Source organism: Podarcis erhardii (assembly GCF_964252035.2).
Source record: "Podarcis erhardii genome assembly, chromosome: 15".
NCBI lineage: Eukaryota > Metazoa > Chordata > Lepidosauria > Squamata > Lacertidae > Podarcis > Podarcis erhardii.
This window is the reverse complement of record NC_138505.1, coordinates 13,427,260-13,552,879: the sequence shown is the minus strand read 5'-3', so window position 1 is coordinate 13,552,879 and position 125,620 is coordinate 13,427,260. Positions and strand designations below refer to the sequence as shown.

Genomic DNA, 125,620 nt, shown 5'->3' with positions numbered 1-125,620 from the left:
TACCCGGAGGTCTCAGGACGGTTCACAGTTATTTTTGTATCTCAAAATAACTCACTGTTACCAGTACTAGCAGACCAGACATTTATTCAGCAAATGCACATGTGGCTTTGGCTGCATATATAGAGCTCCACCCACCCATCATGACCTCTTCAGTGTTGCTGGTGATGTTGCCACCACTGCAAGTCTAGGCCAGAGGGAAGGGAGCAGCAGAAGAGGAACATGGTCTCACCAGTGTGTGTGTGTGTGTGTGTGTGTGTGTGTGTGTGTGTGTGTAAGCAGAAGCATTCTGATCCCATCAGGCTCTTGACAATGTTGTTGCGAGCACAGCAGAATCCAAATATTTGGAACGGGGCTTGCGAGAGGAAGGGGGTGAAATGAGCTGTTGTCTCATTTTGTTTTCAAAACAGGCTCAAATTTGCCAAGTCCAATTCGAAAGTGAGCCAAAGAGAGCTCACACAAGCCTAATCTTTGTTTTAAAAAGCTGTGTCTCTGTACTAGGATTAGTCATTCTAGCCAATAAGGGAGCTTGTTGTGAAGAGGATAGCATCACACTGCCATGTAACCAATCAAATTTGGCTATGTGATGACATCGCAGAAGGCATTCAATTGAGACTGAGGGTAATGATTCGTAGATCAGGAGCCAAACACTTTTGACTGAGGTGTGGGGCACTGCAGAAAACGCACATGCATACATACCAGTCTTGGTTCAACTTCATTTTTGACATGTTACGGCTCTGTTTTGAGTCATGGTGGGGCAGGGGTTTCAGGTTTGGGCAAGCAGGGCAAGAGGCAAGGCTTTGCATGCACCTTGGCTAGCTCCATGCAGGGCTCCAGCTTGAGACTCCATGAGAGCTGAGCTAAAATGTTGTATCAGCGCTGGCAATCCCCAGGCTGAACCTTAAAACAGGAGATGAGGTTCTACTGAGCAGCTAATGCTGTTTTCCACGATCAAAGCCTCTTCATTTAAAAGGGGCTCAGCCTGCTTTAGCAGTCAGTCTCTGATGCAGCAGAGGAAATCTCAGTTCCACTAGGGCTTCTGAGCTGGGAGTGAGACATGACCTCCCTGGACCAGTAAGAGCTGTTCGACAGTGGAATTTGCTGCCACGGAGTGTGGTGGAGTCTCCTTCTTTGGAGGTCTTTAAGCAGAGGCTTGACAACCATATGTCAGGAGTGCTCTGATGGTGTTTCCTGCTTGGCAGGGGGTTGGACTCGATGGCCCTTGTGGTCTCTTCCAACTCTATGATTCTATGATTCTAGGTACTGGCACAATGGGCTACTCTGCTGCAAGTGCTTCTGTCTTAGAATGGACACCCGGCACTGGACCCAAGGGCAGTTCTATAGATTCACAGAACTGGAAGGAACCCAAAGGGCTATCTAGTCCAACCCCCTCCAATGCATCTCCCACTCCAAATCCACAGCTCATTCCCCAAAGAGGGGAGTTCAGTGACAGGATCATGACAGTTACAACAGACTTCTTCCCCTTCTCAACATTAACTTGGAAGTCAGTCCATAGGCACCATACTAGTAAGAGCTACAGAACCCGCACGACAGGTTATTCCATATCATTAAATTTCATGTAAGTATTGTTTGGGAATTTGAGAAATAAGGTTCAAAACTTCTGCTGGAATCTTAGGGTGATATTCAACTTAGTTTTACCCCAGAGCACACCCACTGATAATGAATGGACACGACTAAGTTAGGTTTGTTAACTTCAGTAGGAATTGTCTACTGCTGCTGGCAACAACACGGTGATCTGCCCAATTTCCCACCAAAAGAGGACAGTTGAACAAGGCATGGAATGCCGCAAAGATGGAGAAATTTCTGCAGTTAGTGGAATTAAGAGATGCAAGACAGAAATAAAAAAGCAATTTGAAGATACACGGTTCCCCTTTGTCAGTTACTGGAAGCAAATGTTTAAACTGGAATTATTTGACACCGAGATAATATAATTTTACGTCAATAATTTGTTATTTGATATAGATCTTATCAAAGGCTTTAACAATTTATTCATCCATTTAAAGTCACTTTTTTACAGATTTAATAGAAATGTATATAGATGGGACAAAAGGAACATAATTGTATAGATAAAAATAAAGTATAAATAAAAATTACATTATTTTAATGGAGATTTTATCAAAGGCTTTATCCATTTAAAATGATTTATTACAGATTTAATATCAATTTATGTGCTTACAACTGAAAGAACATTTTCTTTCTCTGTATGTGGTTGTTCCAATTAATAACTACCCAAAGCAGACCCATTGAAATGAACAATTCTGGGGTCTTTTGGGCTGGTTTTTAATTGAAATATGGCAACCCTATCCCAGAGAGCTGTGTAGACTGTCCTCAAATAGATGGAGCCCAATTATTTGACCCTGTATAAGGCAGCTTCCTATGTTCCAGTGACCACCAGAGCTGGCATCATTCCAGAGCATCGTGATGGTGGTTGTCGTGGAGGAAATGGTGGCCACGACGAGGGGGAATGGTGGGAATATCTGGAGAAAATTCTGCAAAGTGATCTTCTGCTACTCTGTATGTGTGTGAAAGAAAATGATACACCTGGAAGGATTTCTCAGAAAAATGCCCCCGAGAAAATTCAGCTGTGCTGTGGAAAATACCCGGAGGGAAGTGTGTGAGAGAAGGCAGGCGGAGATAAGGAAGTTCAAAACAAATCTCTTTATGGTTGCCCCATTCTGGAAGGTTTCATCTTGTCACCAATGCTCCTGCCCCAATGCTCCTGGTCTCCGCAGTCATGCTCAAGAGACAATGCATCAGTGTCTCAGTCTGAAGCGAGGTGAGCATCACCACACTGCCTGCTTCCCTCATGAATATTCAGAGGGTGGGCGAATGCTGCAAAGGAGCGCCAGGGGTTTAATTAAGAAAACATTGATCCTTTTTTCTGCTTTTAATTTTTGCAAAGCACAAAGGAGGGTGGGGGAGAGGCTGCTTTAATTGGACTGTGCTGGGTGACCTCTGAAACGGACACACTGCTTCCCTGTAGTGTGAGGCCCAGAAAACTGATGTAGGAAGAAGGCTGGATAGATACTCAGGCTAGAAGCAAGGCCTTGGGCAGGCAGTGAGAGGACTCTGTCTTGCTACCCAGCGGTGGGGGAAACCGCTTGGGCACCTGTGGCAGGGTGCCCAGGGGCAGAGCGAGCTGCCCATAGGGGCAGGGCGCACCGCGGGCCTCTTTCTCTGCTTCTGACACATCCTGTGCCTCTTCCCCTCTCTCTGACTGCTTGGGCTCCTCCCCTTCCTCCTGCCTTGCGGGTGGCACAAAACGCCATAAATCGCTGGCCCCCTCACCTCTTCCACACACTCGCCAGAGGCCTGACAGAGCTATATGCTCAAACTGCCTTGCCCTAGTGATGGGACAGCCTCCTATGCCCCAACATTATCAGCCAACAACATCCCATCCTATTCCAGAGTCCTTCAACCTTGCACTCCCAGATGACTACTGGACTCCAACTCCCATCATCTCCAGCCAGCCTAGTCCAATGGTCAGGGGTGATGGGAACCATCAATCCATCAACGTCTGGAAACCAAGGTTGGAAGAGACACTGTTACACCCCTTTATTTTGGCCCAGCCAAGTCTACAAGCAACTTCCAGGCTCTCGGAACGCTCTAAAGCACTGTGGCATCTCTGTCTCATTTTTACAAAGTGCAATCCCCTCTGGGGATGATGCCAACGGCGATGTGGAAAAGAAACATGTATCACCTTCTGAAAAACACACACACACACATTGTCCAGTGGGAGAAACCTTCCCCTGTAACATCAGCGAGCCCTTGCTTGGAGCCACTTTGGCATGACACAACAGCTCAGCAGGCTCACGGCGCCAGGACAGAAGCGGGCTACGTAATGCCAGGGAGCTGGGGGAGTTGAAAAGCACGGTCACGTGTGCGTATTTCACCACAGGATTAGTCTTTGGCCTTCCCCTTCCTCCCGGATCCTCCAGCGTGACTCACCAGCTGCTTCTCCAGCAAGAGCTGACAGGGTGTCTGTCCTTCCAGCCACATCAGTGCCTGATGATTCAAAGTGGCTTGGCAGCAGCAGCACTGGGCAGGGGCCCATGTGGCAGCTGGAGCAGAGCATCGCCCAAATGAAACAGATCTTCAGGCACCTTCATGCCCAAACTGCCCCAGATGTTGATATTTGGTCATTTTCAGTGCTAAAGAAGCTTTATGTATGTTAGGCGTGGTGACACTTGCTTTTTTTCTGCTCTAGGGCCACTTTTCCTCAGGGTGTGATCTGCCTGGGGCCGTACAACTCCACTGCCAGAGGCAGTCTTCTGAGTACCAGCTGCTAGAAACCACAGGAGGGGAGACCTGCTGTTGTGCACAGGCCCTGCTTACAGGTTGCCCATTAGGGATGCTGAACTAGATGGGCTACTGGCCTGGTCCAGCAGGCTGTTTAAATTCTTAACAGTGGTGGGTCAAGTTAGAGCCCAAGGGAGGCAGTGCTACCCCTTTCTGTCTCTTTTGGACACCCCCCCCAAATTATTTATTTGTGGGATTTCTAAACCTTGCCTTTATATCCTGCCTTCCCCCCGAGGAGCTCAAGACAGCATACATGGTTCACATCTCTCCATTTTAACCTCACAACAACCTCATGACGTAGGTTAGGCTGAGAGACAGAGACTGGTTTAAGGTCACTTAGTGATCTTCATGGCTGAGGGGGGATTTGAACCCATTTCCTACAGTGACACCGCCAGATGCATCTGGAAAACCCACAGAGCTTGAAAGGTCCTACATTGACACCGCCAGATGCATCTGGAAAACCCACAGAGCTTGAAAGGTGGGGAGGGAAATCTGTGACCCTTAGTGGCCAGAATTCCCTTAGTGGGCCAGACCCTTAGTGGCCAGACTGCCCCTGAAAACCTAGAACTTCTATAAAGGCATTGAGGCTAGAGCCTGATAGACCTCTCCTCCTCCATCAATTTATCTAAAGCCCTGCTTAAAATATTCTAAAGTAGGAGCCACTTCACCCCTTGAGTCCCAAGCATTGGAGTTCTATAGACCTAGCAAGCCTACAGAAGTGGAGGTAGAGAGAGATGGAGCAGGACTACAGGAGATTACCTAAGTAACAGGTGGAAAACTTCATGTCCTACAGGCCCTTGGGACTATGCACAGACCACACCCTCTTGTTGGACCTGCCTCACACCCTCCTTTCACCTGGTTGGAACATGAATTCTGAGAATGGCTCTTGCTTGGCTGGACGGGGAACAGAAAGGAGTGCAGTGTCTGTAGAACCTATAATACTGTACAAAGGTCCAATCCACATTAATCACTCCATCCACTTGTGCCTCTGGCTCTGCCCACTATGGGCAGGTGGCCCTCGGAAGCCTGTCCAGAAGGGAACTTGGCCCTTGGGCTGGAAAAGCTATGATCAAAGCTCTTTCGCCCAAGAGAAAGCCCAGCAGCTATGGCTATGGTGAAGAGGCAGAGTGCATCATGCCGGTGTCCCTGGCTTGGCATGCATTAGTGGAAACAACATGCCAAAGTCTGTGCACTGGGAAAAATTGCATACAATAATACATACATTAGGGAAAATGGGCATGCAATTGCATACAAAATTTCATGTGGGTTTAAAAATGAATAAATCACAAACTGATGCAAAAATGAGAAACGGAAAGAAATCAAAATTGAAAGGTTTGCCCACATGTACTCCAGAAAGGAGAGCTTTCACCTTCCAAATTAGCCTGTATCTGTTTTCTAAGACAAGGGGTAAGGAACCACAGGCCTGTGGGCCACATGTGGCCCCTCTAGGCCTCTCAGAACTCTCTCCAAGCCACATCCCTCAAAAGAAGAGAGCATGGGCCTTGGGGTAAAAAAATGTTCCCTTACCGCTGGTCAAACATCTTGCCACAGCTTCCTGTCCCTTCCCCAAAAATGCCACCTGAGGCAGCTGCCTCACTCCACCCAATGACCAACCCGGCACCGAGTCTCAATGTTGTAGGCCTCACCTCTACCCTCCACACATCTCTTGACATTTCAGTTTCTCCGTAAATGTTACTCCAATTTTAAATGATTTTTTTAAAAGAGCCTTTTGTATGCCCACCCCCTATTTGTAGCTCTGTATGCACAGCAAAGAGATGAACAAATTACTGGGGAAGCCTGGCATGAGGCCCTCAAAAAACTTGCCTGGAAGGAAATGTAGCCTTCGAGCTCAAAATGGTTCTTGTAAGCTGCCCCTCCTGGTTCAGTTTCATTTGCAGATTTGAGGCGCATCGCCTCTACTCCACCATCCAGGTCGTTAATAGAGAGCTCCTAATTGCAGCGCCTTAAAATTACAGCTTTGGCCACCTCCTGCAAGTTCGTGAAAAGGTTCACTGCCAAGGCTTGTGCGTGATGACCAAGGCAGAGGAGAGGAGCCAAGCTGCTCTCTCCGGAACACTGCAGTATCAGCTGATTTTGTGGTTCAGCGATATTCAAATTGCTCGCTGCCATCCGCTCTCTGGTTTTTTTGCTAGCGGGCCCTTCATCAGGTGATCTCCAGAGACAGCATCAGATGCTGCGGGGAGAGGAGAGCAACTGGGAGCTTGTGCGAGGGGAGAGCTGGAGGATTTGTAAGGTTTACTGCAAAAAAGGGGGGCAAGTCTCCTCCAGACCTAATTGAATGGGTTCCAATTATGAGACAGGTGGATTTCTTGACTGCACATACTAAAGAACTTATTGACACAACAAGCTAGGGCTATTCAAGCCCTCTTCCCTCCAATACATTTTGGGGGCTAATTGGGCACCTCAGATGGGGAGCATCAGTTCTTTGAAAAGAGCAAAGCTTATCTCCTTTACATCTACAGAATGTTGTCTTCTCAAACTCCAGTTAAACATGCAGTCAGCATTTTGCCCTCCTCCTGAATGAATAGAATCACAAAATTGTACTGGAAGTGACCATGAGGCTCATCTAGTCCAGTGACGGCCAAACTTGGCCCTCCAGCTGTTTTGGGACTACAACTCCCATCATCCCTAGCTAACAGGACCAGTGGTCAGGGATGATGGGAATTGTAGTCCCAAAACAGCTGGAGGGCCAAGTTTGGACATCACTGATCTAGTCCAACCACCCTGCAGTGCAGGAATATTTCACCCAACATGGGACTCGAACCCACAACCCGGAGATTAAGAGTTTCATGATCCGCCAAATAAGATATACCTGAACTCTTTCAAACAGGGTTTAAAACCTTGATTCAACCTGTGGTTGATGGCTGGGATGGGTGGGCAGAGGATTGGCGAGTCTCTTCCTCGTCTCTCCCCTTCCTCACCATGGACCACACGTTTAATTTCAGCTGCTCTCTCTTCCAAGTGTGCACTTTAAATAAAAAAACAAAACCATCTGTAGTCATAAGGACTAGAAACATTACTCTTTTCAAAGAACTGAAATTGGGTGAGCCTTTTTTGTGGGGGCATGTTTAAATATAAAGCACTGAGCCAATTCATGGATGAATCACTTCAGCCAAGGATCACCTGCTGTGACTTCAGAATGAAAGACTGGAGTAAGTGGGGCCTTTAAATTTTATTTTTTTTTAGAAAGCACAGCAAGGGGGGTGTTCAAAGGCAGTCTTTCCCAAAAAAATAAAAAGCAGTTTCCCTCAGAGACAAGCTTATTTGATTGTCCCTGCACATAAAGAAAGAAAACGTGCCCCCCCCCCATCCACAATATACCGGAAAAAGACAGGCAAGAGCTGTAAGATCCAAGATGGGGGGCTAAATCTTTGCACATCCCGCGAGTTAAGAGCAGAGAGCCCAGGCATTCTGGACCGCCATGCGGGAGGGGACATGTTCCAGGAGAGCAGTCAAGCTGGCAGATCCGTGCCACGCCTAACAAGAACTAAACGATTGGAAAATGGCTAGTAATTAGCAATCGATAGGCAATTAACAGGAGCGGAGAGATAGCAGGTGTTGGAAGGAGAAAGCGGAGGGGAGTGGGAAGAGGCCCCAGCTCCACTCCGCAGTCCTTCCCCTGTTGATTCAGCCCCAAAGCTCTGCTTCGTTCAGGAAACGGGAAAGAGAAAAACCCTCCTCGTGCAACTTGGCTGTTAATTCATGGAATTGACTGCAGCAGTACAAGGGAATTGACGGCCACCGGCTTACAAGGCTATTAAAGAGGATTTGGCAAATACGCAACTACGCTACCAGCAGCCGGGCTTGTTTTTAGTATTTAGAGCAACTTGGGACTAGTCTATCTAGAGCAGGCACGTCCAACAGGTAGATTGTGATCGACCGGTAGATCACTGAACGTCTGTGGTAGATCACTGGTAGATCACTGGCTCCCCCCAAAGAAGCCCTGCACCCCCAAAACGGGGCTTTCTTCATCCCTAAAAAAGCTCCAAAACTCTGACCTGAACCCCCAAAACAGGGTTTATTTTCTGAAAAAAGCTCAACAACTTTGATCTGAACCCAAAAAAGGGGTAGATCACTGCCAGTTTTCAACTGAGTAGATCGCAGTCTCCTGGGAACTGGCCACCCCTGATCAAAGGACCACCTCATCCCATATACCCCTGCCCACCAACTGCGCTCCTGAGATGGGTCATGGCTGAGAGCACCACATGATCCCGAGGTGTACTTCAGTTTTTACTAAAAAGAGGGCTTTTAGTGTTACAGCTCCAGCCCTCTGGAATAGTTGAAATTAAACAGGTGCCCAGGACCTTGATGTTTAAGCAACTACTGAAGTGTGTGTGTGTTTAAGGCTTCCCCTGAAGTGTGACCCAGTCATTTTCGGAAATAAAGAACTTCCCAGTTGTAGAAATTGGTTTTAAAAAGATCCTGTCTCTTAGGTATTTTACCACATTTTATTTTCTTGCAACCCCCCCTTTGATAGCTACTGGCTCTGAAGTGGTTTCTAAATCTATAAAATAAATAGATGCTTAGAGGTGGTGAGGTCCATTGATGGGTATTAACTATAACAGCTACAAGAAATCTTTAGTTTTATAGGTGGTCTACCACTGAATATCACTTGAGGGTGGGGGCATTAAAAAGTGAGAGAGATGTTCCCTTTGCACAACACTTATGGGTTTTGAAGGAACAGGGGCTGGCCACTGTTGGAAATCAGAGGTGAGGCTATTATTTCCATTTGTTCCAGAATGGCTCTTCTTGTGTTTAATTTATTCCTTTTTAGAAGGAAGGAAGGACAGAAGGGAAAGTTATTTTTCACAAGTTACTTTCATCTTTACTCTCATCCAAAGAAGAAAGAGAGCTATCCAGGGTACTGAAGTCTCCAGTCCATCACAGGAAATGTTCTGCCACCTCTGATTTGCACAGTAATATTGTGGAGAAACTTGAGGGTCTGATATGTGAGTGTGTGTGTGGGAGAGAGAAAGACCTGTAGAGCAGGGTGGGCAATCTTTTCCATCCTGAGGGCTGCATTCCTCTTTGGGCATAACTGTAAAATTCTGTGTTGTAGCTATAAGCATTGAATGCTGATCTCTTAGAATCCAGAAAGCAAAGTCATCAGAAGCAGTTAAACAGTGTGTGTGTGTGTGTGTGTGTGTGTATCTGATATATACATATATCAGAATAAGTTAACCACACACATTGCTCGAATTGCTGAAGCATGGGTTGTTGGGGTGCCAAATTTAATTTAAAAAAACAACAACAAATTGCTACGAAGCATATTCTTAAGGATGTCATGCTAAATAGGGGAAGGGTCCAGAGCTCAGTGGGGAAAAACTGAAGTTTTTGTTTCTTTCTTAAAAAGAAAAGAATCAGATAAAACAGGGGTACCCAACACTCTCAAAGTTGTTGGGCTCCAATTCCCAACAGCCCCAACGAATGCAGCCATTGGGTAGGGATGGGAGTTGTTCTCCAGCAAATCTAGAAGGCCATGGGTGCACCACTCTTCTCGTAGATGCATGTCCCAGACAATCAGGTTTCACATATTACATGTAAAGCAGTGAAGGCAAAGCCTATGGCTGCCCTGTGTTGCTGGACTTCAACTCCCATCAGCCCTAGCAAGCATGACCAATAGACAGGGATGATGGGAGTTGTGGTCCAACATCATCTGGAGGACATTGCATGGGCTACCCCTGAGACAGGAGGTGGCAGAAAAGGCTGTTTTTTTGCCCAAGACCTTGGAGAACCACTGTAGTAACAGTGCTGGAATAGATGGGCATCTGGCCTCACTTAGTGGAAGACAAACTCCTGGGTTCCAAATGAGAGACAATAGCTCAGTGGTAGAGCATCTGCTTTGCATGCAGAAGGTCCCAGGTTCAAGCCCCACCAGTGTCTCCATTAAAAAAGGGCTCACAAGTAGCAGGTAATGCAGGGTTTCCCAAGCTGTTTTTGGACTACAGTTCCCATCATCCCCAACCACTGGTCCTGCTAGCTAGTGATAACAGGAGCTGTGGTCCAAAAACAGCTGGCATGAACAAGCTCTCTCTTCCTGAGAACACAGAGAGTTGCTGCCAGTCAGAGTAGACAATGCTGAGCTAGATGGACAAATGATCTGACTCATCTCCACAACAGCTCCCGAGAAGATCTCCAGCTTGCCTCTTTCTGGATTTTGAGAGAGCGTGTTAAAAGCAGAAGGAGAAACCTGATCTGCTTCCCTCGTCATCAACAACACTTTCCTGCCAGTGGCTTGGCAGATAGACATCCTGGCGGAGAGTCCCTATTGTGTTTACACTTCTTTTTACACCAATTAGCTGAACAAAACACAGCGGCGTTGCAAGCTGATCCAAGGGAAGGAGCCAGCCATGGCGGCGGTGGTGCTGGTGGGGGGGGGAGGAGCTGGCATGGCATCCACCTGGAAGCCAGCACCACCTGCGGCAAACGCACTCAGGCCAAGGTCAGGGCTTGGACTGGCAAGTGGGAAGCTCTGTCTGCAACTCTGCACCACCCACTTTGTCTCAGTGTTTTCCTCGTGTATCTCATTGGGGAGGTGGATGGGGACTAATGTAGCATGTGTGGTCACTGCCTGTAATTGACTCTGATTCAACTTACTGCTGGGGCTCCCAGCTTGATGCCCCACCAGTCCCAATGGGCACCAGCCACCACTGGATGATGGGAGATGGAGTCCAGAAATATCTGGAGGCCCATAAGTTCCCCATTCCCTGCTGCATTCCCTCGTTAGCTTCAGAAAGTAGCAAGCCAGTCCTCTGACCCTGCTCAGCATGGACGTGTGGCCCCCAGAAGCTTTCCCTGCATGGAATGCGGCCCTCAGGCTGAAAAAGGTTCTATACCTCTATTTTTTCCTGCCAATCTAGCAGTTCGAAAGCATGTCAAGTGCAAGTAGATAAATAGATACTGCTCTGACGGGAAGGTAAATGGCGTTTCCGTGTGCTTCTTTAGTTTCGCCAGAAGTGACTTAGTCATGCTGGCCACATGAACCGGAAGCTGTACGCCGGCTCCCTCGGCCTAGAGAGCGAGATGAGTGCCACAAACCGAGAATCGTCAGTGACTGGACCTAACGGTCAGGAGTCCCTTTACCTTTACCTCTGTTTTATTGAATTTGTAGGCAATGCCTATACTTTGGACAGCTGAATCTCTCTCTCTCTCTCTCTGTGTGTGTGTGTGTGTGTGTGTGTGTTTGCTGGTATATTTGGATAGTGATGAGGGGTACCTCCAAGCACAATTCTCAAGCAGCACTGAGGGTTAACAAAATCAGAGCGACTGTGCAGAAGAACTTCCTTCCATGCATCATTATAATCTGATTTTGCTGACACTCCCCCAGATAAGTGCTGGATTGTGAGTCTCATTACCGCAAACCAGACGCAGCACCGCCATCCATCTCGGATGGCTGAAATTGACTGGAGATTGGGAAACCTGTTTCAGCTCATGCACCTTTCTGCTGGCAAACCAAGACGAGATGGGTGCCTATCTGAATCCAATTGGAAGCATTCACTCCCTCCCCCCCCCCGAGTGAGTTAGAGAGGGTGGAGGGAGAGAAGGATAATTTCCTCTCTTTTGTTGTTTGAAAGCTTAGAGTACAAGCTTAGGAATGTCTATTCAGAAGCAAGTCCCACCGAGTTCATAGAAACACAGAAGGTTACCTAATACAGAGTCAAACCATTAGTTCATCTAAATCAGCATTGTCCACACTGAAGTGGCCTGATATTGCTTTCAGCAGCCATGGATTCCCCCAAAGAATTCTGGGAACTGTAGTTTGTTAAGAGTACTCAAGAACTGAGCACCTCAGAGGTGCTGGAGCTGAGCTCTGGTGAGCTCCGGCTGAAAAAAGAAGAAGTCCCGGTTCAAAGTGATATGATACTGGTATTGATGTACAGTGTAGACAGGGCCTGAATGGAAGTGGTTCCCTTGGGTTTCAGAAGGTGGAAGATGTTCTCAGATACCGGGGATTGAACCTAGAACCTCCTGCCTACAGAGCAGATACTCTGTCACTGAGCCACAGCCCTTAAAGGTACTTCCTACCAGATAAATCTGTATAGGAAGGGTTGGGAACCTCTGACTTGTGGGCCAAATGTGACCCTCTTAGCTGGCCTATGGGAACCCACCCCTGCCCCTAGCTCCATAGGCCAGAGATTTCCCACACATAATGTGGAGTTGCTCAACACCCAAGATTGGGATGCTGGTGAGGTCATTGTATGATATACCCCTTCACACAAAAAATGCAGGGAGGGGTTTTTGTAGTGTTATGAGAGTCATAGGGAGAGAGAAATGGGAACCATTATCTGTTAACTTATTTATTGCATTTATATCCCAACTTTTTCTTCAAGGTGGCATACATTGGTTCTCCCCCCTCCTCATTTAATCCTCACAACAAAGCTTTACATTTAGAGCACCATTTCCAACACAGCGAAATAAAAGATGGCAGCTGCAAGTTATTTCCAACACCTTATTAAGGCACAAGACTTTTTTTTTACAATACATATTTATAAGCTTAGGTAGGTCAGGCTGGCAAGGGACGTGGGTGGTGCTGTGGGTTAAACCACAGGGCCTAGGACTTGCCGATCAGAAGGTCGGCGGTTCGAATCTCTGCGACGGGGTGAGCTCCTGTTGCTTGGTCCCTGCTCCTGCCCACCTAGCAGTTCAAAAGCATGTCAAACTGCAAGTAGATAAATAAGTACCACTCTGGCAGGAAGGTAAATGGCGTTTCCATGCGCTGCTCTGGTTCGCCAGAAGCGGCTTAGTCATGCTGGCCACATGACCCGGAATCTGTACACCAGCTCCCTCGGCCAATAAAGCGAGATGAGCGCCGCAACCCCAGAGTCGGTCATGACTGCACCTAATGGTCAGGGGTCCCTTTACCTTTACCCAGGTCAGGCTGAGAGGCAGCAACTGGCCTACGGTCACCTAATGAGCTTCATGGCCAAATAGAGATTTGAACCCTAGTCTCCCAGGTCCTAGTCCAGCACTCTAACCACTACACCATACTGGCTCTTGCTATGCGGCAGCCATCATTGCCTACACCACAGTATTCAGGCTTCTTTCCCACTAAACTGCAATGCCCCACATTATTATTTTTTTATACCATGCTTGCCAACTGAACTTCTCGAGGCAGCTGGGTTGTATCCCATGCTGGTCCTACTCAGAGGAGACCCACTCCCCACCCATTGCTCCCAATGGATCGACTCAGAGCAAGCCTTGGCTGGAGTCAGCCCAACACATTTTATACACCATAAAATAGACAAGAGGGGTTAAGGCAGGGCAAAGGTACATGTTTCCTCCCCACACTTTATAATGTTGCAAAAGCTGAATCTGCAGCTGAATCTCCTGGCTTGGAACTGGCCATTGAAGTAGCTCAAATATTAGGTCCTCGGAGGTCAGAGCTTACTCACTGGTTTGCTACCACTTCTGTCTCTCACAGCTCAGAAGCTCTGGTAAGTAGCACATGCAAGAGGCACTGGAGCAGCAAATGTATTAGTCAGAAGGCCCTGCCCCACCCCGTCCTCAGATTTTACACACACACTCCGACACCATCAATTTGGGCCATAACCTCACCATACATTTAAAGCACTGTGATACCACATTTAAAGCACTATGATACCAATTTAAACAGTCATGGCTTCCCCCAAATAATTCTGGGAACTGTCATTTATTAAGGGTACTGGGAGTTATTAAGGAGACCTTTATTCACCTCACAGAGCTACAGTTCCCAGAGTTCCCTGTGAATAGGGATTCACTCTGGAAATTGTAGCTCTGGCAGAGGAACAGGGGTCTCCTCACAATGCTCAGCACCCTTAGCAGCTCCCAGGATCCTTTGGGGGGAAACCACAATTGTTTACAGTGGCACAATTGTGCTTTAAAAGTACAGTGCAAAGGCGGCTTAGTTCCCACTTTTCCTGGCTCTACAATATTCTGGAGGCAATGTCTGAGATCTTTGAGTAGAGACCAAGCGTGGTGCAATAAATCCATTGTTAGTGGCAGTCTGCGGACTCTTTGTTTTGTTTTCTCCTGCTACCCTCACTGGTCAAATAACTGTTTTTGTAAGGTTTTTTTTTTTTTTAAAGAAACCTTCACATATATATATTTTGACCACAGGCAATAAATATGTGTGTATACTCCACAGACGACAACAGCTCTGTCATAGCACCTGCCATGCCTCTGGAAAAAAGCAATCCAGCACCCAGCCTCTCTGCCTGTGGTGGCGCTTGATCCCTGAAGTTCAGGGGAGTGGACTGGAGATCAGTGGGAGAGCATTTGGTTTGCAGGCAGAAGATCCCAAGTTTAATCCCCTGCATCTCCTGGTCGGACCCCCCAACCCTGCCTCCAGGGTTGGAGAACTGCTGTCAGTCAGCATAGGCCATACTGAACCATATGGACCAATGATGTGACTCAGTAGAAGGTCTACATTCTGTTGGGCACTGGCTGGACAATGAGAATCCCCTAGGGAAGCCTCAGCAGAGGAAGGCTCTGAGCCAGGGAGAGGGTGGTGGGACATGGGAGACAGGTCAGAGAATGAAGGGGAAGCAGAATGGTTGGATGCTGATGAAGCAACCGGCTTGGGTGAGAGAGAGGAAGAAGGGGCAGAAAGCACTGCGGACACAGGACAGGCTGCTGAGGAGGAGGTGGGGACCGAGGCTGCGACAGATTCATAGGAGTCTGCTGGTCCTAAGGCATTCAGCTCCCCCCCCCCCACACCTTGTCTCCAAAGCCTCAGACTTTTGCATGTAGCAGAACAATAAGCCCAGAGGTCTCAGGGGGCCCCACCTGGTGGAGTTTACAACTACAGGGAAAACAGCTGGGTGGGGAGGAGGCTTAGAGGAAAGTGGGAGGCCTAGACCACAAGTTCTGGCAACTTCTTCATTGGGGCCAGTCTTACCTTGAGTTTCTCTGTTTGTATTCCATTTCCCTGAATAAAGAATAAACTTTGCTGCTCATTTCTGAGTCTCCGTGCTGACTTGCAACTGAACCAGCCCTGACACATTCCTATTTGATACAGTCCTTTATTCAGAACCATGAGGGCCAGAAACTTATCTGGGGAATGGTCTTAGCTGGGTGGAAGAGCCTCTGCCTTCCATGTAGAAGGTCCCAGGATCAAATTCTGTGGGATGTAAACACAGGAGCAGTCAATGACAACATTCCTAGAGTGTACATGTTAGAACATGGGGAGGGATGTCTGTCCAGCAAGCAGGTAAACTTCCTGGGGACGGACTTCCTCCGCATGTGACCAGAGGTGGGTGTGGCCTCACCTGTGCAGGTAATGATAAAAGCACAGGGCAGGCAGCCACTCTCTCTCTTGCCTCTTGCCTCTTGCCTCTCTGCCATCTTCATCTTCTGAAGGAGCAACATGCCCTCTTGGCTCCCAGCCAAGAGAGGACAGTAATATCTTGCTACAAGATAGATTCTAACTGCATGTAACCTTTTTAAGCCTGCCTACCTTCTGGGATCATATTGTGAACAGAACGTGAGTAAACTCTTTTATACTTTTATAAAGACTGTGTCGTGTCTTGTATTTTAAGAGGGAACAAAGGGGAAATTACCAGAGTAATTATTATAGAGGTTCTAGCGAACCTGTGCAAGCGTTACCGTTGCGAACTTAAAGGGGAATGTCTATAAACTCTGCTGATATTTTGGGAACTTGTTAGCACAAGTTGGATAAGGATATAATTAGTCAATATATCCTCTCCTGCACCCCAGAACATTCCCACAAAGGGTTATGGGCCCAGTATTGCATATTTCTGCGTATTTTTGAAGGATTGCATTGGATTGTGATTTTGAGTTGAGTAGTATTTTTCTGAGTTAACTTCCTGGTAAGCACATGGTCCTTTGTTCCATTGTGCAGTGGGGATTAAGCAACCCCCCCCCTTCCCTCAGAGTTCACAGTGACCCAAGGCAGTGAAGAATTGTTTTGCATTTTGAGATTTTTGAGATTTTGATTTTAAAAAATTTTTGAGAAATTTTGAAATTTTGAAGAATTTTCAAATTTTTGGATTTTAAGATGGCCAGAGCAGCTTTTGATAGTGATGCAAAGCTAGGAATGCCTGTGCTGAATGAACACAATTTCATACACTGGAAGCAGCGCTTGATAGCATGTTTAGATTATAAGCACATTTTGGAAGCTTTAAACCCTCAACCTACGGGATCGTCTGAGGAAGCTTTAGCCAAGATAAGTGCTTGGAAACGCATGAACAGCGAAGCTAGACACATAATTTTGAGTGGACTTCGCGATGAGCAGCTATCATTAATAAATACTACAGATGATGCATCTCAAATCTTAAGAGATATAGAGCGCGTGTATGGAGAATCTAGCATAAACTGCTTCAGAAACTTGGTGTGTAAATTAACCAGAGTGAGGATGAATTCAAAAGAGGAATTCACAGAGCACATCAACAAGTTTACTGAGATTATTCAAAGAATTGATCTGACTCCCAAAGCTTTTGATGAAGATACAAAGATAGCATTTTTGTTATCATCACTTGGACCACGCTTTAGCGCATTTGTAAGTTTGATGGATCATAGACAAGGTCTGGCTTTTAAAGACTTGATTGGTTATTTAAAAGAAGAATGCAGAGATAGAGCTGAATCTCCAGTGAGAAATGCTAGAAGCAAGGACAGCAGTTATGCATCTAGGCAATGTACAAAGTCCAAAGAGATGCCTAAGAAAGTGATTTGTTTCAATTGTAACAAAGAAGGACACATTGCAAAGAATTGCAAGGCTCCTAAAGCCAAGAAACCCCACCCCTTTCAGCCAAAAGGAGAAAAGAAGGGGAAATGTGAATGCACATGGCTACTGCAAGAAAGGAATTTAACTGTCCAGAATCGTGAGAATAAACGTAATAAATGGATTTTAGATTCAGGTGCCAGTTCACATTTTTCATATAAAAAGGACTATTTTAATGAGATAAATGATGAAGAAGGATCTGAAATTGAAATTGCAGATGGCAACATTGTTAAAGCAAAAGGTGCAGGTTCCATGAGTCTGAAATGCAATATAAACAATGAATGCATTGAGAACACAATCTCTAGAGTTTTGTATGTTCCAGAGCTGAGCTGCAATTTAATCAGCGTGTCCACTTTGGACAAGAAAGGTTTCCAGATCACATTTGGAAATGGAGAATGCAAGGTGACTAGAAATGGCAAAGTGTTTGCTCAAGCAGAGCTAATCAATGGTGTATATGAGCTTGATCTTTCAGAGAATCAGTCTGCAAAAGTGGCACATTCCAGCCAGAAGGATGAAGCAGATCTGGACCTATGGCACAGAAGGCTTGGACATAGAGACACCAACGTCATTCTGGATCTACAGAAAAGAGATCTTGTAAGAGGTTTGCAGGTAAAGCAGAGCAACAAAGCTCCAGCAAAGTGCATAAGCTGTATTACTGAGAAGGCTGTAAAACCTTCATTTCCACGTTGTGCAGAACAAAGAAGCAACAAAGTGCTTGACATAGTGCACACTGACATATGTGGACCCATGAGTGTTCCCTCACTGGGAAAGAATAGATACATTTTAATATTTCTGGATGACTTTTCAAGATTTTGTGTTGTATATTTCCTCAAAGAGAAGAGTGAGACAGTGGACAAGTTCCAGGAATACATTGCCATGGTCAAGAACAAATTCCAGAGAGCTCCAGCTGTGCTAATGAGCGACAATGGAGGTGAGTACTGCTCAAATGAAATGCAGGCTCTCCTGGCCAAGGAAGGAATTGCACACGTAACCACAATTCCTTACACACCACAGCAGAATGCCATAGCTGAGAGAAAGTTTAGGTCCATTATGGACATGACAAGGTGCATGCTAAAGGATGCATGTTTGCCACAGAAGCTGTGGGCCGAAGGAGTGTACACGTCGGTCTATTTGCAGAATAGACTGCCAACTAAAGGTGCAGAGCGCACACCATTTGAACTTTGGCATGGGAAAGCTCCCAATCTGTCGCACATACGTGTGTTTGGAAGTCCATGTTACTTCCACGTGCCCAAGGAACACAGACACAAGCTTGACTCCAGGGCAAAAGCAGGTATCCTTGTGGGATATGCCTCTGGAGGCAAAGGATACAGAATTATGGACTTACAAACTGGTAAGACAAATGCATACCATGCGGTTTATTTTGATGAATATGGAAAGGTAGACACTAAGAACACTGTTGTGGATTCTTCCGATGAGTCAGAAAGGACTCAAGAATTTGTATATTTCCCTTTTGAGACCCCACAAAGTAATAATCTGCCTTCAAGTGTTACAGCGCCCCCTACAGGCGACACACCAGAAGACGCAGAGGACCAGAACCCTGGCGGCACCAGAGACGAAGATGAGGACTCAGATGGGGACATGCCTGCGTTGGAGGAGGATGAGGAAGCTGATGCGGTCGCAGAACCAGAGGTCAGGCGCTCGTCCAGAACCAACAAAGGTGTCCCACCATTACGGTTGTCCTACTTTGCAGGGTCGGCGTTTCCACAAGAACCTTCCACTTGGGAAGAGATACAGGAGATGCCAGCTGCAGAAGCCAGTCTCTGGAGGAAGGCCGCGCAGGAGGAGATGGATGCACTGCATCAGAACAAGACCTGGACACTCACTGAGCTGCCTCCCGGTAAGAAGGCCATTGGCAGTAAATGGGTTTTCAAGGTTAAGAAGGGGTCAGAAGGAGAAGTGCAGCGCTACAAAGCTAGACTTGTAGCACAGGGATTTTCACAGCGTTTTGGTGAAGATTATGATGAAGTTTTTGCACCAACTGTGAGGTACAGCAGCGTAAGAATGCTTCTAAGCATTGCAGCCTCCAAGAAAATGAGAGTGAAACACATAGACATTGCTACCGCTTTTCTACATGGGCAGATTTCTGAAGAAATTTACATGAAGCAGCCTAAAGGTTTTGTGAAACCACATGAGGCACATTTAGTGTGCAAACTGCAGAAAGGACTTTATGGACTTAAACAGGCTGCTAGAGCCTGGAACCAGAAGTTGCATAAAATGCTGACGCAACTTGGGTACAAGCAAGGCGACGCTGACAAGTGCTTGTACAGTAAGTCAAATAATGGACAATTCTCATATATCTTAGCATTTGTTGATGACCTGATTATTGCCACAGCAAGTGAGAAAGACTATACACAGATAGTAAAACACCTTAGCAAAGAGGTGGAGGTCAAGGAGCTAGGAGATGTCCAGTACTACCTCGGGATCCAGGTGGAAAGAGAAGAGGACGGCTCATTTCTTCTCAGCCAAAGACAGAAGATCCACGAGCTGATTGAGCACATGCAGATGCAAGACGCACATCCAGTTGCTACACCGATGGCTACTGACTTCCTGAAGAATCAGCAGGATTCGAAGCAGTTGCCAGACAACAATGACTACAGGTCGGCGATTGGTAAACTTTTGTATTTAGTTACCACATGTAGACCTGACTTAGCAAATGCTGTGGGGATTCTTAGCAGAAAAGTGAATTCTCCCACTGAGCATGATTGGGCAGGTGTAAAGAGGGTGGTGCGATATTTGAAGGGTACCATGAATTGTAAATTAAGGTTACCAGCCGTCAGAGACCCTAAGTTGGTTGGGTATACTGATGCGGATTGGGCTGGGGATAATGCTGATTATAAATCAACAAGTGGTCATGTTTTCATGTTTGGTGATGGACCTGTTTCATGGGGCAGTTATAAACAGAGCTGTGTAGCATTATCTTCCACAGAATCAGAATACGTTGCAGCAACAGAAGCCTGCAGAGAGATCGCCTGGCTTGATCAACTCATAAAGGACTTTGGGTTGGTGAGAAAAGGGCCTGTCAGCTTGCTAGAGGACAATCAAAGTTGCCTGAAGCTGACGCAGAGTGAGAAGTTCCTGGCCAGAACAAAACACATTGGGGTTAAATACCACTACATACGCCAGATGATCCAGGATGGACTTGTGGAACTATCCTACTGCAGCACCCAAGAGATGACTGCTGACATCCTGACGAAACCCCTACCAAGAGAGAGTTTCCAGAATCTACGTGTCAAGCTGGGACTCTGGGTGGTTGAATAAAGTTGTTTATGTTTTGTGTATGTTGTATTGCCTGAGAAGGGGTATGTGGGATGTAAACACAGGAGCAGTCAATGACAACATTCCTAGAGTGTACATGTTAGAACATGGGGAGGGATGTCTGTCCAGCAAGCAGGTAAACTTCCTGGGGACGGACTTCCTCCGCATGTGACCAGAGGTGGGTGTGGCCTCACCTGTGCAGGTAATGATAAAAGCACAGGGCAGGCAGCCACTCTCTCTCTTGCCTCTTGCCTCTTGCCTCTCTGCCATCTTCATCTTCTGAAGGAGCAACATGCCCTCTTGGCTCCCAGCCAAGAGAGGACAGTAATATCTTGCTACAAGATAGATTCTAAGTGCATGTAACCTTTTTAAGCCTGCCTACCTTCTGGGATCATATTGTGAACAGAACGTGAGTAAACTCTTTTATACTTTTATAAAGACTGTGTCGTGTCTTGTATTTTAAGAGGGAACAAAGGGGAAATTACCAGAGTAATTATTATAGAGGTTCTAGCGAACCTGTGCAAGCGTTACCGTTGCGAACTTAAAGGGGAATGTCTATAAACTCTGCTGATATTTTGGGAACTTGTTAGCACAAGTTGGATAAGGATATAATTAGTCAATATATCCTCTCCTGCACCCCAGAACATTCCCACAAATTCAACCCCTGGCATCTCCAGGCAGAGCTGGGAATGGCCTCTCCCACAAACAGGGGAGAGCTGCTGCCAGTCAGTGTAGACCATACTGCGCCAAATGGACCAACGGTCCAACTCTGTATAAGGCAGCTTCCTATGTTACTACACCACCATGCATTTGCAAATGGAGTCCAAAAGTCACAACGGTTGTGTGATTTGTCTCAGAAAAAGACTGGAAAATATATTTCGGTGCAATCACTCAATCATAGAGGGATTTCAATTTTTTTGTGGGGGGAGACAGGCTGGAAATAAAAGCAGCTGCTTCATCCACCTGCCTATCCATCCAGGGAATGTGAACGTCAGCAGAGCTATGAATGGCAGAGCGTGTAGGTTCTGCCGCTACAAAACTCAATCTCTTCAGCAAACAAGTTCTGCTGGGAAACTGATGACTCCAGGGAAAGGGCGGGGGGAGATCTCAGCGGACTGTCATTACTCCAAGCTAGGATAGGGAAGCAATGCCTGGAGCTAGCAAAATTGCACTTCCACTTGGAATGAGCCATGTCTGAGCCAAGCAGGCTCTGCCCCCAGGTTTAGATCCCAGGTGTGTTTAGACACATGCCAAACATCCAAAAGCATGTATGTTTTCACTCTCTCACACAAAAAAATCCCTACAAACTTGCCTTGGATTTTGCTTTTAGCTGCGTTGGTACATCTCAGGCTGGGCTGAAGGAGAGGCTGTGAATAGCCGAAGGTCACCCAATGCGACAAATGAACAAGTGGAAAGCCTCCAAGATCCTAATCGAAGAATCCTAACCACTTTGCCACACATTGGGTCTCCCCCCCCCGCCGCCAGGTCAGTTGTTGGGTTTTTGCATAGTGGAAACAGCAACTGTGTTGGCTGAGGACGGCTGCCATTTTGCATCCCCCACAATGCTCTGGGGGGCCTAGCAGCATTCCAAGGCACTGTAGGGGATAGGGGGAACCAGTCCCCACAAAGAATGATGGAGAACATTCAGAGAAAATTTGGCAAAGAAAATTGCAGAAATTGTTTCAATGTTTTTTTGGCTCTAGTAGGAATCCTCTATTGTCTTCCATTGCCTCGTTTATTTAACTTCTGGATTTTGTGCAGAGAGTTTTCAGGTGCAGCCTGCTACAGCATTTGGTTCTGGCATGTCTTGCTGCACACACACACACACACACACACACACAAACACACATGTGCTGATTTCAAAAGAAAACCAGCCTTGGTGTGATGGTCCGCATGACTGCATCCAAATTCTTGTTGTGCGTGTGTGTGGTGTGCAGGAAGCGAATGAACTGGGAGCCAAGGCCAACTGCACATGCTCAGTTTCTGGAATTACATGGCCGAAACTCTCCTCGTTAAAATGGGCATTCCACAAAGGAGTGGCACACATGGCACAGCGTACCAGAGAAACATTAAAATAAACGGGGTGGAAGTAATCCGCTTGTCCCTAGTGCGCCATAAACCACAGGCAAAACAACCCAGTCACCTGAGACACAATGATATCAATACGCTTGTGTGCTGCTCAGCATTAAGCAAATCCACAAATGCTTGTACGCTAGCTCTCTCAACCCCACCCTGTCTGTCCTCCAGGACGCACCACACTATGAGCCGGAGAACCTTGCCTTTCATTACCACCCAAAATATCTCAGTGCTTCCCAAAGACCCCAAATCCAGAGTGATGCCTAGACTCTGGCGCAAGAAGACAGACATACCCTGTGAACATGCTTGGGGAAAGATTGTTTTCCTTTCCGGAAATTGGTGATTTCCCGTTGATGCTAATGAGACTTACCAAGATAACTGACTGGTCACTTTCAGCTAGCTTGGGCCTGGTATTTAGCAAAAAATAAATGTCGTTCTCAAGCACTGCATCTAGGAATGCCATTATAAGCTCACTGTGGAGCCCAGAGGTCCTGGGAACTGTTCTCCAAGGCCTCAGCCAGTTCTGCAGTGTTCCCACAAGGAACGAAGGACCCTTTTCCTGTGTATTTTATGCCCTACTCAACTACAGAATGTTGGACAGAGTGGTGGGCAACAAGGAAGGCAGTGTTTGCTGTGAAAACACCCCTGTCAAAGACTCTGGATGGTGACTCATAATGATGATGTCACAGGGATGGTGACAAGGCCATTGCAAGGTCTACAGACCCAACCCAGAGTTTGGATCAATTTTCTAAACAGGCAAAGGAAACTGATCCAGTTTACTTCAGCTTAAAACTTCAGTGGATTTGGATGAGTTCACCCTCCACTACAAATAAGATGATTAAGAAGAGCCTGGCTGCTGGATCAGGCCAAAGGCTCATCTAGTCCAGCATCCTGTTTTCAGAGTGGCCAAGAAGATGCCTCTTGGAAGTCCGCAATAGGAAGACCTGAGCACAGCAGAAAATCTCCCCACTTTGATTCCCAGTGACAGCTATTCGGAGGCATAACGTCTACAACAGTGGAGGTAGTACATAGGCATTGTGGCTAGTAGCCACTGATAGTCCGACCCTTCGTGGTTTTGTCTAATCCTTTTTTGAAGCCAAATAGTTTACAGCCATCTCTGCCTTTTGTGGGAGCATATTCCACCCTTTAACTCTGCCCAGGTTGAATGAGCAAAGTAACACGCTCTGCAGATTAATTGCAGCAAGAATACCAACAGCTTGTGAGTAGCTTTATACAATAATCTTTTCACTGACAGATCGACAGGTTTAGCAGGTACGGGGGAAGGCACAGAAGCCAGCCCACAGGCAGCACAAAATTCACCATCACCATTCGCCTAACCACTAAATGAGTCTACCATTTTCCTTTTTTTGAGCAAGAGAACGCAATGTATGAATTTGTGGGCTGCGGGTGTGGGAGCTTGTATCACAGCAGGCCCACCCAAGCACAAGGAGAGAGCAAAACATACACCACATAGGCCTCTCATTCCAGAAAACCATTTCTTAGAAATGTCTACAGGGATGCTCTCCATCCTTGCTCCAGAGATCTACCACGCTGCTGTGTTGTTGATGGAATAACAGCTCTTTTGCAAAAGCCTCAATATGAGCAGCTAACTGCATGTCAGGCTCCCCACAGTGGCTGCCAGCCAGCCACATAGAGATTTGCTGCTACTGAAAAAGAGGGTGGGGGGGGGAGGAGAGAATAGACAGAAGATTGGCCATAATCTGCTGAGCCAAAATTGGAGAAGCTCGGGTTTTTTGCCCCTGTGTAAAGGTGAAAAGAAAAAAGTTGATGTGCTTCCCAGAAGCCATGAAGAATATGCTGTTTGGTGCAGAATGCTTGGTGCAGAATTCTTTTCCTTAGCCTTTTTTTTTTAAGCTTCTAGATCTCATGATTCTAGGGAGGCTTGCATAGTATCAAGAACGCTGCAGGACACTTTCCTGCAAGCATCCCCCCCCCCCGCAAGCATGTCAGTGCAAATGGAGGAGGAAGTGACGCAACAGGACAGCTGGTAAGGACCTTATACAGAGTCAGAGCATTGCTCCATCTAGCTCAGTACTGTCTACACAGACTGGCAGAAGCAGCAGCTCTCCAGGCATGAGTCCTTTCCAGCTCTACCTGGAGATGGCAGGGATTGAACCCGGAACCTTCCGCATAAGCAGACACTCTGCCCCTGAGCTACAGTGCAATGCAGCGGCCAAAGCATTTAGTTTGCCTGCGAGAAACTCAAGTTTAAATGTTCCCCCTAGCCATAAAGATGATGGGAGATAGCATTAAACAGCTGCTTTGTGAGGCTTGCCGGATAACTGCTGCATAAGTACCTTAAAATAAAATAGATATATAGTATAGAATGCTGCAGCGTGATTGCTGACAGAAGGGAGACCGTGGCAGCATATTCCTCTTGCGCTCAGAGATCTGCGCTGGCTGCCAATTTGTTCCCTGGCCATATTCAAAGTGTCACTATTAAATATACAAAACCCACAACAGCTTAGGGCCAGTTTACTTGAACAATCATCTTTCCCTACGTGCACCCACTTGGACCGCTTCACTCTGTGGAACTGGCACTTTCACAAGCGCCATATAATGTTCATTTTGCATTAACAAAAAATCAATATTTTAGCATGGCAAGCAGCAGCTACGGACTCTCACTGGAACTCCTCGCCTATTGACTTAGGCAGGCGCCTTCACTTGGCTGTTTCCAAGGCCTGCTGAAAACTTCTTGTTTAGGTAAGCCTACTCAGACATGTCGCCGTGTGACATTTATCTGTTTTTAAAATCCATTGATTTTATCTACATGTTGATCATGTTAGTCTGCTCACTGCTTTTTACCAGTTTCCTTTGATTTGCTACTTCTAATGAATAACATACACCATTTTACATAAACCGTTTAGAGATTTTAGTTTTTGATTTTGCACTCTAATAATTAATCACACGCAAACAGAAGGTCTCTGAACCTGATCCAACTACATTCAGAGACACAACAAGCTGCCAGACTGAACCACTGGTCTCCATTTAACCTACCTCACAAGGTTGTTTTGAGACTTAAAACCCACTCTGTTCTTCTTAGAGGAAGGGAACATTATAAATGTAACTCATTCCATACAAAGATAAAAATCAACATTTGGGCAATGAAAATCCCATTCCCTCCAACATTTCTCCAATGAAAATAGGGACATCCTTTGCAATAATAATAATAATGTTATTATCTATACCCTGTCCATCTGACTGGGTTTCCTCAGCCAACCTAATAAAACCTTAAAAATTATGGCTTGGGGGTCGGATAACTCCACACACCTTCCAACATTTCTCCAATGAAAATAGGCATGTCCTAAGGAAAAGCGGAACATTATGGGATCAGATCAGAAACCACGACGGCTGCTGTAAATCCGGGACTGTCCCTGGAAAATAGGGGCACTTGGAGGGTCTGAAATCCTTCCCACAAAATGGAAAACCTGGAAGGTAGAAGAACCTAACAGCACTGCCAATGTCCCATCTAATCCAGCCCACTGCTCTTGCAGTAAGCCAGATGTCCATGGGAAGCCCATAAGGGTAGCCTGAGTGCAAAACCACTCTCCCCACTTAAGATTCCCAGATACTGGTGTTTATTTTTATTTTTTAAAAATATATTTTTATGAAATATTTCTTTGTTTACAAAAGCACGTACATTGTCTCCTTTTTCAAGGTGTCTTTTCTACAGATCAGTTTCATTTGTTGTGAGACAGTGTTACATACAGTGTTAGGTTAGGAAGAAAAGGGGGAGAGGGAATGGTGAGTGGGATCGGGTGGCAATGCTTCTATTCTTCTACTTAGTCTATGTGTGGGGTTTTGTGCTCAGCATCATTTGTGTGGGTTCTCTTACTATTCACTTGTTGTATTTCTTGGGTGGCGAGAGAGGCTGGAGGTAGCCTAGGGTGTGGTTGGTTGTCTTTGACTGGCTGTAGTGAAAATTGTTTTTGAGAGCTCATAACCCACCTTCTCTCAGCAGCCAGAAGCATCATAGCCAGACACTGGAGAGACCTGTCAGGAGTAAGCATGGACCAATGGTATCAAATAGTATGGGAAACAGCCTTATTAGAAAAAACTGACCAATAAACTGAAACTGACCTGGGGACAAATAGAAGAAGACGCCTTCACCCCAGTATGATTTCCCTTTATCACACACACAGCCCAACAAGACAACAACAAAAATCCGCTGACAACATACGAATCAATCTGGCTAACCAGATACTGGTACAGTGGTACCTCGGGTTACAGACGCTTCAGGTTACAGACTCCACTAACCCAGAAATAGTACCTCGGGTTAAGAACTTCGCTTCAGGATCAGAACAGAAATCGTGTGGCGGCAGTGGGAGGCCCCATTAGCTAAAGTGTTACCTCAGGTTAAGAACAGTTTCAGGTTAAGAACAGACCTCCAGAACAAATTGAGTTCTTAACCAGAGGTACCACTCTATTTAGATGCATACTTCCTCCAACAGCTCAAATAAAATGTAGCCATCCTGTGGCTAGTAGCCATTGACGGCCCAGACCTCCAGCAAATTGGCACAGCCCCCTTTTAAAGCCATCAATAACACATCGTGGGAACAAACTGTACAGTTTCCTCTTTGCAACTTGTGAAGAAAATTCTCCTCCCTCAGTCCTGAATCTTCAAACGTTCAGCTTCGTTGGGTGGCCCCGAGTTCCAGCATGACGAAAGAAAGCAGGGGAAACTCCCCCGTTTGTTTTCCTCCATTCCATTTTACACAGCTTGACCAGGTCTCCTCTGACCTGCCTTCTCTCTAAACTGAAAAACGCGCAGAGATCCAGCCATACCGCTCACAGTCCGCTCTCTCTCTCCTTCGCTTGCCTGATGCCCCTGGAGGAACGTAGGTTTAGGGGCCGGGGAGGGAGCTGCCCGCCCCCCTCACCTCATCTCCTTTGCCCATTCCAGTTTGCAAAACTGACAGCTTAAATCTCATCAAGAGCAGAAAATACATTAGCCAGCAGGGGGTCATGATGGGGAGAGGAGGGGTGTACCTGGGAATTCAAAGTCTTGATTTAATCCACTGCCCTCTCTCCGCCTTATGGTAATGAAGTCTAAGTCACAGGTCTGCATTTAAAGGGGAATTGGGCAGTGTTTTCCTCTCAGAGGACTTTGCCCCTTCACACAGCACCGCTGTTAAGAGATCGGTGTTTAGAGAGCTGCTGGGCAGTGGAACAGACTCCCTCGAAAGGCGCTGGACGCTCTTTCAATGGAGGTTTATAAGCAGAGGTTGGGTGGCCATCTATCAGGGTCTGTAAGGATGTAAGGAGGACCTGGCTGATGGATCAGTCTGAAGGCCCATCTGGTCCAGCACCCTGCTCTCGCAGTGTCCAAGTAGAGGCCCCAATGGGAAGCCAACAAGCAGGGCCAAAGCCCAACAGTAACTCTCCCCATAATGCCCAGCAAGAGATATTCAGAGCCATGCTGCCTCTGACAGTGAAGGCAGAGCCTCATAGCCTCATTCTCCATGAATTGGTCAAATCCTCCAAATTAGCAGCCATCAGCACACCTTGTGGGACCACGTTCCATAGTTCAACTGTGGGAAGAAGGACTTTCTTTTGTTTGTCCTAATGCTTCTGCACATGTCACAATGGCTATGCCCGGCCTCCGTGGTTGAAGGCAGCAGGCCTCTGAACAGATCCTCCAAGTGCCCCTGTTTTCCAGGGACAGTCTCAGATTTACAGCAGCCCTCCCAATTTGATCCTGGAATATCTGGCTTTTACTTACCACGTCCCTATTTTAATCAGAGAAATAAAAGTTGGAGAGTATGGGGTTATGCGACTCCTGAGCCAAGGAGATGAGTAACTTCTAAACAACCTTTAGAAGACATCTGAAGGCAGCCCTGTATAGGGAAGGGTTTTTTAAAAATAATAATAATAATGTTTAATTATGTTTTTATATATGTTGGAAGCCACCCAGAGTGGCTGGGGCAACCCATTCAGGTGGACGGGGCATAAATAATACAATTACTACTACTACCACCACCACTACTACTACTATTGTTATTATGGAATAGGACGTTCCTGTTTTCATTGGAGAAATGTTGGAGGGTGTGCTCTGGCATGCACTTGCTGGAAACTGCAGGAGGCGAGGGTTGCTGTTGCACCCTGGTCCCGCTTGGGGGCTTCTCAAATAGGCATCTGGTTGGCCACTGTGAGAACAGGATGCTGGACTAGATGGGCCCCTTTGGCCTGATCCAGCAGGGATTCTCTTCCTATTTTCTCATTTGGAATTTGGAGGTAATTTTTAAAAAGAGAGCAAGACTATCTGAATAATAATAATAATAATAATAATAATAATTATTATTATTTATACCCCGCCCATCTGGCTGGGCTTCCCCAACCACTCTGGGCAGCTTCCAACAAAATATTAAAATACAGTAATGCATCAAACATTAAAAGCTTCCCTAAACAGGGCTGCCTTCAGATGTCTTCTAAAAGTCTGGTAGTTGTTGTTCTCTTTGACTTCTGGTGGGAGGGCGTTCCACAGGGCAGGTGCCACTGGCGAGAAAACCTCTGCCTGGTTCCCTGTAACTTAGGTTCCCTGTAACTTAGAAGGCCCTTGGTGCTGGACCTCAGTGTCCGGGTAGACATTAAGAAACGTCACCACTCCCAGATGTTCAGAACCGGCAGGCTCCGAGCCAGACTGTCACTGCCAAACAGCAACTTTGCTCGGCAATGGTTTGTGGAAAGGCAGGGGATGAGGGGGTGGAAAGCCTGGTAGAAGAGAGGGCTGTCGTTGCAGATTCCTTGATCCCAGTGATATTTGCTCTGCATCATTTCATTAAAGGTTGGCTTGTTGTGTGGTGTGCGGCTTGACATTGTCATACAATTGCTGAAAAACACTCTTCTGTCTGGAGGGTTAAGTGGGTAACAGAGAAGCCGACCGTTCTCAGACCCACCTGCTAAACCACGCTGAATACTGAAGTACCGGAAGGGTGGAGTTCATAAGCAATTTGGCCACTGCAAGATGCACAAATCCCAGCTACATTTGCAGCAGGAAGAAAGAGGCATGTTTGCTCAGGCCCATCAGCAGGGATAGGGCATTGCAAGGAGTGGGGGATACCAATTTTTGGACAATCAAAAGAGCAAATGTATTGACTTTTGGGAGTGGGAGATTTAAAGACAGTTCTTTTTACCTGGTGGCTGATAGATATTGGCTGCAGCTCCCTTGAAATTTGGAACTGCAAGGGTATGCGATTGGTTTTACATGTTTGGGGATGTGCTGCGATTCCTGTGTTGCAGGGGGTTAGACTAGATGACTCTTGAGGTCCTCTTCCAGCTCCTATGATTCTGTGTTCTAAATCAGGTATGGGGAATCTTCAGCCTGCCAGGCATTGCTGAACTACAACTCCCAGCAAGTATGGCCGACTTCTCAAAGTTGACCCCTGAAAGGGGAAGGAGGAGGGGTCTGCTTTCTGAAGCACTTAAAGGTCTAGAAACTGGAAGGAAGGAAGCTAAATACTGGGAAGGGGCCAGGAGCAGCCCGGGATTGGAGTCCTGGCGGCACAGGCGTTGGCAAAAGGAAAACTTGGCTGCTCCTTCCTCTGGGCTCCCTTAACAGCCTTCTGCTGCTCCTCTTGCAACTTTGGTAGCTTGTCTTAATTGAGGCACTCTCTGTACTGACTTAATGGGAAAGGCAGATGGATCAAGAGAAGGAGCAAAGAGAGAGAGAGACAAATGGAGCGATATGGGTTGGGAGGCAAATAAGGAGTCATCGGAAGCCCGATAAGCAAGCCTGACAGAGAGTAAAAGAGATGTCCTGAAAACACCTCTTCACTGCTAAGTCCACAGCCTTTATCCGTACCTGACAGTGGAGATGAGACAAGAGCTTTGCTATATATGCCATGAAAAGTAACCTCCGTTCAGCAGTTTTTCAAGGGGTGCCGTGGAAAGGAGTAAGCGCTGGCCCATTCAGAGTAAGGGCAGTGTTAACCCAGGAAGAACCACTTCTCCCCCCCCCCTCTCATTCTCAACTGGCTATGTGACTTCATCACATAGCCAAAGTCAACTGGTAGTCCCGCATCATCTTATTTTATTTTGAATATTTACAAATAGCTTGATCCACTTGGTCTCTAAGCGGTGTGTGAAATATACTGAATGTTAGTCCTGCTCCAAGTGCACTCATTGTCTTTCACAAAGTTGGCCAACTTCAACCCACCATTTTCAATCAATCTACTCTGAGCTTAATTAGATACAACCTACCGTGGCTGGAAACAAACCCCCACAAACCAATTAAAAATAAATCTGCATAAAAACCACCATCATTAAGTACAGCAGCAGCATCAATAAAAACTTTGAAACAAATCAAGGCAACTAAATTGTGTGTCCTCTGGACAGGCTTGTTGAAAATGCCACCTCCTGAAAACTTTTCTAAAACAATTGGGGGGGGCTGCCTGGTGTCAGTAAGCAGGGCATTGCAGAGCGCAAGTGCTGTCCATGTGGCCCCTGATTGGCTGAGATGACACTGCGATCCTCGATTGGCTGGAATCACAAACCCTGGAAGATGCACACACCCCTCAAAATAAAATGGTGAGGAAGCAGCAGTCTGCATGGCCCCCAATTGGCTGGAATCACACTGTAATCCCTGATTGGCTGGAATCACTCTGCCTGGAAGATGACCACACCCCTCCAAATTAAAAATGGTGCAGAAGCAGCAGTCATCAACCAAACAGGAAAGGGGTTAGGACATCCCCCCCCCAATAAATTAGCATTCACTCTAGACTGATTTAGAAAGCATGGCCCCATCACATAGTTATAGAGGTGGAAGAGGCAGTCCTCTTTTGGAGGACACTGCTATCCTAGGCCTGTCTCATCCACAATTGCCCTCGACCTCAGGACCTAGCCAAGAAACAAGCCCATGTCGCCGCTATTCTCTCCCTCATTTCAGATCCTTCTCCTAGAGTCAATACAGACTGAATGTGACCTTGTTCTTTCTCCCACAGAAAGGACAAGAGCCCTTCAGAATCCCATTGGCTCCAGTGCTTTGTTTTCTGCCTCTGTGGTTTAGATGTTTTGTTCTAGGGTTTTTTGGGTTTTTTCCCCTGAAGGCTTTTGGAGACGTGCCAAGAGGAACTTGCTGGAACATTCCACAGTACAGAATGGCAACAGAGGGTGGGGAGAGACACAGCTTGACAGAAGTCTAGACCCTTCCATCTAGCCTGGAAAAGCTATGTGGAAGAGGAGAGGCAATCTGATGGCCTCAGGGTGCAGTTGGACTCCAGTTACCATGATGCCTGGCCACTCTGACCAGGGATGATGGGACTTGCAGTCCAACCACTCCTGGAGAGCACTAGGCTCTTCCACCCTAAATAGCAATGAGGGGAAATTCAATTTCATTGGCAGTTGAAATCAATCCTGCCTCATTTTTCACTTCCCAAAAGGATGAGGACCAAAACCCAGGCACCCTCTGAAATTTGTGCTTCTGCAAATATTGCAGTGTTGTTCTATGGCGAAGTGCAAAAGCAACTTGTGCATCACGGTGCATATATTAATGAAGGCAATGGCAAGGAAATGTTTTATATTAGGGGGAAACATGCTTTGCAAAAACTGTATATATTAGGGAAAATTGCATACCAATAAATAAATAAATAAGTGTGTGTCTAAGGAGAAATTCACACTAAAATGCTAAATTTTCACTACTAACTTTTTTAAAGAAAAAGGGGGGGAAATCACAACCCGATGTGGAAATGACTGAACTGCAGCAAAATGAAAAACCAAAATTGATGGATTCGCCCAGCTCTATCTGCTGTGTTACAGAAAGGGAGGCAGGTTGCTATTGTGTCTTCTCTGGGGGGTTGGCAGAGGCCACGGGGGATAAACAGGAGACTCGGCTAGAAAGATCTTTGGCCCAACCCATCAGTCTGCCTTCATCTGTGCTTAAGAACAGAGCTAAGCCCAGAGGCCTTGATGCAAGATGGATTCCAGAGCTCTAAGGCATTTAAGTTCACCTGTCCACCAAGGTGCTCAGGTTGGTTCACGTGGTCCTCCCCAACAACCCTGTGAAGTAGGTTAGACTGAAAAGGCAGAAACAACTTTCCTATGTGTAGAAATTAAACAAGTGATGTTGCCAAGTTGTCTTCCACTCTCAAGCTCCCTCAGCTTAGATGACAGGAAACAATAACAGCACAACAGGCAGAAAATCAACAGGTGACATTCTGTTACAGTCCCACACCACAGAAAGCCAGGTCTGTTTAACTTCTGCTCATTCTATGACCGCTAAGGGCAACATGCTGGGAAGGAATGACAAAGGGGGATCTGTTTTGAATAACCGGTAACATTTGTGTGGTTGAACTAGATCCCTTCCAACTCTACAGTTCTATGATTTTATATAAATGCATTTCATGCACCAGTAGCGTTTAACCAATCCGGTAAGGAGTGTCCCTGAGCCCACTTCCTAGTATTTCCACTAATGAGGAAAAAGAAACTGGGGTGATTGACATATACTTGGGCAAATATTTCATTCTCCTTTAGTCAACTGCTTTAAATACGTTAAAGCTATAAAACGATATCCACTTGGTTTAGGAGTTAAGTCCCACTGGGCCCAGCATGGCTTACCAGTACTTGTGAGTAGGCATGTATAGATCATATTGAAGGTAGTCTTAAAATTATTGGGTCAACCTACATTTTGTGCATTGCACTTTCATGCCCCTTGCCCTGCAGTGGATTAAGTGGTACTCCTACTCAGAGTAGACCTATTGAAAATAATGGAAATGATTATCGTGGCTCCACTCATTTCAGTGGGTCTACTCTGTTCAAATGCAGATACAGCCCTCAGACTTCCACATACATATGCAACACAAAATTCCCAATGGCCACGTTGTACATTCTGCATGTTCCCAAAACAGTGAGGATTAAAGGACTGATACCATCGCTGTATATTTTTGAATGTAATAACAACATGTGCCCAGATAACTACCTGTGATCATAATATTATTATTTTCTACCCATCCTTTCCTCTGTATCAGGGGCAGGGAACCTGTCGCCCTTCATGTGTGGACTCCAGCTCCCATCAGCCTCAGCCAGTATGGATGATGGGAGTTGGAGTCTAACCACATTGGGAGGGCAACCCTTGCCATAAAGCATCATGAGTCAATCATGTCAGGTGACAGATTCTAACGCTGGCGTTAGATCTCCCACCTCCACTTGCAACCTCTGTGTGTGACGTGAGAGCAAGTCTTGAGGGCTGCAGCTCAGCAGGGGGGCATGTGCCTTGCACACAGAAGGCCCTGAGTTCAATCCATGCCATTCTGCAGGTAGGGCTCTTGGGAGAGTCCCCTAGTCTGAAATCCTGGAGAGCAGTAGCCTGTCAGTGTGGACCAAACTCGGGTCTCCAGGTGTTTTTGGACCACAGTTCCCATCATCCCTGACCACTGGTCCTGCTAGTTAGGGATGGTGGGACTTGTGGTCCAAAAACAGCTGGAGATCCACAATATGGAGCTACCAAGTCGGCGACTTGACTCTGTAAGGCAGCTTCCTATACTCCCATGTCCTATGCATAAAAAGGAACCCACCCGTGACAAATGGAGTCCACCAGCAACACATTGATTCTTGCCAGATGTTCCTCTCACACACACACCCTTTCCTTGTCCTAGGCTAGCTTCCCAGAACAGTTTTATTGAGCTACTGGTGGGCCACCCCTGTGTTCTGTGTTGGGTCAGTTCCCTGTTGCGCAAACCTAATTCAGCAAAGTGGACTCAGCTGCACTCACAGCAGTCTGCCCTGACAATCTTAAACAAGATCGGCCAGTGGTCTGATTCATTAGCTTCCTGGATAGCTCAGTCAGTAGAGCATGAGACTCTTATTCTTAGGGTTGTGGGTTTGAGCCCCATGTTGGGCAAAAGATTCCTGCATTGCAGGGGGTTGGACTAGATGACTCTCAGGGTTCCTTCCAACTCTGCAATTCTATGATTCTATAAAGCAGCTTCCTATGCTGGCAGGCCAAGAATGCTTAAAGACGGACCAGTTTGGGCTAGCAGGCAGGCACCTAGTTATGATCAACTATGGAGTTTTCTGCATCAAGATGTGGCAACAGCCACAACAGGCCTGGGTGGCTTTAAAAGACGATTAGATGCATGCATGCATGGAGGGTAAGGCTCCCAGTGGCTACTAGCCATGGTGGGGCAGTGTCCTGTCTCCAGGACCAGAGACAGTGTTGTCTCTGAAGATCAGTCCCTGGGGAAGAACAGCCGGAGGTTGGTGGTAGGCATCTCAGAGGGATCTGATAGGCCACTGTGGGTCAATAGTTTGCAGGACTAGATAGGCCTTGGGTCCAATCCAGCAGGGCTCTTATTGGGTACTTGGGAGGAGGTTGGGGGAAGCAAAAACAAGGAACAGTTCTAAGAGCCCTGCACTGCCAGAAAATCTTGGACTGCATCCCAAAGAGGACATTGTAGGCTTGCTAGCTGCCCCATCAAACACGACACCCCTCCCTTAAAAAATGGATTTTTGAAGGCCATCAGCATTTCTAGCATACTGCTGGGCAGATGATGGATGGCAATCCATCCCAACCAGCTGGAGAGAGAAGGGGATGGTTGGCATCGAACGGGCACTCTGCATCACCTAAATCAGTCAACGGCAGAAGCAGGCTGTTCTTTTCTGCAGTCCCAGAGTGCAGTCTGGCCAGATGCTCCCGCTTTTAGCAGCCTAACGCCCCCCAACTGCCCCCCACAGTCCAATCCAGTAGGGAGCTATTAAGGATGTACTCAGAGGTGGGGGGGAGGCCCTCCCTCTCTGACCTACATAACCGCAACACCCTCCGCTCAGCACAGCAGCACCACAAATGAAGCGCCTTCTCCCCTCCCATTTCTGGGGTGTGCAGCTGGCAGCCCCTCCAAAAGACCAGCCCCTCAAACACTTCATCCCCCACCACCCAACCCACATAGCCAGCAAAGGACCTGCAGAAATAGCTCTTCATCTCTGTGCAGGCAGCTTTTCCAAGTTGGTCAAGCTCAGAATCCAACAGGGGAAGCTCAGTTCTCTCGTCCTCTCCAGCTGCCTAGTTGTTGCAATGTGGAATATTATTTTTTTCCTCCAACCTTCCGTACTGTTCTTCCTCGGCCTTCACTGCCAGTGTATTTGTGTGTGTGTTGTTGTTTTTTTTAAAAAAATGCTTGTAATGTTACAAAACAACAAACCGCCCAACTGAAGCCATAGGCACCTTTGCAAGGAGACTCCTACGTCCACTGTTATGGTCATTAATGTCTACTCCTACTTTTGCAACATGCCATCGCTGCCTTTGCCCAGAACGGCAACAAGACAATAGATAGACGCCCTTGTTAGCGCCCCGCGCTCCCGCCCCCGCCCAGTCAAGACCGACTGCCTTTCCGGGAACTTCCAAAGGCAACGGCTTTACTTTGCCAGATGCACGGATGATGCGAAGCAGCGGCTGGCGCGATCGATGCCTGGGTGGGATGGAAGCCATGTGCTCTTATTTATTATTGCCTGGCCCCTCCCAGGCCGGTCCCCCCGCCCTAGTGTCCCCTGTCACTGCAACATCCGAGCTTCCAACTCCTTGGACGCCACTGCGGCCAGACTTCAAGGAGGGGGCAGAGTAGTTGTTGTGATTAAAAAAAAAATGATGGAGAAATTGGCTCAGCCACCTCCTTGCACAAGAATCTGCTGCTCGCCCACCCAAACAAAGCCAGCGACGCGACCTGCAGGCGGCCCTGCCGGGTGCCAAGCCCACGCCGCCTTGGCAAGAGGAGGCTAGCGGAGCCGGTGCCATCGCCCTCTGCCCCTCGCCTTGCCAGCCTTGCGTCTGTTGCTGCGGCAGCGTCCCTAGCTAGCCAGGCAGCCAGCCCCACTCGGCTTGTTGATGTTGCTGGCAAGGCGAAGTACCCACCCACCCAGCATCGCCTCCTTTCTTCCGCCACCCACCTGCCCCTCCCCGCTCTTAAGCGCCCGCTCACTCCCAATGTGGGTGTGTTTGCATACATTAGATCTGGCAGCGTTCCTGCAGCTTTGCCACCCCACCCCAGACACATCAACACAGCAGTCTGGGCGGCTGCCATCCCCTCTTATTCCCCACCCAGCGCCCAGCCACCCTTCTCTCTCCCCCCCCCACCCTCGAAAAACAGAGTAGGGACCCCTTTGGCTTCCAGGGTGTCCCGGCCAACCGCCTTGCCCCGTTATTGGACAAGGATGGGGCCATCCCTTCCAACGCCCTTTTAAAACAGGTGGGCCGCCTATTAAACGGGCCATCCGTTCATCCCAGGAGATTGGCTTTTATGGTGCGAGAATATCCCTTTTACAGAGGGAGGGAGGGAGGAAATCAGGCAGGTTGCATTCGATGGGGGAGGCACCCCTTCTCTCGAAAGAGCCAGGCGATTGGCACATTTTGGCACACTGGAGTCGGGAGACTGGCACATTTTATCGCACGCTCCCAGAAAAGGATGAGGGACCGTCTTTTGTGAGATAGCGAAAACCAGCAGCCTCGATTGTCTTAAACGCGGAAACCCACCGTGACAAAAAAATAAAAAATAAACATTCCGCAGCCCCACAAGCCACAACGGACGGTGCGGCGCTTTCGCGATAAATAAATAAAAATATTCCGCACATATGATGCGCATCTATAGGTTCCCACCGCAGCCCGGAGCCACGGAACGCGATCCCCAAAGACCCTCTTGGCTGTTTAACCCTTGCCATCCCGGACCTTCCTTTGTTTCTCTCCCCGCGCCTTTAATATATATATATATATATATATATATATATATATATATATATATATATATATATATCCAACACAATAATACACATCGATGCCTTATCGCCCACCACCACATCCTCAAGCCGCTCTCCCCCCCTTTTTTAAAAATAAAAAGGATGCCTCTTGCTAGGCAGAAACTCACGATCGTGAGACAGGTTCCCTTGGCTGGCGGCGATCAGGAAAGACCCCAGGAGGATTAAGACGTTGCAAGCCGGAGAGAGCATCTTGGGGAGGGTGGGGGGTCCCGGTGGTTGCCTTCGGGGGGAGGGAGGGGGAGGAAGAGGGAAGAGGAAGGCAGGAAGGCGAAGGGGGAGAGGAGGGGAAATAGTCCTCTTCCTGGGTTTCTAGCAAACTTAAAGTCCTTCCCCCTCCCCACTGGGGGAAAAAGGGGGGAAATCAACGCTGGCGCACTGCCTCCTTAATTGTCCCCGGTGGATCCCTCTGTCTCGCTCTCTCTCTGGATCCAAACCGCAGTGGCACAAACCCCAAGCGCGGAGAGAGGCGGGCGGGCGGGCGAGCGAGCGAGGGGCCAGGCAAAATAGATGCTGCTGTATTGACTAAAGAGGGAGAGAAGGGATGCGGCAGTAGCTGGGATTAAATAGAGCACCAGGGCGAGACCATTCGGCCTCGGAGGAGGGGGGAGGACGAGGAAAGACGAGAGGGAGGGAGAGAAGAGGAAAGGTAGGAAAGAGGAGAGGGGAGGGGAGACGCCAGCCTCCCCTCTCTTACCCCACCCCCTATACCAGTACAAATTTAGGAGGGTTGGGGGGGGGCTGGAATGGAACTGGAGAGAGGGGTCAGGAGCTTGCAATGTTTTGCACCGGTTCCACCCCTCCCAGTTTCAGAGCTTCCTCCCTGCAGGCAGGTCTAGCTGGGTACCCACATTCTCTCTTGTTGTCCTCCCCGCTCCCCCTCCCCCCTTTTAGAGCGGAGTTGGTGCAGTCCAGATGGCTCCGTTCCCCCGAGGGAGTGGAATGCTGTTGCTGATATCGGGGCTGCTGCTGCTGCTGATCCCCCCAGGGTTGGATATTGGAAGAGCAGCCCTCCCCGTCGTCCAAAAAAAGGGGGGGAGGAGCCCGAGGGGAGCTCTTGTCCTGACCGCTGGGCGGCTGGCCACCTTGATGGCAAAGGACAAACAAAGCCACTTAGATCTGACCATAGGAGCCAACTCCTAGGGGCCGAGGGGTCTTCGCCCCCCAATAAAATATGTAAGGGGCCCGGCCCCCCAAAGTTGATAGTGTGAGTGCGTGCACCGTGCCATGTAATCGATTATGCTGGGTGGGGTTTATCTCCCCCACCCCAATATTTTATTCAGGTTGGCACCCTGGATCCGACCCTCTTCAGGCTGGAAGGTGCGACGTGTGGCCAGATTGAACCCACTAATTTGAAGCCAAGCTGAGGAAGGGTTTGTGTGTGTTGGACTACAATTCCCATCATCCCTGACCATTGCCCATGCTGGCTGGGGCTGCTGGGAGTTGGAGTTTAGCAGGATCTGACTGCCCACAGGTCCCCCATTCCCGGGTGCAGAAAACATTGCCTTCAGGAGCAGGGCCGGGCTTGCCTTAGGGCAAGGAGGTTATTTGTCCCAGGTGTCAAAACGAAGAGTCAAGTAGGGCTTGTTGCCAGATTAGCTGCAGCTGGACTCACCGAGGCTCAGTCTGAACTGGGTTGAGAGGCCTGGATTCAGCCCTTGAACACCGACAGCCTGACCCTGAGTGTGTTTGCTGGAAAGTAAGCTCCCACTGTGTGTGGGACGCAGGTGGCGCTGTGGGTAAAAGCCTCAGTGCCTAGGGCTTGCCGATCGAAAGGTCGGCGGTTCGAATCCCTGCGGCGGGGTGCGCTCCCGTCATTCGGTCCCAGCGCCTGCCAACCTAGCAGTTCGAAAGCACCCCCGGGTGCAAGTAGACAAATAGGGACCGCTTACTAGCGGGAAGGTAAACGGCGTTTCCGTGTGCGGCTCTGGCTCGCCAGAGCAGCGATGTCACGCTGGCCATGTGACCCGTGTGCGGCTCTGGCTCGCCAGAGCAGCGATGTCACGCTGGCCATGTGACCCGGAAGTGTCTCCGGACAGCGCTGGCCCCCGGCCTCTTGAGTGAGATGGGCGCACAACCCCAGAGTCTGGCAAGACTGGCCCGTACGGGCAGGAGTACCTTTACCTTTTACCTTAAGCTCCCACTGTGTGGGTACATGGCATACAGTGCATCAGAGGTAGTAGGGCTGGAGGGGAAAGACATCAGTCTGAAACTCTGAACTGCTGCTGCTCATCAATGTAGACACTGTTGAACTCAATTGGACCGGTGGTTTGGCTCAGTATAAGGCAGCTTGCAGTTTTTCTAAGTGTCTTCCTGTTCCATCATTCTCCTACACTGGAGATGCAGGCCAAGAAATACAGTAGCAACCAGGGCAGGGCTATGTAAAAATCAGGAAGGAGGTGCCTCTACTATATGCAGACCTTAAGAGTTTGGGGGCTTCCACTGAGCTGTAAAATAATTCTACTACTACTACTTTGACTATTTATTTATTTATTTATTTATTTGCCACCCATCTGACCAGCCACTCTGGGCGGCTTCCAGCAAATTAAAACATCAAACACAGTAAAACATCCAATATTAAAAACTTCCCTATACAGGGCTGAATACAGGGCTTGTGGAAGAATCATAGAATCATAGAGTTGGAAGAGACCACAAGGGCCATCGAGTCCAACCCCCTGAAGATAGATGTGGTTCAGTTCAGGCATCCATTAAGAGGACGATGCCCCCCAACCCGGTGCTAAAGAGTCAGGCCAAAAGCTAAACAAGGATGAATACTAACAACAACCAGCTCAGAATGCATAGCGGGTATTATTCACCACCATCTTTGCCAGGACTAACCCCTGGATGGATGAAGGGAGTATTCTGAGCATGTGCAAAGTGCTTTCCTCTCACTACTGAGTCGTAATGTTCTTTCTCAATAGTACATGCACATTTGAGCAAAAGAGCTTCCTGGCATGAGTGTCGCTAAGAAGAGGCGGGTGGCAGCTGCCCCCACCCTAGATCAAGTAAAGCAATTGAATTTCTTAACTGAGCAATCACGTCAGTTCTGCCCCCCCCCCAAAAAAAATGTCCTACCCCACCCTGACAAAAATCCTGGCTATGCCCATGCTTTCTGGATGCTCCCACTTTCTGCCTGCCCACATCCCTCGCGCCAAGCAACAGTGACCCAGAGAAGCTGGCATAGTAGCTCCGTCCCAGTCAGTGAGCCACTTCTGTTATTAACAATTAGACCTATGCACTGGGAGTTGTTGTTTTTTTTAAAAAAACCACCCCTTTTTTAAATAATGAAAAACCATCTAAGAGTAAGCTCATTAGACACCAGCTTCCTGTCTTAGACTTACTGCCCATCAATTTCAATGGGTTATTCTTACCTAGAGTGTAATGGGAGAGGAAGAAAACAAATTTGTTGCCTATCTGGGTTCTCCATCTTGTTACAAACCTCATCATGTCCCCCATCAACTGAATTTCTCTCCCTGAGAATATCACTGGGGAAATTTAAGGGAGGCAACAACAAAAAAAGAAATGTGTAAGACTCACAAAATTTGGAGGGCGGGATTCACACCTCCCTAATATAGCTAAGCGCTGTTCTGTATCACAAGTGGAAGCCTTTTATAAACAGCTTTTTATGTTCCCTAACCCCCCCCCCAAAAAACTACTGTTTCCCCTTTTCCTTTTCCTACAAGGTCACAGGAAAGAGGATTTCCCCCTCTAGATCTTCCTTGCTGGTCTCTACACCTGCAAATCCACACCGCTACTCTGAAAGCAGCAGGGGGGAGGCTGAAGATGATCTTACTGCAACAAACCTCTGCGATTCAGCCCTAGAGCATCTGGAGCTGTGGGAGGAGGTGGTGAGTGAGGATATAACAAACAACAATAAATAGCAGGAGATTTTCCAGCATGCAGAAACACACACACACCAGTGCATATCAGTCTTCAAAAGATGCAGGGATGCTCTCCTCCAGGCAAACCCCGGACGACAGGGAGAAAGCAAACACAGATATCGCCACTATGGAGCAGAGAAAACTGCCTGGAAGTTTGCTCAGGAGTAAAGAAGGGACCCATTGCATGGAATTCCCTCAGGGAGTGGAGAAATTCTCTGAGCAGTTTATTGGGGTGGGGGCAGCTGTGGCAACAGAACAGCTTCTTTATCTCCCAGTCCTCTGACTGACAGCTTGGCCAACACTTTCTGGAACAAAGATGGGGAATCTCAGGCCCAGAGGTCCTTGAAACTCGCCCCCCCCCCATGCCATGCCCCTTCATTGGCTCTGCTTCATTCCCACCTGGCTGTGGGTGCCCTTGAACTCAGACAGTGCCTCTTGCTTCCCTGGATGGAGAACACAGAGGGGTGTGTGCATGTTGTGTAAAAACTGTGGCCATCCATCTATCTTGAGAGACAATGGAGTGTGCCTCAAGGGGTGAGGTCAAATCATAACATTAGCATCACCGCAGTGTACTCTGCAGGGTGCAAGCCTGGGCAGTGTGTATGGGGGTGGGCCTGGGATGCCTAGACGGCAAGACCCTCCTCTTGACCTCAATGATGTGGTCCAAAGGAAAGCAGAGCAAGGCATTTGGTACCAGCTGGGCTGCAGGAATTGCTGGAAAGAGGTGTACAAGGCACCATCCAACCATCTTAGGGACTCCACTCCAGATTTGTGAAGGGTCTTTTCTTCTCCCACAAGGCAACAGTTTAGGATCAGAGCTTTTCTTCTCCTAGATGGGATTCCTTCCCAAGTTGACAAGCCCCATCTGCCCCTCACTTCCCTCTACAGCACATGCAGAAACCACCTTCTTGACTGTCGGACCCAGTGTCGGCACATTTGTGGGTAGAGCGGGGCTGTTGATGTACGCAGTGGAGCCGGAGGGAAATTAAATGCTAGAAAGTGCCAAAGGCGACAGTTCCTTTAAGATGTAGGACGTCTGCAAAATAAAAGAATTTCGCAGGCAGGCTCCAGTATGAAACTGCTGGATGAGAGTTCATCAAGAAATTCAACAGTATTGATTTGGGCCTTAAGAGAGACGTGGGTTTCCTTTTGCACTACAGATGCTAAACTCAACATTGTCAGGCTGATTGTTTGGTTATTACCTGTGTGGATAAATGATATGATATGCACGATATAAATTTGATAAAGGGTTGTTTTAGTTATTCTTTCTCTATTCTTTTTTCTCTTTCTCATACAATTGTGTTTTGTAAGGATATATATATACATAATTTCTCCGTTTTGATATATTGCTTTTTATTATTTTATTATTAAACACTAAAATTCAAATTCATATATATGTTAAAAAAAACTTTCAATAAAAATGTTATTTTTTAAGAAGGGAGACACGGGTTTCCTTTCCCACTACAGATGCTAAACTTAACCTTGTCAGGCTGATTGTTTCATTATTACCTGTTGCTGCCATTGCAATGGGTCACTGTGTATATTTTGCATATGTATTCCCTCTATGTGAATTGTTGCTCTCTTCTCTGGGCATGTCATTTTCCTCTGTCCCTGCTCCTTTCAACTGGCCCTCCAAGTGTCAGCTCCCATCAGCATCACCAATCGTCAAGGATGATGGAAGTTGTAGTCCAACAAAATATAGAGGGTCCTGCTCCTGCCAGGTGTCTATAAACCTATATATCACGTGCCTATTGAAGTTGTGGCAGCCAACACGTTCATTTAAATTCAATCAATTAATTACTTCCATTCCCCAACTAAGGAGCTGATGATTTATCAACTCAACATTCTTTAAGAGCAGTTGACGGCTCTAATGTTTTTCCTATTGTGTCTGGCCCTGATGAAATCAGTAAATTTTTTGCCTTGGAAGCAGGAACCCACATATATCAATTCATCTCAGCAATCCTCATCCAATATTTTGCATATAGGATTCTAGCAATCGGGTGGGGAGGGGGCTGTCTTGGGGGAAGGCTTGACAATATTTCGGAATTTGAAATATGTTTTGCCAGGCCTGGTTAATCCAAGATAACTTACCCACTCCACTTCCCTACACACATCGTTTATAATAATAGCAACCTCAGTTCTTCTAGTATGGATCTCTACAAAGCAAAAAACAGCCCAATGAGGACTGAGCATGCTCAGCGAGCACAGAATGCTGGCTGGGTTCTGCATCCAAGGCTAACTCTGCTCAATCTCCATCTGTACTATACATTCAAAGCAGCATCACACCCCCAAAGAATCCTGGGAGCTGTAGTTTGTTAAGGGTGCTGAGAGTTGTCAGGAGGTCCTGGCTCCCCTCGCAGGGTTACAATTCCCCGAGTTCCCTGGAAAGGGAAATGAAATGTTAAGCCACTCTGGGAATGGTGGGGCCCTGAATCATAGAACCATAAAGTTGGAAAGGACCACAAGGGTCATCTAGTCCAACGTACGAATCTTTTTGCCCAACATGGGGCTCGAACTCGCAACCCTGAGACTAAAAATTTCATGTTTTATGCGTGTCCAACTATTAGTCATTGGAGAGGCGGAAAAGAGAGCCTTGGCTAGCAGCATCCGCACAACGGGATCTTAACAACTGTCCAAGAATGCTGTCTGCTGACATCAGGCTTGCTTTAACCAGTGACTGCAAGTCCAGCCAGGTGATTGATGGGAGAACTATTCCCCATGGAGTGGATTCAGGTCTGCACGCGATATCCCCTTCCAAAGGCCAGACCTTGGGGGGAACTAGGCTATAGAATCAGGTTAAATGGAAGTTACACTAGATACAATCACAGGAAGAAATGCAGTTGGGCTGGAGGGGGGGGGTACATTTTTCTGCCTGCAAAGCTCCAAAGGGCAGGAGAGGAAGTGAGTTGAGGATAGAAGTCTATGAATCTCTTGAGGTTGCTTTCTTCTGGCTTCTCGTTTTTCCCAATCTTAACTTTAGTTTCTCACCTTTCCACAGCAATTAGCAGGTTTTTCTTTTTAATAATAAAAAATCCTCATGAAAATTCATCGGCATTTTAGAGCAAACGTCTTCTAATACATACCTATGTGTGCATGTGTGTAAACTGGGCACTGCAGTTTGAGAACAAGCTGAGACATGTACAGAGGAGGGTGACCAAGATGGTCAAGGGCCTGGAAGGTAAGCCCTCGAGGAGGTTTGGAGGGAGTTTGGTGTGTTTAGCTTGAAGAAGATGTGATATAACTGCCGTCTTCAAATATCTGAAGAGCTGGTCTGGCCAGCACCTCCTACTGCTGCCCACCAGTGTAATATAGGACTCTGCCAAGGCTGATGTTTCTATTTAAATGCCATTCTACCCTATTTCTATATAATAATAATAATAATAATAATAATAATAATAATAATAATTTATTTATACCCCGCCTATCTGGCTGGGTTTCCCCAGCCACTCTGGGCGACTTCCAACAGAATATTAAAAACAATACAGCAGCAGACATTAAAAACTTCCCTAAACAGGGAAGTTGTCTTTTAAAAGTAAAATAGTTGTTTATTGCCTTGACATCTGCTGGGAGGGCGTTCCACAGGGCAGGTGCCACTACCGAGAAGGCCCTCTGCCTGGTTCCCTGTAACTTCACCTCTCACAGCGAGAAGTCCCAGAAGGCCCTCGGAGCTGGACCTCAGTGTCTGGGCTGAACGATGGGGGTGGAGTCACTCCTTCAGGTATACTGGGCCAAGGCCGTTTAGGGCTTTGAAGGTCAGCAGCAACACAAGGGAATATTTATTTGCTGGAAAAGTACTGGCAAGCCTATGAACTTCAGACCTGACTTGTGGGCTTCTGTGGTGGCTGTTATCTCATTGACCATCTTAGCACCGATTTTTCTTAGGACGCTGGGCAAGATAGGTCTTTTGGCTCCTTAGCCATCTCATTCCAAACAGTTTTACTAGCCACGACAGCTATGCTCTGCGCTCCTTGGTTTGAGGCAGCAACGCTTCTGAATACCAGTTCCTGGAAGCCACAGGAGGAGAGAGCACTCTTTTGCCCGAATCCTGTTCTTGCAGATTTCCCACAGGCATCTGCTTGAACACTGCAAGAACAGGATGCTGGTCTAGATGGGCCATTGGCCTGACCCAGCATTGTGAGAAAGGGGAAGGGCAAAGCCACAGAAGGTGGCTGGAGAATCTGCATCCATTTACCCAGGAGAAAACCTTTGTCCTTGTTGTTTTCCATTTCCCTTGCTTCGGATTTTGACTTCAGTTTATGTGCCGTTCCACAGATACTAAAAATTGCAGTGCTAGGTATAATCTGGAGCAGAGAAATGATGGCACTTGGGAAGGGACATGTCCACTGGTTAAGAAACTAACTACTTGAAATGCTTTATGGATTGAAAACTATAAATACATTTCTTCCCCCTATATTCAGCCTTTCCTTAGATGGAAGATGCTCTAATCCATATCACATTTGTTACCCTGCACACCACCAGCTCTGGAAAGCTAACCCACTCATTAAGAGTACTGAGAGACAACCTACAAACCCACCAACATGTCTCCGATGAAAATAGGGGCGTCCTATTCCGTCATCATCACCATCATTTCATTTTTTTTATGCCCCACCCATCTGACTGGGTTGCCCCAGCCACTTGGGGCGGCTTCCAACATATATAGAAAATAATTGAACATTTAAAAACTTCCCTACACAGGGCTGCCTTGAGATGTCTTCTAAAGGTTGTATATTCACTTATCTCCTTGGCTCAGGGATTGCATAACTCCATACCCTCCAACATTTCTCAGATGAAAATAGGAAAATCCTAAGGAAAAGTGGGACATTCTGGGATCAAATCAGAAACCGGAATGATGGCTTCTGCAGATCTGGGCCTGTCCCTGGAAAACAGGGGCACTTGGAGGATCTGAACCTATGGACTATGCAGCCGTGTGATTGCCATTTTTGACTTATAGCAAGACACAGTGCTAGCAGGTCAGCACTAAGTATGATTTTATTTGGTATTGATCATGTATGGACATTCAGTTCTACTTCCCTCCCACTCTCATGTTGCATATGCTTCTAATCTGGGTGGACAATACAGTGGTACCTTGGGTTAAGTACTTAATTGGTTCCGGAGGTCCTTTCTTAACCTGAAACTGTTCTTAACCTGAAGCACCACTCTAGCTAATGGGGCCTCCTCCTGCTGCCATGCTACTGGAGGATGATTTCTATTCTCATCCTGAAGCAAAGTTCTTAACCTGAGGTAATATTTCTGGGTTAGCGGAGTCTGTAACCTGAAGCGTCTGTAACCTGAAGTTTATGTAACCCGAGGTACCACTGTATTATATAGTGTTTGTTCACCAGTCACCAACTGACCAGTTCACCAGTCTTATGCTGAAATGGTGAATGCAGAGTCGTCTTTTGGTTTATGGCTATATTCTATTGGAGTTTGATCTGAACGGTCAGTGAAAGTTTTTTTAAAAACGTTATCATTTTCTGCACCTTTTCTGGATACCTACCAGTTTTCAGGTGGGTAGCTGAAATGTATACATCATTTGAAGCAGAGCAAGATGATGATGAGTATTATTTTGTTTCTATCCCATGTTTCCTTCAAGGAGCTCAATTCAAAATATATGGTTCTCCCTCCTCATCATTTTATCCTCACAACAACCCTGTGAGGTTGGTTAAGCGGTGAGTGAGGGTCTGGCCCAAGGTCACCCCTGAACTTCGTGGCTGAGTGGGGATTTGAACCCTGGCCTCCCTGGCCTCAGCCCAGCCCTCTAACCACAACACACTGGCTCTCTCGCAGTGGAATGAGAAAGGGCACCATCTTTCCCTTAACCTCAGGGAACAAAGCATTTTGTGCCAGCCCTGTGAAGTGCACAATCACATACCCAAAGACCTTCAGCTGAGCCCAAACAAAAGCAAAGGGGCTTCCTCCTGAGTCAACATGGCTGGGGATCGTGCTGCTCATTGACTCATTGATTAGAAGTATTTGAACCAAGTATTTATTTTTTAATGTGCTTGATTAAATCTGCTGGCAGATTTTACATTTCTGAAAATTTAATTTGAATGCAGGCCGTTACTTTATTGCACCCAATTAAATCCGTTGGCAGATTTTAAGTTTCTCTTTAAAAAAAGAGGAAAAATTGGTTGGATTATGTTATTGGAAACTGCATTTAGCGAGCACCACTGTAGAAGAAGCATTATGGAGTATTGCTATCTATTCATCTCGATTGTAAATAATGAGCCATTGGTTAAATGTTTTCCTAAGAGACATATGTCATTCTGATCAGATATCTTTGCAGGGTAAGTAACTTAAGCCCTATTATAATGATATACTGACTCAGGGTTTCCCCTACCATGTTTCAGTTGTTATATTTTAGAACATTTTTCTTTCCTGTAAAAGTTATATGAAAATGCTTTTCTTTTCAATAAAAAAACCTGATGTGTGTGTGTGTTTTTAAAGCAAGCTGCAAAGCAGATGGAGAGGAGGGAATCAGGACCTCTCCTTTGGCTCTGCTGAGACACCAGCTACCTTTGGCCTCCCTTGACGGTCACATAGTGGCAGCCATTCCACCAGCTGGTTGTTATAAGAACTGTGACTTTAAGGGCAGGGCCTAGAGCTTTCATGTTTCCTCTTCCCTCCCCACTCTTTTTTCCTTGTGTGCCATCTCTCTTACAAAGTCAGGAAAGATAAGGCTATCAAAGGCTGCTAGCCACAATGGTTATGCTCTACCTCCACTGCCAAAGGGAGCATGATTCTGAAACTGCAGGAGGGGATCGTTGCTGTTGCACTCGGGCCCTGCTTGTGGGCTTCCAAGAGGGATCTGGTTGGCCGTGGAGAAAACTAGAAAGGCCATTGGCCTGAGCTAGCAGAGCTGTTCTTACGCACAACGTCGTCGTGGAGCTATCCGTGTACTTACCAAGGTGAAGAGCTTGTTAGGAGAAGAGCAGCTGGCTGCTGGATCAGCCAGGTGCGTTTAGGAAGAGCCTGTCTCTCCATCCTCCTTTGAAGCAGCCGCAGTGGAGAGGGAGGCTGAGGCTTAGTCTTTCCAGAGGAGAGGGGGAGGCAAACAGAAGCAGTCCGCTTGGCACAGTCAAAGAGAGTGTTTGCTGCTTCTGCTTGGCCGTCCTGGTAAATATGTGCACAGTTCCTCCGCTAGGAGAGCACAATAAATAACATTCCTCGGGAGTTGTCATTTTGAAAGTTGCTGGATTAGCCAGCACAGCTCACAGGCCATACATCATGGCATGACTGAAAGCTCCTGGTGCAATGGGGGTCCAGCGATGTCAACCCACCCCACCCCACCCCACCTGATAAAAATCCAAAGGCCTCTGATCCCACAAGGCAACGCTTGTGGGTTTCTCTGCTGGTGGTATGTCATCAGCTGAACAACTTTAGGTAGCCTAGTGCCTCTCAGAGATATCCAACTCAGACTGAGGGGCACATTCTCATCTGGGCAAGCAAGGGCCGCATGCCTGTGATGTGCAGGACCACAGGCAAAAGGAGATGGAGCAACAGATATAAATGTTACCTTTGTAGGTCCATTGCCGAGGGCCTTCTGGCAGTTCCCTCACTGCGAGAAGCCAAGTTACAGGGAACCAGGTAGAGGGCCTTCTCAGCAGTGGCACCTGTCCTGCCACCAGATGTCAAAGAGAAAAACAACTACCAGACTTTTAGAAGACATCTGAAGGCAGCCCTGTTTAGGGAAGCTTTTAATGTTTAATAGACTTTTGTATTTTAATATTCTGTTGGAAGCCGCCCACAGTAATACATTATTATTATTATTATTATTATTATTATTATTATTATTATTATTATACAGTAGGCTAGTTTCGATGCACGCTAGCAGAACCCTGACAATCTTTCATCTAGGCAAGCTAGCAAGAGTTGTCATTAACATTCAAGGCTGTATTCCAGCCAGTCGAAAGCACTTGAGGAGGCAAGGAGTGGGGCTAGTTAGGACTGTGCTCGGGTAGGAGGTGTAGCCAAGGACCAGCTACAGAGTCCTGGGGGGGGGGTCACATTTGGCTGCTGAGCCTGAGGTTTCTCCACCCCTGCCCTAAACCTACCTCAGTCTTCTGTTCCTTAAGTATTGAAGGAACCTTGCATGCAGGCATCACAACTGGACCATAGGCAGCAACCCTTTATAGTTCTCTTGGATCAGGGAAAGACAATTCCAGCCTGGGCATCTGGAGCTCCTCTGGACCCTAGGAATCCTTTACTGTCTGATACATGCTCCAATCTGTATCCTGAGAGGCAGCATGCAGCTCTGTGGTTCTACCCCTGGAGCTCCTGCAAGGGGTTGGTTTGCAGGTGTTTGCAAGGCCCTTTTACTGGATCACAATGCAAAGATGTCACCTCCGACCCCCATGCTAAAATCTGCATCGAGGAAAGTATTGTGAGGCTGTCACAAGACAAAACCGCAGCTCCTCTCAGATTCCTCTCTCGCCAAAACATGCCGTGATGATGGGCAGTGGAGACGCCTGGAGGGGGGTGATCCAGGATGTGAGTTCACCAGCAGCCAGGAGCAGGTACTGATGTGCAGGACCATGGACAGTTACTGTGGTGTGCAGGCTGGTGATGTTCAGGACCACAGACAGCTCCCAAGGAAGAAGGTTGTTCCTCTGTGTTTGATTGAGTGGGGAAGCAGATGAGCATCCCAAGTCTGTCAGGTAGCTGGAATTAAAAGGGGCAGGTTCTGCTTTGCTGAGTCATCTTTAGATTTCTCATTTTTCTGGAAGCTCCAAGGCAAGTGAAGAGTGAGGAAGTGGTGAATAGTGTCCTCCTTTGAGAAATGTGAAGGGACAACCTCAGGGACATTGCCGTCTTCTGGTGTGAGGATCTCAGAGATTGCTGTTCCTCAGACAATCCCTAGGCAGAGATCTGCTAAGCTACATTCTTCAATGCTTCCTTTCCCTTGTGGATCCAAGACATGCCAAGAAGAGTCTTCAGGCAGGAGGGCACCAAGCCCACCCCCTTTCCTGGCTGGCAGGGAGAGGAACCCCCCGCCCTGCTCCTGGACCTATTATTCTCTCTTTCCACCCCAGCATGTATTTCCAGAGTGCTTAACTTGGCAGATTTCACGTCGGGGATCTCTCAGTGACGCGACGGGAGAAACATATAATAAAATAATCATCATGTGTTCATAGCCGTATCTCAAATATTGTTGCTTGGAAACTGGTGCCAGGGAATTTGCAGGGGGAGGGAGAGAGGGAGGGAGGGAGAGCTGGCAGGAAGCCCAGTTAGGGAAGCCCAGTGGGGAGGGGAGAGAGAGAGAGAGGAAGACAGAGCTCTGCAGGTGGCTTTGATTGAAACTGTTTTTTAATTTTCCCTCCATCCCAGCCCGAATGGCTGTTGGTGATAATCATTCCCTGGGCAGGCATCTATGACAGGAGGATGAAGGAGTCAGATGCACACAGTGTCAAAGCCCCAAGCATCCCTTTTGAGTGATGGGACCTTGTTCCAAGCTGGCATGCCCATTACCAAGTCTTCTGTCCTCTCCACGATAAGACCTCAAGCTATCTCTTCTGCTTGAAGTGCTGCAAAGTGGACTTTTGGCATCAGGGGCTGTGAACCTCAAGCCCAGGGGCAGACTGTGGCCCTCCTCACTGGCCTCACTTTAAACAGTTGAGAGGTGATTTTTACTCCCTGAGCTGGAATTTGTTCTTGAGCTCTTGGCCATGTGTTTTGGTTGCCTGGATGGAGGCTGGAGAGGGGTGTGTGAGTCAGGGTAGAAACTAGCCTACTCTACAAAGAGTACCAATGCAACCTTGCTCCTCCACCATCACTGCCACTCTTAGAAATTCCCATTGGGGTCTTTCTGTTGGTCCACTCAGCCACAGGTTTGGTGGTCAGAAAGGACAGGTTGACACCAAACTAGTGACTCCATTGGCAACTAGCTGAGAGCTGGGTAGAGGGACATCGCTGGCTAATCCACACCCACTTACTAGCCTGGCAAAAGTGTGGAGAGCTGACTCTGTAAACAAACAAGGTGAAAAAATAGTTCTCGGAAGATAGGGTGGGAGAAGATAAAGTTTAGGAATGAAACAAACCAGAAATCAGGACAAGAGACGTTCCCTCTCCCCTGCTTCTTCATTGTTCCTCTGACTTGCTCTGATATGCATTCTGTTCCCTCCTGAATTCCAGTTTAACTGAGAAATTCTAAAATTAATTCTGGGATTTGGAGCATGCACAGTTTGCCATGGGGTGTCGGTTCCTTGCATCTCCCTCCCTCCTCCCCTCCTCCCCGCTATGTTACAAAGACATGTATAAGAGCATAGGAAGCTGTCTTAGACTTATTGGGTCCATCTTGCTCAGTATTAACTACACTGACTGATGGAGGCTCTCCAAAGGTTTCGGATCAGGGGCCTTTTCCAGCCCTACCTGGAGGTACCAGGTATTGGACCGGGGACCTTCTGCATGGAAATGATGTGCTCCGCCGCTGAATGGCAGCCTTTCCTTCAGAAATAATGTAAGAAGACAGTCCCCCAACACTCTAGGGATGGTTTAAATAGGAATGCAGGAAGCTGCCTTACACTGCCCCAGAGTACTGGTCCATCTAGCTTGTATGGTCCATTCTGGCTGGCAGTGGTTCTCCAAGGTTTCAGACTAGTGTTTTTCCTGGGGACACCAAGGATTGGACCCAGGACCTTGTCCATGCAAGGCAGATCCTCTGCCAAGGAGCTCCATGTAGTTAAGTATTCTGTGCCCCTTCAAGCAGTAGCCATCTGGCACCAGTCAACCCCCATAGGCTTACACCCAACACCCAACTAACACTCTGACTCTTATCAGCTCAAATTGAGACTTCTTCAAGGTGGCCATCCTCAGGCAAAATGAGCAAACAAACCTGAAGCATATTGGGAGCGGAGGAAAGGTCATAGACACATCTTCACATTTGGAGGATATATAAAAAATGCTAAAATTCATGGATGAAACACTGTAATTATTATTATGATGCCACCCATCTGACTGGGACATACCCTCTAACATTTCTCCGATGAAAATAGGGGCGTGTTATTCAATATTATTATTACCCTGCCCATCTGACTCGGTTGGCTTCCAACAAATTAAAACACAGTAAGAAGACATCAAACATTAAAAGCTTCCCTAAACAGCAAACTATAGCTTGTTATTAAAGAAATTGGAGTTCCTGATCACCTCATCTGCCTCCTGAGAAATCTCTATGTGGGACAAGAAGCTACAGTTGGAACTGGATATGGAACAACTGATTGGTTCAAAATTGGGAAAGGAGTACGGCAAGGCTGTATACTGTCTCCCTGCTTATTTAACTTATATGAAGAATTCATCATGCGAGAGGCTGGACTGGATGAATCCCAAGCCGGAATTAAGATTGCTGGAAGAAATATCAACAATCTCAGATATGCAGATAACACAACCTTGATGGCAGAAAGTGAGGAAGAATTAAAGAACCTTTTAATGAGGGTGAAAGAGGAGAGTTCAGATGTTGGTCTGAAGCTCAACATCAAAAAAAAAACTAAGATCATGGCCACTGGTCCCATCACCTCCTGGCAAATAGAAAAGGGAAGAAATAGAGGCAGTGGGAGATTTTACTTTCTTGGGTTCCATGATCACTGTAGATGGTGACAGCGATCACAAAATTAAAAGATGCCTGCTTCTTGGGAGAAAAGCAATAACAAACCTAGACAGCCTGTTAAAAAGCAGAGACATCACCTTGCCGACAAAGGTCCGTAAAGTTAAAGCTATGGTTTTCCCAGTAGTGATATATGGAAGTGAGAGCTGGACCATAAAGAAGGCTGATCTCCTAAGAATTGATGCTTTTGAATTATGGTGCTGGAGGAGACTCTTGAGAGTCCCATGGACTGCAAGAAGATAAAACCTCTCCATTCTTAAGGAAATCAGCCCTGAGTGCTCACTGGAAGGACAGATCCTGAGGCTGAGGCTCCAATACTTTGGCCACCTCATGAGAAGAGAAGACTCCCTGGAAAAGACCCTGATGTTGGGAAAGATTGAGGGCACAAGGAGAAGAGGACGACAGAGGACAAGATGGTTGGATAGTGTTCTCGAAGCTACCAACATGAGTTTGACCAAACTGTGGGAGGCAGTGGAAGACAGGAGGGCTTGGCGTGCTCTGGTCCATGGGGTCACGAAGAGTTGGACACGACTAAATGACTAAACAACAAAACAGGGTTGCTTTCAGATGTCTTCTAAAAGTCAGATTGTTGTTTATTTCCTTGACGTCTGATGGAATGACGTTCCACAGGGCAGGTGCCTTTCTACCGAGAAAGGCCTATGCCTGGTTCCCTGTAACTTCATTTCTTGCAGTGAGGGAACAACCAGATGGCCCTCAGAGCTGGACCTCAGTGTCTGGGCTGAACAATGGGGGTGGAGATGCTCCTTCAGGTATGCAAGGAAAGGTGTTTGGATGTGATGCTATGAGTTGCATCCAACTTGATTTTGCTGGCGAGTTTTTTCTTTCATTTACACATGCACACTTTTGAACACTAAGAGTTCTCTTTCTTTGGGTGCACATGCATTCTTTAATACCAGCAAGACATGTATCAGAGCGGGGCATGGGATGAACCCAGGAATCATGGCTGAAGTGTGAGGCAGAACTGAAAGAGAAACCCAGAGGCAGAGGTAAGGATCAAGCCAGCAAACCAGCAGGACTGAGAGAGAGCGCATAAGGATGCAGGAGCAGACCAAAGCTCAGGAAGAACATGCTGCTTAAGGAAGGCTCAGTTGGCAAAAGAAGCCCTGACTAGTAGCATCTAATAATCAGCCTTGGCAGGTGGAGTCAATCTGGATGGTTCTTTGCACTAAGAAGGCTGTCATTTGCAGTTCTGTGATTCACCACATGGGGCAGCCAGACACAGATTCTGATGGTGATGGACACCAACTTAGATGGCTTTAAACTACGGATTAGACAAATTCATGGAAGTTAAGGCTATCAGTGACTATAGCCAAAATAGCTACTATGTTCTCCCGCCACTATCAGAGGCAGGAGGCCCCTGAATCCCAACTGCTGGGAATCAGAAGTGGGTAGAGTGTTCTGGCACTCAGGTTCTGCTTGTGAGCTTCCCATGGGCATCTGATATGGGCATCTGGCAACCCCTAAAAACAACACCTGCTTCAGCCCCTCACAACTTAGAACATCCTGAAAGAAGGTGTGGCTGACTGGAATCCTGAACAGCATCACTTCTATCTGGAATGATTGCACAATGCAATGTTTTGTTACATGCACCCTTTTCCTGCCCACCTAGCAGTTCGAAAGCATGTCATGTGCAAGTAGATAAATGGGTACCGCTCCAGCGGGAAGGTAAACAGCGTTTCCGTGTGCTGCTCTGGTTCGCCAGAAGCGGCTTAGTCATGCTGGCCACATGACCCGGAAGCTGTCTGCGGACAAACGTGGCTCCCTCAGCCTATAGAGCAAGATGAGCGTGCAACCCCAGAGTCGGTCACGACTGGACCTAATGGTCAGGGTTCCTTTACCTTTGTTCTGAAGGTGAATTTGGAGCTGAAATTTGTGGGAGACTTAGTTGTCTCAATGTGCCTTTGCTACAATACCTAATGCAGCACCATGCTTGCTCTTCTCTCCCTCCCTCCCTCCCTCCCTCCCTCCCTCCCTCCCTCCCCACCCCCTTCTTCTTCAAGTTCACTAAGAGTCACAGTGCATCACACGCTTTGTAGTCTATGCAGGTCCTACACGCAAAGTTAGAGGAGTAGGAGGGAGGTGGGAAATGAGTTAGCACCATGGAGAGCTCCCAGTGGAGGCTGCAAGCCTTGAGCATTGTGAGCAAATTCTGCCTGAGCCTTAAATGGGGTTTCGACTTCCTTTAACCTGTGCAGCTTCAGATGCTATTGGACTCCAAGTCCCATCAGCCCCAGCCAGTATAGCCAATGGTCAGGGATGATAAGTGCTGCAGTTCAACAAAATCTGAAGGGTCACAGGTTCCCCACTCCTATTAATGGATAGCTCAGTTGGTTAGAGCGTGGTGCTGATAACGCCAGGGTTGCATATTCAATCCCCATATGGGACAGCTGCATATTGCTGCATTGCAAGGGGTTGGACTAGATTGGGCATAGGCAGACTTGGCCCTCCAGATGTTTTGGGACTACAACTCCCATCATCATCCCTGACCACTGGTCCTGTTAGCTAGGGATGGTGGGAGTTGTAGTCCCAAAACATCTAGAGGGCTGAGTTGGCCTATGCCTGGACTAGATGATCCTCAGGTCCTTTCCATCTCCACAATTCTATGATACTCTATAAATGAGGCCTCGACCCTTAAAGGGGCATAGCAGTGGCTTCAGAGGCCAAGGATGGTAATGTCCCTAGTTCAAGCCAAAGGGAGGTTGGCCTTTCCCTGAAGAGACAGAGGCATTGGGGCCACTGCAGAAATCGAATCCTCTTTCCAGTCCGAGTGATCATGTAGGATGCTTTTGCTGTAGGAAAGTGGAGGAGAGAACCCTGGGTCTGAGCTGGAGAAGAAGTCAGGGGCATTAATTGTCAACTTTTATATTTAAAGTGAGCATCATGAGCTACCAGAGTCGGTGTTCTGAGCATGGAACATTTCTGTAGCATCCCACTATAGCATAAAGGGGATGGGTGAGGATGAAGTGGTCCAGGGATCCATTCAAGATTGAAGAACTTCTCACAGGAAAGAGGTGAGTCCTAGCAGAGGAGGTTAATCCCAGCCCTAGCAGTAAGGCACTGCAGGAAAAGAGGGGGGGGGAGCCAATCTTGCTGCTGCAGCAAAAGTGCTGCTCACCCCCCAAAGGTTCCATCTAGGCAGTCTTCCTTGTGGCAAAGGAGGAGTTCAGTGTCTATAGAGCAAGGGGTGGGGAACCTCTTGTAGCCCAGGGGTGACATTCCCTGATGGGAAACCTGCTGGGGGCCACATGCCAGTGGTAGGGGAGGGCCAGAAGCAAGAGCAACGGATGCCACAATCAGCTAGTTCCCACACATACTCACCCCACCTCTCTATCACATATCTGGACACAGAAGAGTCACAATCAGAGTTCAAAGTCAGGCAAAAGCATTCAAGGAGGATGCAAAGAGAGTCAGCAGTAGGTGTGGCCTGTGGAGAAGGGGATAAGAGAGTCTTGGGGGCCAGGCAGAGAGGTTCCAAGGGCCACATTCTCTCTCGCCTCCCCCGGTCAGGCCCGAGGTTTCTGCTGTCTCTGTAGAGTTGTGACTCCTTATGGACTGCATGGGAAGCCTCCCCCCGGGATTCGAGAAGCTGCTGCAAAGAGGCAGCAGATCTGCAGTGGGAGGACTTGGCACGGCCTCAGCCATGTCTGATCAATAATTCCCCATCTCTTGCTTTTACAGCAGGGCTTGGCCACTTAATTGGGGATGCAGAGAATTATGGATGCAGGGCTGCCAGGCTGGGCAGGGACGTCGTCCCATACACTGGCTGTTCCACTCTTGGCAGAGGAACAGCGACGAGGGAGACTGTGGGCAAGGGAACCTTTCCTGCACCAAGGCTTATCTATAGTGCCCAGAAGTGGGTGGCAGGCAGGGCTGGAGTAGGCGGGGAAGAGAAAAGCTGGCTTGATGCTGAATTCAACCCAGAGGGTGTCCCTGCCTGCCAGTTTCCTCGTCCTTAGTCTCAGTGTCACCCCTTGTAGAACTCAGCAAGGATTAGGAGGATGGGGACACAACTTGAATGGCTTGGCTCTGCTCTCACTCCACCTACTGGTGAGCTCCTTGTCTTCAGTCCTACCAGACCCAATGGGTAGTAGCCACTCAGTGGTGTAGCCTGGCTTGCCAGCGCCCGGGGCCACATGGAAAGAGGGAAACAGAAGGAGTACGCATGCACATTCAACTTCCTAACAGTACCCAGGAGATTCCAGCCACAGAGATAAGAAAAGAAGAGTTGTTCTGTTGTCTGGAGAAGTCACTTCCTGGTGTACATGGAGAAGCTGTTTTCAACAGAGCCCAGCAAACAGCTGTACTGAGGCAGCAACGGGTGGTGAAATTTTGCACCCTGAACAATTTTGTGCCCAGGGCAACCGTCCCTGTGCCCCCACGCTACGCCACTGTAGCCACTCACTGGTCACACTACTCGTGAAGTAAGAGATCACCTTCCTTCTCCATGTGCTGTCTTCATGCGCTAGCTGAAAAAGCAGGATCCTGTTTTATGGCTGTGTGTGGATGGACTACATGGATGAATTTGTATGGATTCCACCGGGGCAAGAAGGGCCAATGGTCTAACTCAGGATAAGCCAGCTTCCTGTTTTCCTATGGGGTGACAAGAACAGTACAAAGCAGGAGTCGCTTAACTATTTGAGCCAGTGGGCACACTTGTAATCTTGAGAAAGTGCCATGGGCTTTGCAAAATGGCCGCCACGGGGTGTGTGGCATACCACAAAATGGCTGCTCCGGGTGTGGCAAAACACAAAGTGGTGATTGGGGGTGGGCGTGGCATAATAACTGCTGTATTGAAAACTGCAGTGAGGGAGAGACATGGCCACAAAATGGTATGGATAGGCCCTCCCCCACCAATGGGGAGAGAAAGGCGCCTCCATCAGCCACTGGCATGTTTGCTCACAGAGAGGTTCTTTGAACTTCTCCTTTGCTCAGAACCAAGGAAGGAGGGTGCCCAGCCTGGCAACAATTGAAATGTGGGCATGATCCAGGGGGGCGTGTTCAGTCTAGGAAATGTCAAGCTGGTGCAAACAGGAACTGAGCAGAAAGTGCAAATGGTCTCCCATGCATTGTGGATTTTTGAGGGAACATTTAGTGAGACCCTTCCTGGGCAGGTCCAGAAGGTCCTGTCAGGTACACTGGTGCCTGTGGATGATGCATTGGTGACCCTGGAGAAATAATTTCTGTAGAATTTGAGTGGACAGGTTCTGTCTGTCCCAACGACACAACACACTTGAAGTAGTATTGCACTGCTTTGAGCAGCCACAGCTTTTCCCAAACAATCTTGGGAACTGTAATTCCCTGGGAAGAGGGAATTACAGTGGGACCTCAGTTTTCAAATGTAATCCATTCCGGAAGACCGTTTGGCTTCCGAAACGTTCGAAAACTGAGGCACAAAGGGCGGTCTGCAGTTTCAATGGATAAAATTGGGGGAAAACACGGTGGAAGCTGTTCGACTTCCGAGGTATGTTCAAAAACAGAAGCATTTACTTCCGGGTTTTCAGTGTTCAAAAACTGAAACGTTCAGCTTCCGAGACTCTCAAAAACTGAGGTGCAAAGGGCCGTCTGCAGTTTCAATGGATAAAATTGGGGGGGAAAAACAGCGCAGCGGAAGCCATTCAACTTCCGAGGCATGGTCAAAACCAGAAGCATTTTACTTCTGAGTTTACAAAATGTTCAGCTTCCGAGACGCTCGAAAACTGAGGTATTGTTAAACCCCTCTGCAACTAACACCTTTAAAAAACTACCATTCCCATGATTCTCTGAGGGAAACCATCATACTCTGCAACTGTCCTGGTAAAACTGGGACACCCTGCTTCTCCATGCGAGAGCATGGTAGCCATTTTGGGTGGCATGATCTTGTGCGATCTCGCATGGGGGGGCGGAATCCTGTCCCCCCCCCCCGGACATGTTGGAGTTTATGAACCGTGACTATTGTGCTGAGTGGTATGACACCGCTTTAAACATATGGTGCATACGGGGCCCCGTGTTGCAAGTGCCGTATCCGCAAAGGCCTCCTTTCTCTTCCCAAAAGCCTCTCTCCCCTGCCCAAGGAGAACAGACAGGCATCAGCCTTCCCCGTTTCCACTTAAGTTCCCCCCACAACTCTCTCTCTCTCTCTCTTCCTGCCATCTTCCGGATGAAAGGCAAAACCATCCGAAGGGAGCTAAGCTGCCGGCTTTGAAGGCGTCTCTCCGGAGGCTTCCCCCGGAGCAGCGTATCAAAGAACCCCCAGGCTCGCTTCACGCCATGCTTGTCTGGAATTGTGCTCCGGAGGAACCGCAAGACGGGAGCAGAGTCAAACGGCAAGGCTCCCTCAGGAAATCTTGTTCCGTGGGTCTTCTGGCCTCCCCCCCCCTCCACCTTCTGGCACGGTGATGGCTTCAAGCAGCTGCTCTAGGCGAGCCATATTGCAGCAGTCATGGCCTGAAAAACACCAGAAGCCAGCAGGAAGTGGAGAGATTGTAGGGCGTCGAGTCCAGTCGCCTCCCTTTCGCGATGAATAATATCTGATACTTGATTTAAAGTGTGTGCATTTATTTCATCTACTGCATGTCTACCCCACTTTTTCTCATAGAAGCTCAAGGTGGAGCGCATGGTTTTCTGCATTTCATCCCAACGACATTATGAGGGTAGTTTAGGCTGAGAGAGGCCATGACTGGCCCAAGGATACCCAATGAGCTTCATGGCTGTGCAGGGATTTGAATTCTGGTCTCCCAGGCCCTAGTCTGACATTCAAACTACTATACCACACTGGTGTATGTATAAATGTGTATTATGTGTGTGTGTCTATCACACATATATACACGTGTGTGTGTGTGTGTGCGCGCGCACACACACACACACACACACTTTTCCATGATGACCCCTGACTGTTGGTTTATAATCTAAAAGACATGACACAAAAGGAAAGAGGGAGGAGGAGGGAAGAGGGAGGAAACAAACCCAGGCACTCCTTCGTACAGTGGTACCTCTGGTTGTGGACACAATCTGTTCTGGGGTGCTGTTCGCACCCTGAAAAGTCAGTAACCAGAGTGGCACTTCTGCGCATGTGCAAAGCGCGATAGAGCACTTCTGCGCATGCGTGAACCGCGCAGAACGCTTCTGCATGTGCGCACACAGCAAAACCCAGAAGTAAACACTTCTGGGTTTGCCACCTTCTTAACCCGAAAAAACGCATTATGAAGCATTTACAAGAAGACCGTATTTATTTACTTGGAAAATTTATAAGCTAGCTTAGTTTTCAAAGTGGGAAACCATTTAAATCACATTTTACTGTGTTTCAGTACACTTTATCTTCTGCTCGCTCTCTCAAATAAGGATGTTTCTTCTTAGTCATGGAGTCTTGCATGGAGTTCTTCAGGAGAAGAGGAGCCCAAAGTCGCCGGTCTCTGAGTTGAGCTGACCGTGAGGCCCTGCAGCACCATATTCCTCTCCCTCTCCCTGTTGTAGCCTGGCAGTTTCAGGGTACAGTGTTCCTTTCCCAGAATGCTCCATTCCATTTCCCTCCCACAGTTATCCATTGCTCCCAACAGACACACAGCATTGCATTGCCATTGAGCGTTGCCAGTCTCGTGGTGACAATTTAAGTTTCTAGGCGGTGGTGGCTGGTACCCATTAGGACTGATGGGCAGGAAGGCAGGGAGCCCAACAGTAGATGGCGCTAGAGCAAGAATCAGCAATAGGCAGAGCCACCTAATTCTGGTTGTGTCTACTTCCTCCTCTCTGCTAAGTTTTAAATGGGCAACAACTGAGTAAGGAGGAGGAAGCTGGCAGACAGGGCCACTCCTTGGACTGTGTGTCATTTAGAAGGCAGGCAAGTGGGAGCTGACTGAGGGCAAACTGAGGTTTGTGGGGCAGTGCCCCATTCGCCCTTCCAGAGCAGCCTCCACTGAGTTTACCCTGGCAGTCACATCCCATCTTTCCCACTGAGCAGCTGTTCCCTCTGTTTAATACAACATGGAGCCAGCCTTTTCCTTCCCTCCATTCCTCGCACCCCCACCCCCAAACCGTTGGGAATATTTTGTTTCATATCCAGCCTGTTGAAAAGTTTGGGATAACTGGAAAGCCTGGTTGCTGTTTTCTCTTCTCCTAAAATACACCTTTTCTGTGCATTCCCTAGAACACACAGTTTTGGTATGCGTCTCCGCGCAAGAGATTTTTGAACCAAAACTGCATAGCAAAAAGTCAGAGAGTTGCACAATCCAATTGTTTGTTGCAAATTCTGGGAACTGCAGATTATTGTTGGCTATACTGCTTGTTGGCTTTAAAATGCAAAGCAGACGAAATTCCTCTCCGTTCCTTTCGCCCAACTGGGGCTATTGGAATAAAACAGCTGGTTATCGGTAGAAAGCTGACAGCCCAAAAACAGGAAGAGAGGACATAGGAGGGATCTCTGCAGTGGTGGGGCTTCACCAAGGAAGTGTCACGGTCTGCGCATGCACGGGTTGCGATTCGCCACTTCTGCGCATGCACGTGACGGCATTTTGAGCATCTGCGCATGCGTGAGCGGCGAAACCCGGAAGTAACCCTTTCCAGAACTTCCAGGTGGCCACAGGACGCAACCTGAAAACGCTTAACCTGAAACAAATGCAACATGAGGTATGACTGTACTGTATGTAGTGTTAGAGCAGACAGAGGAAGTGATCTCACAGAGTTCTCTCTAGCAATTTTTACAGGAAATCTCTGTGAGCTTCAGCCCCTTCATGTGCCCATCTGGCAAAGCATGACTTGTTGGTTTGACTGCAATAGTGTCCCACAAGATCCAGTCCAGAATTAGTTTGGGGCAGGGATTTAGGGTAAAGAAAACACCTGATTAAACTTAAGGTTAGGAGGGGGGCAGGGGAAGGAGATGCTGTGTTTCGTTTCAGCACCCCCCCAAGCAACAGCAGGGGGTTCAATTCTGCAGGGTTTTCCTTCGCAAGTGGCTTCTCTGTGGAGAAACCAACAGCAGGGAAGGCACGGCACCAACCAGCAAAACCAAGGGGGATAGAAGTGCCGCAAGCTATTTATTAAAATCCCAACGCATTTCAGAGAAATTCCTTCATTGGGGGTATCTTGAAAAGAGCTTTATATACTGAATTTTTTAAAATAATCTTTCAAACAATTTAACTGTAACATAACAACACATGCAGAAGTACTAACAGGCTCTTAAAGTCTATGCAAAATGAAACAAATGTCTTGAAAATGCATATATACAGGCATGGTTACATTACCCTATTCACCTCCATACAGGAAACTAACCCTCTTAGGTGTCACCCCCCCAATTGTTTGAAATATTATTTTTAAAATTCCATATACCATACCTGTTTCTCTTTAAAATGCCCCTGATGAAGGAATTTCTCCAAAATGCATTGGGCTTTCCATAGGCTGTTGGAGAGAAACACAGAATCATAGAGTTGGAAGGGGCTCCAAGGGTCATCTAGTCCAACCCCCTGCAAGACAGGAACTTCTCTCTCTCTTGGTTTTGCTTCTCTGTGAAGAACTTGGTTGAAAGTAAGAGCCTGCCCTGCCAGGATTGGGCAGGGTTTGGGCATTGGGCAGGAAGGTGGGCCAGGCGGTGGTGTGTTCCTACCTTCTGAGAAGATGCAGGTGGTGGTCAGGTAGGTGCCAGCATTTTTTGTGGGTTTTCCTGCCTGATGCCCTGGGTCACTCTGGGACTTCCATCTCAACTCAGAGAGATTTGTGGCCATCCCCAAAATGCCTGAAATCCCTGCCAATGGGCCTGGTGGGCTTGGGGCTCAGCCAAATCCAGTGCCCAGCTTTAGCATGCCCATGGCGCCCTCACCGCACTGGGGCCAACACTGCGAGGCAGGGGAGCTCTTGGCTTTCCCTAAGGCTTATCCCTCAGGGGCACGGGTGGCGCTGTGGGTAAAACCTCAGCTCCTAGGACTTGCCGATCGCATGGTCGGCGGTTTGAATCCCCACGGCGGGGTGAGCTCCCGTTGCTCAGTCCCAGCGCCTGCCAAGCTAGCAGTTCGAAAGCACCCCCGGGTGCAAGTAGATACCTTACCAGCAGGAAGGTAAACGGTGTTCTGTGTGCTGCGCTGGCTCGCCAGATGCAGCTTGTCACGCTGGCCACGTGAGCCGGAAGTGTCTGTGGACAGCGCTGGCCCCCGGCCTATAGAGTGAGATGAGTGCACAACCCTAGAGTCTGTCAAGACTGGCCCGAACGGGCAGGGGTACCTTTACCTTTAAGGCTTATCCAAGAAAGGCCAGAAATACCAAGCAGATTCTGAATCAAGTTTAAGCGAGTCCTCTCATCATTCGTATTTCGGAGACTTTCCTCTGACCAAAGGCTGCCATCCTTGAGGGAAAGAAACAGCCGCTATTGCACTGTGCTTAGATTCTGTTCCTCGCCCTGCTGAATTTTGCTCAATAAACACACGAGACGTAACCAGCTGTGTTCTTAGATAAATAAGTATATTCATAGTATCAAATTATAAATTTCAACGGAAGTAACTCATAAAGTTCAACAAACAAACAAAGCAGAAGACCCAGTGGATAGGATCATTCTTTAGCCAGTTCATGCATAAGGTCCATCCGTGTAATGGTGTCTATTCCATCTGTCTGTTCGTAAAGTCCAAAAAATCCACATGAAAGATTGTTACAGTTCCACAAAATCCTTACGCAGAATCTAGACAAGGATTTCCAGAATATTGGCCTTGTTTCGCCATCCTGGGCTTCATCAGTACTTAAAGCTCTAAGTAATGCAAATAAATACAATATCATGATCTCACACATTTTACAGTCTTGTGTGTTTATTGAGTATGCTTTACGTGACCATAGGTTTGTTTGTTGTTGTTCTGCTGAATTTTGCAACACAGAATTTTGCAACACAGAAATGGTGCCTGGGTTTGCTCACTGAGAGCCAGTGTGGTGTAGTGGTTAAGAGCAGTGGACTCGTAATCTGGTGAACCGGGTTCTATTCCCCGCTCCTCCACATGCAGCTGCTGGGTGACCTTGGGCTAGTCACACTTCTTTGAAGTCTCTCAGCCCCACTCACCTCACACAGTGTTTGTTGTGGGGGAGGAAAGGAAAGGAGATTGTTGGCCGCTTTGAGACTTCTTCGGGTAGTGATAAAGTGGGATATCAAATCCAAACTCTTCTTCTTCTTCTTCTTCTTCCTCTCTCCCAACCCACGTTTCTTCTAATGTCATGACTTTGTTTCCATTTGAAATCCCGAGGGCAGAAAATAAATGGGTTGTATCCCATGTTAGATGGTTACTCCAGGTCCGTTAATGTCAATGGGTTTACTCTGAGTAGAACTTAGTTGGCTATAACCCCCTATTTTCCATCTTTGTATATCGCCATGGGAGCTTTTTCCTAGCCAAGGAGTGAGATTTAAATGATATATATTGAAGTACATTTAAAAAAAAAAAAAAATCCACCCAAACTAAGTGGTGTACAAAACTCCTGCCCCACAGACCTGTAATGAGAAATGAAACTAAAAATAAATGGGAAAGCTGCAAGAGGAAGAGAAGGTGAAAAACAATTAGACAAAGGCCAGCTGAAATAAATGAGTCTTAGAAGGATTTTTTTGTTTTGTTTTGTGTGCTTATTTTTAAAGAGGAAGAGAATCAATTGAACGGAGATTGGCTGGTATAAGCAGGCTGTAGGTCAGGAACAGTAAAAGAAAGGGAATTCAAAGATATGAAATCAGAGGGAAAGATCCAGCGGTTTCTAACAAGCAACAAAGAGCTAGGAGAACAAAAAGACTGGGGACGGCCAAAGAGCCACGTTCCCTCCTTCTGGGGGCCGCATGCCAGTGGTGGGCAGAGCCAGAGGAAAGGGGGCGGAGCAACCAAAGTTTATTTATTTGTTTAATGTATTTCTATCCCGCCTTTATAGGGACACGGGTGGTGCTGTGGGTTAAACCACAGAGCCTAGGACTTGCCGATCAGAAGGTTGGCAGTTCGAATCCCCGCGACTGGGTGAGCTCCCGTTGCTCGGTCCCTGCTCCTGCCAACCTAGCAGTTCGAAAGTACGTCAAAGTGCAAATAGATAAATAGGTACCGCTCTGGCGGGAAGGTAAACGGCGTTTCCGTGCGCTGCTCTGGTTCGCCAGAAGCGGCTTAGTCATGCTGGCCACATGACCCGGAAGCTGTACACCGGCTCCCTCGGCCAGTAAAGCGAGATGAGCGCCGCAATCCCAGAGTTGGCCACGACTGGACCTAAGGGTCAGGGGTCACTTTACTTTTCTATCCTGCCTTTCTCCCAAGTTGGGATTCAAGGTAGCCTTCCAACACTTAAAAATGCCACTGCAAAATGCAAAGTAATAAAAACAACCTAGTTCGAAAAAAATAGCTAAAATAGATCAGAGCACACTTAGAACAAGCAAATAAAATTTAGTTTGCCCTGACAGCAACCTAGCGACCAGCGTCATCTGCATCTATTTTTCAGATCTTTGTGGGACCCCCTCCACGAGAGGTCCAGAGCAGAGATGTAAACGTTCCGGAAATTTTGAAGCCATGGAGGGGGAGGCCCCCCCCGTTTTTTTTTCCAGAAAGAATGGAAATTTAGGAAAAATTGAAAAAAAGTTCAGTGTGGAGTAGTTTTACAAATTGCATGAAATGCAGTGTATATAAAAGCATTATACTTGCAATAAAACAGGTAACTAGCCCACTTTCCCTCAAAAGCAACAAAAAAGCAAGAAACCACCAACATAAATAAAAGTCAGATTTGCCCCTTAGTGCTGACAGCAAACAAAGTTAAGGTCCACCTCAATATTTAAGCTCCATAGGAGGTCTACCCTTTGAGTAGTGTTTAAAAAAACAAAAACAAACCAAGACACAACTTAAACATGCAGTTTATTCTATCTCATTTTCTGAACTACTGCTATCATTTTCAATTTCTTCTTCCTCTTCCTCTTCACCATTTTTCTCACAGACTTCTAAAAAACGGCTTTTCAGGGGGAAAACGGCTTTGGGGAAAAAAGGAAAAAACCTGGGTCCCCCCCCCCATTTTTCCAGTTTTTTTCCAGGTCTTCCCATCTCTAATCCAGACGGTGGCAACACAAGAACGGGGCCTTTTCTGCAGTGGCTCTGTTTGTGGAACACTCCCCCCAGGGAGCCTTGCCTGGCCCTTCATTATAGATGCAAGGCAAAAACTTTCCTCTGTTAAGGAAGCCTTTAACTATCCGTGGCCTTTTAGAAGTGGTTGGGATGTTCTCAATGTAAAGTGGTACTTCGGTTTTTGAACATAATCTGATTCCAGAAGTCCGTTCGAGTTCTGAAACGTTCGAAAAGCGGAAGCCTCAAAACGCAAGCCTCAATAAGGAAAACTCAAAACGGAAGCCATGTTTCCTGTTCGAGTTCCGAGGTGCGTTTGAAAACCAAGGCACTTACTTCCAGGTTTTTGCCGTTCAAATTCCAAAATGTTCAACTACAGAGGCGTTCGAAAACTGAAGTACCACTGTATTTATTTCCCTTTTTTAATGTATCTATATGGTCTTGCTGGTTGGGGCTGATGAGAGTTGGCATTCAGTGACAGCCAAAGGCTGCCATATTGACTGTCCCTATTTTGGACCACAACCCCCACCATTCCTATTCATCAGCCACGCTGACTGGGGCTGATGGGAGTTGGAGTCCAACAACATCTGGAAGGCTGCAAGTTCTCCCTCCTTGTTTTAGATCAGTGTTTCCCAAACTTGGGTCTCCAGCTGTTTTTGGACTGCAACTCCCCATCATCCCTAGCTAGCAGGAACAGTGCTTGGGGATGATGGGAACTGTAGTCCAAAAGCAGCTGGAGAACCCAAGTTTGGGAAACGCTGTTTTAGATTAAAGTATGTTTAGAAATCCTTACTTTGAAGTAAATATGCAGTTTTATGTGAAAATTGAGCTCCGCTTTGGAGGTCCTGCCCTGTGTGCCTCCCATAGCTGTCAACTTACAGGTTTGAAAATAAGGGACCAGCAGCCTCGAAAATAAAGGATCAGCAGCCAAAATAAGGGATTTTCTGAACACGGGTATGTTCAACTTCTGAGCTCCTCCGAGCCAAAGGCAGAAAGCCCAGCCAGCAGCCAAATGAAGCCTCAAGCGGTGGTTCCCACAGCGCAGCAACCTGGCAAAGGGGATGCAGCAAGGAAAACCACCGTCACCTCTCCGCTGGGAAGCGCTGAGCAAAGGCGAGTCCCCAGGCAATACGGCCGATTTGATCAGCACAACACATGCAAGTTCCACCCCCCAGTTGTTCTTAGACTCCTTATTGGGTGAGCAATGCAGCCAAGCAACAAAGTTGGAGTCTCCCTCCTCCCTGGCCGGAAGGAAGGAAGGGAGAGGAGCTGCTTCCTTTGAAACCCGGGAAATTTAAGGGACATCATCAATAAGGGACAGCAGCGGGACACAGCGCTGGGATAACGGACTTTCCCGCCAAATAAGGGACGGTTGACAGCAATGGTGACTCCACGTTGCTGGGAATCACAAATGGGAAGAGAGCTGTGGCACTCACGACTTGCTTGGAAGCTCCCCCTAGACGCAAAGATGCTTCCCTGCTTGCCATACCCAGTACCATATATTTAGAGATAGACTGCTCCTGTCAGTGGAGGCCACATGTGCACTGGTAGTACTATGGAAATAACAGCTCATCATATTATGAGCAAGCTCCACTGTTGTTGCTGTTGTTCAGCTCGGCACAAACACCGCAGCTCAAACCACATCGCAGCCGAGATGTGAGGCTCCTCCTTCGAATGGCAACCCCACCCCCCTTCCCCACTTTGTTCCTGCAGCCTTCAAAAGAGGACCCATTACGAAGCCAAGCAAGCTATTAGCTTAATCAGACCATTTAATCCCATCAAAGTTGAGCAGTTTCCCCCACCAGAATCAGCTTCGGGAGGCTCTGAGGGTTCCCTGCGCTGCACAGCTCAGCTTTCATCTCGGAGCAGAGGGGCCCTTTCAAGATCTCCACCTCCACCCCTATCTCCTCCTTCATCACCCCTCCTTGTTCCACTTAAAGCTCCTTCTCTTACCAGCTCAGACTAGAACAAATCTGGGGTGGGTGGGAGTGAGTGGGAGGGGGATTCACAAGTAAGTTTTCCTAACTCATATTTGAGTAGCGGGAAATGACAGCAGTTGAGGTTGATAGACCTATCCCTGGTGTGGAGAAAGGATGGGAAAGCACAGGCCCTCGGGGAGCGAAGGTGGCCCTCCAGCCCTCTCCATCTGGCCCACGGGACACTCCCCAGGCCACATGCCTCGCCAGCCCCCTTGGAGTGATAATGATCCTTGCTTGCTTGGATGGAGGGGATTTCTCAATCCCCCTGCGACCGACCCTCCTCCATCTCCCATTTTCCATCCCCACCGTTTCATGTCAGGAGAAGGCTGAGTGCCACCATCACCGCCCCAAGGGGGACACAGCACACACCTTTTAAGAAAACCCATTAATCCTGTTATGTACTGAGTTGAATAGGATCCTAAAGGCAGCAGTCTGATTGGTCCTAGAACAAAATGATCCAAAATGCAGCAGTCTGATTGGTCCTAGAACAAAAGGATCCAAAATGCAGCAGTCAGATTGGTCCTAGAACAATGCAGCAGTATGATTGGTCTGGGTCTGCAGGAGCCACCCAATCCAGCTCCGAAGTGAATCCACAACCTGATTGGCCTACAGGAGAATTCCGGAATTAGCCAATCACGTGCAGCCCATTGTGTAAATAATGTATATAAAGCAGATACTTTGGGGGAACTTTCAATTCCTCCTTCCACTATGAGCGGAATAATGAGCATGAAATCCACTCTCGACTTCGAGTATATTTTAAATCCTGATTTTATCTGATTTTTTCTTTGATAGATTTACAAAAAGAAAAAGAAAAACACAAACGAATAAATTGTAGAAAGGTGCAAGGTTAGGCGCAGAAGTGCAAAGCATTAGACAAAAAAAGAAATTGAGACTCCTTGCGCTCTGCTCTGCTCCCCCTTTCTTCCTGCCCAGGGCAGCCCTGCCCTCTGCCTGCCCCTCAGAGGTAGGGTTGCCATATTTCAAAAAGTGAAAATTTAAGGAAATTCGCCAAAATCTACACTTCCGACATGGGTTGTCATACGTCTGGGCGTTGTGACAAACGGCCAAATCCTGGCTTTGTCCAGGAAATCCTGGACATATGGCTATTCTATTCAGAGCCAGCTGCAAAAATAGGGACATTCTGGGATCAAATCAGAAGCAGGGGTGGCTTTTGTGATTCCGGAACTGTCCCTGGAAAATATGGACATTTGGAGGGTATGTAACCCCCACGACAACCCTGGGAGGTAGGTGAGGATGAGAGGGAAGGACTTGCCTGTAAGCTTCATGGCTAAGTGGGGATTTGAACCCTGCTCTTAAGTCTTTCTGGAAGGTGTCTTTCTATTGACCCAGATCCTTAATTTGCACAATGTATGGGGTTAGCAAACTTTTTCAGTAGGGAGCCGGTCCACTGTCCCTCAGACCTTGTAGGGGGCTGGACTATATTTTGAGACTTCCCCCTGCCAGGTTTTTGGCTCATTAAGCGGGGAGAGCCTGGAAGATCAGGATGTTGGTGTCTGGATCTCTGTGTGTCTGCCCCTTGTGTTGAACCCCTGAACTGTAGGTGGCGGTCTTTTCAGCGAAGTACCTTCAGGCCCTAGACCAGGGGTCAGCAAACTTTTTCAGCGGGGGACCGGTCCACTGTCCCTCAGACCTTGTGGGGGGCTGGACTATATTTGGGGGGGGGGAATGAACGAATTCCTATGCCCCACAAATAACCCAGAGATGCATTTTAAATAAAAGCACACATTCTACTCATGTAAAAAGAAAGCTGATTCCCGGACCATCCACGGGCCGGATTTAGAAGGTGATTGGGCCAGATCTGGCCCCCGGGCCTTAGTTTGCCTACCCATGATGTGTGCACATTGCAGAATCCCTTTCCACTTGGTGCAGAATTTGTGTGCAATCTTGGTGGCCAAGTCTGCACAGGGTCATCCTTTTAGCAAAGGAGAGGCAGGTTGAGGAAATAAATGGCTGGGCCTTTTTCCTAGGACGACATCCCCTCGCGGTTGAACTAATCTGACATTTAAGCAACCGGGGCCAAGCGGAAATTTTTTTTGCACTCTGCCCCCCCCCCCAAAAAAGAATGTTCTGATACCAAAACCAAGAGATCTCACTGAGAGACAAGGCATTGCTTTCAAAAGAGCTGAAACAAAAGAGACACAGCAGAGGGTAGATGTCCCAGAGAGGGGGGGGGGGAGAGAGAGAGAGAGAGAGAGAGAGAGAGAGAGAGAGAATGACGCACAGCCTGCAGAGCAAGTAGTGTGGGGCGATGGATGCAAACGGAGCGAGGAAAGATTGGGGGGGGGAGAGACTTGATTTGAATTTGACAAACGAACCTAATTTACCGTTAATTGATTACTGCTCAGAATGCACAAGTGTTTCGGAAGCCACAAACAACAGCTTTCTCCTTTGTCCAGAAAGACAGCGGGGTGGAAGGGAGAGGAGAAGAAAAGAATGTGCAGATGCCACTGCTGCTACCAAGGTAACTTCAAGTAGGGACGTGCGAATCCTGCCCTTTATATTTCCATGGATATTTTATTAGCAAATTGCCTTTTCGAAAAGCCGCTGGCTGACATTCCCTCACATTCTGGCCTAAGGGAGGAAAGCCAGAGGCAGGGAGGTGGAGAGACAAGTGGTGGGGCTGAGACCAGGCTGGCAAGGGGCCGATCCGGGGAAGAGGGCACAGCTTCATCATAACCCAGGGATGGGCAATGTGGTGCCCTCCAGATGTTGCTGGGCTCCAACTCCCATCATCCTCCACCATAGTTTGGGCTGTCCAGGTGTCAGGAACTGGGCAGAGGAGAAATCATGGAGACCTCCTCCCCAGCCCGACCCTTCCAGAGAAGAAGGAGACAGTTCAGAATTACAACAGGGGTTTGAGGGAGGTCACAGCTCAGAGGCAGATGAGGAGAAAAGTTCAGAAATAATGGAAAAGGAGGAAGAAGAAGAAGCACAAGAGGAGAGACAGCTGATGGCCTCAGCGTCTTTAGAAAGCAGCCAGACCCCACCTCCCAGAACTTGGCGGGCATTGAAAGTAGGAGAGCAAAGAGCTCAAAGGCAGAGGGCACGTTCCAGCACCCATAGTGATGACTCATGAGGAAGTGGGAGGGGGTGGAGAGTCACTCGAAGCAACACCTTTATTCTGAAAGGCCACATTCCCAAGCCTCTCTCTGTGAATATTGAATAAAAGCAGGTGGTAAGGACTTTTCCCTGTCTGATGTCCATTCCTGGCAACCTGCCGTGGGGGTTGTTTCCTCTGCTGCCTGACAGATTGGAGTTGGAGTCTGGTGACTTCCTGGAGGGTATCCCACTCACTACCACCTTAGCCTCCAAGTGCCAGAGTCCCTTAAACCCTTCCTCCAGAGAGGACACTGCCAGTGTGGTGTAATGGTTAAGAGCGGTGGACTCGTAATCTGGTGAACTGGGTTCTATTCCCCGCTCCTCCACATGCAGCTGCTGGGTGACCTTGGACTAGTCACACTTTTTTGAAGTCTCTCAGCCCCACTCACCTCACAGAGTGTTTGCTGTGGGGGAGGAAGGGAAAGGAGATTGTTAGCTGCTTTGAGACCCCTTAGGGTAGTGATAAAGCGAAGAAGAAGAAGACGAAGAAGAAGAAGAAGAAGAAGAAGAAGAAGAAGAAGAGGAGGAGTTTGGATTTGATATCCCGCCTTTCACTCCCCTTCAGGAGTCTCAAAGCGGGATATCAAATCCAAACTACTCCTCCTCCTCCTCTTCTTCTTCTTCTTCTTCTTCTTCTTCTTCTTCAGCTCAGATCCTGCTTGCAGGCTTCTGATGGGCATCTGGTTGACCATTGTGAGATGCTGGAGTAAATGGACCATTGCTCTAATCCAGCAGGTGGACTCTTCTTCCTTGGGTTTTTATGCAGATGTTGGGTGGCCACCTGTCATGGATGCTTTAGCTCAGATTCCTGCCTTGCAGGGGGTTGGACTAGATGACCTTTCCAACTTTACAGTTCTATGATTATATGTTCTTAAGGTTTCCCATCAGAAAGGATACGTTCCAGAAGAAGCAGTCCCGAAGGTCCAGTGCCAGCCCAGAAAGCCAACAGCACCAACATACAGACTGCTTCCAGGTCCCCTGTCTGCTGTTGTTTGCTCCATTGTTTTTTTCTTTTTTTTAATCATAATCTTTATTAATTTAATTTTTCTTTTTTTATCATAATCTTTATTAATTTAAATTACACACATATACAAAGAATTTACAATCTCATACTACAAAAAGAAAATAAAAGAAAAAACAATTAAGAAAAAAAGAAAAGGATAAAATACAGGAAAAAAGAGAGAAGAAAAAGCAGATTTACGTGCATAAAAAAACTTAATCTTCCTAATACCTAAATAAACACTTAAATAAAAAAGACTTCTGAGAAAACGAGTCTTCCAGCCATTCTCATTGTACTGTTTATACTGCCATCGTTTTTTCCGCAGTTTTATATTCCCGTCTACTCCACAAACGGTATTTGTTGTGTTTACAAGTATCACTCAAGTTCTGCTAATATGGTGTGTTTGGTACTATATGATTTTATATAATCCTTAAATATTCTCTAAATTGTTTCTGGTTCAATACTCCTCTAACAATTCCCATCACTTTTGCTAGTTGTAAATATTCTAACATGAGTATCTGCCAATCTGTGTTTGTCGGTATTGTTTCGTTTTTCCACTTCCTCGCCACAAGAATTCTTGCTGCTGTGGTGGCATTCATGAACAGTGGTCTTATGGCTTTTTTAATTTCCATTGGTAAAATGCCTAAAAGAAAGCTCTCTGCGCTTTTTTTTTTTTTTTTAAAGTTAGTCTGAATAATTTCTTGAATTCATTATAGAGATTATCCCAGAATTCCCTAATGATTGCACAAGTCCACTACATGTGGTGGACATGTGTTCACTCCATTGTTTTTGCCTGCCTTTGTTTATACAGAGGGGAATTGTTGGGCGAAGGTTGGGGGAGAGATATAATGTTAGCAAGCATGTATCAGGCAAGGACACTCAGCAAAGTGGCTGCATCACTCCATGTAAATTCCTTTTGCAACCCACAGCACTCAGACACACACGTTTTCCTACTCAGTGTTCACTTTTGCAAGGTCAATGATTCCAGAAAAGGCATCCAAGCGCCATTTCTGATGTGCTCATCCTGCTACAATAGTTTGGACAGGTGTGGCTAGAGTGAGGTTGCGAGAAACGCTTGACGATTTCTCTGAAAATGTGGAAGATCTGATGCACACTTTCAAAGCAACCAACCTGAGTCACACTGCCTGGATTCCTATGTGAATCAGGACAGTTATTCCTCGAGTTTTGTATCCCTCTGAATTTTGCAATACCATTCTCGGCTCTGTAACATAGAATCACAGAATTGTCAAGCTGGAAGTGACATCAAAGGCCATCTAGACTAATGTAGGAATTACAGCTAAAGAATCATGTGCAGGCCACCCATTGGTGGGCATCAGTTGCAGAGCCAGGGACTGGATGTGGCCCCTCCATGCCTCTCAATCTGGCCCTTGGAACTCTCTCCGTGCCACACCCCTCTGTGTTTTTGCCTGGTTGCTATGTTTTCCTCCACTGCTGAAAGAGCTGCTGTTGTACTCAAGTCCTTTTTTCAGGCTTCCCAGAGGTATCTGCTTGGCCACTATGAGAATAAGATGGTGGACTAGAAGAGCCTTTCGCCTGATCCAGCTGCCAGGCTCTCCTTATGTTCTCAGGAACAGACGACTACAGAATATATGAATAAAGAAAGCCGAGTTTGGAAAATGCAGGGGCTTACTTAGCAATCCTCAATGTGAAAACAGCGATTGCCAAATATATCCAGATTCCCAGGAAATGTTAGTGGCAATGTACAGAGATCCAACCAGCTTCTATTAATCTTTTTATGATGCTCTGTGCAAACAGAACCTCATATTCTCTCTCTCTCTCTCGTGTGTGTGTGTGTGTCTTGTTTTATAAGTTGGAAGGATATCTTTGTATTTAAATTTGTACTTCTGAAACCATCTTCTTTAGGAAGAAGAAATTAAATGTGTCAGACATGGAAATAAAAAACACACACCCAGCAGTCACCTTTCTATCCCCGGATTTGAGTAATATATTTGCTCTGAGGTTTGCTAATACCATGTCAACACTGCTGTTTGTCTTCCCTCGTACATTTGTTTGTCTTCTATGCTATTCTTTGTTGCCCACTCCCCTCCTCCCTGTTTTCCCTCTCACCTAGCAAAATGAAAAATATTTTTAAAAAATCACTATGCATAGGATAGACAGCAAGGGAAACTGAGAAGTAGCAAGAAAAGTGTTCATAATCGCTTGGTTTGTCAAAAGGAAAATAAAACTACGGGGGTTAGGGGCCCTCCCTGTGTAGTTAATCTGCTATTCATTGTCAACCTCAGTTCCCTCTTCCTCCATCTGCAATATGGGGATAATAATTACACCAGGGGATACAAGTACCATCACATTAGGAGGTCTGGTTCACACAATGAATGAATTCTCTTTGGAATTTCTTCCAGACCCTGCAAGTGTCCCTATTTTCCCAGGCAGTCCTAGATTTATTGAAGCCATCCCAGTTTCTGATTTGATTGCGGAACGTCCTGCTTTTCCTTAGGGTGTCCCTATTTTCATAGTAGAAATGTTGGAGGGGATGCAGGTATCCGACCCCCAAGCCAAGGAGATAAGTAACAATGCAACCTTTAGAAATCATCTGAAGGCAGCCCTGTATAGGGAAGGTTTTTAATGTTTAATGGTTTATTATGTTTGTATATACGGTATGTTAGGAGCTCCCCAGAGTGGCTGGGGCATCCCAGTCATATGGGCAGGGTATAAATAATAAAATTACTACTACTGCTACTACTACCATTATTATGGAATAGGATGTCCTTATTTTCATGGGAGAAATGTTGGAGGCTATGCTCCCTCCCCATTAAATATCAAAAGGGTGCCGTCATTTTTCAGCCTCTACTGAAGGTCTTTTTCTTTAAACAAGCCTTTTAAGTAGATATCTTTCCCAATCTGTGCCTGCATTTGAATTTGATGTTTTATCACTTACGTTTGCTGCCCTGGGCTCCTTTGCAAGGAAGGGCAGGATATAAATTTAATAGTAATAATACTAATACTAATGATCATGATAAATACTTTCATAGCTTGCAAAGGTTGTTGCGGTAGCCACCATGATGCCCTCCAGGTGTTGGAACTTCAAATCTCAGATCGTTGCAACTGTTATTTTATAGTACAGAGCCAGAGGGGTGCCAGGAATCAGAAGAGAAGCAATGGCCGCCTTTACAATTTCCCCCACATCACGATCTTTTACATCCTACACACACACTGCGATTCACGATATATTGTCACACCCAGTATTCTGATACTGTGACCATGATGTGGACTGGGACAATGTGCCGACACATCGCCCAGCCCTAATAAGCTGGAGGGGGGGAGGGCCCTCACTGTTGCTGCAGCTGCCCCATCGGGCCCAGACGTGTGGACAGCTGCCCAGAGGCTAGAAGCATTTGTGCATGTGTATGACCACAGCTGCTGTAAGTGTTTCTCCTGCCAATAAAGAGTTAACTGGATGTGAGCTTCCTGTATCTGGGACGGCCGCGACAGGCCCCCTTGCCCATCATAACAGCACTCATTCTCTTTTCGCTCAACTGACAGTAAATCAAATAAACCATATGGCTTCCCTCTATCTTGGGGGAAAGAAAAAAAATAGGAGGGAGGGAGACAACGGCCAGAGTTTGTGCAAGTCATGGAGGAGATCCACTCTGTTGCCTCCTGGATGTTCCAGAGCTGCAGCTGGGTCGCTGCCTTGAGCCACCCACAACACTCCCCCCCTCCAATTCCGGGAACAGGCATACAGCTGGAACTGAAAGTCCCAGGAAGGCTGCCAGATCAGTCGAATGATGGATGAGCCCTGCTCAGTGTCTTGCAGTTGGGGGGCGGTGTATGCGTGAGGTGGGGGGAGAGAATTGGCTGCCAGAGGGGAAAGCAAGAGGGTTTGCAAAGCATTTTAAAGAATTAACAGATCAGACGGTCACTGCATCCAGACTTTCCTCGCCTGCCATGATCCCCCACAAACAGCTTCTTAATTAGGGGAGGTGCTGTCCATTGTTAAAGCGTTATTGGGATAATAGCTCAGAGGAAGTGTAGTTCTGGGAGTATCCGCTAGGGGGCAGCATACACAGGAAGCTGCCTTACACAAAGTCAGGTCATTGGTCTATCTAGAATTGTCTGTAGTGACAGAGTCTCTCTCTGTAGGGTTTCATACAGGGCAGGGGGCTTTCCCAGCCCTACCTGAAGATGTCTGGATTGAAACTGGGATCTTCTGTAACGCTTGAGAATTAGGTTCACCATTCTTACTATAGTGCATGGAGGGAAAACCTGTGGCCCTCAGAACGCTGCTAGTTTTCCCAAAACACTGCTGGTCTTCATGGAATTGTAGAGTTGGAAGGAACCACGAGGGTCATCTAGTCCAACAATGCAATGCAGGGAATCTTTGCCCAACATGGGGCTCAAATCCACAACCCTGAAATGAAGAGCTGCATGCTCAACTGACAAAACTGCCAAGGCATGCAACTCCTCTCTTCCCTTCAGCCATATTGTTGGGAGTTTGAGTCCAACCACATCTGGAGGGCCACAGGTTCCCCTCCCAGCAAATGCACCTGGCTACTGCAACATATTGTCCTCCTTCCTGTTTTGGGCAGAAAAAGGAAGGGTCATAGCTCAGTGGTACAGCATTGGGCTTCCACTCAAAGGTCCCAGGTATTATTATTATTATTATTATTATTATTATTATTATTAATTATTTATACCCCACCACTCAATTGGCTGGGTTTCCCCAGCCACTCTGGGCGGCTTCAAACAAAATATTTTAAATACATTAAAATATAAGTCATTAAAAACTTCCCTTCAGATGTCTTCTAAAAGTCAGATAGTTGTTTATTTCCTTGACATCTGATGGGAGGGCGTTCCACAAGGTAGGCGCCACTACCGAGAAGGCCCTCTGCGTGGCTCCCTGTAACTTCGCTTCTCACAGTGAGGGAACCGCCAGAAGGCCCTCGGAGCTGGACCTCAGTGTCCCGGCTGAACGATGGGGATGGAGACACTCCTTCAGGTATACACGGCCAAGGCCGTTTATCCCCAACCGCATCTCCAAGGATGGCATTGAAAGGCCCCTACCCTGAGAGCCAGTGTGGTGTAGTGGTTAAGAGCGGTAGTCTCGTAATCTGGGGAACCGGGTTCGCGTCTCCGCTCCTCCACATGCAGCTGCTGGATGACCTTGGGCCAGTCACACTTCTTTGAAGTCTCTCAGCCCCACTCACCTCACAGAGTGTTTGTTGTGGGGGAGGAAGGGAAAGGAGAATGTTAGCCGCTTTGAGACTCCTTAAAGGGAGTGAAAGGCGGGATATCAAATCCAAACTCTTCTTCTTCTTCTTCTTCCTACCCCAAACCCTGGAGAGCTGCTGCAAGTCAAGGTCAACAATGGTTTGACTCAATGAAACACAGCTTCCCAAGTTCCTGGGTTTTTTAGGGTAAGCTCTGTGGTAGAACATCTGCTCCTGATGTTGATGGGCCAGTGGTCTGACTCCAGGAAAGCCAAATTCCTCGGTTCAAAAAGTGTCCCGGCTATATAGGGCTGTTTCCTGCTATGGAGGGGCGAATGAGGCAGAACTCCATTAAAGTTCCTCTTCTCCAGCTGTCCCACCCTAAGCTGTTTATTTTCCATTATTATTCCAATTAACGATAAACTGCAAAAGTTCAACATGACAAAATGAAACATTTGCATAACAAACATTCTGCTGACTACTCAGATTAACATTTCAGTCGCATCCGGGAGGGCTGTTATCGTATGTAGCACATTCGGGTTGGTGCTCCCCATTTGAGCAGGGAGTTTGCCGTTCAGGCCCCCGCCGGGAATCCCTTGGCCACTGAAAGATTCATGTTTACCTAGAGGCTGTTTGGTGATCCAATCTGAAGGCTTTGTTTACAGCAGGAACGAACAGGTGCAAATATCTCCCCGTTCAGCGCAAATTTCGCTGCTCGGCTTTTTAATGGGCCATTTCAGATTTGAACAGGACACCTTACAGCAGGGGTATTGGGTTACTTGGGGTCTCATCCCCATCAAGTGCCCCTGTTTTCCAGGGACAGTCACGGAATTACAGAAGCAATCACAGCTTCTGATTTCAACAGGGAATGCCCTGTTTTCTCCCTCCAACGCAGCTGCCACCAAGCACAGGAGAAGGATGAGCCGGTGCTTGCAGCCAGAGCTTGCACTTAGCAGGTGAACCATCTTGAAGAGGAACCCTTGTGTGTAGGGGGGGCAGTTCCCTCTTGGAGCAGAAGTATCAGGTGTCAGAGGATCCAATCCCCCCCACGGTAGGCTGCCAGGAATGGATAAGACAAAAGAAAATTAGGGAGTTCTGGGATGTAATATACACTGGTCCACTGGTCCACTGGTCCAGGTCCCATCAGCCAGTGGACCTGATGGGATACCTGCCGAAATCTTCAAAGTGGGTAGAATTGAACTTACACAACCACTTCACAAGCTCATTGAAAAAATCTGGGAAAGAGAAGAAATCCCAGCAGACTTTAGAGATGTCAAAATTATCAATCTCTTTTTAAAAAGGTGACAGAACTGATTGTGGAAACTATTGAGGCATCTCTCTATTAGCTGTGGCCAGCAAAATTCTTGCAAGGATCTTAGCAAACCGTCTCGCAACAATATCCGAGGTGACCCAGTACTTCCGGGTTTCGGCGGTCCGTAACCCGGAAAAACACAACCTGAAGCGTCTGTAACCCGAGGTATGACTGTACTGTATTCCGAACTTAAAAATGGAAAGCGTAATGCTGGTGGTCAACAAAAGAGATTTAAAGACTGTCTCAAGGCAAATCTAAAAAAAAATGTAGTATAAGCACTGACAACTGGGAAACACTGGCCTGTGAGTGCTCCAGCTGGAGAACAGCCTTTACCAAAGGTGTCATGGGCTTTGAAGACACTCGAACTCAGGACGCAAGGGAGAAAGATGCTAAGAGGAAGGCACGCTTGGCAAATCCACACCGTGATCAACTCCCACCCGGAAACCAATGTCCCCACTGTGGAAGGACGTGTGGATCCAGAAGTGGCCTCCACAGACACTTACGGACTCATTGTTAAAACCGTGTTTATGGAACACAATCTTACTCAGCTACGAGAGATTGCTGAAGAAGAAGAAGAAGAAGATACACGGAACTTAAAAGAATGTTTAAGGTTTCTTTCATTAAAAAAAACCCAGAGGCTTTCCTTTTGGGGATACTAGGCTCTGATATACCCAAGAATGCAAAGGAAATATTCTTGTAAGCCACAGTGGCTGCAAGAATGTCAATAGCTATGAACGGGAAGGGTGAAAAAGTACCGACAAAGTTGGAGTGGCAACATAAATTGATGGAGTATGCAGAGTTGGCTTTAGCAGAAAAAATGAGAGACCATACTGTGTTGGCTATTTGCAGTATGCTAGCGCTGCAGAGAGCTTGCTGGGGAGACCATGCATTAAAAAGAAAGGGACTCAAAAGTAACTTAAACAAGGTTTTAATTACAAAAAACAAAAACTCCTTATACACTAAATACATTAACAACAAACCAGACCCAACCCCCAGGGTAATGGGAGAGCTAGGTGCTGCTCCTTATATACTACATGCAAATGCTGACACACCTTAATCAATGCAACTCAGCAGCACCTGCTATGTTTCACAGCTGTAAAGCTGGGTCTTGTTATCTTGCTCTGGCCCTTGCTCTGGCCCCTTAAAGACATACACATTAGGTGGAACAATGATGAACCTTTACATTTAAAGAAACCATTCAACATTTCCCCTGCGGTTCATCATTGTGGAACAAAAACATAAAGCATACTTTGTACATGTTTTTCATGTGTAACCTTTGGAAGTGCTTTTGTAAAAATGTCCGCAATTTGATTGTCACCTGGAACATATTGAAATACAATCATTTCATCAGCAATTAGTTTCTTTACAAACTGCAAACGTAATCTTAAGACTCTAGTGCGCTGCGTATTGGTTTCTGAACATAGGATAGCAAGTCCACTCTGGGAATCAAGGTAAACTTTTACTGGTAGTGTTACTTGTATCTGTAGGTCTGCGAATACTTGCAGATACCATTCTACATCACGAGTGGCCTGAACGCATGCACATAATTCACTCTCGGTTGTGGAGAGACAAATAATGGTTTGTGTCTGGGACTTCCATTCAAATGGACAACCGTTGTAACAAAACACCATACCAGACACACCCCTGCAATTATTTTGTTCCACTGCATGAGATGCATCGCAGAAAATTTCAAAACCTTTGTCAATACTTGACGTAAACTGCAACCTATAATGTTTGGTATGTTTAAGGTACATTACCACTCTCTTAAGAGCAGAGAAACATTGTGTAGTAGGCTTTTCCACAAATTTTGCCAGAAAGTGAAAAGCATAAGTTATATCTGGTCTTGAGATTCTTTGAATGAAATTTAGCTTGCCTATAGCAGAACGATACAGAGTTTTGTTAGGAAATGGCTTATCTTCACCTGTAAAGGTGAAACCACACACCATAGGCGTTTCCTTCCCATTTGCATTTTCTAAATGTAGCATTTCAACAAGATCATCAATTTTTGCAGTTTGATGAACCAGAAAAGATCCATTTTTGCCTTTCTCAATTTGCATGGATAAGTAATTTTTAGCTATGCCTAATTCCACCACATCAAATTTCTTCTGTAACTGTGATACTACCTGTTCATATTCCTGTTTAGTTTTTGTAGAAATTGACACGTCATCTACATACACACATATTTTTGTTACAGTTTGCCCTTTCCTTTATAAACACACAATTGTCTGCCTTTCCTTGTGAAAAACCAATATCCAGCAATTCTTTTGCTAAAGTTTGGTGCCAATTCCTTCCACTTTGGTGCAGACCATAAAGGGATTTATTTAATTTGCATACCAAACCTTCAGCAGCATCTATGCCTTCAGGAACACGCATAAAAATTTGTTCTTTTAAATCTGCAAACAAATATGCAGTTTTTATATCTAGGTGATAAACAGAATGTCCACGTTGTGATGCATCTTTTAACAAAAGTTTAACTGTTTTATATTTTACACTTGGTGAATAACACAAATCATAATCTTCGCCTGGAATTTGTTGAAAACCCCTAGCAACTAATCTTGCTTTGTACCTTACAACTTCATTTTTGTCATTCATTTTAACTCTATAAACCCATTTTGAATCAATAAGTCTCATATCTGGGGTTTGTGGTACAAGAGACCAAGTGTTATGCTCTTTTAAAGAAGCTATCTCAGAGTTCATAGCTCTATACCAATTTGCAGCTTGGTGCTTAGGTAAATTCTGAACGTCACTGTAGCTTTTTGGCTCAAAAACCACCTTATTGGCATACACAGTATTAAAATGTTCATCTGCAAAACGTTGTGGCTTCTGCCTCTTTCTATCTGAACGTCTTAGTCCAGAAGGAGAGTCAGACTCCTCAGACTTAATGGGACTAAGTAAACTACTAATTTCAGGTTGTAAATCACCATTGTCAGACTGAAGAGATGCCTGTAGGCTAAGCTCACGGTCAGAAAACTCAAGAGAATCTAACCTCCCCTCGGGTGCCTGTGACTTTAAATCAAACAAATTATCAGATTCAACAGGCTTTTTGTCTTTTTCCATTAATTCAGAAGCACCATTTCCTGCTGCTGCTGCTTCTTCCTCTTCTTCCTCAGTACTATCTATACCGTCAGTATCTTGGAAAACAGCAACTCCATTCCAATTTACAGTTTGTATCATGCTTCTGGTAATATGAAATTTGCCAGTTGCTGGTATGTAAATTCTGTACGCCCCCTGCTGGTAGCCCATTAATTTTCCCTGAACACTACGCTCACCCAATTTTTGCTTAGCGGGATAATGCATAATTACATCTGAACCCCAAATGCGTAGGTATTTCAGATTAGGGCGTTTTTTAAACAGCTTCTCATAGGGGGTGACATCTAAACCAGAATGATAACTGCGATTTCTAACATAACAAAACGCATTAAGTGCTTCAGCCCAAAAGTCTTTGGGCAGATTAGCATCGTGCAGATACGTTTTAACCCCTGCCTGTAAGTCACGCTGCACAACTTCAACAAGCCCATTTTGCCAGGGACTTCGGGGGCAAGATAACTCATGAGTAGTCCCCTGCGCTTCCAGGAATTTCTCAAAATCCTCAGAAACAAATTCCCCGCCCCGGTCAGAAAACAGGTTCTTAATTGGTTTGTTAAAGTGCATTTTTACCCAGTTGCAAAAAACTTTGTACTTCTCAAATGCTTGTGACTTTTCAGCTATTGCATAAGTCCAACAGTATCTACTATACTGGTCTATCAGGCTAAGCCAGTACTTAGAACCTCCTAATGATGGTGGGAGTGGCCCAACTAAATCACAATGTACACATTCAAATGGCTCAGTTACTTTCCTATCTGAGCACCTACCCTTGCGTGCAACCTTAATCTTATTCTTGCAACAGGATAAACATTGCATAAAGAATTTACATGGTTTTAAGTTGAGGCCTTTAACAATATTCTTTGTCTTAATTACATCAGCAAAATTCAGGTGTCCCAGAATTCTGTGCGCCTCGTGGACACACCCAGAATGAGGCCTTACATTCCTCAACCCCTGGCTTGACTGTGCTGCTCTGCAATTTATCGGCAATTGGGAGTAGGTGCGAAAATACAGTCTATATAAACCATCAGATTCCCGGGCATACAATAGACGTTTGTTCCCATCGAAAAACTCTCACATTGACTTTAAGAAACGCACAGTTATACCTTGATGAGCAAAACACCTTACTGACAATAAATTGTCCACTGACGGGCAGTAAATGCAGTTCGCTATTGTTATGTTTAAAGAGTCAAGTTTAACAGTACCCCTGCCAAGTGACTGCAAGACTTGTGAATTGGCTAAATTTCCTCTTCGAAAGAAATAAACAAGCTTCGATCATTGCAGACGTGCTGAGATGCTCCTGAGTCGATAATAAAAGACTTCCACTTGGCATCTTTAATTCTTTTACGATCTGTTGTCCGAGCATGAAAAGCTCGCGGCTCGTTTCTGTCTTTACGGTACGATGTCGGCTGCTGGGCTGACAACCGTGACTGACGAACCGAAACAGACTTGGGAGTACTTTGCTTTCTTTTGGCTCTGCAGTTCTTTGCAAAATGTCCTTGCTTATTGCAGAACCAACAACGCTTTGCAGCTTTAAATGCAGTCGCATCACCACAAGTTTGCATATGGCGTTCCTCATTCTTTCTGGAAATAGGAGTGCTTATGGCACAAGCCTCCCTTCTATCCAACTCGCCCATTAATCTTGCCATCACCCCTTCCACAGTTAATTGTGCTGGTGGGACGGCAGATATCTGGCTAGCTATACCATCAAAGTCCTCATTAAGGGAACAAAGAATGATAAAAACATACTGAATATCAGGTATGTCCATGTCCCTTCGAATTAATTCGCCGCGTATTGCCTCCAGACGTCTCAAGTGTGCTGCCAAATCACCACCAGGCTGCAACTTCGTCTGGTACAGCTGCTTGAAAAACGTCAATGCAGACGCTGACTCTTTTCTAACATGCACTGCTGCAAGACTGTCCCACATTTCTTTGGCAGTTTTCTTATTCCTTATATAGACTACTTGCTGGTCGCTGACTGCCAAATTAATTATCGCCCTGGCTTTTGCATCTCCTTTCGACCAAGCATTAGTTACAGGGTCAGGAGGGTCTTCAGTTACATAGGTCCATACTTCCCTAGAGGTCAAAAGCGCCTCCACCCGAAAAGACCATAAACTATAGTTCTCATCTGTTAGCTGTGGGAAGACCAGAGCCTTCTCAGCTTCAGGAACCCGGTCAACCATTCTGGAGCTCTTCCAGACCCACAAAAACTACACTAACAGGAGAAGGAGTTTTCAAACCTTTCTCAGAGTCCAAAAATATGCAGTCATCCACTCAGCAGCTGGGCCCATAACCAAAGATGTTGGCTATTTGCAGTATGCTAGCGCTGCAGAGAGCTTGCTGGGGAGACCATGCATTAAAAAGAAAGGGACTCAAAAGTAACTTAAACAAGGTTTTAATTACAAAAAACAAAAACTCCTTATACACTAAATACATTAACAACAAACCAGACCCAACCCCCAGGGTAATGGGAGAGCTAGGTGCTGCTCCTTATATACTACATGCAAATGCTGACACACCTTAATCAATGCAACTCAGCAGCACCTGCTATGTTTCACAGCTGTAAAGCTGGGTCTTGTTATCTTGCTCTGGCCCTTGCTCTGGCCCCTTAAAGACATACACATTAGGTGGAACAATGATGAACCTTTACATTTAAAGAAACCATTCAACATACTGATCAAACCTTTATTAGGAAATGGGGCATGTACAAAAAATACCTTAAGGATTACTGTAATAGCATCAAGTCTGTGGCAGCTTTTGAATAACTTATGCGATATTTTGGGTAAGTGTATGAAAATATAATATTTCTGACAATTGATAACAGGAAACTGAAACAAACAGTGTGTTACGTAAGTAAATACTTAAAGGCATAAGGAGTTGGCAGGAAGTCGTTAGAACTTCAAGAAGATTGTGACAAAGTGTAACAATTCTTTACAATATTCTTTTCTCTATGGACAACTTCAATTTTATGTTACTTCTTTCTAAATTCAATAAAGCATTCTAAAAGGAAAAAAAGAGAGGAATGGATAAGACAAGGAAAGTTCTTACCAACGTCTTTTATTCAATATTCACAGAGAGAGGCTCACTTCCTCATGAGTCATTGCTATGGGTGCTGAAAAGGGACTTTCGCCTTTGAGCTATCTGTTTTCCTACTTTCAATGCCTGCCAGGTTCTGGGAGAAGGGGGTTCTGGAATGCTTTCTAAAGAAAGTGAGTCTGTCAGCTGTCTCTCCCCGGTGCTTCCTCTTCCTCCTTCTCCTCTCCCATTATTTCCCAGCTTTCCCCCTCATCTGCCTCTGAGCCGTGCTCTCCCTCAAACCCCTGTTGTAATTCTGAACTGTCTCCTTCTTCTCTGGAAGGGTCAGGCATGGGGGGGGGGGGCGGTCTCCACCATTCTAGTCCCTGACAGGAAGTATGGAATACACACAACAACAACACCACCATCATTATTATTACTATTAATATACCGCCCTATACCCACAGGACTCAGGGCAGTTCACAGGATCAAATCAGAATATAAAACCACATAGTACACAATCAAGATAAAAACAACAACAACAACCCAATAAACCCTCCCCCTTCAACACATTTTGAAAGGGCATAGGATATCAAACAAATCAACCGAAGGCCTGGTTGAAGAGGAACCTGAAAGTGAAGGCACCAGCCCAGTGCCGGATTTACGTATAAGCTAAACAAGCTATAGCTTAGGGCCCCACTCTCTTGGGGGGGGGGCAAAATTATTTCACTCTTAATATACTTCTTGATTGTATTTCAGTTCAACAACCACTTTGATAAAATACATATTTTGTTATGTGCAAATGGCTTTAGACAACCTATTTGGTCCATAAATTACTATACAGTGGTACCTTGGGTTACATACTGTCAGGGGTTCAGAAGGAGAGACACAGGAGGGGGAGCAAATGGAGAGTGAGGAGGAGGAGTCCGAGGGGGGAGCAGGCAGTGACAGTGGAAAGAGTTATTCCACAAGCCTCTCCAGCGAATCGGAGGACTCACAGAAGGGAGCGCCGATGGCCAGGGCGAGGGGGGTTCCAGGGGGGAAGCCCCAGGAGGAAGGGGCCAGCGGGGAGTCCCTGAGCAGCAGTTGGAAATCAGGACCAGCTTCCCCACCAGAGCGCAGTGGGGAGGGGGAGTCCCAGGAATCGGGACCAGTGCTCTCACCACCAGCGGGAGGAGAGGAGTCAGGTTTGGTCACGCCCACATCAGGAAGCGGGGAAACGGTCAGGAGGAAGGTTACCGGCTGGGCGCGCGCGCCAAGTTCAAATGTACAGGCGAGCGGCACAGCAGGGAGCCCGGGTAGGGAGCCAGGTCCTAAAGCCCGCCGGAAGGAAGGGGAAGACCAAGGGGGGTCAGCGTCAGAGGAGTCCAGGAAGGAGGAAACCCCAGAGGGCAGAAGGACCCAGCGAAGGAAAGAACAGCGTAGGAGGTGGAGCCGGGCTAGGATCTTAAACTGGTGTGGGAGGAGCAGTGAGTCAGAGGGGACTTAGCCGGTCTAGCGTCGAGACGTGGGTCTGCGCGCCCAGAGCTTTGAAATGGAAACTAAACTTCAATAAAGACTTTGTATATTATATCCACCGGGCGTTGGTCCTCTGTGAGCTGGGATCTAGAGGCAGACCTGACACATACGCTTCAGGTTACAGACTCCGCTAACCCAGAAATAGTACCTCGGGTTAAGAACTTTGCTTCAGGATGAGAACAGAAATCGTGTTTCGGTGGCGTGGTAGCAGCAGGAGGCCCCATTAGCTAAAGTGGTGCTCCAGGTTAAGATGAGTTTCAGGTTAAGAACGGACCTCCAGAATGAATTAAGTACTTAACCTGAGGTTACAAACTTAATTCGTTCCAGAGGTCCATTCTTAACCTGAAACCGTTCTTAACCTGAGGTGCGCTTCCACTAATGGGGCCTCCCACTGCTGGCACGCAACTTTCACTCGCATCCTGGGGCAAAGTTCGCAACCAGGAGCATCTACTTCCGGGTTAGCCGAGCTCGTTACCTGAAGCATTTGTAGGGAAGACGGTACATAACCCAAGGTTCCACTGTATAGCATATATTCAACACAAAAAAACCCAGTGACAATTTGACAAAGGACAGTTGGACATATAAGGGGCCCCATTACCTTCAGTAGCTTAGGGCCTCATCAAACCTAAATCCGGCCGTGCAAACCTAAATCCAGCCCCTCTTGCCAGCCCCTCTCTGCCACTGCCAAAGCCACTGTCACTGTCATGGCGGCATGAGGTGTGGCGCAGGCAGAGGAAACAACTGAGAACGGGAGAAAGCAAGCAGCTGCCCGGCAGGGGCTGTGGCAAGGGAGATGGTCAGCTGACTCGCTCGCACGTCTTTTGCTGCTGTGCTCCTGTGTGAGCCAGCTGGAAAATTTCTGGGAAATGTTGGAGGGTATGGGTTCTTTTCGACCACAGAGGGCATAGGCCAAACATCTGGATCAGGGTGGGTGCATGGGTGGGAACCTGTTGACCTCCAGATATACTTGGACTCCAGCTGTCAGGAGTGCATGCAGGAGCCAGGCCCTGTGACCAGTAGGGCTTCGCAGGTCTGGGGCCTTCCTAAGTTTGTTCTGAAGAGGCAAGGCTTGGCTGCACAGGTGAGGCCGCTTGGTAACTTGCTGCACCTTGTGGCAAGAGCCAGGAAGGGATATAAGGTCAGCATTTCCTTTCGGCTCTTTGCCACAGTAACTCATTTCCAGCCTTGCTGTGTTTAGCTTCTTGCTTCCTGATCCTTGGACCTCGGCTTTGTGACTCCTTGCTTTTTGACCCTCAGACCCTTGACTTCGTGACTCCTTGCTTCCTGTCCCTCAGATCCCTGGCTTCTGGACTCTCGTTCCTGCTCCCACCCCGCCATCTTGCCCCCGGTCCCGACGTCCTCAGCTGGAACTTTGATCGCCCATAGACCGGACCATGACACCTCCTTGGTGAAGCCCCACCACTGCAGAGATCCCTCCTATGTCCTCTCTTCCTGTTTTTGGGCTGTCAGCTTTCTACCGATAACCAGCTGTTTTATTCCAATAGCCCCAGTTGGGCGAAAGGAACGGAGAGGAATTTCGTCTGCTTTGCATTTTAAAGCCAACAATAATCTGCAGTTCTGCAACAAACAATTGGATTGTGCAACTCTCTGACTTTTTGCTATGCAGTTTTGGTTCAAAAATCTCTTGCAGGGAGATGCATACCAAAACTGTGTGTTCTAGGGAATGCACACAAAAGGTGTATTTTAGGAGAAGAGAAAACAGCAACCAGGCTTTCCAGTTATCCAAAACTTTTCAACAAGCTGGATATGAAACAAAAAATCCCCAACTGTTTGGGGGTGGGGGTGGGGGTGGGGGTGCGAGGAACGAGGGAGAGGAAAAGGCTGGCTCCATGTTGTATTAAACAGAGGGAACAGCTGCTCAGTGGGAAAGATGGGATGTGACTGCCAGGGTAAACTCAGTGGAGGCTGCTCTGGAAGGGCGAATGGGGCACTGCCCCACAAACCTCAGTTTGCCCTCAGTCAGCTCCCACTTGCCTGCCTTCTAAATGACACACAGTCCAAGGAGTGGCCCTGCCTGCCAGCTTCCTCCTCCTTACTCAGTTGTTGCCCATTTAAAACTTAGCAGAGAGGAGGAAGTAGACGCAACCAGAATTAGGTGGCTTTGCCTATTGCTGATTCTGGCTCTAGCGCCATCTACTGTTGGGCTCCCTGCCTTCCTGCCCATCAGTCCTAATGGGTACCAGCCACCACTGCCTAGAAACTTAAATTGTCACCACGAGACTGGCAACGCTCAATGGCAATGCAATGCTGTGTGTCTGTTGGGAGCAATGGATAACTGTGGGAGGGAAATGGAATGGAGTATTCTGGGAAAGGAGCACTGTACCCTGAAACTGCCAGGCTACAACAGGGAGAGGGAGAGGGATATGGTGCTGCAGGGCCTCACAGTCAGCTCAACTCAGAGACCGGCGACTTTGGGCCCCTCTTCTCCTGAAAATCGTTCAATTCCCAGCTTGTCATTGCAAGAACTCCATGACTAAGAAGAAACATCCTTATTCGAGAGAGCGAGCAGAAGATAGTGTACTGAAACACAGTAAAATGTGATTTAAACAGTTTGCCACTTTGAAAACTAGCATATAAATATTCTAAGTAAATAAAGTGGTACCTCGGGTTACAGACGCTTCAGGTTTCAGACTCCGCTAACCCAGAAATAGTACCTCGGGTTAAGAACTTTGCTTCAGGATGAGAACAGAAATTGCGAGGCAGTGGCGCAGCAGTGGCAGTGGCAGCGGAAGGCCCCATTAGCTAAAGTGGTGTCTCAGTTTGAGAACAGTTTCAGGTTAAGAACGGACCTCCGGACCGAATTAAGTTCTTAACCCGAGGTACCACTGTAAATAGTCATACCTCTTCTTGCGAACGCTTCATGTTGCGTTTTTCGGGTTAAGAATGAGGCAAACCCAGAAGTGTTTACTTCTGAGCTTTGCCGTGCGCACACACGCAGAAGCGTTCTGCGCGGTGAGCACATGCGCAGAAGTGCTCTATCGCGCTTCGCACATGCACAGAAGCGCCGCTCTGGTTACAGATTTTTCTGGGAAATGTTGGAGGGTATGGGTTCTTTTCGACCACAGAGGGCATAGGCCAAACATCTGGATCAGGGTGGGTGCGTGGCTGGGAACCTGTTGACCTCCAGATATAGTTGGACTCCAGCTGTCAGGAGTGTGTGTGCAGGAGCCAGGCCCTGTGACCAGTAGGTCTTCGCAGGTCTGGGGCCTTCCTAAGTTTGTTCTGAAGAGGCAAGGCGTGGCCACACAGGTGAGGCCACTTGGTAACTCACTGACCCTGGTGGCAAGAGCCAGGAAGGGATATAAGGTCAACATTTCCCTTCAGCTGTTTGCCACAGCAACACACTTCCTGCCTTTGGCTTCTTGCTTCCTGGTCCTCGGACCCTTGATTTCGTGATTCCTTGCTTCCTGGTCCTCGGACCCTTGACTTTGTGACTCCTTGCTTCCTGGTCCTCAGACCCTTGACTTTGTGACTCCCTGCTTCCTGGTCCTCGGACCCTTGGCTTCTTGACTCCCGGCTCTCTGACCCTTGGACACTTGACTTCCAGACTCCTGGCTTCTGGACTCTCGTTCCTGCTCCCACCACACCATCTTGCCCCCGGTCCCGACGTCCTCAGCCAGGACTTTGATCACCTGTGAACCAGACCGTGACACCAGCTCCCACCAGCCCCAGCCAGTAGAGTCCGTGCTCAAGGATGAAGGGAGTTTGAGTCCCACAAAGATCTGGAAGCTGTGTCCCCACCAGTGATTTATCTGTGATTCATAGGGTTTGGTGGAGAAGCACACTTCTTCCAGATGTGGTGGACTTTCCTTCATCAGAGGTTTTTAAGCAGAAGTTGGACTCTGTCAGGAATTCTTGAGCTGTGATTGCAGGGGGCGGCGGTTGGACTAGATTGCCCTTGGGGGTCCCTTCCAACTTGCACAATTCAGCGGTTCTACAGCCCTGGAGCCTAGCGAGAGACAGTACATCTGCTGCACCTGTGCTTGGCACACAATGGAACACGCTCCTAAGCTGATTAAATCAAAGCCTCTTTTTAAATGAGAAGGGGAGAAATCTGCCGCTCCCGTCTTTGGGGAGAACCGTATCCCTGCCAAGATGGACAGGATCTGCTTTCTCCCCCACCCACCCCTATTCACAGCACCAGAACCAGTCAATAAAAACAAAGGAGGACCTACATATGTTACTATAAATGGGGACAGAGAGAGGGTGCACATGGACGTACATGTGCATTTTTAATCTAAGCATTTTCCATTCTATTAAAAAGAAGAAAAGGCTGAATGGATGAACCAGTTTCCTCCTAAGCACCTTCAGACAGCTTGTTCCAAGAAAGGGGGGGAAAGGCAAATCTTAAAAAACCTGGGGGTGGCTCGTTCCAAAAAGAACAATGGCTATGGGGAAGGGTTGTAGCTCAGTGAAAAGAGCACTGGGTAGGGCTGGGAGAGAGATCCCCCCCCTGAAACCCTGGAGAGCAGCTGCCAGTCAGTGTAGGAAACATTGATCTAGGTGGTCTGATGGTCTGAGTTGGTGTAAGGTAACTTCCTCTGCTGCTATTAGGTCTTTCATTCAGAAGCATGAGGACTAGAATCCTACTTTGCTTTTGGGAAAGGGCAGTGGCTCAGTGACAGAGCACCTGCTTTGCATGCAGAAGTTCCCAGATTCATCCCAAATGGTATCTCCAGGCAGGGAGGGGAGAGATCTCCTGCCTGAAATCCTGGAGAGCTGCTGCCGGTCAGTGCAGGCAGCGCTGGGTTAGATGAACCAGTGGTCTGACTCAGAATGAAGCAGCTTCTTCTGTTCAACACATTTGCACTCATCGTCATTCTTCCTGAACCTTGTCACAAATCACTGGGCTATTGAATCACATGGATGAACTCTCTTTTGGAGCCAGATTGAGAAAGGCTTCTTCTCTTCTCTTTTCACAAGGGAAGCGCAGCTGAGCTAATGATGCTTGAGCCAGGCTCAGTTGGAACAGGAAGCCCTCTGATGCCCCTTCCTGTCCGGGAGGATCCAATGGGCAGCCTGGGTGGGCTAGCCAGAGCTTGGAGTACTTCTCCGAGAAGCTGCCACTAGCAGTTCATTGCTTCATCAGATAGGGCAGCATTTACAGCTCATGACACTCCGGGAGCCTTTCTCAACCTTGAGTTCCCAGGGGCTGTTGGACTACAACTCCCATCATCCCTGACCACTGGGCCTGCTAGCTAGGAATGATGGGAGTTGTAGTCCGACAAATATCCAGGAACCTAAGGTTGAGAAAGGCTGACCAAGGGTGGCACTCTTCCAGTTGCAGAGTGCTGTGAGCCCACCGCATACCCCACTTTGCATGGAGCACCTGGGAAGGTTAGAGGCAGCCCCAAACCATCCTTCAGTTGCATGCCTCATCCCCAAATTTCTCCTTTCTTGGCGGTTTTTAAGCGAAGGCTGGGTGACCATCTGTCATGGATGCTTTAGCTGAGTTTCCTGCATTGCAGGGGGATAGACTAGAGGACCTTTGGGGTCCATGCCAACTGTACAATTCAATGATTCTTCTCACTATTAGTCAACAGTGACAAATTGAACTGAATGGGCCCTGCCTGCCTGCCTGCCTGCTTTTCTCAATCGCCCCTAAGTCTGTATGCAACCATGGTTAAATCCCGGCCTGATCATTGTGAACACAACAGGAAGTAATCCATAATGTTGCAAGATCTGGATTTCCCCCAAAGACTCAAAGTTTCAGGGGAGAAAGGGAGGAGGCCATGGGGGGGGGGGGGAGAGAGAAACAATTTTTCATTTCAGCTCTGCTACCAACCTGTGTGTAATCAAACAAATTACTCGCTTGGGGACCACAATGCATGCTAGAGGAATTTCTCTCTCTCATTACAGACAAAATTAATCTCTTTGCCGCTTCCAGCATTGTTGCTGGTTGTTTTTCCCCCTAGCCTGAGCACAAAATGCAACTGCACGGTTAACCCCTTTTCCCTGGGAGTGGGTGTCCCTGTGAGGGCTGAGGTGGGCAGCAATCAGAAGTGAATCAGGCGTTGCAAGGCAGGCTGGCATTCGGAAGCGATGAGTGAGTCAGAAGCCAGGACGCAGGTGCTCACCAGAGCCCAGGAAAACCATTGTGGTTCCAGCAAGGCTCAGCTGTGAAAGGAATCCCTTTGTAGCTACTCCTTCCAGCCTAGGGGAACCAATCATCAGTCTGGCCAGGAACTTCTTCATTAAGAAAGCTGCCGGCTGCAGTTTAGTGGTTCGCCACGCAGGGCAGCTGCTAACAGGTTCCACCAGTTCTCAACACTGACCTGGTTCGCAGATCGTGCTAAGCCAAACCATGCTTTAGCAGGGACACATGGACTCCATAATAATAATAAATTTTTATTTATACCCCGCCCTTCCCAGTTCAAAAACCGGGTCAGGGCAGCTGACAACAAATTGAAAACACTTAATTGTAAAAGCAGTATAAAATACAGTATAAAAACATGGATAACAATAAAATTCAAAATTCAGAAATCAATTTAGGGGAAATAAGCATTAGAATAATCCCCAGGGCTAGCTGGCTGAATTGGTCCTACTTGGGCCAGCGAGGAGGCCGGGGGAGAATTAGCTGTGGGGTCTCAGAGCGGTGATCTTCATAAAAGGGGAGGGGGAGGGAAGAGAAGGGAAATAAAAGATCAGGCTGAGTTCAAATTAAAGGTCAGGCAGAATAGCTCTGTCTTACAGGCCTGACGGAAGGAGGTTAAATCCTGAAGGGACCTAGTTAGGCTAACCTAGGTTAGGCTGGCCTCAACTAGAGCCAGGGCCTTCTCGGCTGCGGCTCCAATCTGGTGGAACGCTCTGTCACAAGAGACTAGGGCCCTGCGGGACCTGACATCCTTCCGCAGGGCCTGCAAGACAGAGTTGTTCCACCAGGCCTTTGGTCAGGGCGCAGCCTGACTCCCTCCTCTGGCAACCTGCTTAGAATCTTGCTTAATTAGTTGCCATTAATTTGATTTTAATTGATTTTTATAATGTAATATTTTTAGAATGTGTGAATATCTGATGGTTTGATTGTTGATTGTTGTTAGCCGCCCTGAGCCCGGCTTCGGCTGGGGAGGGCGGGATATAAATAAAATTTATTATTATTATTATTATTATTAGTCTCATAGGACAGAGCATTCCACCAGGTCGGAGCCATCACTGAAAAGGCCTTGGCCCTGGTGGAGGATAGTCTGACTTCCTTAGGCCTGGGACCTCTAAACTATGGTTATTTGTGAATCTTAAGGTCCTCTGCGGGGCAGACCAGGAGAGGAGAGCACAGCATCTTAGAACTGTAGGGTTGGAAAGGACCCCAAGGGCCACCTAGTCCAACTCACTGCAGTTCAGGATTCACAGCTGGGATCCTCCTCCACATCCCTCTTACCACTAAAGTCACCCCTCCATTGAATTGTGTTCCTGTCCTGTGCAATGTTAGACGCTATATAAGCTCGGCGCCAAAGGGTTCCTTAAAGCAAGGTTACAGTCGCTGAAACAGAATGCCTAGTTGACATTTAGAGGCCAGGCGGCTCAAAAGTCCTATTTTTCAATATGACTTTTGGTTCTGAAGTTCATTCTGATTGTGCAGATAAAAGATAACAGATAGAATTCGATAGGATGTGCTGCTAGTGTGTGAAAACAGTCACGATCCAAGGATCCCCAGGCATGCATCTCCAGATGGTGGAGACGTCAGGGCATCTTCACTTAGTTGCAAGTGGCCGATAGCCAGGTGCCTGGCAAATTTCAAATGCTGGTCTTGTGCCTTGGGTGCATAAATTACATGGAGCAGACGTTGTACAGTGAGGGTCATGGCGTGATTTCCATATGGATTGTGGTGAATGAGGAGGGCCATCCTTGTGCACCGCTCTCCTCATGTTGGGTGCGTATGAATGGCCAAATCACTGGCCTTGGACCCAGTCACTGCCCACTCTGGCCCCACCTGTTGGCATGTTGCCACTGGCTGCCCACCTGCCTCTGCAGAAAGCTTGCCCTCCCTATGCTAGTGGATGCATTTGGGAATCTGGGTCTGATGTGAATCAGTACCCTGGACAGCACCAGTGATGGGCGATGGCTCCCAGTTTTCTTGGGTTCAGGGCACCTGAGCACAGTATGCAGGACCTCAGACCTGTGTGTGCCCTCTGTGATGTGCATGGAGCTCCTATCCCTGAGTCACCCCTCCTCTCCAAAGATGGAGGGTGAGGAGAGCCCTGTTTGCAGTGCAAAGGCTGGAAGCATCTTGGCAGGGAAGGGTTTGGGTTTCAACCTAGGTCTCCTAATGGCCGGTTACTCTGGTGCATTGGTAAACCCCATACACACTGCATTAATGAATTATTGATGCAACCTTTTTTTACAGGACAAATACACAGGCCCCATAGAAAGACTCTCAATGCACGTGTACAAATCGGTCCTGCCTTCCTTTTTATTTATTCCTTGCCTCCTAGGCGCTTTGATGGATATATTGAAATAAACAGGGCCGTCTCTCCTGCAGGCTTGCCATCCAGTTGGCATGGCACAAAAGGAAAATAGGATGGGGAGGAAAGAGGAAAACGAGCAAGCGCAGGCATTAGCATAATTTTTCTTATTGAGTGAAGCTGCCACAAATAGGCAGAGGGCACCTGTTGAAGATTCCAGCCATGCTTTCCCCCCCAGGATAGACTATTCTTCCACCCCCTTAAAAAAAGAAAGTCAGTTGGCATTCTGTGACCACTGAGCTTGCTCATGGATCAGTGGCTTATTTGGGGTGGGAACAAATTTCTCTACTTTTTAACTTGTGGAAATCTTAGGATTCTTCCAAGCCTGTTGGTCTTCCCTTAAAGCAGTTTTGGCTAAACACGGACCGGGCTATGAGTTTGCTCTTAGTAATACCTGGGATCATGACCAGCTAGCATGGAGGCAGTTCAGGGAGGGGAGGAGCCAAATGGCAGCCATGTCGGCGGAGTGGGCCCCGCCGCCCCATATTTTCTTCTGCTGCAGAAGCTGCCAATAGTCTCATCAAGCTCGCATTTCGCAGCACATTATCAATATGCAAACTGTGCACGGGAGCTGCAGAGGTGTGCGGGGGAGACACAAAGAAACTATCAGAACAGAAAGCCGCATTAAACTGTACAAGCGCTGTGCTTTGTATAAAATTCAGAAAAAATAATTTGAGTTGGAATGATGGGGAATCCATAATAAATTGGTTCCACTTCAGAAAGAAAACAAGGTAATTCAGAAATCCGGGATCTGGGTTGTTTGAGAAAGGGAGAAATGCAAATGTATCCCAAAATGGAGCTATAGTTGAACGGTTCTTTCAATCCTGGTTGAAATAACAGAGCAGGCATCCACCTTTCCGGACATCCAGGCAATGGTTGGCTGCTGTTCATTGGGGCTGGTGGGGCAGAAGTAAGGGGAGCCCAACAGGAGTTGGTGCCAGAGCCAATGACAGGCAGAGACACTTAATTCTAGTCAAATGAAGGCTGAGCCCCCTTCAGCACCTGGGAGTAAGTAAGAGCTGAGGTTGATTTCATAAGAAAAGGCACCCCTTTGGTGGGAGGAGGGCATGAGAGGCTCCAAATAATAGAATTACAGAATTGTAGAGTTGGAAGGGACCCTGAAATTTTGCAATGCAGGATTTTTTTGCCCAACATGGGGCTTGAACTTATGACCCTGAGATTAGGAGTCTTATGCTCTACCAACTGAGCTATCCCAAGTCAATTTGGGATCTGTAACTGAGCTATCCCAGTCAATTTGGGCAACCTCAGATTCAGCAAGATGGCTCTCATATCACCTTGCGGTCTTCTCTTCTCCAGGCTAAACATACCCAACTCCCAACTAGTTCTTCGCTGATATTTGACAGTGAGCAAGCAGGCAGCCTCCTGGAGAGGCAATTGCAGCTACTTTGCTCCTGCCTGGCCATCCTGCTGCTGAATTAAGCTAGTGTGCTGCCCAAATCTGGCCTTGTGGTCAGCTCTCTACAGACTATAAGCAAGCTTTAGCTCTATGACTTTGGAGGTTGTCTGACTTGCTATTTTTATTTTTAAAAAAATACTGTTTGGAGTTTTGGATTGGCACAAATCATTTCGGACTGGTCCTGATTTGACCTGATTCAGTTTGAGAATTGGCCAGGTTCATTGCACAGCCCTGGTCTACAATTTGTAGCTTGTCCGACAGAGCTAAACCACGAGCCTGGGTTCAGATGGCACACTAGGACAAAAGGTGGCTTGGCTCAACTCAGAAGAAGAAGAAGGACGTGGAGGAGAAAAGCTGGGCTTTCTGAATTGCAGCGCATTGGGCTAGGTGACCATCGAAACTGGTTGGGTAGAAGCCAATGAAGCCACCAGTAGGTGGAGCCAGAACCAACAGCAGGCACAGCCAGTGAGTTCTAGTTTTGCCTCTGCCCTTCTCTCTGATGAGCTCCATAAAGGGTGACATTGAGAGTAAAGAGGGGGAGGAAGTTGACAAGCAGGGCCCACCTGTAAATAAGGAGGAAGGCAGGTGGGGTTGCAGGCTGAGGTGGAGGGGGGGCAGTGACCCCGTCACCCAAGCAGACTAGCCCTACCATGTGAAAACACAGAGATATGTTGTAATTTAGCCTGTGCCAAAATAGTCCCCATGGGACATGCATGGCGCTGTGGGTTAAACCACAGAGCCTAGGACTTGCCGATCAGAAGGTCAGCGGTTCGAATCCCCGCCACGGGGTGAGCTCCTGTTGCTCAGTCCCTGCTCCTGCCAACCTAGCAGTTCTAAAGCACAAAAGTGCAAGTAGATAAATAGGTACCACTCCGGCGGGAAGGTAAACAGCGTTTCCATGCGCTGCTCTGGTTCGCCAGAAGCAGCTTAGTCATGATGGCCACATGACCCGGAAGCTGTACACCGGCTCCCTCAGCCAATAAAGCGAGATGAGCACCGCAACCCCAGAGTCAGCCACGACTGGACCTAATGGTCAGGGGTCCCCTTTACCTTTAAGATGGTCCCCCCCCCCCAGATGTTTGGCCTCCAGCTCTCATTAGCCCAACCAGCACCTGGCTGGGGCTGACGGTAGTTGGATGCCAAACATGGGGGGGGCAGGGGGCGGGGATTTTTTAAGCCGGAACTCACTGGAACTCACTTCTGGCACCTCTCAGTTCTGGCAGCCATTGCAATTATAAGAGAACAAGGGAGGTATTCCTGATGTGTTCCAGCACCTTTTTTCCCTAGAAAAATAGCACCAGGAATGCACCCACACTGGGATGCCGAGGGACGGGCGCAGCTCAGTTCAGCATCCTCTTATCCACCAAACCAAATGAGCTGAGCTCACATGTGGCCAAGTAGAACAAATTGCTCCACTCCCCCTTTCTGTCCTTTCCGGCTGCTCGGCTGGCTGGTGTCTGGATTGATGGCGGGATTGAAAAGAGCCAGAAAAAGGTCTTTGGAGAAGCAGGTTCTGGAAAGGGTGGCCTGCCCTCTGGATAAACCCTTTTGCCTTTCTGTAATTTCCCCCTAATTCTCTCCTTGACGAAGATAAATCATGCTCTTTGGGGGGCGGTGGAGAGGAGAGGAAGAAAACCAACCGGGTTCTTGATTCCTACGCACTGGGGATTGCCTTATAGCCTCCAGCTTTGCCTGATTTTCTGCTGCATGTGCCAGTTCCAGTTGTGGCCGTATCTGGGCCTGTTGTCTAGAGAGCTCTTTGCCCTTGCAGGAGGGAGCGGATAAAAATCCAGCCTGCTGGGCCAAGACAGCTCCCCACCCTCTCTCAGGAGGATCACAGGCACCTCTTGTGTCTCCACAGAAACCGTTGTTTTAGACAACAGCGCCTGTGCTTGAGTTTTCCCTGATTAAAAAAAGACAGTGGACATTCTCTATTTTCAGGATGCTGTTCCAGCAATTTCCAGGAGAGAAATGCAATAAAATGATGCATCATTAACTGGGGTAGCAGGACTTCCTCTTTTAAAAACTTTGTGTCTGACTGTGAGGCGCAATGCTCTTTTCTCCAGGAGTCCAGCTGTCCTTCCCTATTCCCCAGATGCAATATGATTCAGGGACGTAGAAGGGGCGGGGGAAGAATGGCAGCCATCACCCCAAAAAGTGGGACCCCACTGGCCACTGTAATCTCCCCACCCCGATGTTCCAGAATGCTGGCAGAATTAAAATGGCATAGTAGCTGATGAATACAAACCAATTCTTTTTACACCAACGTTACAAGCAACAGGATTTTTTTTTAAAAAAAAACCCTTCAAAGGGGGAATGGTCTCTTGTGAACAGGGCTGTGAAAAGCAGGGGGTGATTTGGGCTCAGCCCTAGGACAATTAGATATTCGCTAAATAATTGCTTCTTGGTTCATAAAGCACTGCAGGTCTAGCTATGCCAGAATAATGGGAAAATGGCACATAGGAGACAGAGGGAGGGAGGGCACAGGCAGTAAACTAGTGGGGGGACTTTTTCAGGCTGAGGTGCACTTTCTGGACAATATTCTGAGGAACACATGCCAGAGGTGGGTGGAGCCAGAGGTAAAAGAAGGTGGAGAAATGGATGGAAATGTTACCATGGTGCAATGGGATGCTTTCTTCACATTCATGCCCCCCCCCATTTGTCTTCAAATCTCTGGAGGGCTGCCACATGGAAGATGGAGCAAGCTTGCTTTCTGCAGTTCCAGAAGGCAGAACCTTAAATGGTGGGTTCAAATGACCTTGGGGGGAGATTCTGACTTTCCGATGGTGAGAGATGTTTGGCAGTGGAGAGGGCTCCCTTGGAAGATGGTGGACTATCATTTGCTGGAGGTCTTTAAACAGAGGTTAGAGGGCAATCTGCCATGGATTCTTTAGTTGTGATTCCTGCATTGCTGGGGGTTGGACTAGATGGACCTTGTGGGTCTCATTTACTGTGATCTCATTTACTGTATTGTCATTTGAATCCATTGGTTGGCTGATTGGTTGGTTTGGGTTCTACTCGCTAGAGCAACAGAAACTAAGATGGGATATTATCTCTCCACTAGGGGTCAGGGGATTTAACAGTAGTGGCTAGAGCATGGGTAGGCAAACTAAGGCCTGGGGGCAGGATCCAGCCCAATCACCTTCTAAATCCAGCCCACGGATGGTCCAGGAATCAGTGTGTTTTTACATGAGTAGAATGTGTGCTTTTATTTAAAATGCACCTCTGGGTTATTTGTGGGGCATAGGAATTCATTCATTTTTTCCCAAAATATAGTCCTGCCCCCCACAAGGTCTGAGGGACGGTGGACCGACCCCCTGCTGAAAAAGTTTGCTGACCCCTGGGCTAGTGTTTGACAAGCACCTGGAAGGCCAGGGTTCAAATCCCCACTAAGCCATGGAGCTCCCAGGGAGATTTTTGGATAGTCATCAACTCTCAGTCTAACATAACACATAGGGTTGTTCTGAGAATAATATTGGGGGGGGGGCATATATACCACCTTGAGCTCCTTGAAGGGAGGAACATGATATATCAGTGCAATAAGAAATAAGAAGAAGAAATTTGGGGGATTCCTTGTCCTGAGTGCATGTTGAACCGTCTGTCTCCTGAGGCCTTTTCTTCATGGATTAAATCATCCCTGCCAGGCTGACCCTTACTGCATACATGCCATGTATTATTCAAGGAGCGTAATTGCCCTAATAAAAGGGCCATAAAGATTGCAGTGCAAACACTCAGACACCCAGGAGTCAGGGAGATTTACTTCCCCAGGGGTTGCAGTTCTCGCACTGGACAAGGCTCTACTCTCCATCTATAAAATCAACCAGGACAGGAGGTGCTGTCCTAGGATAGCTCAGTTGGTAGCGCATGAGACTTTTAATCTCAGCGTTATGGGTTCGAGATTCCCGCATTGCAGGGGGTTGGACTAGAAGACCGCTGCAGCCCTTTCCAGCTCTATGATTCTAGGTCTCTGCTGTCACTGGGTGTGTCTACACCAGAAGCGGGAAACCTCCAGCTCACAGGTATCACTAGGCCCACCAGATCACCCAGTTTGGGCCACAAGGCCAGTTCTGACAAGACACACCCACCTGCCCTGCACTTGAAAGATTTGGCTTCTTGGACCACAGTCTCCACTTCCATGAAGAAGGACTTGCAGCAAGAGTTAGATTGCACCTCACAGTGGCTGGCAAGAATGTGCTTGCTAGGAGTTGTTCGACTACCTCAGAAGTACACGTGAAAAGGATCTAGACATCTTAGTTGAGCACAAACTTGAGATGAGTCAACATTGTGATGCAGCAGCAAAAAAAGCTAATGCTATTCTAGACTGCGTCAACAGACGTATAGTGTCCAGGTCAAGGGAAGCAGTACTACCACTCTATTCTGCCTTGGTCAGACCACACCTGGAATACTGTGTCCAGTTCTGGGCACCACAATTTAAGAAGGATACAGTGGTACCTCAGGTTACAGATGCTTCAGGTTACAGACTTCGCTAACCCAGAAATAGTACCTCAGGTTAAGAACTTTGCTTCAGGATGAGAACAGAAATTGCACGACTTCATGACTCCTTGCTTCTTGACCCTCGGATCCCTGGCTTCTGGACTCTCGTTCCTTCTCCCACCCCGCCATCTTGCCCCCAGTTCCAACATCCTCAGCCAGGACCTCGATCATAGACCAGACCGTGACAATTACTACCATTTCCCATACTTTATATGTTTATATCCTCTGACTTGATGGGTAACAAGGAGAGAGCGGGTAATCTCAGGAAACTCAGTCCCACCCACAGTGGTTCATGCTCAGCTTTTTGCTGCTCACCTTGAGCACAATGCTCTCTTCCGCCCGCCCACCCCCCCCTTCAAAGCCAGGTCATGCATTATAGCGATGCTTCCCCTCGCATCACGTCTCAGCCCTTCTCCAGACTTGGCATCAGTAATAGCCAGTGGATGGAGGTGTCTGCTAGCCTAGGCGGTAGTTCAGAAGGCAGGAGGACAGGTCTTGGCTTTGGGCAGTGTCCAACAGATTGCAGAGAAAGCTACTGATGTTTCTCTCCTTTCCCCCACCACACTGCGCGCGCGCGCACACACACACACACACACACACACACACGCACACTTTCCACGACTGCAGCCTGGCTGTTACCGACAGTTGTCAACCTGCCAAGGCTGAAGGAGCCACTACAAAAATTAATCAGGGAATGGAGAGACTCGGAGCTGGGAGTCGTTCCAGGCAGGCCAGGCAGGGGCTACTGAACTTCCCAGGGTTTGCTCATGATTGTAAATAATCTCTTCCCTTTGCCCACACAGTCAGTTCCAGTAAAAAAAAAATGGGGGGGGGGTAGGGATATGGGGTGAAGCACTGGATGTTTTAGCGCTGCCTCTGAAACAAATGGCATTGAAAACACTGGGATGCATGACCGTGTCAATCAGTTTCACATGATGTGAATTTCTTATGCACAGGAGATGATAGATGATAGATAGATAGATAGATAGATAGATAGATAGATAGATAGATGATAGAGCTACATCTGAATGCCACCTTTCCTTCAGAGACCTCTTTGCTTCCTGACCTGTAAAGCACTGCAGCTATTAGCTACCCTACCTAAGTCAGAGATGGGTTGATGGCTTGCCTTGCAAATAGACCTGAGAGGCAGGAATGGGAGACTAATCCATGCATTGCAGATCTCAGAACAGCTCTGGCAGCTCCCTAATGCAGGGAGGAAGAAGGATGCCCCCATCTAGTTCCTAAGGGGGAGTGGCATCTGGGGGAGGCTTTCACCCAAATGAATGGCTACAGCCTTTCATATATTATTGGAGTAAGTAACATCAGGCCTGAGGGCCAAATCTGGCCCTCCAGTCCTTTCTGTCTGGCCTTCGGGGCTCTCCCCAGGCCACACTCTCACTCAGTCAGTAGAGCATGAGACTCTTGATCTCAGAGTCATGGGTTCGAGCAACATGCTGGGGAAAAATGATTCCTGCATTGCAGGGGGTTGGACTGGATGACCCTCATGGTCCCTCTATGATTCACACCCTCCTTGAGTGCTTTTGCCTAGCTGGGATATAAATGCTGACCATGCCTCTTGCTTGTCCAGATGGAAGGTAGAAAGGCATGTCTGCCGACTCCACAAAGAGAGAATGTACATATGTTGCCCCGCCCACTTTGCCTCTGACTCCGCCCACCCCAGAAGTCTGCCCAGAAAAGAATGTGGCTGGTGTTTTGGATCAGGTTAGCCATATTGATTTGTATGCTCTTGGTGGATTTTTGTCATTGTCTTGTTGGGCTGTGTATGTGATAAAGGGGAGCCATACCGGGGTGAAGGTGTCTTCTTCCATTTATCCCTGTGTCAGTTTCAGTTTATTGGTTAATTTTTCTAGTTGGGCTGTTTCCCATACTATTTGGTACCATTGGTCCATGCTTACTCCTGACAGGTCTCTCTAGTGTCCGGCTATGATGCTGTAGGTGGGTTATGAGTTCTTTGTGGTGTAAGTTGGCATTATTGTCTCGGAAGATGTTTAGTAAGGCCAATTCTGATCCAAAACACCCACCCCACTCACACATGAAAACAAAGACCACCACAGCCAACCGCATATGAATAACCACACCCTAGGCCAACTCCAATCTCTCTCACCACCAAAGGAACACAAGTGAACAGCAAAGAACCTGCACAAGCAACGCTGACACCAAACCCTACATATAGTAAGTAAAATAGAAACATCGCTACCCCACCTCACCCCCACCCACCTTCCCCACCCCCTCCACCTCTTTCTCCCTTTTCTTCCTAATGTCTCAACAAATGAAACTGATATGTAAGAATGTTACATGGGGCGGGGGGGTACGAGAGACATTGCACACACTTTTGTGAATCAAGAAAATCTTTTAAAAAATAAAAAATAGAATGCAGTCCTGAAAGTGGAAAGAAGGGATCCTCACCCCACAGATATATAGAACAGCAGACAAGCCCCTTTTAATTGCCTGCTGGCCCGCAGAGAAGGGAGCAGCAACCACTGAGAGTGAGGGGGAGACCATCCCCTCTGTTATTTCCCTGCTGTTATATATCTACATTCACGTTGTAACTTCCCGCTCTTGGATAATTAGCCAATATCTATATTTATATCAAAGCCACATGTGTTGTAGAGAACAGCCAACGTTCCTCTTTAGAGAATGCCTGGCAGGCTATAAATAGCCCCCATCTGTAATTATCTCCAGAACGATTTGTTATAATGGGGAGGGGGGAGGGCTGGGAAAGCAAGGACATCAACAGGGGAAGGAAATTCAAGGCGGCTCATTCAAGTGGGAAGTTCAGCTCGGCATTTAAAAAGAAAGAAAATCCCTCATCTGGTCCTATCAGGGGCAACTGACTCAACTTGACACTGAAATAGTTGAGGTTTGCTTGGTGGGGGGGGGGGAGGGAATCTGGCTTGACTGGCTTTGTGCCTCTGAGCATATCCAAAGTGCCCCACCCTCCCCGCTTCTTCTGAAAGTTCAGGACCTCTGTGTGCAGAGGCATTTTGGGTTGCCAGGTCAGGAGCAAACCAGTCCCAGAGATTTCAGGGACCAAAACTGAGACCTGGGGTGTGGCCTGCAGTGTGGTCATGGGGTCAGGCCTTGGAGACGGAGGTTACTTGGGAGACTGGAGTGGAAGTCCACAAAGAGTGTCTATGGTATATTTTGAGACCAGCTCCTGCCAGGTTTTGAAGTATGCAAGTTGCATGCTGAGTCTTCATAAAAATTGTTATTATATTTAAGGCATTCTAATCCGCCTGGAAATTCAGGCTGTCCGCCAGCCACCTGGAGTGGGCCAGGCAAACCTGGGGACTTCAGATGAGACTTGGAGGTCTGGCATAAACTTCTGCCTGCTACATGCCGGATGAATATTGGCGGTGGCTCTGGCCTTCAGACCCTGCTTGTGGCTTCCTGGAGGTATTTAGAGTCAGAATTGAGGAGTTGGAAAGAACTCAAAGGGTCATCTAGTATAATCTCCTACAATGCAGGAATCAAAGCTAATTTGGCTGAACTTTGCTTTTAAAAACTAACAAACAAACAAACAGCAAGAGACACCTTTAGCCTCCTAGAACTCATCAGTTCTTAACTCCATGGTGGAAAACTCCCGACCCTCCAACATTTCTCCAATAAAAATACAGTGGTACCTCGGGTTAAGTACTTAATTCACTCCGGAGGTCTGTTCTTAACCCGAAACTGTTCTTAACCCAAAGCACCACTTTAGCTAATGGGGCCTCCCACGGCCGCCGCACAATTTCTGTTCTCATCCTGAGGCAAAGTTCTTAACCCGAGGTACTATTTCTGGGTTAGCGGAGTCTGTAACCTGAAGCGTCTGTAACCCGAGGTACCACTGTAGGGATGTCCTAAGGAAAAGTGGGACATTCCGGGATCAGAAACTGGGACAACTTCTGTAAATCCAGGACCGTCCCTAGAAAATAGAGGCACTTACAGTGGCGGAGCTTCATGCTCCGGCACTGGGGGGTGGAGAGCAGGCAGGGACGGGGCTGGCACACGTCCCGGGGGCGTAGTGCCCAGCGTGGGGGGGGGCAGCCGTGATGGCACCCTGCTGGGATTGCACTGCCAGGGGCAGTGTGCTCCCCCCACATTCCTCTTCCTCCGCCAGTAGGCACTTAGAAGGTCTGCAAATACAACACAGAAATTAACAGTTAGGGAAACTGTCAGGGAAATGGGGTAAACTGCCGTGTGACTGCAGCCGAAGAATAATTGGAAGAAGGCAACGGTGTATCTGATGAGCGCATGCCAGCAGACTCCATTTCTTTCACGTTGTGGGGGTGAGGAGAGCTGTCCTGGGGTTCATTTCCATGGTAATAACAGCATCCTGAGAAACCTCTCTGCCTTTCCCCACATAGCTACACAGAGCATTGTCTTTAACTGCCTGAGATTGCTATCTCTCCCTTTGATTTTATCAGCTCTTCTCATCGGGAAAAGGAAACAAAGAGGCAGGGGCGGGCCTCTCTGAATTTCCTATGCTAAATTATGCTAAAAGGAGCTGTTCCAAAAGGAGCCAAGGAGAGCATGGATAGAAAAGCAAACCGGATCAGACCAAAGGCCCATTCAGCACAGGGGGGAGAGGTGTCATTCCCCCCCAGCAATGTGGGAGGGTGGGGCTTGCAAGCACATCTCAAAGAGATGCGTCTGTTTCCAGTGCCTGGCTTCCACAGGTAGACTACTGCTGGATATGGAGATTCCATTGTAGCTAAAGAAGACGACCTGACCTGTACCCTGGGATCGTCCCCTGAGGCCCTTCTTGGTGTGCCTCCTCCATGGGAGGTCCAGATGGTGGAACACAAGGATGGGCCTTTTCAGTGATGGCTCCCTATTTGTGGAATACTCTCCCCTGTTACATAACTTTAGGCACCATGCAGAAACATTTTGCTGTTTCATCATGCCTTTGGCTTTTAATTATATATGATCTTTTTGTGTGGGCAGGGTGTTTTAATCTGGATTTTTTTAAAAAAAAAAATACATATATCCTTGAGATTGGTTTTTAATGCTGGTTTTAATGTATTAAACTGCCCATAACCAACTAACAAATTTGTTTGTTTGGTCCGTAACATTTATACGCCACTTGATAGAAAAACAATCGGTTTTTCCAAAAATATGAAACAATAGAATTATCACTAAGAAAAATTAACAACAATAATTTTAAAAGTATGAAAAGTTAAGATAGCAATAGGCTAAAAACAGATTTATTATTATTATTATTATTATTATTATTATTATTATTTATTGTTTATACCCCGCCCATCCGGCTGGGTGTCCCCAGCCACTCTGGGCGGCTGCCAACAGATTAAAAACAGAATAAAACATCACACATTAAAAACTTCCCTAAACAGGGCTGCCTTCAGATATCTTCTAAAATTCAGATTGTTGTTTATTTCCTTGACATCTGATGAGAGGGCGTACCACAGGGTGGGTGCTACCACCGAGAAGCCCCTCTGCCTGGTTCCCTGTAACCTCACTTCTCGCAGTGAGGGAACCGCCAGAAGGCCCTTGGCGCTGGACCTCAGTGTCCGGGAAGAACAATGGGGGTGGAGACGCTCCTTCAGGTATACTGGGCCAAGGCCATTTAGGGCTTTAAAGGTCAGCACCAACACTTTGAACTGTGCTTAGAAATGTACTAGGAGCCAATGTAGGTCTTTCAGGACCGGTGTTATATGGTCTCGGCAGCCACTCCCAGTCACCAGTCTAGCTGCTGCATTCTGGATTAGTTGCAGTTTCCGAGTCACCTTCAAAGGTAGCCCCATGTAGAGCGTGTGCAGTAGTCCAAGATGGAGATAACTAGAGCATGCACCACTCTGGCAAGACAGTCCTCAGGCAGGTAGGGTCTCAGCTGGCGTACCAGATGGAGCTGGTAGACAGCTGCCCTGGACTAGAGGTGAAGCAACCCAGAACTCAGTACATAACAGTGGTACTCGTCCCAGGGGCGTGGCACATGTCCTGGGAGCCATGGTGCATGCCTGGGGGGGGGGTGCCACCAATCAGGGGTTGGCATTTTGTCACACACACCCTCTTTGGAATGGTACCCAGGGCAGACTGCTCCCTGCCCCCCTTGGAACACCCCTGCCCTGGACACAGAATTGACCTGCACCTCCATGGATAGCTGTGAGTCCAAAATGACTCCCAGGCTGTGAGATTAAAACTCACATCAACTTTCTAAACATCTAGGTAGGCTTGTCTAAACAGATATGTTTCTCTTGGGTGTCAAAAGGAGTACAGGCATGGCCTGACCAAAGCAAAATAGAGCAGTACTAAGATTTACCTTGATCTGGGCAGTATACTTCTGCTGATGCAGCCTAGAGTAGCATTAGCGGTTTTTGCTGCTGCATCACGTTGTTGACCCGTGTTTAGCTTGTGGTCTACTAAGACCACCAGATCCTTTCCACATGTATTACTGACAACCCAGGTGTCCCCCATCTTATATTTATGCAGCTTGTTCTTCCTGCCTAAGTGCAGAACCTGCCATTTGTCCCTAGTGAAATTCATTTTGTTAGTTTTGGCCCAGTTTGGGTCCAATCTGTTAAGTTCATCTTGGATCCCGATTCTGTCTTCTGCGGCATTAGTTACCCCTCCCAGTTTGATGTCATCTGCAAATTGGATGACAAGGTACTCCAAAACTAGGGTTGCCATATCTTCTCTTTTTCCAGGACACATCCTCTTTTTCCTGAGTCATCACAGCAATCCATAGTTAAAAGCAGAAGTCGGCAAATGTGTCCTCTTTTTTGCTCTTCAAAATATGGCAACCCGACCCCACTCAGCGGTTTCATGTAGTGTTAAAAAGCATGCGGGATATAACCGAACCCTGAGGAAACCGCCACTCCCCCCCCCCCATTGAAGGCGCCAACATCAACACTCAGAGCCTGATCATCAGCAATGGAAGGAAAGGTCGGATTTCGTGGAGACCAAATGCTGTGTATATAAATAAGGAATATGATGAAACTAATGTACTCCCAGCAATTCACTGCCTCTGTAAACAAGATTTGTTTGCTCCGGATAATAACCGCCCGGTTCACCCTTCCTGGGCTTGCACCACCTCCCTCCCTAGATCATGTAAACAAGCTTGTTCGAAATCCATTTCTGTGGTCTGCTATCAGCTAACGTTCTCCTCCTTTGCCTTGGGTGATTTTATCCCCCCCTCCCCCGCCTTCCCAGTCATCTAGGGTGTTTTCAAAATAAAAATTAAAAAAGCGTAAGCTTTCGCCAGGGGTCTGTCTTATTTAATCTTGTAACACTTCCTGTACATTGCAGACATTATATAAATAATGAATAAGAAGAAGCAGTTACACAGTGGTGGAGATTTTTTTATTTTGTATTTAAAAAAAACTTGTAGGCAGAACGAGATTCGATAAATGGGAGGGGAAGTTAGAGGAAAGAATCGCTCCCCCAGTACACACACACACACACACACACACACACACCCCTCCACAACCCGTGCTGGAAGTCAAGAAATGAAAAATAGGTCAGGTGTTTTAATATCTGCATTAGTTCAGAATAAATCATGACCCTCCTTTTTATTTTTTTATTTTTTAGAAAAATGCAAGGGATGAAGTGAAATTCTGCACTCCCTGAGCCGATATACAAACTGAAATGCAGTGAACTTAATTGCTGTTATCCGAATTTTATGGTGCAGTTCTCCAAATGAAAGCATTCTTTAAAAAATGCATAAGTATAGATATAGATCTCTTCTATCTATAACTATTGCATTATAATAGGGGGATTGCTTGCAAAAATTTCACAGATTAGGCAAATTTACATCCAATAATGTGCATATTAGAAGAAATGCACACAAATTTAATTCAGTCATATAAATATATATGACTGCACTAAAAATATTTATCACAGCTAACGGCACAAACAGGGCAGGGGGAAAGACTCTACAAAAATGCTGTCCCTTAATCCAGGCCCTGATGAAGGAGCAAAATGAGCAGGCAATATTATGAAGTATATTGACAGTTCATGAAGTTATGCCAAGTTTCCTTTCTAAGTTGGGAATCACGGGGCATGTATTTGAAATGGCAGCCAGATATTCAGAGGCTTAGTAAGGGCAGATGGCCAGTCAGTGGCGCCATTCCAACTGCCCATTCACTTTTTGCCTGCAGCCTGACACAACAGAACATTCAGTCAGTTAGTAAGACTCATAGGCTAGGAGGAAATTAGAGATATGCGATGTTCTCCCAGAATTTAGGTCAGCCATGTGGTCCTGCTGCCTGCAGCAGAAACAACACAAAGAGTTTTGTGGTTTCTTAAGGACTAGCATATTTATTTGGTCATACTTCATAAATCAGAGCCCACTTTTGCTTATTCTGCAAAGGGGTGAATCCAGGGCAACTTCTCCCAGGAGTAGCAGAAGAATAGATGATAGATAGATAGATAGATAGATAGATGATAGATAGATAGATAGATAGATAGATAGATAGATAGATAGATAGATATTGTGGACAGACATGTACCTATAAAAGATATGTTTAACATGCATGGTTATAGGGAGGTTTGCATTTGCAGAATTCCTGTTTTGCCGAGAACTGTGGCAGGTGCAGAAGGTGCTCCTGCAGCTAAAGCTGCGAAAAGGAGAGCGGAGACTTTTGCTTCAATGTTATGTTAATTGATGACTCATCCCTGGGAGTCCAGGTCTCTCTCAGAAGCTGCCAGATTCTTACTTATCTGACTTAACTGAATCTCACCCTGGGACCAGAAAGAGAACTGTTCATGGACTACATTAACAAGTGAGAACTTAAAGAAAACCTAGCTGCTTTGCTAGTTGTTTAAGAGCAATGGGCTAATTTGTATTTACAACAGGTTTGTGTAACAAGTTTAAAGACAGTCTGTGGCAAAAGTTTGGAACTTTTCTTGGCGTGGAGAGTTTGTGGATTCATACTCGGCACTAGGCCCAGAGCAGGGAATTCCACTCATGCGGTGCTGTGGGTTAAACCACAGAGCCTAGGACTTGCCGATCAGAAGTTTGGCAGTTTGAATCCCCGCGACGGGGTGAGCTCCCGTTGCTCGGTCCCTGCTCCTGCCAACCTAGCAGTTCGAAAGCACGTCAAAGTAGATAAATAGGTTCTGCTCTGGCGGGAAGGTAAATGGCATTTCTGTGTGCTGCTCTGGTTCGCCAGAAGCAGCTTAGTCATGCTGGCCACATGACCCGGAAGCTGTACGCCGGCTCCCTCGACCAATAAAGCGAGATGAGCACCGCAACCCCAGAGTCGGTCACAACTAGACCTAATGATCAGGGGTCCCTTTACCTTTACCTTTACCAGTACGTGGCCCTCTGGGTTTAGTTGAACTCCAATTCCCACCTACACCTGCCATGCTGATGGGAGCTGATGGAACTGCCTGGGGCTGGTGGAAGTTGGAGTCTGACGACATAGAGGGTGACTTGTTTCCCACACATCTGGCAGAGGCAGCTGCAGTACAGTAGAATATAGTAGGCTGCATATCGCAAGATGAGCATTGGAAGGCTGTAGGCTGCCTTGTGAAGCGTTTCACCCAGTGGCTTGAAATGCACCCAGCCCGTTGTAAATCAGTCCTAAGTGCAAGACCTCAGAGAGGCCAGGGGACGCTGGTCCATTAGGGCAGATGGATTGATGCCTCATCAGCCTCAGTCTGCTCTCAGACGCCTGCTTGCCTTTTTATTTACAATATGTCCGGGGGGGGGGGTGTAGCTCTGCTTGTCAGCTTCCTCTTGCTCAGGGCTCATCCTGATTGCTTTTTGCACTGTCTTTCTAGGCACAGCCCCACACTTAAAAGTGCTGTGTTCGAGTCCCCCCCCCCCCCCCGCAAAAACCCACTCTTTACCACTGGTTGAGAACAAACAGCTATCCATGGAAAACCCAAATTTCTGCTTGTTCTGATTCAGCATTAAAGAGCAGGTTTTCACCAAGAAAGTGCTGACCCGCTTCCAAAAAATGGTGTTTGGACATGCACTTTAAAGCACCATCTTATGCCTAGAAAGTGAGGGATAAAAGGTGAGTGTGGATGAGCCCTCGCTTTCAGTATTGCCCTTGCAGAAGTGGGCAGGGATGAGGATGGAGGAAAAATGAGTCAGCTTTGCCTGTTTTTGGTTAAACCACAGAGCCTAGGACTTGCTGATCAGAAGGTAGTGGTTCGAATCCCCGCGACGGGGTGAGCTCCCATTGCTCGGTCCCTGCTCCTGCCAACCTAGCAGTTCGAAAGCACATCAAAGTGCAAGTAGATCAATAGGTACCGCTCTGGCAGGAAGGTAAACGGCGTTTCTGTGCGCTGCTCTGGTTCGCCAGAAGCGGCTTAGTCATGCTGGCCACATGACCTGGAAGCTGTACACCAGCTTCCATGGCCAATAAAGTGAGATGAGTGCTGCAACCCCAGAGTCAGACACGACTGGACCTAATGATCAGGGGCCCCTTTACCTTTACCTTACCCCCTACTGTTGGGCTCCCTGCCTTCCATCCTACCAGTTCCAATGGGCAGCAGCTACCACTGGGCATAGGAGATCAGCCACACTCGGCAATGATGCTCGCTTCGTGACCTTTGGCCAGGCAGGACCTTCTCCTAGCAGGACCTGCTACCCAGTTTCCCATTCATCCATCTGCCCAGCCCACCCCCACTGCCACAAGCCAGGAAACATCCTGTGCCCACTGAGCATGCTCAGCCCTCAATTGGGGGGTGTTTTGGTCAGGGAGGGGAATGCTCTCTTTGATCTTTTTTGTCTTACTGCAAACCTCAGCTTCTATTTCTGCAAACCTGACGCATCTGCCTTATGTATGGGTGGTGGTGTTTTGGCTACTTAAAGACCGGCACTGGGAGAATTGAGGATGTGATTAGTAAATATGATGGCAGTCATTTTTTCTAATAGGCAGCAGTAGTTTTTTTGATTACTAAACAGTAAACGTTCTCGCCCTTCTGTCGATATCTCAAAAGGGCATCTTCAGTTGACGTTTTTGGAGACATGCAGATTTGTTTCAATGTAATTGCTTTGTCACTAGATCAATTGGTTAAAAGTCTAATTAAATCTGGGGGGGGGCAGGGATGGACGGACCCAAATGCCCCACAGAAGATGCATTTGCTGCTGTGCTCTGCAGGGTTTCCCTTGCTTTGAGGTTTTAAAAGGGAGAGGTTCGCCTATGGAATGGGTTTGCTTAACGGGAATAAATCTATGCTTTATATAATCTTCATTTTAATGGTCGTGATATCTAAGTGCATGTCTTCCCCCGGTGCCAATAAAAAATGATTTACAAATTCTCTGTACCTTGGTTGGCTTCTAAACAGCAAGATCATGCTAGGGATGCGTGTTAAGAAGAATAAAAATGAGCATAATATGGCCTATCAGCTGGTTTCTCTTTTTACTCGTGACTGCAGAATTGGGAGGAGAGAAACAGATAGATGGGGAGGCAGAGATGAGGGATGGATTCTCATAAACATATAACCCAAAGGTTAATCTAAAGCAAGGGTGGAAAACTCTGAGGGCCACATTCCCTTCTAGGTAGCCTTCCAGGGGCCACATGCCAGACTGGAGGACAGGGCCAAAGGCAAAAGTGGACAAAGGAATGGATGCCAATTTTTACCTCTCTCCTTTAAAAGGTAAAGGGACCCCTTACCGTTAGGTCCAGTCGTGGCCGACTCTGGGGTTGTGGTGCTCATCTCGCTTTATTGGCCGAGGGAGCCGGCGTACAGCTTCTGGGTCATGTGGCCAGCATGACTAAGCTGCTTCTGGCGAACCAGAGCAGCGCACGGAAATGCCGTTTACCTTCCCGCCGGAGCGGTACCTATTTATCTACTTGCACTTTGACGTGCTCTTGAACTGCTAGGTTGGCAGGAGCAGGGACTGAGCAACGGGAGCTCACCCCGTCACGGGGATTCGAACTGCCGACCTTCTGATTGGCAAGTCCTAGGCTCTGTGGTTAAACTCACAGCGCCACCCACGTCCCTTACCTCTCTTCTTTACGGTTTTATAAAAAAATGGGGGGGAAAGGAGATGTGGCAAGGACAACATATGTTTGTACAGTTTTCTATACTTACTAAGTTTGGGAAGAAAGTGCTGGACTGTATAACTTTGACTGCAGAAAAAGTTACATCTTTCAGCAGAGAACATTCTTTTGAACTGTATACCTATTGCATTGAAATTAGCAACAGGGCAACGAAAATCCATTCTATGCATCCAAATGGTGGCCAAGAGACTGATACTGATGAATTTGAAGAATAAAGATATGATACCCTTTAATCAATGGATCAACAGCATGACAACACTCACAACTTATGAATGAGCTGCCTACAGACGGAGACATTGTTTGGATAAATATGACAACGTTCGGAATGAGTTTATACAGAATGTAGTAGGCTATTAATATCTACATATGTATTACGATCATAACACCATATCAATTTACTGTATTTACTCGAGTCTAATGCGCCATCGAATCTAATGTGCACCTCAATTTCCAGAACCTTGAAACAAACAAACAAAGCATTTGCTGGTGAATGTAAATGTGCCATCAAATCTAATGCGCACCTTAGTTTTTGCAACGTAATTTGGCCAAAAAAGGTGAGCATTAGATTTGAGTATAAAAGAATGTGTGGGAGTATATTACATTGTATTTTGTGTCTCTCTGTGTGTATGTATATACGAGAGTGTGTGTATTTTCACTTTTTGAAACAACACGAGAACCAAAACTCAGCCCTCTTTTGAAATTTGCCCTTAACGGAATGCGATTCTCCAGCCAAACAGTGTTCACAAACTGTATGTATTAGGGGAAGTGTACATGGCCAGTGTGGCATAGCAGTTAGAGTGTTGGACTGGGACCTGGGAGATCAGGGTTCAAGTCCCTGTACAGCCATGAAGCTCGCCAGATAAACATGGGCTAGTCAGATTAAACAATAAGTTGCACTACAGTAGTACCTTGGTTCTCAAACTTAATCCGTTCCGTAAGTCCGTTCCAAATCAAAAGCGTTCCAAAACCAAGGTGTGCTTTCCCATAGAAAGTAATGCAACATGGATTAATCCGTTCCAGACCTTTAAAAACAACCCCGAAAACAGCAATTTAACATGAATTTTACTCTCTAATGAGACCATTGATCTGTAAATTGAAAGCAATAAACAATGTACTGCAGTCACACAGTCAATCAGTCAGTAGCTGAACTGGGTTCCACACAGTCAGTCACAAAAACAAAACAAAAAGAGCCTCAAAAATAAAAGCGCAAAAAAAAAAAGCAAAAACAGACAGACCTCAGCATAACACTCAAAACAGAAGTGTGGCACTCAAAACAGAGCACGTTTGGCTTCTGAAAAAAGTTCACAAACCGGAACACTTTGGATTTGCAGTGTTTGGGTTCCAAGTTGTTTGAGTACCAAGGCGTTTGAGAACCAAGGTACTACTGTACAAAAGATCACTTCCAACAGTGTGAAGGAGGTCAGAAAAGAGGAATCAGGGGCCAATCAGGGGCTCCCTGAAAAATCCCACTTGGCCCTTTCAACAGGTAACTGACGGAGCCCATACTGCATAGGGAGGGCACTGCAAAGGAGTAAGGGACACAAGTTGTTGTTGTTGGCCAATTTGCTCACCCACACCACCCCCAAACTCCACCCAAAGCAAAACCAAAGGAGTGCTCCTTTGGGGGAAACAGGGTATGTGGCAGATTGCCTGCCCCTCCTCCTGCCCCAAGAGTGGGAACAGCACTGTTGCAGAAGCTCCAGACTGGTGGGGTTTTTTGTTTTCGCAGAGGGGTGTATTTTGCCATATATCATTGACACAATAATGGTGCATTTGTGAAGGATTTATTTTGGACAATGGCCACATGGGCGGCCCAAGGATCTCTCCAGCACTCAGACAGGCCCTGCCTGGCATATTCACACCCAGCCTGCTCCTAGACTTGTCTTTCCCCCCCTTCCTTTCTTAACTCGGCGCATTAAGCAGCCCTTATCAAAGATTTACGACCCTCTTCAGAAGAGCTTTGCCTGGCCGTTATTAACGGAGGAGCCCGCGTCCTCCAAGGAACGTCGAGACTCCCATCCGCAACGCGCCCGACATCTGCAGATGCCATTGTCAGGCAGATGCACCGCCGAGATGGGCAGGGTGCCCGACGGCTGAGCTGGCGCAGAGAGACTTTCTGCTGAGTCACAGGGCAGCCTGCTTGCTGGCATTGCAGCACAGCCCTGGGAGGATCAAAGGTCTCTGGGCATGCCACCAAGCAAGCACGGTCCTTCCCAGTCTTACACACCCATGTCCTGAGTAATATAATAATAATAATAATTTATTATTTATACCCCGCCCACTCTGGGCAGCTTCCAACAAAACACTAAAATACAATAACCTATTAAACATTAAAAGCTTCCCTAAACAGGGCTGCCTTCAGATGTCTTCTAAGTGTTTTGTAGTTATTTTTCTCTTTGACATCTGATGGGAGGGCGTTCCACAGGGTGGGTGCCACTACTGAGAAGGCCCTCTGCCTGGTTCCCTATAACTTGGCTTCTCACAGTGGGGGAACTGCCAGAAGGCCCTCGGCGCTGGACCTCAGTGTCCAGGCAGAAGCTGGAGGTGGCAAAGGAACTGTAATCCTAGACCTGCCCATCACTCTATTCTAAGCTCAGCCTTATGTTTCCTTGTCCTGCTGCAGTGAGAAGATAGACTTGCCAAGGGAGGAGGATGTGAATGGTGTCTTGCCCAAGGGCTCGCCAAAATCTCAAGCCAACACCAACTAGATGAACCTACAGATGGATGGATCGGTCTTATTTCTGTTCCCTGTTTATTGTTTATTCATAAGTGCTTATGAAGAAGAGCTCTAGCCCACTGGTAGAGTGTCTGCTTTGCGTGTCTGCCCTGGCATCTCCAAGGAGAGCTGAGAGAGACCTTTACTTGAGATCCTGGAGAGCTGCTGCCAGTCTGTGTTGGCAATACTGAGCAAGGTGGACCTGGTGGGCTAACTCCATATAAGGCAGCTGCCTACTTCCCCAAGGCTGGTTTCCATACCATTCTGCGAATTTCTTATTTTAAAGCCCCATGAAAACTCACATTTCTGGTATACGCTCTTCCCTAATATGTCCTTTTTCACACTGTGTTTTATCCCACAATGCACACCATTCTGCGAATTATTTTTTGAAACCACCCAAAATCTCACATTTTTAGTGCGCCGTATAGCTACGTGCACGTTTCTGCACACATCCTGTCCCAAAACGCACTTTCTGATGTCTTTTTTGGCTGAGAACTGTGTTTCAAAAATTAGATAACAGCAAAAACTGATGGATAACTGCGTTTTGATCCACAGATGACCCGGGGAAGCACAAATTGCATCAATTCACTTAAAAATGAGGAACAAACTAGATTCCTGCCCATTCCTAGGTGGGCCTTTGGCCGTAACCCTGCAGTGCTTTTCTGATGTGGAACCTCCTCATTTCTTGTTTATGAAGAGCCACAGTGGTCTCCATTTTCCACCCCACCCCACTTCAAGGTGTTTTTGTCCCAACCCCCTCCTGCTTTCGGAGGCCTCCTACCCCTTGTTTCAAAGTCCAGGGAGAAAGCAAAGGGGCCCTGCCAGCAGTGCATTCTGGGAATATCCTTGGGAGATCCTCACTTCCCCTCCAGTGCTCCCTGCCTCCTCCCTCACACATACAATGCAGCTGCCAGGAATGATTTATTCTGTTTCAGTTCATTCACACACAAGGAAGCTGTTCTCTTCAGACGCTAAGGAGGGAAAGAGATACAACTGTTTGAATATTTACACTCCCAGCGCTGAAATGTACTCAGCGGTATTAATAAGTGAAGGGGAAGGCTGTCGAGATTCCGTTTGAATAGAACTTCCTCTGACAGTCAAGGGGAGAGAGAGGCAGGGAGTGGGAGGGAAGGACAAAACCCAGGTACTGGTTTTTTTTCATAGTCGCCACAGGCTCTTAATTTTCCTCCTTCCTAACCCACCCACCCCAACCCCTAATTCACTCAGATCCCGGAGGAGGTTGTTCCACTAGGGTGTATAAGAGCATAAGAATATCCTGCTGGTTCAGGACAGTGGCCCATCTAGTCCAGCATCGTTTTGTCCCAGTGTGCAAGCAGATGCCTGTGGGAAACCCGCAAGCAGGATTCAAGCACACGGGTCTTCTCCCCTCCTGTGGCTTCCAGCAACTGGTATTCAGAAGCATGGCTGCCTCTGATCGTGAAGGCAGATCCATAGCCATCGTGGCTAGTAGCCATCGCTAGTCCTCTCTTCCGTGAATTTGTCTAATACTCTTTTAAAGTCATTGGCGTTGATGGCCATCACTGCCTCCTGTGGAAACGACTTCTATAGTTTATCTATAAGCTGCGTAAATAAGTTTTTCTACCCTGGGACATGGGTGGCTCTGTGGGTTAAACCACAGAGCCTAGGGCTTGCCGATCAGAAGGTCGGCAGTTTGAATCCCCGCGATGGGGTGAGCTCCCATTGCTCGGTCCCTGCTCCTGCCAACCTAGCAGTTCAAAAGCACAATGTGCGAGTAGATAAATAGGTACCACTCAGGCGGGAAGGTAAACGGCATTTCCGTGTGCTGTTCTGGTTTGCCAGAAGTGGCTTAGTCATGCTGGCCACATGACCCAGAAGCTTTATGCCGGCTCCCTCGGACAATAAAGCAAGATGAGTGCTGCAACCTCAGAGTTGTCCGCAACTGGACCTAATGGTCAGGGGGCCCTTTACCTTTACCTTCACCCTGAGACGTACAGAAGGGACCTCTTTGCCACAGCTATTCCTACATTAGGTGATTCACCAGAGTGATCGAAATGCCCCCCCCCCAGCCTCTGTAAGCATTGTCACATGCCACCCCAATCTCCTAGTGGTGCAAGATTCCAGGGGTTCCAGGCGTTTACCCAGGGTTTGTGTCTCCTTTTGGAGTGAGGCACAGCAGTGACTGTAGTGTCTTTATGATATATGGTTTGTTAACACATATGAAGGTAAAGGTGAAGGACCTCTGGACGGTTAAGTCCAGTCAAAAGCGACTGTGGGGTTACGGCACTTATCTCACTTTTAGGCCGAGGGAGCCGGCATTTGTCCACAGACAGCATTCCAGGTCATGTGGCCATCATGACTAAACTGCTTCTGGCAAAACAGGACACCGTGACAGAAAGCAGAGCGCACGGAAACACCTTTACCTTCCCACCACAGTGGTACCTATTAATCTACTTGCACTTTTGGTGTGCTTTCGAACTGCTAGGTTGGCAGGAGCTGGGACAGAGCAATGGGAGCTCACCCCGTCGCAGGGATTTGAACCACCGACCTTCTGACTGGCAAGTCCAAGAGGCTCGGTGGTTTAGACCACAGCACCACCCACATATATACAACCTGAGCCTATGATGGAGGGGTTCGCAACATTAACACTCCCAAAGAGTCTTGTTTCTTCCATAGCCACAGCCTTGGTTTCCAGAAGAGGAGTAAAAATGTACCCTGAGAGGTCTTTGATACAGTAGACCTCGTAGACCAGCCTCCACTGTTGGGACTGCAGATCACAAATTCAATAAATAATAATATTCCATGTCAGTTGAGCTGCCAGAGCTTTCCACTGTTGTTATTAAAGGTTGCACTGTGTATTTTTTTTAAAAAAATGAATCCCATGTGTTTTTCTATAAATGTGTGCTTATTATAATGCATGTTTTTTGTTTTGTTTGTTTACCTTTGCTCATGCCCTTAAATATGTTACACATCGCTTGGAGACCTTTTTGTGTAACAAATGTCTAGCATGTCTGGGAAGTCCAATAAATAATAATAACAATAAAGCTATTTCAAAGGGTCCTGCGGCGGGGAGGGGCTGTAGCTCAGGGCTGGGGAACCTGTACCTCCAGGTGTTGCTTGACTGCAATTCCCATCAGTCACATGAGTTGGGGATGATGGGAGTTGTAGTCCAATGTCTGGAGGGGGCACCAGGTCCCCCAGCCCTACTCTGGGTGGTAATGCGCATCACTTTGCCAGCTTCAAAATGTGGTAAGCCAGCCTTTCAAGGCTGGAGTCATTCCGCTGAAGGAGGGCCCTGGACCTCTGCCCCCAAAGTCCTGCGCTAACAGCATCACAGAATTGTACAGTTGGAAGGGTCCTCTAAGGCTCACCTAGTCCAACCCCTTGCAAAGGAAGACGCAACACAGAAAGCACCGGCCAAATGGTCATGGTTCTCAGTGACTGCTTGAGTATCTTTCTTCTTTTTGTCAGGATGTGTCACGTTCTAGTCTACGGGCGATCGAAGTCCCGGCTGAGGATGTCGGGACCGGGGCCAAGATGGCAGGGTGGGAGCAGGAACGAGAGTCCAGAAGCCAGAGGTCTGAGGGTAAGGAAGCAGGGAGTCATGAAGTCAAGGGTCCGAGGGTCGAGAAGCAAGGAGCCGAGGGTCCGAAAGCAAGGAATCAAGAAGCCAAACGCAGCAAGGCAGGAAGCATGTTGCTGTGGCAAAGAGCCGAAGGGAAATGCTGACCTTATATCCTTTCCTGGCTCTTCCCACCAGGTGCAGCGAGTTACTAAGCGGCCTCAACTGTGTTGCCGCGCCTTGTCTCTCCAAAACAAACTTAGGAAGGCCCAAGTCCTGCGAAGCCCTACTGGTCACAGGGCCTGGCTCCTGCATGCACTCCTGACAGTGTAATTGGCTAACCTTTGAATAGATAGAGGGAGTGTGTGTCAGGGTCTGAAGATGAGGACTGGGGAATGCATTCTATGGCAGACCAGCTTCTTTCTGATGGAGAGCTGGAGGTGGAAGAGTCCCCCCCCCCCCGCCCCTTATCCACAAAGTGTTCAGAAGCAGAGAGAAAAAGACATAAACTGAGCAGCTAAGGAAAGAATTACGCGATAATGACAAGGAAGCAAGAAGGGAGGGGGCAGCTAGTCAAGACGTCATTTGAGAGTGTGGGGGACCCCCACTCACCACGGATTAGGAGGTCCTAGCTATAAGAGAGCAAAGGAGGCAGAAGGGGGAGGAACTTCCCATTGGCGCCGTAACTGCTGCAGAAGTCAGAAGGAGGATTTAGAGTAGCCAGCTGCCCTCCTTGTGGAGGGCTGTATATTTGTGCTTGCAACATGAGGACTATAAATCTATCAAGTGCTCGTTAATTCTTATCTGCAAAATTACCGAAGGGAGAGAAGGACTCTCCATGCCTGGAAGAGAGAGAGATTTGTTGAAAGCAGTAGCAGGGAGTTTTGGGTCAGAGGGCCAAATGCAGGCCTCCAGGCTGCTCAATCTGGCCCTCAGGATTCACCCCATACCACCTCCTCTCTCTGCAGCCCTCACTGGCTATTGTTTTGCAATGAAGTGTTTTTACCTGGCTGGAATGTGTCCTTGAACTCTGATAATGCCTCTTGCTTGTCTGAACAGAGGACACGGAGAGTTACGTGAGTGTGTACAAACTAGCCTACCGTAGAAAGGGAACATTTACATCCATTGCCCTGCCCAGTTTTACCTCCAACCCTGTCCATCATAAGAAAAGACTAGAGGCTTGCAGGATCTGGCCAACAGCCTTCTGGTCCAGCATACTGGTCAACCAGAATGGCCTGAGTGCATCACTGGCATGCAGCATTTGAAATCTTTCACAGAAGGGAATGTGGTCCCCTTTCCCTGGTTTAAGGTTTCTCCTCCTGATTCCAAGAAACCACACCTCATCTTGGAAGGGTAGCAAGAGTAGGTGACGGAGATAGCACAATTCACCCGGTGATCTTCCAGGCTGAGTAGGGATTTGATGCTGGGGTCCGTTGGTCCTGCTCTGACACTCAAACTGACTTGTTTGCAAGGTGCAAACACGGGAGAAAATGTGCATGGAAAACTGCGGCCTGGATTTGCATCGAGGAAGGAGCTGCAGTCAGATTTGCAGGGTGCTTACATGTCATGGACTGGCTGGGAGGAAGAAGGCTCAGAGCCAGGGGAGTGGTGGTGGGACAATGATGTGTGGTCAGAGGGAGAAGAGGGAGTCTGCTGGAAGGAGGAGGTGTCAGAAGCTGTAGTGGCAACAGGGTTTAGTGAGCAGGGAGAGTCTGTTGCAAAGAGGAGTCCAGAAGCAGTAGCAGAAGAGGAGAGAGGTCAAGAGGCTGAGATGAATCAGGCTGGTGAAGAAGCCAGGAGATCTCCCCATCCTGCTATGACTAGCTCCCCTCTCCCCTGGTTTCCCAGAACCCAAAGAGGTATGAAGAGGGAGGAGCGGAGACAGGTGTGCCAGCAGAGTCTCAGATTGCTTAGGAAGAACCCAGGAGAGGAGGAGACATAGGCAGTTGTGGGAAGGTGGGGACTGTCAGTGCCCACAACTGCCTCATAGGGGCAAGATCTACCAGGAAGAGTTGCTGTGCTCATTAGGCTGGGCACTATTGAGTAGCTCTTGTTTCTTCTAATAAAGAGTTAACTCTATGTTTCTGAATGTGTTGGAAGCTGCCCAGAGTGGCTGGGGCAACCCAGCCAGATGGTCAGGGTATAAATGATAAAATAATAATAATAATAATTATTATTATTATTATTATTATTATTATTATCTTCACTTACTCTGTGTAATTTATTGCTGGCCCACTCCTGACACCTGAACCTGACATTAGGTGCTTTAGGAACTCATGGTCTCCTGTAGGCTTCCTTTTGAGTTCCTTACATCTGCTTTGCCTGTACCAAAATTGCCGGTGGGGGACCTGCTTTATCCTGTGAAGGGCTGTGGGTGGTCGAGACTCCCTACCTGAAACCCTGGAGATCTGCTGCCACTCATTGCGGACACCACAGAGCTAGACAGGCCCCATGGTTTAACTTGGCCTGACTTAGTATGCAACCTGTTGTTGTTGTTCAGAGAACTGCCTAAAGGCACATTGGGAATTTCAGCAAGAGCCAATCTCCATCCGTCCCCGAGCCATTTTGCATAAAAGAACATCAAGGGCTGTAATAATATTTTTAGATGCGCAGTACATTTGTTTAATTATTCTACACCAACTGTTGATAGGATTTGCATAGTGCTTAAAATAACCCCAAATCACTGATTCTAATCTACACCGTCTCTGCTCGCCGGATGAATGAGCTACAGTCTTGCTCAGATCTGCTCTCCAGACCTTCGATATCTAGGAACTCCAGTTTCGCACACAATAGCTTGCAAAGAAGATGAGGCCTTGCATTCCAGCTTGGTCACGTTTCGGGGTGCTTATTTTAATTTGCTTGCAGAGTGGCTGCTGTCGTGCAAAATGCTCGCTTTCACTCAGCAGACAGACCGCTTGGAAATCCTTACTCAAATGGCACCGTGTATAAGCACTCTGGCAGACCACGTTTTGGAACGTTTATCTCAATTAGCTAATGGAGGAGTTGTAAAACATGCAGAGCACGTTCTTGGCCACCGAGCCACAGCCCTTCATTTGAATGATCAACTAGTTCAAGGCAGCACAGGTTTATTCAATAGGAAGTCCCACTGGGTTCAGTGCTGGGTGTGGCAAATCTGGCAACATTGGGTTTCTCTTGGTTTCTCACTTTTCCAGTCTTAAATTCAGTCCTCTGAATCTCTACATCAGGTTGAGGTCTTTGTGAAAATTCACGAGCATCTTAGTACAAATTTCTCCTAATGTACACCTTTTTGCAAAGCAATTTTGGTATGTCACTTTCACTCATATATGCATTTTTTCTGCACATTTTTACCCTGCTATGTGCATTTTTGGTATACATTACAGTGATACCTGTAACCGCTTCAGGTTACATACGCTTCAGGTTACAGACTCCGCTAACCCAGAAATAGTACTTCAGGTTAAGAACTTTGCTTCAGGATGAGAACAGAAATCGCGTGGCAGCAGTGGGAGGCCCCATTAGCTAAAGTGGCACCCCAGGTTAAGAACACTTTCAGGTTAAGAACGGACCTCCAGAACGAATTAAGTTCTTAACCCGAGGTACCACTGTACTTGGCTGGATAATTGCATTGTGAAAGTTCAGAGAAGTGTGAATCTCAAAGGATGGCTGTGTTTTTGTTTGCATGTTGCTTCAGGAAGTGCCAAATTAGGCAGGTTCACCTTTAAATGTGAACTGAGTCAAATTTCTCCTCCATCTGTAGTTCAGTAGGACTTTTTTGCAGGTATAAGTTTTTTTAAAAAAAATAATATTTATTAAATTTTTAACAGAAAAGAGTTACAAAATAATAACACACACACAAAAAAAGAAAAATACAAAAATACAAAAACAAAAAATTTAACATAAAAATAAAAACTAAAAACTAAATATCCCTCTTTTATAATGTCTTACATTCATTTACTTATTTTGATGACTTCCTCACACCTCCCTTTTTTGTATTCCATTTAAAAATTTATTCAGCAAATTCAGAACCTCATATTTTACCCTTAGTTATTTATCTTCACATATTCTAACTTCAAATTTTCATCTGATATCAATCCCTTCTTGCATATTCTTATTTTACCTTATTACTAGAACCACTTCATTTTATTCCAACGTCATTAACATTCAATAATTTTACAATGTTTCTGTAAATAGATTTTAAATTTCTTCCAATCTTCTTCCACGACTCTTCTCCCTTTTTTGCAGGTATAAGCTGCTCAGGGTGTTTGAGGCAACCTAGTCAGATGGGCAGGGTGCAAGTAATAAATTATTTACGGCCTGGGATCCTCATACCTACAGGACCGCCTCTCCTGGTATGTCTCACAGAGGAACTTATGGTCTTCAAACAAAAGCATCCTGAAGGTCCCAGGCCACAGAGAGGTTAGGCTGGCCTCAACTAGAGCCAGGGCTTTTTCGGCTGTGGCTCCAATCTGATAGAATGCTCTGTCACAAGAGACTAGGGCCCTGCGGGACTTGACATCTTTCTGCAGGGCCTGCAAGACAGAGCTGTTCCACCAGGCCTTTGGTCAGGGCACAGCCTGACTCCCTCCTTTGGCAACCTTCACAGAACTTTAGCCTAATGGTTGCCATCAATTTTTATTTGAATTAATTTTATAATGAAATGATTTTAGAATGTTGTACTATTTTATTGTTGTTAGCCGCCTTGAGCCCGGCTTCGGCTGGGAAGGGTGGGATATAAATAAAAATTATTATTATTATTATTATTATTATTATTATTATTATTAGGTCCCAGGCTTAGGCTGCAATCCTGCACCCAGCTGCTGGGGAGTAAATCTTATTGTGCAACATTGGACTGACTGACTTCCCAAGTAAGTATGCATCTTGGACCTGAGGGTTTCTCTCATTTGATTTTGGCTGCCGTCAAATATGAAAATGTGGTGCAATGGTAAGAGAGCTGGAGAGAGCAGGGTTCGAATCCCCACTCAGCCATGAAGCTCACTGGGTGACCTTGAGGGGCAGCCACTGTCTCTCAGCCCAGCCCCCCTCACAGGATTGTTGTGAGGAAAAATTGAGGAGGGGAAAGGAGAGTATATAAATGTAATAAATAAACATTTAAACCACAATCACACCATGTTAAACAGCTGAGGCTCCCCCCCCCCCCCGCAGAGAATCCTTGGGGACTGTAGTTCATTAAAAGTGCTGAAAGTTGTTAGCAAACGCCTAAATTCCCAGAATTTCCCAAGAAGAATTGATTGTTAAATCAATCCTGGGTGAGAGAAAAGAGAAGATACCTCTTCTACAACGGCACCTTCTGAAATACTTTAGAACTGCTTTTTTGGGACTACAACTCCCATCATCACTTGCTAGCAGCAACAGGGGTCAGGGATGATGGGAATTGTAGTCCAAAAACATCTGGAGACCAAAGTTTGGGAAACCCTACTTAAAAAGTAACATCCAACAATAAAATGTGCTCCTTTTATTCTTTGGAGCAATTGGGTTCTCTCCTATGCAGATTTAATTGACTAACTCATTCATTAGCTTCAACCAGAGCCAGGGCATTTTCAACTCTGGCTCCAGCCTGGTGGAACGCTCTGCCTCATGAGACCAGGGCCCTGCAGGATCTGATTTCTTTCTGCAGGGCCTGTAAGACAGAGTTGTTCCACCTGGCCTTTGGCTTGGAGCCAATTTGATTCCCTCCCCCTCTTTCTTTTTTCTTTTCCTTCTCCTCCTGCGATGAGGCTACATTTTAATATTTTAATGTTTCAATATTTTAATGTTGTATTTTAATTTTGTTTTTAAGTTGTAATCATTCAACTTGTTTTTATTATTGCTTGTAAGCCGCTCTGAGCCCGGCCTTGGCTGGGGAAGGCGGGGTATAAATAAAAATTATTATTATTATTATTATTATTATTATTATTATTAAGGGACGAAAATTCTTGCTGTTCTTATTAATCTGGTGACAGTGTGAATATCAATGTACATATTTGTATGAACTGCATATTTGTCTTAAAGCTACCTCCATTGTTCTTCCTGGTCAGGGACTGTGTGGAGGAGGGAGGCACAGATGAGGAATGGTGGGAACCTCCCCCTGCTCCGGATCCTGAATCTTCCCAGGAGCAGGAGGACAGTATAGATTTGGAACAGTGGTTTGCAGAGGGACATAGTTCAGAAGACAGAAGTTGGGAAGAACTGGGTGGTGAACAGCTAGGAGAAGAAGAACTGGGAGAGTGAGAGTTAACAGAATCTCTTTCACTGGAAAGCCTCCATCGGCTCAGCCCAAGGTCACAAAGAGCAGATAAGGTGGCGGCACAGAAAGCACAGCGGTTGTGAGATCAGGTTGCAAGACACAGAAGTGACATGGGTGACTAGGGGTGAAGTGGGTGAAAACCTTAATTGAGAGCACCTCCATTCCAAGGAATGGATTCTTTGTTCTCTCGCTGTGATCATTAAAATCTCTCGCTGGTAAGAGACTCCTTTCACTTTGTTCTGCTTATCTACTGCCGGGGGGGGGGGGGGAGGAAGCCGAGTCCCTGAAGCCTGACATTCCTCCACTGTCATAGGCAGTACGTCTCTGAATACCAGTTGTTGGGAACTGCAAGTGAGGAGAAGGTCGTTGCACTCAGATCCTTTTTGCAGGCTTCCCAGGGTTACCCTGTGAGAACAGGATCCTGAATTAGACGAGCTATGAGCCTGATCCAGCAAGATCTTCTTATCTTCTGATCACTGTGATCCTGTTCCATAGAGTTGACCTCTCCCTGTCTTTTGGAGCATAGTTCAGCACAACCACCACTTACAAAAACACAGGTACAGATATATGCTATATTCCTTTGCACATCAGCCATCAAACACAGCCACGCATTCAAGGCCATTGGCCATTGACCATCAAGCCTAGGCAGATACTGCAGGCCATTGCATGTCAGCTATCAAACAACCAGTTTCTATATGCCATTGCATGGTTAACATTAACAAAAAACATCAGCCATCAAACACAGCCATGCATTCAATGTCATCGGTCATCAAGCCTAGGCAGATACTGCAGGCCATTGCCATGTCAGCCATCAAACAACCAGTTGCTATATGCCATTGCATGGTTAACATTATCAAAAACCGCCAATGCAGCTTGATAAATCCCACTTC

At 47.2% G+C, this 125,620-nt stretch overlaps 1 protein-coding gene and 2 long non-coding RNA genes across 6 annotated transcripts in view; 1 reads left to right on the top strand and 2 right to left on the bottom strand.

Moving 5' to 3' along the window:
• CADM3 (cell adhesion molecule 3) overlaps window positions 1-37,708 on the bottom strand; it is a 96,898-nt gene extending 59,190 nt beyond the window's left edge. For 3 of the 4 annotated variants that reach the window (XM_081843006.1, XM_081843007.1, XM_081843008.1), the window contains exon 1: window positions 37,273-37,708. In XM_081843006.1, coding sequence (XP_081699132.1) covers window positions 37,273-37,354 — 82 coding nt within the window. In that variant the 5' untranslated portion in view covers window positions 37,355-37,708. The remainder of the gene's footprint in view (window positions 1-37,272) is intronic. The other variant, XM_081843009.1, reaches the window with a different exon arrangement.
• A 15,493-nt stretch (window positions 37,709-53,201) lies between these two features.
• Window positions 53,202-102,787, bottom strand: LOC309331044. The gene is made up of 3 exons (XR_014151701.1): window positions 102,697-102,787; window positions 55,979-56,084; window positions 53,202-53,621 (listed from the first exon to the last, which is right to left on the bottom strand). It is a non-coding gene; the product is annotated as an uncharacterized lncRNA (long non-coding RNA).
• Window positions 98,304-124,949, top strand: LOC309331041. The gene is made up of 3 exons (XR_014151698.1): window positions 98,304-98,518; window positions 101,858-101,991; window positions 124,522-124,949. It is a non-coding gene; the product is annotated as an uncharacterized lncRNA (long non-coding RNA).
• The last annotated feature ends 671 nt before the right edge of the window (window positions 124,950-125,620 follow it).